The 107,500-nt window shown below is 35.3% G+C and overlaps 6 protein-coding genes across 8 annotated transcripts; 2 read left to right on the forward strand and 4 right to left on the reverse strand.

The window, feature by feature from the left end:
• Positions 1–4,941: 4,941 nt before the first annotated feature.
• Positions 4,942–63,528, reverse strand: LOC144446492 (rho-related BTB domain-containing protein 1-like). Of its 3 annotated transcripts, XM_078136264.1 has the most exons (10): positions 63,432–63,528; positions 54,675–54,814; positions 14,665–14,871; positions 13,653–13,756; positions 12,256–12,441; positions 10,692–11,046; positions 8,975–9,773; positions 8,078–8,196; positions 7,441–7,677; positions 4,942–6,897 (listed from the first exon to the last, which is right to left on the reverse strand). In XM_078136264.1, exons 3-10 carry the CDS (start codon positions 14,845–14,847, stop codon positions 6,649–6,651), a joined length of 2,232 nt encoding a protein of 743 aa, XP_077992390.1. In that variant the 5' UTR covers positions 14,848–14,871; positions 54,675–54,814; positions 63,432–63,528; the 3' UTR covers positions 4,942–6,648. The 3 variants fall into 3 exon arrangements, with proteins under 3 accessions (XP_077992390.1, XP_077992388.1, XP_077992389.1); XM_078136262.1 differs by lacking the exon at positions 54,675–54,814; XM_078136263.1 differs by lacking the exons at positions 54,675–54,814; positions 63,432–63,528 and adding an exon at positions 27,555–27,885.
• Positions 63,529–63,879: 351 nt separating this feature from the next.
• On the forward strand, positions 63,880–69,141 carry LOC144446571 (polycomb group RING finger protein 1-like). The gene is made up of 7 exons (XM_078136365.1): positions 63,880–64,144; positions 64,890–64,992; positions 65,820–65,972; positions 66,662–66,815; positions 67,641–67,782; positions 68,056–68,136; positions 68,731–69,141. The coding sequence occupies exons 1-7, from the start codon at positions 64,040–64,042 to the stop codon at positions 68,782–68,784; spliced, it is 792 nt and encodes a 263-aa protein (XP_077992491.1). The 5' UTR covers positions 63,880–64,039; the 3' UTR covers positions 68,785–69,141.
• Positions 69,142–72,415: 3,274 nt separating this feature from the next.
• Positions 72,416–80,964, reverse strand: LOC144446255 (carbohydrate sulfotransferase 11-like). The gene is made up of 3 exons (XM_078136008.1): positions 80,883–80,964; positions 73,826–73,971; positions 72,416–73,566 (listed from the first exon to the last, which is right to left on the reverse strand). Exons 1-3 carry the CDS (start codon positions 80,962–80,964, stop codon positions 72,673–72,675), a joined length of 1,122 nt encoding a protein of 373 aa, XP_077992134.1. The 3' UTR covers positions 72,416–72,672.
• Positions 80,965–82,094: 1,130 nt separating this feature from the next.
• LOC144446256 (carbohydrate sulfotransferase 11-like) lies at positions 82,095–89,097 on the reverse strand. The gene is made up of 3 exons (XM_078136009.1): positions 88,953–89,097; positions 84,127–84,272; positions 82,095–82,988 (listed from the first exon to the last, which is right to left on the reverse strand). Exons 1-3 carry the CDS (start codon positions 89,095–89,097, stop codon positions 82,095–82,097), a joined length of 1,185 nt encoding a protein of 394 aa, XP_077992135.1.
• A 1,145-nt stretch (positions 89,098–90,242) lies between these two features.
• On the reverse strand, positions 90,243–93,173 carry LOC144446257 (carbohydrate sulfotransferase 11-like). The gene is made up of 3 exons (XM_078136010.1): positions 93,092–93,173; positions 91,523–91,686; positions 90,243–91,076 (listed from the first exon to the last, which is right to left on the reverse strand). The coding sequence occupies exons 1-3, from the start codon at positions 93,171–93,173 to the stop codon at positions 90,243–90,245; spliced, it is 1,080 nt and encodes a 359-aa protein (XP_077992136.1).
• A 1,645-nt stretch (positions 93,174–94,818) lies between these two features.
• LOC144446258 (polycomb group RING finger protein 6-like) lies at positions 94,819–105,605 on the forward strand. The gene is made up of 10 exons (XM_078136011.1): positions 94,819–94,824; positions 96,698–96,818; positions 97,483–97,579; positions 98,606–98,661; positions 100,723–100,785; positions 101,435–101,513; positions 102,819–102,849; positions 103,878–103,976; positions 104,614–104,691; positions 105,010–105,605. Exons 1-10 carry the CDS (start codon positions 94,819–94,821, stop codon positions 105,073–105,075), a joined length of 696 nt encoding a protein of 231 aa, XP_077992137.1. The 3' UTR covers positions 105,076–105,605.
• The last annotated feature ends 1,895 nt before the right edge of the window (positions 105,606–107,500 follow it).

Raw genomic sequence — 107,500 nt, forward strand, 5'->3', positions numbered from 1 at the left:
TTGTTATTTTTAAATATTTATCTATTTATTTCTGGGTGTACACAAAATGACAGTATAAAAATAAGAACAAATACTGCAACACAGACGGAACCGTAGAAATACGAAAACAGACCGTGGAGTAAATGACAAAGAACAAGAATACAAATACTATTACATACATATAGCTGCCAGTGAATGATACGTAAGTGATGGTTTTCAATTTTTGCACAAGCTTAGCAGATAAAGCTTGCTTAATTTGACTCAGAGATAGGGAGGACTGGTATTATATAGATGAATCGTCCAAAGAGAATAAAATGGAGTGATCATGAAAAGGTTATTTATAAAATATCGGTCTTAAGTGTCAAATGCATGTACATGAAATATCAAATTTCCAATAATTTATGATAGTGATTTATATTATTACCTGAGTAAATTCATAATTTTTCAGTTACTTTTACGAAGAGATAGACAGCAGCATGCACTTGGATTGCTTTGCTATTTGGTGTGTATGTCCCTTGGGTAGGTTACTCAGATTTCTTCATGCCAAGTTGATACGAGTGATTTTCTATTGTAAGAGATTTTTTCTGTATTTTGGTTAAAAATCATATTTTCGACTTCTTCTCAGAAACAGGTGGGTCGGATTGCTTTGTTATGTGGTATGTCGCATTTGATGTGAAGCTATTCGGATTTGTTCATGTCAAGTTGATAATTTGTGTAATTTTCTGTTCTTGTACAACACTAACAATTATGGCATAATTGTTATTGGGTACACCCTATTGGATTGAAAAAAACCAACATAAATTCTACCATGATGAACAACAACTATAGAAGTGAACAATTTTCAGAACTCATAAAATGAAGAAACTTGTTTTGTAATCATAACTTAACTAATGATGCCGGGAGAAATGTTTTGTAAGGAAGTTTTTGACTAGGTTTATAGGTTATGTTGACCTGGGAACCACAAACTCTTCACCAATATGGTTATTTTTAAATGTAGCACAATGGTTTCTAGACAACGCAGATTCACCTTGTCCATCTCCTGTACAATTTACATAACACTGATGGCAGTATTACCGTATGCATTGTCGCTAACCAGAGCTTGTTTTTCTGCGACACATCGAAAAGACGATGCCGTAAAAGAAAAGACGATGCCGTAAAAGAGGCTGTGGTTTCCGACAATGTACCTTATGTTTATGATGCATAGGACCATAAAAACAGTCTAGTTGGAAATTTAGTTTCATACAAAAGCTTTTTTATCGTTGTTTTTATGAGTTAAGCAGTGAAATTCATCAAAAAATAACAACAAAATAAAAATAACAGTAAAACCATAAAGTTTTAGTTACACCGTTACACTCACCTGATTTAGTTCCCCTTGGCACTCTTACACACACTTCAATTTAGTGTTCAAACACATCTATTAGGTTATGTACTTGTACATATTGCAAAGTACAGACTTTACAGACAGAGAGACAAACAAACAGACAGACAGTCAGTCAGACAGACAGAAAGACAGAGAAAGACAGACAGACAGACAGACAGACAGACAGACAGACAGACAGACAGACAGACAGACAGACAGACAGACAGACAGACAGACAGACAGACAGACAGACAGACAGACAGATGCACAAATGCACTTGTACATGAAACTTTTGAAATATGTCGGACTGGATATCAGGAAATATTTCTTTTTCAACCGTCACGACTCAAGGAACCAATTTACCGGAGCATATTATCCAAGGCAATACAGTTGTTGAATTTAATAGAATTAGACTGAATCGAACCGTACAAGGGGGATTATACATAAGGCTTTATAATTTATGGCTTCCTTCCCTATCTTGTGATAGCTATCACAGCAAGTGTTAAATATCACGCTAAATACATACTGCAAAGTATAGACTTTACTCATGGTTGTTTGCCACAAGTCAGTCACACATACACATACACATTTGTCATGTCAACAACACTATCGGCGATCGGTTCAGGTTTGCTAAAAAAAGGTCACGATCAATCAAAACCTGACTTGATCCCATCCAATCACTTCAACCACATACAAATATGTACAACAAGTTACAAATCTTGGCAAGTATAAGAGCATTTTAATTTGGTTCACAATGAACAAATAAATGTAAGCATGAATAATGATACAAACAGTGTTCACAACCTGAAAAAATATGTAAGGATGAAATGAGAGCAATTCTATGAACATAAATAATAAACAACATACAGACAGAACTCGTCATCAAATTCTCTGAGGGAGATAATTTGAACACAGTTTGAAGAAGTATTCCAGAAAATATATATGATTCCTTCATATATGCACCATCACGCATTGCACTAATTCTATAACCTAAAATGGAAAGGCTTGTAGCTGTTTGCCCATCTGATCCACTGCCAATAATGCACAGCATTACCAGTTGCACTAAGCCCGATATGAAAACTTGTGTATAGCGCCCTCTGTAGACGTATTGCATAAAACCTTTGTTTTACTACTATTTTGAAAGTAGCTCACTTTTTAATGTTTCTACTCATGCATGTTTTGTTTCACAAATAACACTTTCTGTACAAGACTCCCTCTATAAGTCTTCTCTGTTAAAACTTAAGCTTCTGGAAAAGCTAAGAAATCAATTACATGATTTTTGATGTTTCAGTGTATGATTATTTAACCCTACACTGAATATTTCAGAAAACAGACATTTTGTTTGTAGATTACACCACAGTTATATTAAATATATTTTGTAAAAATTGCAACACCACACCAGAAAAAAACAGTACTCTTAACAGAAAATTTCCTCTGAACATATTCGATTTGAGACAAAGCGGTAACAACACTGAATGAAGGCACAACTGAAGCAAGCTTTCTAAGTTTGGAGAAGATTACATATTAAATTTGTTATACATCTAAAACTAGAAGTTTATAAATTCTGCAAGTTTTCTACAGAAACAAAACACATTACGAATGATAAAAGTCTAAATACATCAATATTAAATTTCAAAATACTTTCTACACCACTTCCCACCCCTAGTGGGAACAGAAAACCGTACAGATATCACAAATAGTACATTCAGCAAGTGGAGTGGAGTCCCATCACCTTTGAGCCAAGTTTGATTTGGAAATTGCATGCCTCGCGTCCTGTCAGTGAATTTGAATATTACATCACTTGATTTATACAGCAAATAATCATGTGCTTGCCCCTCTGCTAACAGTCTCAGTCACCAGACTAGTAACTATGTATGTCTTCCTACAGTCTGGAATATCTCCTGATAATGAATAAACGTTTACCCCAATCAGGCTACGTTTATGAGGATAAACACATCGAACTATGGCATGGTATATGTGGAAACAGGTACATATGATTCTACTCTCAAACACCTGTAAAAAAGCGTTGGGTGTAGGTTGTCTAGGGCAACTTTTTGGTACATGCGTTTGAAGAGTGTAATACCTGAAATGATTTATCCATTTATCCTGATCTGGATAAAGATGGAAAGAACATTGTATGTTTTTATCCCCATCACAAGATATTCCTGACTGTTCAATTAGTGCATCTGAGTGGCAAAGCCATGCGGGAGATGACGTAAATCAGTTTCCTTTGACCACTGGAGGTGGTGGCACTCATGACACTCCTCTTACGCATGAGCTAAGTATCGACATCTTCTGTACTCGGTTTGTATTAGTCAGTGTATTAGTCTTGGTATAAATGATTTATGAACTTGGCCAGACAGAGAGTATAATATGCTACACTGGAACAGGACAAATGTTAATTTCTCATATTGATATCACTATTTTTTTAGTAATCTTTTGTGTTATCAATTATATCTTCAAAGTTTAAGATAACATATTGGTAAGATGTGTAACTCAAGAACGATGCAAAATATATTTTTGCACACTCTGTGACAAGATTACATTGGACAAAACTGATTAAAAACACTATGTAACTGTACAGACAATTAACTGTAAAGATTAGTACTCAAGTGGTTTTATTAGTTGATATTATTCCACATCAACAAGCTGATCCTTATAGGCAATATATAAGTACAAGAGCTTATGACCTTTGACCTTGTCAGAAATCAACATATAGAGTACCTTGGCAATGACCCTTCACCTCAATGTATGCAGCTTGGCATGACCTTTCACCTTGTCAGAAGTCAATGGTTGTCTGACAATGACCTTTGACCTTATTATATACTGACCTTTGCCCTTGTATGATGCAAATGTACAAATTCCCACAATAATTTGATTTCATTGATTTTGTTACTATGTTAGGATAAATACCGCATTGTCTCTGAGCTGCCTCCGAGGATGAAAATCAAACTCAGCTATACATGGTAAAAAATTTTTAAAAAGTTTTGATTTCCAACTTTTTTAAATACATATTTATCAGATGGTGACCTATAACCCAACGCTACACAAAATCATTTTCTACAAAAAAAAACTTGTCCATCTCAACATATGTTGATGCCAAGTTAAAATCTTTCAAAATAGAACAATTTCAGAATATTTCTCTCTCACTACAACCTTAAAACTATACTGATGTCTGTCTGTCTGTCAATAAACAAAAATGTCAAACTGATTGACTTGAATTCCCAATATTAATTACTAGACTTGCTTCCATGGTAAAAGATATGTCATACGGTTTGTTTTGTTTCTTAGCTAATCTTAAAATGACTTGAAAATTCTTGACAAAGTAGATTTCTGATAGGAAAAATGCTGACAAATATTCATACTTTTTTCTACTTTAATAGTAAAGGTGTATTTTATTTTCACATAAATCTATATCACTTGAAATGTTGTAAAATTTCATCAATACTGTATTCACTTCTTTAACTGTCACCCATCTCACATTAGGACACCTTCTTCACCCCACCCTTTCCCTACCAAGATACCCTTCACCCCTCCCCTTCCCCTCCAAAGATACCCTTCATCCCTCCCCTTCCCCTACCAAGATACCCTTCACCCCTCTCCTTCTCCTCCCAAGATACCCTTCACCCCTCCCCTTCAACAAAATCATCTTCCTCAATTAACATGTGTAGGTTTGGGCAGAAAATAATATCATTTCAAAGAGATTTACTTTTACCATTTGTTATCGTAAGTAATTTGTCTGCAGTGAAAAGGGATTGTAATCTTTGGATTGTACCATTGAAAGGAAAGGGGTGCCACTGTCTATGATTGTACATGGGTCTTTGATAACATAACATGCTGGAGAACTTCCCAAGTGTTGCATATGTCATGTTATTTCTTGCAAAGATAGGGAGTCTATGATACATTGGTATTTGTTGACATGGCAGGCTGGAAGAACTTCCTAGATCTGCTTAGTGTATCAGTTCTTACAAAAATAAGGAGTCAATAGAGAACTGAGTGAAACACTCTAAGTGCAAATGATTTCACAACTCACTATACTACATGTATGTATGGTTCACAGATACTGAAAGTAAAAGTATGCTTTCATCTGATATATCGTGTCAGCTGTTCAAAATACAAATGATTCTATACTGTTTGGATAAATATAGCATTACTGGCACATCAATTATCTTATCACAAGATTCTCTTTAATGGAAAAATCATATTAATTCTAAATAAATGGTTATTCTTGGCTGCATGAAATTCAATTTTAATTCACTTTTGTTTGTACACGGAGGTCGTGATTCTATCTCCATGATGAGACATATACAAAGTACAATTTCACTTGACATATTGCAAGACAGATTTATAGCCATTGCTTTATACTTCTGTATACACAAACAACACTGTTGCTTGGTAGGGAAGTTTCACGTACAAATTGTATGTAAAACATTTGCTATTCTCTTCGTATCACTCATATCCTTACAGGGCAGTTTCAAAACTTGTATGTGAACACTTTTATTCACTAAACCTTGCAGGGCAGTTTCAATATTTGTATGAACACCTCTGTTACTCATATCACATTGAAGAGCAGTTTCAAGATTCTTTTTCTCATGGACAACAAAAAACATGGTGTTAGTCAGTTTCAAAACTTATACGTGAATTCTTTTTCTTCACGTACATAGCAGTACATGGTACAACAGTTTCAAAACTTGTGAACCATTTTCCTCAGAATCAGAACATCATTTGGTATGAAAATTTCAAAACTTGTTATTCGATCAACTTGCTGGGCAGTTTCTGAACTTATTTAGTATGTGAAAACTTTCTCTCACAGATAAAGACACACATATGGTATGAAGACAGTTTGGAAACTTGTACGAGAACTCTTCAGAATCGTTACTCACATCAGCAGTTTCAAAATATGTATGTGAATTCTTTCCCTCACAGACACAAGCACACATGGTAGTAGACAGTTTCAAAACTTGTATGTTACATCTTGATTCTCACAGACACAACACTACTTTCATGGAAACCTTCACAATCACTAAATAAATCCTTTGTACTAACACACACTTAAAGTTGGAAGGGCAGTTTCACTTCTAACCTACAGGTCATTTTCCTCATAGATGGGTACACTCATGCTATGGGGACAGACCATACCCCTTAACTTCACAGGTCATTTTCCTCATAGATGGGTAAACCCATGCTATGGATGGGGAATAGACCATTGTTTTCTTGGCTCGGCAGTTTTGTAGCCAAAACCTGCAATTCACAAAGTCGTCATTCTTCTCAACAAAAGTCATTTCACAATTGGCAGGAATTTTGCACATTTATAAACACCACTTTCGTTTTCCTTTCCTGGTGGTTGTTCTCTCACTTTTGTCACGTTCAAGCTTTGCTTTGTCGTAATAGTCCTTCTCTTTAAGATACCACAATGGTGGCCACTGGTGGCGCTGTAAATAGTGGGCTTCCCCAGAGTTGATACTGTGGAGATGTCGGGCGTATTTCTGGTGGATATCGATGAAATTACTAGCAACGAATGTCAGGCACCACTGATGTAGCTGATTTGCATTGTGCATCTTGAAGAAAAGAGAAAAAGAACATTTATCGTATTGAGTCAAAATTAAATCAACTTGATGTTATCCTATAGGTGGTTAAATTGGGGTGATTGGAAGAATACCCTTCCTGCAAGGGTCTTGGTAACCAAGACTAGATTATTTGTAATTATTATAATTCCCAATCTGGGGTGATTGGAAGGATAGCTCTCCTGCAAGGGTCTCTGGGTAACCAAGACTAGATTGTTTGTAGTTGTGGTACAGGTAATGCCTAATCTGGGGTGATTAGAAGGATTAGCCCTCTTGTAAGGGTCTCTGGTTAACCGAGACTAGATTGTTTGTAGTTGTGGTAATACCTAATCTGGGGTGATTGGAAGGCGAGGCCTTGTCCGTCGTAATAACCAAGACTAGATAGTTATGGCTATAAGCAACATGACAGATTATTTACAACTGTAAGACTGATTGATTTGTATCTATCATTGCAATGACACATTTCCCATAATGCACCATTCACGATGGCAGTAATATGCAATGGTCCAGTTAGAAAACTGACAAAGTATAATTTACCTTAGTCACTTTCAGAAGATTGATAACATCTTCTTGGACATCTCGTTCTTTCTCCAAAGCCAACTGAAATTCCTTGATGATATTTTCCTCAGCTTGGGCAAGTAGATGCGGTAGGCACAGAAAGTTAGCTAGCTCTATGAGATGAAGACACTCAGCTGGCTTGATAGGTGGGCATTCGTCTGTGTACAGGTACTCCAATAAGACTTGAAAACAACCCTTTGTACCTGGCATGTAGATCTACAGAATAAAATTTATTTCCTTGAATTTATCGAAAATGGACTTTGTGATTATAACTAGACAATATTTTATACTATGTATATTTCTGATTTACAATTTGATGTGGAATGTATGTACCAACAGGTAATGAATATCTGATGCGAAATTGCAAAAAATTTTTGTAAATTTTCTGATTTCTAATGTTGTAAAATGTAAAGGAAACAACTATCGGACATTTCACACACACATCACATATTACTTATCTATGTATGTAATAATAGTACAACAATGTCGACCAAAACAGACGACAAACTTTTTGGTATTTTTGGAATAAACACTACACATGTGATTTGTTGTCATATCTAGGATGACACAAATTAATACACTTCATCAATAAATCTAGTAAATATAGATCACTAACCTCTGTATAGGTACTTTCTCTAAAATTTCCACCCAACATGGCATGCATCATATCACATCTAGCCATCAACAATGCTTTATGGGCAGCTACCATACCGTCATCTGTCTGAATTACCATATCTAGGACAACATAGATTAATACACTTCATCAATAAATCCTATAAAATTACAAAATTTATAGCACAGGAACTAATATGGTTCAGGAACAAATCTAACTAGTCCTTTCATTAGAAAGGCAAGAGAATCGAAACATTAAGCCAGCCAAAGGTATTTTACAATTTCAAACTCGTATCTTAAAAGTATTTTGGGAATGAATATGCTTTTGATCAAATGTCCTGCAGTCGAGAAATTATCAAAATAACGTTTGTGTTTTTAATCTCTTGGCAACAACTACTAAAATATGTATTCTGGTAAACTGTACATCATCGCAATTGTTTGAACAGAAAATATTATAAGTCTACTGGAACTGTTGGATTTTACCGATCACTGACAGGACTAAAACTATTTGTAAACGTGGTATAAAATCAGATAAAAGTGATGTCATTTTACGTGTTGTCAAGCAATGCAACCTAGCTGCATGTTAGAGATTTTATATCTGTTGCCGTCAGAATCACGGTCCGTATGATGTAGACTGTACGATACATGGTGATGTTCAACCCTATCAAGCTTCTAAACCACAGTGGTAGCTGATAGCATGACACGAATGTCGTATCTTACTGACTATGTATGACATTGTTGTCTACTGTAAATAGTGAAGAACCTGTCTTTCTGAAGACGATCGTTAACCAAAAGAGCTTGCAAGCTCATTCAAACTGAACAAAATTGAATCAATAGTCTAAAATATCTCTCACCATTCCTGATTTACAAACTGATTAATTCCTATCTGAATCACACTCACCTGAAAATAATCCTTTCCTCAGAAAATAATCCCTCAATCCTGCCACTCTGCGGCGATGAAACTGGGATACCATCATAGTATTCATGTATGCTTCCTGATTGTGTACATTACTCACTATGGTAACAAGATCTTCAAGTTGTAGATTTTCAGCCACATTGATGACTTCCTCCAAGTCCACAGTTCCCCACTTCTCATGATCAAAAACGCCCATATACAAGTATTCCAGACATACTTGGAAAACAGCCGGTGAAATATGTGGCTTTACTGTGACTACGGTTTGAACATTAGGAGCCCCGCTGATTGGATCTTCCACAGGTTGGAGGTGAATCGAAGCAAAAATTGGGCTGTCTAAGGTTTTTCCAGGGAAGCCATGGAACTCAGTCGTGGAATGATTGTTGAAGTACTTTTCCATGCATCCTGATATTTGATCACTTGGCAGTCGAGTCCTTGGGGCACAGGCTCCTAATGCTTCAACTGAATCTTCACTACTACTCGGAGTCCTAACTGCTTCACTTGTTGGCTTTTTTCGAACAGTGCCCCCAAGTGGCAACTTTAGGTCGGCAGTAACAGTAGCAGATGGTGTTTCCCAGGAAGACGTACCAGCTGTTGTCACAAAAACCTCTACGTCAAAATCCTCTCTCTCAATAACTTCTTCCTTGTCAACTTGAGGGGTCTCTCCATCTTTGCATGCAGCTGATTGGTTTAGGTCTGGCACCTCAGAAGTAGAACTCCCTATCTTATCAGAGAGGTCGGTGAGGAAGATATCATAAAATGTTGGAGAAGCTGCCACCAAGCATACCTACAGAGATAAGATCAAAGTGAATACAGGCATATCTAAGAACATTCTTTATGAGACATAGATATATGACAATTGCAAATTCAATCCCCATATCATATAGTTTTCTGGGGAAAATTCCTTTAGATGAATAATTTTGTTTCTTTAATCTCCAAAATATCTGACAGGTAGAGAAAACATTTGAGTCAAAGTAAACAGATTTTTTTTGGTCTTGACATAAATCTTAAGTCTGAAACGATGTGTTTGATGATTCTTGAATTATTGGGTGATGATCAACTCAGTCAATCCATGGAGGTAGTAACCCATCTATAAATAGGGACCTGGTAGGATAGTAGTTGCTACGTGAAGGATTTCATCCTACGTGCTTACATAGGATGCAAGGGATTGTATGTTCCCCAGGGAGTTGTGGAAGTTATAAAGGGTTGTTGTGTTGACATACAGGTCTTGAACAGGGTCAGCACTATGATAGCTGTCAGTTTTGAACCCCTACTGTGACTCAGTCAACCCAGCTGTATGAATGGTAACCTCATAGGACAGAGATTGCTTTACGAAGGATTTGATCCCATGTGCTGATCAGAGAATGCAATGGATTGTATGTTCCCCAGGGAGTTTAAGTTAAATAGGGCTTCTGTGCCGATATAGGTCTGTGCCAGGAGTAATAGCTGTACAGTGCTATGATCATAATATTCACTGTAGAAAGTGTTTTAAAATGTTCACTATTACGATTGAAATTGAATTACTGATTTTACAAATTTTCTATAGCAATCCCATGTTCTTCTCTGTAGATCCATAAGAAGTGTTTTAATGTCTCTTTTAACTTATTGTGCAGCAATTTTGAATATTTTTAAAACAGAGGAAGCGCTTTAGAAATGAAATAAATATTAAATGTTAAGTACTAGTTCCATGACAACACAGACTTACCCGATGAGCTGGAATAAGAATACCACGAATTACAAACATGACGTCAGAACACATAGGATTATCTAGTAAACTGCCAATATCTTCAATGAAAGTAGACGACGGAATGTGGATGTTGGGAGGGTCTGGTTTGGGTGGCAAGTATGGCTCTTGTAACAATGGCTTCTGTACTTTCCTCAGACTGGACATCCAGAATCGTGTGTGTCGACGTGATATGAGAGCAGCACGTATAACGTTATCGAACACTTCACGAATTCCATACAAAGTAATGACGCTTGATTCATAATATGGAGCACCGATGTCTTTGGCAACCTGACGACAATCTTGCGGTGGAATGATGTCCTTTTCATAAATTGGCCTGAAAGGTAATCATTTTGGAGTAATGTCATTTCTCAGTACAGAATTGCATTTTTTTTGCAAAGGAATGAGAAATTTTCAACATGGTTGACCTCAAATTGTCTTCAAGTTGAAGGTTTTTCCAGGAGTGATTTGCAAGTTCATGATTTTCAAGGACTCCAGGAATGGTTTTGAAACCCCGGGAGTAGTTTCCAAATCCATGATTTCCAGAGACTTTTCGGGTTCCAGAATGGTTTGGAATTCCAGGACTTTGTACTCATATGAACACTGCGTACAATGACCTCTGCTTACGTCACAACACGATTTACTTCAAGTCAGATTGTAAAATTAATCACTGTCTAGATATCAACACATCCTGTTTCAGATTCTCTACATCTTCAAATAAATGGATTTTGTACAAACGAAGAGTCCTTTTAATTTAGGTCACTTCGTTCTCATGTTATTGAAATCCAATTAATCTGTCATCTATCACCAACATCTTCTCCTCTGACATTTACCAAAATTACAAGATAAATAGAACTCAAAGATCATCTGTTATTGACAACTAATTCCATCACCATGGCAATAATAAGTAGTCCATTTCTTTTATTGGCACTTTGTCAAATCTAGAAATAATCACCAAATGTTGCCTTGAATCCACACACTTCCTGTTTTTTCATAATACTTAAATATTCAATCAATCAAATTTTCAATTTGAAATTACTTCTTTATCATCTATTTATGGGTTTATCAAAAACAAGAACTGTACTGACTAGAAAATAGTTCTAATGTATCAAATATGAATGGCGCAATCGAAGCTCACGTATGCCATTATACTACATGTACTACCACCAATGTTTGTCCAAATGGCACTAAGAACTTATGCTGTGTTTGTGCCAATGGCATTGAAGCACTACTGCTGTGTCTGTTTCAATAGCACTGATTTGAAACACTATCACTGTATTGGTGCCAATGGCACTGAAGCACTTAACTGCTGTGTGTGTTTCAATGCCACTGAAGCACTTAGTGGCTGTGTCAATTGTACTGAAGCACTATATAACTGCTGTGTGTGTGTGTGTGTGTGTGTGTGTGTGTGTGTGTGTGTGTGTGTGTGTGTGTGACACAATGGCACTGAAGCACAAGTGCAACTACCAAATATTCAAATGAACTATGGCCAGCGACTGTACAAATGGCATTGCAACACAACTATTATAACATCAAATTAACTTACTTGGTAAGGAGTCCTCTATATTTATTCAGCTCATCCAGATTGGCAAAACGTAAATCGTTCTGGCAACCACACATAATAATTGGTGTGTGAGGACAGAATCGGCGTATCTCTGGAAACCACACAGACTTGATATGTTTCAATGATGGTGGCTTAGCAATTGAAAAACACAGTAAGACCACATCACACCTGTAACAATATATTACACGATAAATTTAATACATATACAATACACATGTTTCCCTAAAGACCACTTTGCTGTACCTCAGATTCCATGGATTTCATGTCATTTTTAAAGTCACTAACATTTGCTTTTGAACACTTCTATTAAAGGCAACAGATGGCAGCCATTTTGGAGAATGTCATCAATTTAAAGAACTTTTTTTATGAAGACTTGCGAAAAGGTGAGAAAAGGTGCAATATATTTTTTTGGATCACAGAATGAAGGGATTTTATTTATTGCTTCAATTTGGATTGTGTGTAGTAGATTTAACAGTGAGAGTAAAGGTTACCTTATACATGTATTACGACAATGAGGGCAAAATATGTGAAAAGTTACGATTTTAATTGACCACAATCAGGGTTTAAAATTGTGTAATTTTCCTTGCTATCAAATTAGTGCTGCTTGCAGATGTAGTAATTTAGTCAGCACTCAATACTTTCTGACATATTGTCACTTTCCAGTCGACAGTAACACTTTGATTTCAAGTTAGCAAGACTTTGAGTCACTATATATATACTATATTACACTACATGTGAATGACTCTTTGTTATGACAATTTCCCCGACACAAGTTAAACACAAGTTGTGGAAATAATACTCCAAGAAAATACAGCCGTTCCTTAAAGATGGCAGATGAGTTATAGAGATACTTTAATACAATTCCGACTGTAGAATGATTATTTTTATGTCACATAAAACAAAAATAATCGATGAAAACAGTAAACTATTAATCTAAAGAAACATTAATGCCTACAAAGCAATTAGGAATTCACTTCTTGTGATTATGAAATTGGAAACTAAATTAGCTATCATTTAGTAGTGATACCCTTTATAATAATGATTTATATACATTGCAGTATATGTCTTAATCTGCATCTAATTCCACTCAAGCTTTTCCACTTAACTCCCCAATCTATCTTCAATTTACTCATATTAAACCCCTTCACTGCACAGACTACTTGTCAAACTTTCATTCCAAATTCCAAATTTGTTTAATTTACAGAAATTTCATTAACAGTAAATTTGATTTTCCAAATTATTTGGCTTTACATGATTTGTGAGAAATAAAACGTGATATTTTACTCGTGCACTTTCCCCATTACAATTACATTATGATTAAAAAGTGGAATAATTCTATTGTCAGCAACCTTTCACCCTAATCTGACCTCTGACCTCACCTGCCATATGCAAAACGTCTGTCTTTATGATGGTCACCAAATGTATCCCATAATCTTAGTGAGGCTTCAGCCCCATCCACATTGTCACGAGCTCGTTCCTGTATCTGAAATGAAAGAACAATCCACTATATTTCATTCCTGAATGTCCAGATAAATTTAAATTATTAAAACCAGTACACACATACACAACTTTGTGATAATTCATGATAATTAGTAACTATCATAGCACTGATATTATATCAAAATAAATTGAAAATTTCAACTCACAGAGTCAAAAAAACTTTTGAAAACAAAGTAGACCAAACCATTTGCTGTATTTTCTATTAATGGCAGTATACCAACCTGCATCAACTAAACATTTAACATTATTCGTCATACAACTTACATTTTTTTTACAATATTTTTTATATTCGACATGGATATAAAAAACTTCTACTTTCATCTTTTAATGGTTCAAAAAGTGTTTTGTGACTCATTCTAGAAGGTAGATCAGTAGTTAGTTTCACCAAGGACTTTATGAAAACCTCTACTGTTAAATCTTGAGGTGGTGAACTTCGATTCTGGTCTATTAACCTCTGGATATAGTCTATACTGGTCTATTTCTTACCTCTGGATACAGTCTATACTGGTCTATTAACCTCTGGATACAGTCTATACTGGTCTATTTCTTACCTCTGGATATAGTCTATACTGGTCTATTCCTTACCTCTGTATACAGTCTATACTGGTCTATTTCTTACCTCTGGATACAGTCTATACTGGTCTATTTCTTACCTCTGGATACAGTCTATATTGGTCTATTTCTTACCTCTGGATATAGTCTATACGGGTCTATTTCTTACCTCTGGATATAGTCTATACTGGTCTATTTCTTACCTCTGGATACAGTCTATACGGGTCTATTTCTTACCTCTGGATATAGTCTATACGGGTCTATTTCTTACCTCTGGATATAGTCTATACTGGTCTATTTCTTACCTCTGGATATAGTCTATACTGGTCTATTTCTTACCTCTGGATACAGTCTATACTGGTCTATAGCCCATACAGTTGGTATATGTGTTGCCATCAACTGCTCCCTTGATATTTTAGCATTACATGCTCTGGCTACTATAAGCCTTGTCTTTCCTACTGCGTTGTCACCAACAACCACACATTTCACCAAAGCCTGCTGTGCGGGACGTTCATTCTCCATGGCGCCATTAGCTCAGCAACAACTCTATATATAAGATACAAACAAATCATGTTGTTAACATCTGTAAAATGGGTTCAACATTAAAATTTGCCACAAAATTAGGATTTGTTTAAAATCTTTCAACATGACACAAAATGCAAATATTATTGTTTTGGTGATCAGACCACAACTATGATAATGCACTTTGGAAAATCTGATAAAATTCAAACAGTTTTCAATTATAGGATAATATACCCTTGTCTAGTTGCTGAATAGACTTTGACAAGATTTAGCGTAGATGGAGTGTAGAAAAATGCATGTATAAATGTTCATTCATTTTATAGGAGCGCCATTGTAAATTGCACACACAGGTATACACTGGTAGAGTTTATATCTACCCAGTGCTTAACAATGACAGAGAATATTACTGAAAACTTATGGATGATATCTATATCGGGCATAAGTCAGAAGGGTAATTATTTTAAGGTGTATGATAAATATTTGGTTGGTTACACGCTATTCAAGTGACACTCCTAAAACGCCAGGATAATTTCTTGAAATAAACTTCATTTCATGACTTCTGAATTGCCCCTTTTAAAACACTTAGTGTTTTCAATTCTTTCGTCTGAACCCCAGAAATGAGGACATCTTTTCTAGACTACTGACAATATCTTGAAATCCAAAATGATAAAATGAGTAATTAAGATAGACATCAAGAAATCAGAGAACAGATTGAACTGAAAACGTCACTACTTTAACGGGTAAATTTCACATCCATCTTATCTGATCACCTGTCTATTATCATATACCTAATCTCATTACTTGTACTGTTCTTGTCAAAAATAAGTCACCGCTGCACTTCAGCTAAACACACAGCACTCAATTACATCTCGAAACACAAACTAATGAACCAAAGTATTAAATCATTCATGACCATGCAACTTCAACAAACGTACTTGAACAACGAGGGATCTGATTTTCCTCACCCAACAACGTCATGAACGATATAAGAAATTCACAAAGCACACAGTGTAATGTTTAAACTCCGGTGAATTGCAACGATCTAATTTGATGAAGTTCTTTCACCCTGTCAAGAAAAGGGTCAGGTCTCGTGACAATAAGACAGTAGCATTTTAACTCATCAAACAGACAAGATGAATACGATGTCTTGAGATTTAAACTCATTCCAAGTCTAACAGCCATGATTAATGTGTATTCAAGAAAAAGGCAGACATGCTGTTATTGCCATGACAACTGCTTCATCATCAACTTGTATCCTGGATACAGTCAATTAAAAAAACTGCCTATGGTACATTTCTTTACATGTGTAATCATTTCAGTTAAAGGATTAGATACAATATACGATGTTGGAAAAATCTATAAAAAGACTGAATATTGAAGACAGGACAAAACAAAGCAAATATTACACATAGCATAGATACAAACTTTCAATGGCCGTCACTATCAATCAACCCCCACAACTGCTAACAATATACTTAGCTATACATACAAAACATGACTCCTGAGACAGAGTGTATACAAATGTTTGTAAAATTAAGATATGATGTGTCATATTACACCCTATCAGATACTTATGCTACTTACAGAATAGAATAAAATATAATTTTTATTGCATCTGTTAAGAAAACTACATTTCTTCATTAAATCTTCTGCAATAAGCGTTCCGTGCTAAAACAAACTAGAAAATATATCAACTAGAGTAATAATAGTTAACAAAATATGTAAATAGTATATATGATACGACATGTTATGCCACACTTTCAGTCAGCAGAGAAGTATAATTAGAACTGAAGAAGGCAATGTATCTTACAGTCTATGTACAAATAACATAACATACTGATAACAAACTGATAACAAACTGATAACAAACTGATAATGAACTGATAATGAACTGATAACGAACTGATAACAAACTGATAACAAACTGATAATGAACTGATAACAACTGTTAAGAACTATGCAGGACTTCAGTAGATATAAACTTTACTACATATTCAAAAATAATGGAATCTGTGATGGCAAGGTTTGACATTTCCCTGTATTAGATTCTGGTAAAACTCATATATTAAATCCAACATGTTATAAAAAAAAACAGTGAAGAAGAAACTTCATAAAATGTTGACTAAACTTAGATTTTACCTAATCAAAAATAATGACATTTATACTCTGCATGTATGAAATCAAAAAAACTAGTATACTGGCAACTCAAATCATAAATATGTAAACACATTGACAAGTTTCATTAAATTTTAAAAGCACACTATGTACCCTCAAAATCAAATCAAATATTCATATTCAATTATTAATATGAATATGTAATTTTTATCATAAAACATTTCTGTATCAAAGCCAGTACTACTTTATACTTTAAATATTCATAATCAATTATTAATATGAATATATAATTTTTATCATAAAACATTTCTGTATCAAAGCCAGTACTACTTTATACTTTAAAATATTCATAATCAATTATTAATATGAATATGCAATTTTTATCATAAAACATTTCTGTATCAAAGCCAATAAATGTACTTCTACATTAAATATTCATAATCAATTACAATTTTATCATATTGCTTATTTCTCTATCAAAGTCAATAACTACATTTTTATATTAAATATGTAGCTTCTGCCTGTATCAAAACCACTTCTTGAACTTTCTAAAATAAAATATTTATATTCAATTATGAGTTTAACATGTACATGTATATTGTTTATAATTAGGCTTCTTTTTCTTATAAATAGGTGTGAAGATCTACACTGTAATGATGTTAGCTTGATGTATTTTCAATAATTGATTTTATAAGGGAATGGTTCTTGATGTCATACAAAGACAGGATTATATACTAATCAAATTAATCAAAATACATGTAGTTGGGGTGTTGTCTCGGTTACCCAGACTCTCACCACTGGGGGCTCTTCTACATAAAACTACAAAGACAGGACTACAAAACACGTTCCAACTACCCTGCACCAGAAATCACACAATTCATTTCTTCCAAGTCTTAAAAAAATGGGCTTATAGACGAGGCCTGTTTGTTAGATATATCAGTCACTTGAGAAGTGATAACATGTTGCGAAAGTACCTCAATCGTTTAGCCTGCAATGTTGGACGCGAAGGACTTGTTATTATTCTGAAAAGAATACACAAGTATACAAGTTCCATGTACCCTACCTGTAGACTTGAACCACAATTACTACTACATTATTGCTGCTATCCTAACTGACATTTTGATTTTTTTTAAAAACTGCTAAGCCCTACCCCTCAACACACATACAATGTAATGTGTACAAAACGTTTTGTGTAAATTTGAATAGAATACGGTGTATTTGGGCCGACCGGTCACATTTCCATATACCTGCCCGGAAAAGCTCTCATGATGACACCTAATTATGTATTCATCATGTGACCTGAATGCACAATATAAATGTCTAATTACATATTTGTAATTCCACCAATCACATATTCTATGGCGGAATGCCATTTGAGACCAGCATAACAGAAGAATTACTGAGTACTACACTTAGAAAGAAAAAATCAATTTCAGTTAGGACAGTTGAAATACATGTTAGCGTTTGTCCTTTAGTGATAAATAAAAAAAGAGCCAGTCTGAAATGTAAGTCTTGCAAATTTTTTTTTATAATGAAGTATTCTTGTTTTTAATGACTGCAAACAACTCATAAGACATACTTGATGAATCTATAAAAGCATAGAAATCAGCCAATGAAACATTCTGGACACAGCTTAGTTATTTTTGTGCGCCATTATTATGATAATGAGGTCACAGGTCATTTGAGGTCAAACAGATTTACAACGCAATAAAAGTTTATATGCGAATATTTCATAAACGCGCACATCGTTAAGAACTCAATATTGTAAAATAAAGCATTTTTTTTTACAGCTACACGAGGTAATACTTTGAAAAGAGTCTTTAAATTGGAAAAGAAATAAAATGTTGTATAAAATAAACCCAAGGGAGCAGGCCTTTTATTACTTTCATGCGAAAAGTGCTTCATTCTGAAGTAAAGTGTACTTAAAATCTTTTTTTACATTCCACAAGGTACAATCATAAAGCCATAAGTCTTCATCAGTTCGCTGTTATAGCTTAACTTCTATTACACGTTTCGCTTCTTCAAAGGAACTTGTAAATGCCGTATTGATTGAATGAACTTCACCATGCATTTATCGATTGGATGAGTATAGATAGAATCCATGCAAACACTCCATGGAGACCTAAATGTACAGCATTTACATATCACAGTGCCATTTTTGACCTTCTCTGAATTTCCTAGTTGTTTCTCTCTGGGTTTTTTTTTCATGAAAGACTTTCAAATTGCAACCGATCTTTTGTAACTTCTCTTAATTTGGTAACTTATGTGAAATCATTTAAACATTATTCTATTATTGGAAAATTCACTGTAGATTTAAGATCCTGCTCACTACAAGTGGAAGTAGGTCACAAAAAACGTTATATTACATTTACAGCTGAATTCAGAAAAACTTGAAAGAACTAAATCTGTGGAAGATTAATTTATGAAAACTGAATGATTTCATGTGAATTTCAAGACCACATGACATAAAGAACACACTGTCATGATGAATACCAACAAGAAAAGAAATCCTGTATTTACTGTACAAATGTGTACAATTTGTCATGTGTGATATGATTGTACATTGTATATCATGGATACCTTTCTCAAGACTTGTTGTAATACATGTTGTTCTGGGTTTTTTTTAAGGTTAATATCCTCAATTCTAAGTATTTGTATAATGTGTTGTCACAGAACCCCACAATGCAGTGCCAGTGTGGCATACTTAAAAAGGCTATTTATATAAGAACTTGCATTGCTCTCCATAGCCATGTTTGTGTGACTGACATTTTGTGAGAGAGTGAAAGTGCAGCAGAAACACTGCAAGCATCATGAGTATACAAATACCCCTGAGTACCCACATTGACTGGCACTCATGAATTAGCAGAAAACACAGCAAGCATCATGGGTATAAAAAATACCCTGAGTACCCACACTGACTGACACTCATGAATGAGCAGAAAACACAGCAAGCATCATGGGTACAAAACCCCTAAGTACCCACACTGACTGGCACTCACGACTCAGCAGAAAACACAGCAAGCATCATGGGTACAAAACCCCTGAGTACCCACACTGACTGGCACTCAAGAATGAGCAGAAAACACAGCAAGCATCATGGGTACAAAACCCCTGAGTACCCACACTGACTGGCACTCACGACTCAGCAGAAAACACAGCAAGCATCATGGGTACAAAACCCCTGAGTACCCACACTGACTGGCACTCACGACTCAGCAGAAAACACAGCAAGCATCATGGGTACAAAACCCCTGAGTACCCACACTGACTGGCACTCACGACTCAGCAGAAAACGCAGCAAGCATCATGGGTACAAAATCCCTGAGTACCCACACTGACTGGCACTCACGACTCAGCAGAAAACGCAACAAGCATCATGGGTACAAAATCCCTGAGTACCCACACTGACTGGCACTCACGACTCAGCAGAAAACGCAGCAAGCAGAAGTGCATATTTACCCTGAGTAGCCACACTTAAGTGCTCACGAATCATGGGATTAAGTTTTTATTGCATACTTATCCAAAACAGAAAATTCATTGAGGAACGAAAACTGCATGCATTCACAGGATTTTAAATGGACGACATGAGAACTCTTTTCATATAATTGTTGTACTACACTGCCAATACTTAAGAGAATTCCATATATATGCACGTGCCCCAGTGTAACTAATTATGGCATTGTTGTATATATCAAAATCTAAGTTTATATTCACATGTACTTCGTGTTTTCGAGAAAAATACTGATTTCACTGTCTTGACCCTTGTCTTGCATTGAACATTCCATCACACCTACACATATTTTACTCCTACGGAAATTGTATATTTTGTACGATATTACTGCTAGAGGTGATGTGGTTTGTGTCCCCCTACATTTCTCATCAATCTAAATTCAGTGATATTAAAAAGATTCATTTTTCCAAAGATGATTTTTTTTTCATTATGAAAACATCTATTTCAATGTAGGGAAGACAATACTGACAACTCCCTAGATTAAAGCTTCTTTCACAACTCGTCCAAATTCCTGATCCTCTTATTTTTCGTTTTCATTTCATGATACTCAAACTGCGAAGTAAATAAAATATATTTTTATTAGGTTACTATTACAAACTGTAACACATGTTGATGAGTGATGACTGCAACCAGACAACTTAATCACATACATGTCATCGATCAGTTTTTTTTTTCACTTATATTTCTATGCTACCGATACTCTGTCACAGCCTGCGTCTGACCTCTTCAAAAACTTATCCATTTCATATGTGCCACTGCATGTCAATTTAGACCAATTTCTGATTAGGAAACGGTGGCAACTATTTTCCATATGCTCTAATATGTCAAAGTTACATTGAAAAGTTACCTATTTATCCTACGAATTGGATGCAGAATTTGATAATGAGGAAAACACTTTTACACACGGTATCATTATTTCAAAGATATGTAACTACAAATCCAGTATTTTGATCCTTGAATAACTAGCATAATCCATTTACTATGCATGCCATCATATTCTGACCTAGCTTCATTAAAAAATACATGAATTCATGATTTCAGGAAATCTGATATTCTATTTACCAGTTTTGCAATGTACTACAGATGATACATGTACACTAAACCTCTGATACTATTTTTTTTCCTACTTCTTTTTACATAACATTTTGTGTTTGATGATATCATAATGACATTGATATGAACAGTCTGTAGTAATAACTGAGGATAAAATGGCTAGTACATCCAAATAATTGTGTAGATAGATGTACTTTTTGAAAACCCACAGTTGTTCGAAACATAGTAAGACTTTGGGCTTGTCCTACAGATGATAACTTGTATGGACACTGTGTTCACCAAGTCACATATACAAATTATGATATCATAAAATTTCTTTACCAATTTGTAAAAAATTAGCACATTTTCTATTTTGGCCCAATAGGGACAAACTATAAATTCTTAACTTTCACACAGAAACTATTAAAAATAAAGGGTTTGTACATCCTGTCCACTAGAAACTTTCATAGCAGACAATTTGATCATACAAGAATACACTTTTTCTACAAAGTGATATTATGTATTAAAAGACGATATACATATAGAGATTAAGGTTTTATCCATCTGTAAAAACAAAATGATGAAATACAAAATATTAAAAAAAACACCTTTTTTTTACATTCCAGGATCTCTAGATGGCCTTATTCAACATTTTTCAGTTACCTGTGTACCTCACGGTATTTGAAGGTTTGTTGAATATAAAATTTGACTACATGTATCTTGATTTTACAGTCAGAGCATAAAAACCTTGGGAGGAAGCTATCACTGAGTTTACAAGTGATTTCAAATACTGTTCTACAAGTACACACGATTCTGTTCCATAATTGGTCATAAATTGGTTTGAAGAGTGTATTTCAGTAACAGGTACTCAGCTGGTTGTCAAAGCCAATCAACACTTCCCAGGCAGTAAATCAACCTCTCTGACATTTCCCCAGAAACTAATCAAGACTATATGGAATAATCCCATTCCATGGCAGTCTTTAATAGTCACAACTAGTAATGAGTCGCTGGAAATAAATAGTGAATATTCCACTTGACAACTTTTGGACATATGTAGTTGACATAAATTTGGCAATATTAATACAAAAATTAAGAAATAGGACATAACTATTAAAATAGGTAGTCCTTTCATAACTGAATTTCAATCAGATACTTATATATTACTTTGAAATTCTTACTCCAAAGTTGACACTAGGAGTCCTAGAGTAGTAATCATTTTAGATTTTTGATAAATAAAACAACTTTACAAATTAGTCTTTGTCTACATTAAATTTCCTGAAAAATAAACTCTGTAATATTAAATGACTCTGTTCTCTGATTATGTACATGGAGGACACATTCACTCAGAAAGAAACAATGGGTTCTCCAGTGATTGGGGGAATCTACATCTCTATTCAGATGGCTATGATGAAAGGTGCATGCACGTTTCTCAAAGGATCTAACCATCAACTCCATTAACTTTGTTCTCATAGGATCTGAACTAAGCTGGCTTTCTTCTAAAGCTAATGATACAATTTGTAGGAAAGAATTTAAAGGATAGGGCTTTGCACGCTGGCACTCAAAAACAACTATGGTGGCAGGAAATGTCATGTTTCAACACTTGTAGTTTTAAAAAATTGGAAATGGATACCCTTGTGTGAGGTGAAAGTATTCTAGACTACACCTACGTGTGATTGAGAGATTGCAATTACATCTCGAGTGATGCATCCCCAGAAGACATCTTTTAGATAGCTGAAACCTTAATACTGTACCGACAAAGTGTGAACTTGGCATTTCGGTAAACAGTATCAATTTACATGTATCATATAGATACATCTGTATATTCTTGCTGTGTACATGACAGGGAATTACACTGAGAGAGTTTGTACAAGTACAAAATTGAGTTTAATTCAGTTGGACATTTTGTGCTCTGGCTTTGTATTTCACAGGTAAACTTCATTCAAACATTGCACAACAATCAGACATGGTGCTATGAATACATATAAGCCTCATTCTGCATTCTGTGTTTGATTCAATTTTATTAACTCACATGGGAAAATATATGCATGGACATCATGACTAAATAATAAATAACTTTGCACTAACGACCATATAAGGATTAAAATGCTAAGGCAAGAAAAACAGTTATCTTGCAGAACTACAGAAAAAAGTTGGTCCTGAACACAAGTATGGTCCCATGTACTCATAAAGTAGAACTTATTGTGTTTATAGTGTTGATTCTGAGCGCAAGCTCTCTGAGCCCCTATGTTCCGCTCTCTCATATATCCAATAGTTGTAGTAGCTTGTCCAGTCCAGATTACATGTAGTATGTTTCGTTTATATTATATTATATTTCATGTGTTGAGAGTCCAGGAAACTATCATGGCAATTCTTAAAATTGTTCACCATGTAGCACTGACATAGCATTGAACTTACATGTACATGTAATAGTAGTATGTGTGAATGTGTATTTCAAACACTGGGCTTTAAAATTTCCCGACTTTAAAGGCTTGCACCCTAGACACCATAATATAACCCATAATATTCCTTGATATACCCATAATAGAACCAGCCCTTTTACAGAACCATGCATAATTTTCAAATGGTAATTAAGCCCAGTAAAAATGATAAGAAACGTGCTTCTTTTCTGAAAATAAGGTGCTTACTCATGCATGTAATGAGTATCTTGATGCTCCATATTAGACTTTGTGTTTCATAGGGATACATTTGCGTCATAAAAAAGTATCTAATTCAAAATGATTTATAAAGAAAGATATACCATCCATCAATAGATACCGGAAAGATTGCCTGTCACAAATTCACACTGTCAATTTCATATCTTTTGTAATTTCCCAACTGGAACAGGTCAGCATGGATATGACATTTATACATTCATTATTTCTGTTACCATGACATTTTTCGAACATGCTACTTACAGCATTTCCTTCATTGCTTTATTAACGATGGTGTAAATTTTACATGAATATAGATTTACACCCCAAGACTAAGTAGCATTAGGGTGTGCAATTACAGCGATAAAATATAATTCCTCTGGACAGTAGATTTTCACACCTGAAGAGACTAGAATGTATGCTGTCCATTTGCAAAACAGTGTTCTGTGAAGTATGAAATGGAAATGACTAACATGTGTTTTGACATTTAGGTATTTTCTACATTGAGATTTATGAGTTTACTCTGAAACAAACTCATCAATCACGCGCCATCTATTTTTTATCAGTGTGCTGCATAGTGTGATATGAACTTATTATTTTATAAACTTTATCTTTTAAATGCATGAATTACTTGTACTGTAGAAATTGATATATTGTAAATACCACAGACTACAGAGTCATTAAACCATGAATTGTATGACTGTTAACCATCTCACATGCAAGCAAATGTACGTGTTATTGTGAGACAAGCTTGAGGGATAGACAAAATGCTGGCAGCCAGCAAAACCAACCGGCTATTCCACAATTTGTTTTAAAATTCTTTGTTTCAACCAGTATATTTAATAATAATAAATAATAATAATAATGTTTGTTTTTATATAGTGCTTTTCCATTCAGTCTGGGTGCTCAAAGCACTTTACAATTATTACCTCTGGCTTGGATCTATAGTAGCACAATGGCCCTTTATACTTCTTCCAATCACTGGGGAGCATACAATCCATTGCAGCCTTTATGAGCACATAGGATTAAAGCATTCACATTGCAGCCTCTATCCTACCAGGTTGCAAATTATACAGCTGGGTTGACTGAGACACAGTCATGGTTCAAATCTTGCCCAAGGACTTTAGCCACTCAGAAACAAACGGCATCAATGAGGCTCGAACCTGCAACCTGCAGATTCCAAGCCAGCCACTCTAACCAGTCACCCATCATGACTACCTTGGTGGACAGACTTGTGGGATTGTTCATCAATATTTACCACCTACTGTTCACTGACTGGCTACTTTTAAAATTAGCTACATCCCTGGAGGGACAAAATAGCAACAAATCACATATGGTCATGCAGCTATAGAGCTTGAACAAAACACAGAATGATAAAACTTTACAATGCAATAAATCAAGAGTATAATATTATGACAGACATGTGATTTTAAAGAGTTTTTAAAGGTTAAATTAAACGCCTACATAAAAGTCCATTATCCAAAGTATGATGTAAATAAGCCATAACAATGTCAAATTGATGTATGGCCATAATTCATGTAAACATTCCATTAAATGCTGAACAGAACAATAACTGTAAAAACATAATTCATCGAAAAGTGTATTTTGAGAATATTGGTAAATAAGCAGTCAATATTGGAATAATGATATTTCATTTAATACAAAAATCCTTGATGTAATTACTCTAGAATCAAAACATATTACAATAATAATATGGTAATGGAAGTCATAATATTAATATCAAACAGATTATATGAAGATTAAGTAGACCTTCAATATTGAAACAGTAATCTTTTTTATTATTTGTAGAATGATTTTAGTAAATCATAAAGTTATAAAGTCAAAATTTACAGCAATAATTGCTAACAACCATGGCATATCTGTAGTAGCAATTCAATGGAAGTATTTATCACTGGTTCTTTCATAGACCCTACACGAAAGTATGGTTGTCTTATCAAGGACAGACAAATCATGAATATTAATGAGGTATACTGAGGTCATAGGTCACAATGGTGACATATTCTATGAAAAGTACTGTCTGGCTCTTTATGCATTTAAGGCATATAGGTGAAAGTTCTTACTTGGATATTTATTGGATTTGAAAACTAGTTAACATTTGTATAGAAGTACGTCAGAATGGTGCCCTATAAGTAACTCAGCTGAGACTGTCTGCTTGTAGTATATATAATAAAAACCAAATTGCAAACCTTTATGTAGGCACATGTAACTGTAGAATGTACATATAATAGGTTCTGTAATTTGCACAGATCTTTTGACTGTCTAGTCTGTTTACATCGCCATCTGTAATTATGCTTCACTGTCTCAGTAACCGTTTATAATATGCTATCAACAGCAACCAATTGATTTGGTTTGAAAATTACATGCTCAAACTGACTGGTTTGAAAAAACGCACTCAAACTGATTGGTGACGGAATTGAGGAGTTATAACATATACATGTATGTCAGTTAATTGACTATGTTCAAATGAAGTCAATATGTGTAAATGTGTCCTCATTGAGATGGGTACAAGAGTGACATAATTTACATATACGCATATATCATGTAAATATGCTGATAACTGTAATTGGATGTGTGGTTAAATTAATTGTTTGCCATTACTAGCATTGTGAGCAGTTTAAATTTGACAGAAAAGCAAACTCACAGATTGTGATGTAAACAGGCTATTGACTGTCTATTAAACTGCTATCATCAATTTCAAAGACGGAATTTACAAAAATACCATGAATCGTAACTGGCAATTCATGATCTGAGGACAAAGTTTTAGACGCTTGAACCACACGAATATAATACTATACAGAAGGCTAAAATTAACAAATGACAAGATAAATAACTGTTGTTGTATAAAAGGCCACTGTCTGTGTGAATCCTACCTGTGAACATCTTTTGAGAGACTACATTTACTAAAATATATGTACATTGTATGCATTACATTATACTTTGAGTTGAGTTGCTGCAGTCAAAGAGAAATAATCTTCAGTTTATACATTGTTTGGAGGTAATTTTAGCTATAAATCAAAACTATATCATTTATTTACTGAAATATACTAACCATCACTTGCTATTAGCAGATTTCAAACTTGGTGTTATTATATACAAATGTAAATAATACATGTAGGTGATTCAATGACACAATTTATTGTACATATACTAAAATGTACATTTTACCAACTCAATAGGTGTGCTAAGAACGCCAAAAGACAATTCTTAATACTGTCAAAGACATGCATCAATATCGATACAAGGACTAGTCTATGGTTTTTGTAAAATATTTTCACCTATGTGAAAAATTTTATAAACCCAGCTTGCAACACATTGAAGACATGACTACTCGTAAAAAAATATACGTTATATATAAATAAGTATAAGTATATACAAACCTTCTATGCACTTCACTACTTCTGTCAAGTAGCTCAGATAGCTCTTGAGAAATAGTCAGTTAGAATAAACCCTCCTTGAACTCATATATGAACAAATCAGTCTGATCAGTTTGACTTCAATGAAGATACTGATTTTTGACTATGCCGATACGCATAAATCTGTATTCAGAGACCCAATCATGACCCTTTTGTTAGCATTAATGTGATAATTCACGTAGCTCACTGACGCTGGTTATACAGATGATCCCGACAGAAGTATTCAAAGATTATCAGATGATGCTACTTGAGTGAACAATGAAAAATGGGGACGTCATCAGATTAAGTGGTCTGTGGAATTCTAGAAAGATGTCTGTTGACACGTACGACAATGAGATCACCTGGCTAGGAGGAAGTCTGTTGACACATACATGTACTACAATGACATCACTTATATCTTACCTGGCTGTAAAAAGCGGTACCTCAACACAAACTACCATAGATACATGTATCAGTTGTGTTGTGTTGTGTTGTACTTAACACAGGTACATGTATCCATGTGAGTCTCTACCAGGACACAAGAATGTGGTTCATAAGCCCACTTTATGAGAATATATTATATTTTCACAAGCTATTCTAATAAACTTTTTTTGTTGTGGGTCCACTGAATTGATAAAAACCTTTCTTTACTATATGAGAAAGAGGCATATCAAATTTTGGTGCATCACAAGAAATCGATGTGTCGGTGGCCTGTTGTCAAGGCAAGGTATATAACTTACAAATGTATAAGGCAATTTAGACATACATTCATATGTAACTTTAATACATGATTTAAATATGTCTTTTAGTTGTACTAATCCTTCCACTAGTATGGGTAAAGTTGTGTGCCTCATGGGACAAGTACAATTGCTCACTGCTCAGTAACTATAGTTACAACACATAAACCACAACTTGTGCTTGAATTAATTGCTTTTAATTTCATTTTTTCTCTGATTTTGAGTTTTTATCATAATTTTGATAAATTATTCAGATTTACTTATACCATGTAATTTATTTCTGAACTCCTCATTGTTTTTCACTCTGATGATGAAGACACTGATGAACATTTATTCATGATCACATGGGGGTGGGGAAGCTGATTTTGTAGACCCCTATTTACATGTATATATCTATGACTGTCTAAGCTATTTTCAATGTGTACATGTACATACAATCTAATTTTTCCAGTTCAGTGCATTACCCAGGTAATGCCAATATACAATTTCCTTTCTCAGTACTCAATTTCACATGAAAATCAAAACAACTAGCGAGTTTCTATTAACCTAGAAGTAGACGGGTGATTTCCACTTTTCATCGTATATTCTGACAAGACAATCCAACGTATGAAAATTTCATTTCTATTTGACCTTGTAACCTATAGTACCAGGTAGCATTTGAATGAAATTGAACTTTATTTTACCAACTTTTGGGTTTTTAAATGAATCTGTTCGGTGTGTAACTTTCAGATTTCATAATACAGTGATGATTTTTAATCAAATTAAGGCTTTTAACAAACTTGTACTTTCAGGATTTGCGATTCTGTGGTTTTAATCAATTTTGATTTTTCTGTTTGTAGACTGGCCTAGCTACTATTAGGGTTTCTGATTCATTGATTCATCAACTTAATAATCAATTCTTGGGTTTTTCAATGAACTTGTTTGCTGTCCAATTTTTTTTAAAGAGCTTACAACTTGTATTTGAGCTGAACACGTAGTTTCGGCTTCAGTGGACACTAAATGATGGTGGGCATTGGTACGTGAATGGTACGTGATTTTTTTTACATCAACTATCACATTGAACAATGATTCGATCTAAAATATTACTGTAAAATCATTACCTTGAACAAACATGTGAAATTGTTCTTCCTGTCAACTGGGCTACAAACATTTGCGGGTATGTAAACTGCGATTTGAATAGTAGAATGTAGTATACTTTTATGTTTACAGCATTATACAAACATATAATACAATAGTCTAGTTCCTGATGGACCGTATTCTGTACTACGTTATCTTCATACTATATCTTCTAGTCAATCCCATTACTCTCGCACAGAATTCAGTTCTCCCCCTACAGCATTCATATAGACATGATGATGTCATCGCGTCCCCACGTGATTTAAGTTTAAACAGACTGGAGGTGGAGTCCTGGTTGGACATTTACATATCATATCAGTCCTAGAATTTAGAAACATGAGAACGATGACAACAGCCTGTCAATTTGTGATGGATTACTACTGACATGTGCCATTCATGCCTCGCCCACCATGGGGTTGAACCACAATTAATGCCTTGAGTCACAGGCTTGACTAGACGGTATAGTACGAAACGTAGTATGGAATACGGTCCATCGGGAACTAGACTATATTTACAGTAGCTTGTTTACCCTATTTAGTTATGTTACATCGCTAGCTCTCATACCTCAAACCGCTTGATAATTATTACCGCTATGAAGTTGATAGTTATGATTTGAAAATATGTGCCAAATAACCTGATTAGTCGGAGTGCGTAGTGCCAACAACCATGACAACGTTATTCAAATGAAGGCATTATGTAAATGTGCAAGTGGTGATTTACATGTAATCATGTACATTTAACATATGGGTGTTTCACAACGGCTTTTGGGGGTGTGACTAACAAACTGTCTTAATGGTAATCATGATAAGCTGTGGATACAACAGATAGGAGGTGAGCTAACAATGTATAGCATAACTGCGCAGTAAACAGGTTAAGATTACGGTAATAAAATTAGGTAAATTGTTCATGTATTTATTCAATCATTTATACATAAAATTACAGACAATCCCAAGTTTAACAATCAGCAACATTTGAATGCTAATATAGTCTAGGTTTTTGAAGCCAAAAGTCATTGTTTTGGAAAATATAAACATTATATTATGATATAAACAAACATCAAGTAACTATGTATCATGAGCTTTCTGGAAAATAAAAATTTTATTGGTATACATTGTGTTTAGATTTCAAAATGAGTGAATCATGAATCTTAATATTCCAGATATTTTTTTGAGATGATCTGGCCTTCAAAATTCAGACATTGAGTAAAATTGACACATTACATACAATGTACATATTCCTGTTGAGTAGATAACAATATGGATGGCTTAATATCCATGCATGGAATTCAACACTGTGAGAGCTTTAATACCTTATTTCTTGATGAGATGGCTTTGAAATATGCAGAGGTTCATAGAATACTATTTGACAGTTTAAAGGTGACATATTTTTACCACGATCTTTACTGGCTTTTCAAGTTTTTTCAAATTTTTTAAATAATTGTCATAAAGCAAAGAACAGCAATGGTATACAAGACTGTGTGCAACCATATATAATGCTTGCTATTTACATATTGTGAAATTTGTAGTAAACATTCCTCCAGACGTATCAATCGCATTTTCAACAATGCAATAATAAACAATGTTAGAAGCTTAATTCACACCTCTTGAAACAAAATGGCAGCACAACGCTGAGGTCAGCTGTTAGAATAGAAAGAGGCTCCTCACTTTTAACAGTATTTACTTCCCATAATGCCTTGCAACATGTACATATCTTGAAACTAAATGGCAGCACAATGCTGAGGTCAGCTGTTAGAATAGAAAGAGGCTCCTAACATTTAACAGTATTTACTTCCCATAATGCCTTGCAACATGTACATATCTTGAAACTAAATGGCAGCACAATGCTGAGGTCAGCTGTTAGAATAGAAAGAGGCTCCTCACATTTAACAGTATTTACTTCCCATAATGCCTTGCAACATGTACATATCTTGAAACAAAATGGCAGCACAATGCTGAGGTCAGCTGTTAGATTAGAAAGAGGCTCCTCACATTTAACAGTATTTACTTCCCATAATGCCTGGTACCAGTGTACAGCAGGCTACTTCTAAAGTCAGATTTGCCAATTTTATGTCTATTTTCAACATGCAATTGATTAAAGTAACTTTTCTGAATCCCCAAAAGCTCCTACGCAAACAGAAATGCAGCTATTAGATAAAATCAATCTCGCCTTTAAATATTTTCCAAACCAATTTTGTTAAATACCCAGCAGCACCTAAGTCAGGATCTCCACCACAATTTCCGTATTTCTAATTTGTATTTTCTCACAAATTATGACCTTTTCATACATGTATAGGTAGTTATGTTTTATTTGCTGCAGGTTACCACGGTAATAGTGAATACAAATGACAATATTGGTTAGGGCTGTATAACATCGTGATAAAGTACATGCCCAGAGAAATAAAAAGAGAACAGGGAAGTCATCAGTGATGGAGAACTAAATTATTCTGTCTTATCCCTGAAGACGTTGTACTTTAAACATTTAAGGGTTTGTCCATATGACCTCTTGACCTCCACACCTAAAGTACTGGTGTTGTACATCATGAGCTACCTAACCACTGAAATTGACACAATTCAATCATCAACATTTCCATAGAGATCCACCAACACTGTTATCATTATAAACCAGATCCATCTATGCTTCGTATTGTGGCAAATCTAAATGAACTCATGCAAGTTTACAAAATTATTCATGACAGTTGTCCACTTTCCTTTGCTTTTGTATTTCAGAACTTAGGATATGTTTCGTATGTCTTTTTTCATGCTAATGTTACTAGGTGTGCAAGGCAAATAAATGCATAAATGATATATTACTTACGAATTTTGGTTGAATATACAGAACACTTATGATTTGAACCTCAGGGAGAAATGGAAGTTAAACATGAAACCCTCCTACATATACTCAAACTGTCATACTCTGTCATGTATGGGACACTGGTCTACAACACCCCCCCCCCCCCCTTCCCACCACCCCCTCCCCATATATGAAAATTTCAGAATCACATTACATGTTATAAAGTATATTTTGGTTGTGTATGTTATATATAAAAGGAACTTTATAATACAAAATATCTTGTGGCGTACGTGTTCCAGGGCACCTACTACACATTGTATACATTCTAATATTTACATGCCAAGCCTTGCCAGTCAACACCTGTACCATGAAGCTGGTATCGCTATAGCTGAGTTACAGGAACTTTAAATGCAAAAATATCAAGACAATCTTTCAACGCAAAATTCCTTGTATGGTACCTGTGTTCCATGGTTACCACTGAGTACTATTTACTATATACATGCTATCATTTACAAGTCATGCCTTGCCAGCTGACATCTGTACTGGAAAGCTGCTTATTATCTCTAGTTTTATTGATTGCAAACATCAAATAATCCACTAGAATCATATATCCATGAATCAATGCCTCCATCACTCAGGTCTTTCCACTAAATCTAACAAATACATTATTCACTCGATATCCCTTTCAACATTATAGAAGCAACTGTGAGCCATTCTGATAAATTATGTATGTTTTAGCCTTCTCTAAGGCGATTTCTATTTCCGAGTGGTAAATTCTCATAAAAATGCCAGTCTGGCAGCATACATTGTAATTTCCTTTACTTCCAAGACTTTTTACAAACAGCTTTCCTATCTATAGACCATATATATTCTCAGTTCCTGAATACTAGTCAGACAATACTAGAGTGTGTTTCTTTCAGTAGTATATGTATGTTATATGGTAATATATGTTTACAATCTGTTTATTTCAAGGTGTATTGTTTCCATGGCGAAATAATTTCCTGACAACACCATATGTACAAGTTAAGCTTCCATACAGCAAATGAAGAAGCCTGTCAGAACAGCCTGTCAAATTCATGCCATTAACTGAGATTTAAAATTCATCTATAGTACTTCAGCTATATGCCGAATCAGAGCTAATGCCGACAGACTGGCAATTACCACTATTACTGTGAGCAATTTGTTTACTCATAATTTATTGACTCCTTGGGAAAACAAAGAGTAGGTTATCATTTGTTATTTTCTGATTTTGTTCATCACTCACGCAATGTACGATATTTCAGCGAAATAAGACACCTTTGGCATGTGTAGTTTACATCTCACCAGTACTTCTGACAGTCCTGCTCATGTTGGGTTGAGAAGGTTGTGTGAACAACAACCATCATTCCAGATTGATCACACATTTTTGTATAAAACTAACAGATTTCAATGAATAAATTAGCATGTTATCTACAACTGACTGTCCATTTTTGTTAGGTGAACATGACAGCTACTGTAGTTGGAAAATGTCAAAAGTTAAAATCAACTCACCGTTCATGCAACTTCATTACAATATATCCTGGAGTTGATAGTTTTCAACTAACAAACCGCAGTACCTGCTATATCTAGTAGGCTTTGTCAATAGATATCCACATGTGGTCTGCATTTGTATGCTTGTATCTACAAATACACATCACCTCATGCATACCACAAACTAAAATTAGTAACAGGTACTATTTTTGTATCTTAATTACAGTATTTAATACTGTTGGTCTCCTGGGAGCACTGACCTGCTTGTGAGGTTTAACATCCACACATCAAATCATTACAAATCTACCTACACTGAGTTCCTTTTTAATTTCAATATTTTGTTTGATGGTAATAATTTTACCAAATAGAAATCGTTAGAACTTCATTTTTTGATGACTCTCAAATTTTTCTTTCTACCAGGGTAATATTTGATAGTAGTACACAAAACAATTTTACCAAATAGAAATTGTTAGAACTTCATTTTTTGATGACTCTCAAATTCTTCTTTCTACCAGGGTAATATTTGATAGAACACAAATCAATTTTACCAAAAAAGAAATCTTTAGGTCTTCATTTTTTGACAGTTTTCTTTCTACCAGGGTAATATTTGATTGTACACAAGACACTACAAGTTGGGGAAAACAGTAGAACTTAAAAAGTTCAGTAACATGTTTTATTCCACCATTCTCCACACTTTGGTCAAAACTAAATGATGACTTTTGTGCCAAAATTTTGATATCAATATAACTATGATAAAGTTGAATCACTATCCATCTAAATACTGTTGAAATGCACCAAAAAAGTTGGACTAAAAAAAATTCTATTGAACTAATTTTGGCAGCTAGTATTTAAATCTGTATCATATTATTTTGCTCTCAATTAAAGGACTCAGCAATTTTTTTTAATCACATTGTTGATATAGAGTTCAACTGGTTATAGGTTGTGTAAATGATAAACCTCACAATGTCTACAATGCTCTCAAAACTTGACAAAAATAGGACAGGTTTGAAAATAATATATTCTAACTACATCATACATGTAAGAATGAATGCTTATGGACTCAGAGTCAAAATTTTTTGGGAAGCAAACCTCAAATTTTCACTTCCACGAAATATTTCGACTTTCTGAGTAGAAATTTTATTTCTCAGTATACATCATACATGTTTGTAAAAATTCCAATTACTACATGTATATGTATATGTAATGTTTAAACTGATGTGTTGAAAAACATGAAAAGTTGTTAAAGTTCTGATGTCATTGTGCCAATATAAGAATTTCAATAGTGTCAAAATCCAAAATGTTCGGTGGCACTTCATGATGCAAAATCAAAATAATACGAATATTCATCAACTAAGAATGAAATAGAATTAATTCTAATATAAAAAAAGGACTACGGCATAAAAGTGACACAAAAAAATATAATTTTTCAAAAGTATATACCAAGAGTAAATGCATATGTATACATGATGTAATAATACTTGTAAATGGTTTCAAGAGAAAAAACACTCAATAAACTGGCCTGTGAACTTCCAAAATAAATGAAAAACTGGAATGAGTCCAGACAAGCCAATACTAAAAGTAATGCTGGAAGTGTATAAGAGCAGATTTGAACTATACATGTACCTACTAAATATTTCACTGCAACAGATTATCCAGGGAATATACTGTTTACTTCCACAAACAAGTATTTCACCTTTTCTACATAACTCCACAAGATGAGTACTATCTACTGCACACTTTGGAACACTCCATTTTATTGAAATGTTAGTTTGGTGAAGTGTACAGATCAGGTGCAAATGGATGCTTATTAAGTATTTATGTACAACTGTCTCTTCTAGATTGTGCTTTTATTTGTCACAAGTGGTTGCTCACATTGTAAGATGAAAACGTAACTGTACATATCACCTGTTATGTCTATTTTCTCTCCAACCTCTGTAAGTCGTTTAGTTTCGAAATATTTGCATTCATATTGTGTCTTTAACAGGCTCTTTCAAGGGTTAGTCCCGAATGTCAGATAAAGTTCAATATTTTTGGACTGTGGACATTTATGTCAACAAGTAGTTAGTATGTTAGAGTCAGATGATAGTCTAAAATTGTAATAAAGGATTGTCGTTACAAGTAAAGAACCTTATAATATCAGGACTACATTGTATAAGTTTATCAGTTATGCATTTCATTTGGTATCTTTTCATCAGGCAAACAAAAGTATCCCCATAACTCATAAAGTTACAGACAGTACGTGCCCTTTAAAGCTAGACGCTAGTTTATGGTATGACAACGGCAATCAAGGTTTTGTTTATTACAATGGACACAAGCTAAAACTTTAAGCTTTAAGCTATTGAATGGGGACATCAGTTTAATTATACTCGCAGCAGTGTGGCATTTCTGATGACTTCCATAATCTTGCAGTATACATTTTTGAAGACTTCCAGTGTTTACACTATCTTGATTACAGGATCAAAACTAGAGAGGCACCATTATCATCCACTTGTGCTATCACATTGATAAAACACAGTTTGAGTTTGTGTCTATCTTAGTAAGCCGAAACCTTGCTTGCCACTGTAGTATATCAAATGTGAAATGAACAGAATAAGTTCTACTATCATATCTGACAGACTTAAGGTCATGGAGAAAATATTTTTGCTTGTGCAGTGGGGCCACTGTAGTATATCAAATGTGAAATGAACAGAATAAGTTCTACTATCATATCTGACAGACTTAAGGTCACGGAGAAAATATTTCTGCTTGTGCAGTGGGGCCACTGTAGTATATCAAATGTGAAATGAACAGAATAAGTTCTGCTATCATATCTGACAGACTGAAGGTCATGGAGAAAATATTTCTGCTTGTGCAGTGGGGCCACTGTAGTACATCAAATGTGAGATGAACAGAATAAGTTCTACTATCACGCCTGACATACTAAGGTCATAGAATGTAATTGTGATGGTGACGATGGGTATTCCAGACTTGTTTATAACTTACATACTGTATGTTGGGTATTTACTAATAGGTTAAGCTTCAATTAACAGGAGCTTTTAAAGCAATCCCACAGCAGCTTTTTCAATTAATGTTGCATGAACTCATGAAACCTTTACATACATGTAAGTTAATCCATGTGTGTTTCATTGACTAGTACTGACTTGAAATAAGATCTCTTCAAACCTCTGGAGTGTAACTTCTTCAGTTGTATTTAAATATTGACTGACAACAACTATAGACAGAAATTGTAAGGTTCAGATTGCAGGGTTTGCCAGTTAATTAAAGTACTGTACATACACAGCTGATCACTATTGAACAATGATATTCTATTTCCCTTCGAATTGTTCTTATTTTTCATCTAATTCACTACATTATGTATGAATGAATAGACTTAAATTCAAATACAAGAAATTTATCTAAACAAGACATACAGATCTATATTCATATATGTTAACTTTATTTTGCATCAGAAGCTCACCCTTTCACTGGGTCATAATTCACCAAGTCAACATTTACTTTGACTTCGTCATTTTTTCAGACATAATATTTTGCATTAATCTTTTGGAAATAAGACACTTTCAAGACCCCAAGTTGTTCAAGTTTCTAATATTCTCATACTTTTGTCAATATGGGTTTGTTCAAGATGGCCGACAGCCCCCACAAGTAATGTCATACTCATGGAAGACTTGGTACAAAATTTACCGTTTTTGTTAATTTTTAACTTTTTTATAAAATTTTATAAGAAGGAAAAAGGAATACATAACAAAACAAATTACAAACAAACCACAAGACTAATACAGACAACCAGAAACACCTACATGTCAAAATTTGTTCATTTGTTCATTTTTACATTTTTACACAAATGGAGACAGAGCTGAAAGACGTTATACAAACCTGTGTTAAAGTGTAATTTAATCAACGAAACTATAGACTTACAAATTCATATGTATGCTGTGTATGTAGGAAGATATCAGATATCAAAGTGTGCACGATTATTTCTTTCATACCAATGTTATTAAACCTACATCAATATAGTCTTACCATCAACTCTGATCACAATCTCCAAGTAAATAATTACTGAACATGAAATTCTAGGCATGTAGCATCTATATTAATTCCCTACACACGAAGTCAGAATGACTACACAGCTCTGTCTACACAACAACAATATACAAAGTAAATTCTAACCAACAAACTAATCAAGAAGAAAACCAGTTTACCAAAATATACTTAGGACTGTATTTGTACTTCTCAAACAGAGTTCTCCCCCCTATTATTTTTGTTCTATGTACCATTGTAGCATATGAAACCTTTAAGGTCAAAGTCTATTGTATGCATAATGACTTCCTGTACATACAAATACTTATTCTAAGTATAATGACAAGGCTACATTCTTCTTAGAGAAATTGTGCAAGGTTCTTCTCCGATAAGTTAAAATTCATACACACGGTGTTATAGTCATGCATGAATAAGTCTTGTAGCCATTCTTTGATATTTTATTAGTCTTTCCTTGATTAAAGTTTAGATTAAAAACTTACATTTTAGCTATCATACATGCTCAAGTAATTTTCAATCAAAGAAGAAGACATTTATGTTCCTTCAGTAATTTTCAAATGTTGAACTTTTGAATACATAAACAGGAAACAATATTAGAAACGTTGAAAATTGAGTTGAGCCCAGTATATTAAACAAAACAATAGTGTACATTCAGATTTCATTTATACTAACTGCCCATGCATAACTGGTCATTTTTATGATAGACATATCAATATCATGTGAGATTTATACTCAAGGAAACTAACCTCGTCAGATGTGGTATACCTTTCCCCATCAACTGTGCTGTATACTATGGTACAAATCAATTGTATCACAGAACTTGACAGCTTAATTCAAACCAGACCATTACATTGTAGGGGTGGTTAGCTTTATCACTCACAAAATGTTAAAACATTTTTAGGGTAAAGAGTTAGTACACTAAATTAAATTATGATGTTTTAGAAACACCTTTCAGCTTTATTACGTGAATATCATACTTACAATAGCTGAGTTATAAAAGTGTGTTCTTCCTATTAGTCTTGCTCCCATCTGCATAATGGTGGCAACCATTTAGTAATTATTCAGAGTTGGGGCACAACTTGTAGCCATTACATCATTAGTTCTGGGAAAAACTTTGCACCAATGAGATTGCAAGGATTTCATCCATGCAATTTGATTGGCTGTGAGCACTTGATGTTACTACTGCTAAACAAAATTAACCATATATAAAGCATCTTACAATATTTGCTTTTAGAATTTCCCCATTTTTTTTTTTTGCAATTTCAAAAATATGACATCAATCATCAAACAATATCAATGTAATCAATCCTAACACCAAAACCTATGACTTTCTTCAAAAATATATTACTGAAGGTTTTTAATGCAAAGAAACAGGTATGGGATGATATAATATTTGAAATGTATATATATATTTGTATTTAAATACTTTATGTCGTATCCTTAAACCTGTTCATCAGGTCAGTAAAACATAGTAATAATACGTTCTTGTACCACAACAAGGGTAGTAATGATATGTTCTTGTACCATGACCAAGGGTAGTAATGATATGTTCCTGTACCATGACCAAGTGTATATATAGAGTAATAATATGTAATATTATCTTCCAAGTAATAATACATTCTTGTACCACGACCAAGGGTTCTTATTACTTACAGGGAATTTTATTTCATAATTATTATTAATCATATGCAGTTAATTTATTAACAAGTGTCCTTCAAACAAATTAATAATATCCATCATGGACATATCTTTGTTTAGAAATGACAGATATCAGTGGAAACTACTTGTAATATTATACCGTCAATGGTTTTTTATTGTTTTTTTTGTTTTGTTTTTTTTTTTGTATTTCATTATCATCAGTCCTGCATGGTGTTAGACCATTAAGTTATTTGCTGAAACCAAGGCTATCTTTTAAAGGTTTTTATAAGCCTTCTTGTATTTGGTATACTTTAAATGTTGCCTCACAAAACCTATTTGAATATCATATGTGTCTTCATCTATTAAAAAACATGTTCAGCGAAAAAATGGCACAAGATTATTTTTTTCATTGTAAATTTTAACATATGGTTTTATAGCAAAGTCTATTCATATAAAAGTGACTTGTATTAAAGTTGCATTATGCCTTGTGAAAACATCATTGTAAACCATATCTCTTTTTTACGGCACAGTCCATGGCATTAAGAAGTTATTTTGCAGTGTCTTGGAAGAAATAACAGCTCTGGTTTGTGAGAAAGTGTGAAAAGAGAAGGCAATCATCATTAGATTACACTTTTACTTCTAGAGTAAACGTATGCAAACGTGGTCAGTTGCAATGATTATCACACAAACGTTTCAAAGTGTCTTATCAGATTTGGGTCACATGAAAACACACTAAGGCTGTTTATTCAGACACACAAAATCTACCGTATAAATTCATCCACAAGGTGCCAACGTCACTACAAATTAATGATGAATAAAATAAGGGACGATCGCACCAGCTCAATAAATGAACATTGTTTGTTTAGGACAAAATCCCCTCCCCCTACCCCAAAATGATTGTTCACAAGTACGACATCACACGTTTATATGATGTAAACCATGATGGAAACTGTAGCAGTCACATCACTACAATTGATGCAATGGGAAAACATGATGGTAAACATGAAGTTCCAACCTTATGAACCAGTTTACTGAGATGATGGTAAACACATCAAAATACTATCAGAAACCTTACACTGTATATCACATTAGAAGTAAATTTCAATCAACTTATGAACCTCTCAGTAATAAATACAGAACCTACTGACTGATGATAATATTGGGAAATAATGATAGTCAAGATATTAAACCAGTGGACACTTGATTTTATATGAAAACACAGAACGTTGATTTGAACATTTTGGCACATATATCAAGTTTAGCAGAACCATTGACATGAATGTGTGTTGTGATTTAGACTGTCCAGAACACATACAAACTTAGCTTGTAGTACAGTGGTGTAAGAAAATAAATCCTATATTCTCTGTTTGGACACATATAAACTTAGCTTGTAGTACAAACGTACAGTGGTGAAAGATAATAAATCCTTTATTTTCTGTTTGAACACATACAAACTTAGCTTGTACAGGGGTGTAAATCCAGTGTTTCCTATTCAAACATATCAACTTGGCTTGTGAGCAGTATAAATAACGTGATATGTAAGTATGGCAACTTTTGCATACCAAAATAGTGTAAGTAAGAGATTGAAAAAATATGGACCATGCAGTACATACAGCAACCATTAATATAATGATCAGTTTGAAGCTTTTCCAATAGTCTAAGGTGACTGCAAACATGTACATAGATTGATACTGTCATACATCAATGTCACTTGTTCATATCCCCCTCATTCATCAGCACACTATGTTCCATACAACTACAAGTGATATTTAATGTCAGAAACTGATATACCTAAATCCTAGGAACACGCTGAATAAATAAAACCAGCTTTGTCACAGCTGTGTATTTGTTTGGTGTAAAGCTTCTTATGATGTAATGGAAATAGCTATATAACATAATTTTAGTTTGAGTGTCTCATTCAATTGTCTGTCTGTCTGTCTGTCTGTCTCATTCAATTGTCTGTCTGTCTGTCTGTCTGTATGTACATGTATGTATGTATATATGTATGTACGTACGTACATACGTATGTATGTATGTGTGTGTGCGTGCGTGCGTGTGTGCGTACGTTCGTACGTACGTACGTACGTACGTACGTACGTACGTATGTACGTACATATGTAAATTTAATGGTGAAAACACTTTTTATGATATGTTTCTACAGGTTCTGCATTTTGGTTAAATTAAATTCATGTACATATTTTTTCAGCCCAGACTATCTTTTGTAGAATGTTATGAGACAAGTTTGACAAGGAATTCGATCTTAGCAAAAAATGAATACATATTATCTTTCTTGAATTAAGTCACTGATTTTTACCAAAATTATTCAGTATGTGATTTCAGCACCATAATGAGACGTCAGCGAAAAAAAAAAAGCAAAAATAAATTCCAAATGGAAAACAGTATATTTGACTGTATCCTGTCTGAAACTGACAACTCAAAAACTGTCAGAAAGGATTAGAACAAACTGTGTTTTCTGTGATTAGTATGCATGACATAACACTACACTGGAGGCTGAGTCTAGACAGTGATATGGGAGTTATCTGAGTAAATTTACCCAAGGGAATTTACTAGATCAGTGCTCGCCAGTTTGCTTTCATGCTTTGTGCAGTATTATCTGCTAACTGCAATAATGAAGTCTCAACCACGACTGATAACACAATGTTGTGTACTGAAATAGACCTCATCTGAAAAGTGTAGTGTTATCGCCAAGGCAAGAATTACCATTAAATACATGTAATATTGAAATCATTCAGTTGAAATCACAGAATCTACAACTTTTTTTATCTCTTTTTTATTAATAATGTACTATGTCTTCATTTATAATATAAACATTCGCATATATTTATTCAACCATTGTAATTTATTCATTTACCTTTAAATCAGTACAATAAAATATAAATTGACCATACACTCTCACATTAGAATGACTTTTTAGCTAAAATAACAGGATGGGGAGGGAAGATAGAAGGGGGGGGGGGGCAGGGAGGAGGAGAAATATGTTATTGTTACTTTCAAGTTTCATTCAAACATCAAAATGCCTTTTTTGCTTGATAAAAAGTTGGGGGTAGGGGTGTGAATTTAGTTGCTGTTATACATCGTTTCTCTGTATACATGAACATATTATACCATACATGTACATAAGCCAAGTTATCCTTGAACAGAAAATGTGGATTATATACTCTGGTCGTTCTAGGCTACTACGACATGTGTCTACGTCACTGGATCTGTGGTACTCGAAATATTTAATACTCAAAACGTTCCAAATCACCATTATTTTACCTTCCTTTTTCATGAATTATGCTTGAGGAGGTATAATTATATTCTCCAATATTTCTCATTCTGCTAAAAAAATACTAGTAACCAAAGGGTTTTGTCACTATTCATCCCGCAACTCATACTGACAAGGCCCCTTAGGTTACTTGTCTTTTCCTTGAAAGAATGAAGATAAATATTGGGGAATAATATCTAATTATCACCTTTGTTGTCTAAAGTTGCAATTCACACTTAGTCTACCTACTCTGGCTTTCTAATATAACCAAGAAAGAAATACTGTTGTAGGTGTCTTTAAATAAAATTTGAAATGGTATATGAAAACCACATCCATACATCAACTAGGATCCTCAGAGGCCTATGTGCATGTAATACCAATGAGGAGATAACTGCATTAGAAGGGATGTCTTATATAACAATCAACTGCCACACTCATTCTGATCATCATATTGGTATATATTATGATGGCAGAATGACTTCACCAAGGGAGAAGGCATACCATCACTTAATGTGTAGAGAAAAGAGAATACAAAGGAACAGCACTGTAGATGTGAAATATGGTATTAAAATGACGCCAATCAAGCTTTTTTCTTGTTCAGATTTTAATGATGTTGTACGGGAATTGATAAAACCTGTTATTGTAGCTACATGTACACCCAAAGGGGGTGTGTCATAATCCACTACTTTCTACTACATCCCTAGATTGCTCACTGACGCCAAATGATGCCTAAAAACCCTTTATCAAGCTCTCCCACAAATGTGCACATATCCATAAGTTGCACAGAATGTTCATGCTCACTGATATATCATCTTACAGGACACGTGTCTGTAACATATGTACTGTGAACATACGATACTTTCAGGCAATGGCCTTTTTCACCACTCACTACACGCATGATAGATCAATAACGAAGAGAATTTTGAAATATACACACTTCATACATGTATATCAGCACAAACACAAAAGAGTATGGTTTGAAATTGTACACTACAAATTTGAGGGGAAACACCACAACACACTAAGTTTTACATACTGTACAGACGTCTTTTCTCTGATTTCACAGGAAAACAAAAATGCAAAATAAATAGTGACTAAAATGCCTTCTTGTACATGAACACAATGTGCCAGTCTGGTAATTAGTGAAAATTAATCTTTCAGAATTAGAAATGATGACATGTCGGTCAGCTTATAAAAATCTAAATTCCAGTTCATATAGTTGTTATAATGGTTTTGTAGGCCAACTCAAACTCGGCACACTTTGATTGAATAATGCATAGAACTCAACAAGCTATGGTTTGAATGATGAAATCAGAAGAACTCAACAAGATGCACAGAATGTAACTGGCACACCTTTGAAACCATCAGACACTGCTGAATGATGCACAGAATGTCATTGGCACATTCACAGCTTTTGAACCAAAGTCACTGCATGCCCTCAGGTATCTGAGTCACTGCGCTAGGCTAACTTACAATCCTTGTTGATGACACAGGCAAGGATAGAAAGTTTAATGAAAGAAGGTGTATTCTGTTGTATACTGAATTACATCTGCAGTAAGGCCGTCCATTGGATCTTATGTAGAATCTTTTTGATCAACTGCTGATTCCTGATTTATGCAAATTTGTGCAAATATTCATGGAGGCTCCTTGGATAAAATCAGTATGTATACTAAGGTCCTAAAGAACATGCACTAACGTTTCTATGCCATCTGACTGTAAATAGTATTATTTTGATATTGTCAGTCAAACTAACGGAGATTATAGTCTCCTGCACTGATACTTGTAAATCTATGACTTGTACACTGGCTTTTAATACTATAAATTTTCATTAAATATATGTCACATATACTAACTGCAAGCTGCTATAATCTCCACCTTTTTCAAAGCATTTACAACTTCATGGAGTTAAATTTATTTCTTCACAAGGACAGTCTTGATTAGAGAATTAAGAACATGTAATATTGTCAAAATGACACTATCATGTAAGTGTTATCTACAATGCACACCTCTGAAGTGTTGTCTCAAAGATTATCAATTCCATATATGTACGTGTACTGTATGTACACCATGGAAACAGCCTGGGCAGCCTGACAGTATTATAAATATATACCACACACAAACCAGGTCGTGAACACATTTAAACAACAGATATAAGTCTTTATGCCTTTATCACTCTATGTCACAACAACTTGAGCCAATATCACTGTTCTGAGGTCCTAAATATAAGAATCAAAACAAACGTTCCATTGATGAATTGCAATTGTTTTACTTTCATAAATATTGAGCTGGTAAAATTAGGTTATTCCTTTTCAAAAGATTGTTTCATTCAGCTGGAAAACACTTGTGACTGAAGGGTTTCTCGTCCTTTGTCTAGCGGTGACATATGGCTACGAGTACTAAGTTCACTCCTATTTTTCTAATACATTTCTCTAAACGTATAGTGTCTTCACCATTGTGCATAAATTTCTTTTGTACACTACATAATAGGTTTACCATAAGACACAATCCCATCCTTTATACTTTGTATACATTTCTGACAGGAACTCTCTTTTTTTTTTGATAAGTCGACTTATTTATATTTGCACAAGGCAGTAAATTTCTTAATATTAATATGAACATGAACATGTGAATTCCCTGATCGTGTGCATATTGTGGGTTTACTATATACAGGTACCTCAGCCTTTATTCCTGGACATGGAGTACAATGGAAATCAATACAAGGTACACAATACATGTGAATTATTTAATTGACATTTATGAAATACTGGCACATGGAATACCTTCTGGGCAGCATATGGTGAATTAATGATCCTGGTATTGTCACATACGTTGTACTAATGATGCACTTGTTAAATTTTGTAGGCATAGGCAGTGCAACATTGGCACTGTCTATATGTTCCAATTTCATTATAATATACACACTATATATATACAATATATACAACATGTATAATAACACATAAGATATATATATACCTTTGTATTGTATGTATGTAGGCTTGGCTAGTGATGAGTATAAATCAATCAATACACACTGCACAGTTCATGTGTGAATTATTTCATTTCTTGACATTTATGAAATGTGTGGCACATGGAATACCTTCTGGGCAGTATGATATGGTAAATTAATGATCCCGGTACTGACACATACTTTGTACTGATGATACAATACATGTGTGAGCATGAGCAGTGCAGCAATGGCATTGTCTCTATCTGTTACAGTCCATTTAATAATCATATACATACATACATACATATATATACATAATATACACATGTATTGTATGTAGGCTTGGCCAACAATTGCTTGGTTGCAAACTTCTCCCTTAGAAAGAGATGGAAAGACTCAAATGTCTTGAGATGGATATTGTCACTGGCAAGGATAATGATATAAAAATTGTGTTAAATTTTGTCTTGCGCCTTCATCAAGAAAGAGCATAGTTAGCCATTTATTTGAGGAAATATTGTTTGCAGAGAATTGTCAGGAAAAATTGTTGCTTGCAGTGAATTTTGAGGTAGGAGTAAATTTCAATAATCAGTTGTATGCAAGTTACTAATCCAACTAACTAACAATTTAATGTACACATCTTCCTCAAGGAAAGAAGCTAGATGCAGTACTTGTAAATGTATATTCACACACAGAAATAACAAAGTAATAGGTTATCTTCAGACTGCAAGCATATCATATGATTGTACTCTTTATAACTTTCAGCAGTAACTGAATCTTCAACTAGTGTCACTCTATATTTATAACCTTACAGCTTTATCCATCAATTCAATACTTTGAACCTCGAGACATGTGAGTGCAAGTGTGGCATACACGGGGTATTTGCACGAGTGCTTGCAGTGTTCTCTGTGGCAGTACTTTCACAAACATTATAGCGATCGTATAAGTGCAACAGAAACACTGCAAGCATGAGTGCAAATACCCCTGAGTATCCACACATGGGGTTCTGTTATTATTACATGTTTATCTGAAACAACAGATTTCCATAAAAATGATATTATGCGATCACACATTTTCATGTAGAATGAACAACCGCATCCTCATTTGCATATCATTTGCATGCAGGTATGCAATAATGTGTTTGGTATTGCACTGCAGTACAAATACAAGTATGTGCATGCACCAGTACAAGAAAGCTCTACTACAATGTACATACAATGTATATAACAGTTTGTTGTATGTCTAATATTATTTATTAATAACTTTATAACCCCATCCATAATTGATTCCATGCTGTGTTGTACTTCTTGTTCAATATTAATAATAATTTATTATACACATTGTATATTAAATATACAAAAGCCATACATAGATGTAAATTCACTGAAATCAACACAGGATTATGAAAAATTAACATGATAACAGTCCTTGTTAACACTGTTGTCAAGACAACAAACAAACAAACTGTGTTTGGCTAATACTGATGATCTTGCTGTAACCATAGAAACCATGTTATTTTCCTCCTCCTCCCTGACTGGATTTGACTTTTTTTAAGAACCTTTTATTTACTTTCATTGAACACAAATAATGGTGGAATGTATAACATTCCAAACTGACTGCCTACATGTTATTAAAACCTTGTCAATGTCCTTAAAGTCTATGAACACAGATCCAGTGTTGCAGCCAGAGGGGGTTTGTGGGTCATTTGACACACATTTTTTGGACCTGACCCACAATTTTGGAAGTGACCACTCATAGATGACCCATACTAAAAATTGTATGCAAATATGTTTAGCAACATGACTACGCCTATAGTAAACAGCCAAATGATCGCATATATTGCATAGATAGATAATAACCGGGTTGGATCTAGGCAACTGCATAATCATTCAACAAATATCTAGCATGGATCAGCCTGTGGGTAAATATTTTTTTTAATCTGTAATTGTGCTACAACGCCACTGGCGTTTTTTTTTTTATAATGTCCCCCAAAAATCTATAATAACCCAGAAAAATAAAAGTCTCGGGACACTATGTCCCACTCTTTCAAAAGGCTGGCTGCAACACTGCAGATCAGTTTGGCCTTACACAACATCTGTGCGTTCCAATGAGAAACATTTATGTCTAGCAGCAAGCATACATGAAATATTAGAAGGCTGGCATATTATCAAAGAAAATATTAGTTACCAGCATTTTATTATAACAAGATTTCCTAAAGGTCAAACTACTGTAAATCTACTCAAAAGGAAAGTTTTCAATTCATCTCTTGTTATTAATTCCTGATGAAATTATTTTTTGAAATTTAAATACCATTAGACTGTAAGGTGACAGGTGTTTACATGCTTTGCATATCTATGAGAACTGTTAGTCAATGAATAGAATATGAAACTCAAAACACAATAATTTGTTAAGTATATTTCTATAAACAAATACAAAAGCTACAAATTGTTTATACTATTTATGGATGAAAAAACAAAATATACTGGTACTTATGAATTTCAAGGATACAAAAAAAATGTATATGTAGTCTGAAAATACACCATGTATATTCAAGGTTTTTGATTTCACTTTTGTTCATCTCTACCCTTGAAGTCTCAGCATTTAAAAGCTGTATATGTTAGTATGTCCCCTGCACTGTTAACCCGATTGGCTGCCATGAACTTCTCAATGCCCAGACTGCTGCCTTGTTGTGTTGACAAGTTTTAAAGATAGCCCCCTGCCAAACTTTGTTATAGTCAGTTATGATGTTCCAATGTCGCTACATGATGTACGCTCATTTTGAAAGGAAGCAACTGGATTCCCTGTATTGTTATAGTGTTAAAGGGAGGTTATACATTTGGTGTCAGAGGCAGCCATCTTGGAAAAATGCAGTGGACATGGGGGGGGGGGGGGGGGGGGGGGGTTCAAGGATGCAGTGAAGTTAAAACGAACAGTATGATTGGTCAATTTGTTGCAGGATAATGGCAGCTTGTATCCATTTGGGGGTTATATTAATATATACAGCAAGAGAGAAGTCAACAAAATAGTGAAATTAAAAACTCCAACCTTTGAAAATCATGTTGTTAATCAATTTAACAATCAATAAATCAGCAATTTCTGCAGACATAAAAAATAAAATTACTTTGAGTATACATGGGAATAACAATTTTCTGTTTCAAATTTCAAAATGTATTCATACATCAGCTTTCACATTAGTCAATAATATTAAGATATGACTCGTGTGCGACACATTAATCGATGTGTTGTCTTTGATATCCTCTGTGATGTTCTTTCCTTTCTTTATGCTGTTATTTCACCTGCTTGAATCACATTTCAAAATTAAATTTACTCTATAAATCATTATTTACTGATACATATAAAAGAAATAAACCATGGTTATTGATTTTGACACCTCTACAAACAAACGTCTCTTAAAGTTGTGTACATTTCTCTATCATACGGGTAGTTATCATTCGAGATTTTAATATGTGCTGTCCATTTAGAATATTTTGATCAAACCTTGCTCAATATTTTTTAAATTAATAATTCCTAGTAGATATTAAAAACTAATTTGAAATGTATATCCTACCCGCTTCACATTTCACGATCGGATGTTTTCTGTTGAATTACATTAATTTTGTATTCATGCATATTTGAAAACATAAAGCCTTTCAATAAAGGAAATAGACATGGATAATAACAAGATGGCAATAACCCCCAGGGTAAATGTGAAATGTATTTCCTTTAGAGATAGCAATAAAAATGAGTTAAACATACTGTATTGCTTTTTTTACTTTCAATACCATAGGTTTTCCAGAGCCACACAAAAGCAAAAGTGAATTCACTCAACCAATGAAAACGAGTCATACACCAAAACATACTAATGCATACTTCAGAGCACTCTGCTCGAAAAGAGCACAAGCACAGAGTGCAGACAATGATATTATCGTTATTGTTTGGTCATTTGCTTTCTTTCAATTTCAAACATTGAGTGTTATATTGTAAGATGGATTCTGATTGGCTACTCGTAAGTACAAGATTGGGTTCGGGAAAACCTATGGTATTGTGTCTAATGTATATACCAAGCACTCACAAAAGAACAAACGACAGTAAACATAACAGCCAAAAAGACATCGCGACGTGTACACTACATCAAATTTTCATCAGATTGATTCGTGACATACAATCACTGAGATAGGTCGGTGTCATGATTAGTGGCAGGAAAGACAAGTGTTGATATGTCCCTAGCTAGTATAGGCTGCCTAGGATGCACCAATATTTTCAAATGGTGACCACTTATTCTTAGCAAGTATAAACCATGGAGATCAGTCAATGACTGCCGACAAGAATTGACTGACAATGTGTACTGTAGACGTAATGTGAGATGATCTGATTGGCTGCAACTAAATTAGTTATTCATATATACTTATTTCATAGCTGAAATCCATCATGGCCTCCTGGCAGTGCATGTTATACAATTACACTGCAAAAAGAGCTCTGTGGTTTCACAACGATGCAGTTTCACTCATTTTCAATTTTATACATATCAATTTCTGCACTTATGAGTAATCTTCCATATTCCTTTATTTCTGTAATTTCCTTCAATGCTTTTGGGTTCAGTTGCTATGAAACAAGCACTCACAGTTTAATTGCTGTCGATTTGCTTGAAGTATATTTACCCAAGTTTTAGAACCCTTTTAACAGAATGAAGATTCAAGTCTGATATAATTCGTAAAAGTTTTCTATACATCAATCATATTGTGATTGTTTAGATTTGAATTCTGGCAAAATATACGCATCGTAGGCAGTATGTGCTCTCCCCAGGGTAGATTGTATGGAGGGTACCTAATTTGCATAATAATTTACATATCACTAAATAATTTGCATTATGATTTGCATCTGCAATATGCATGTCTTCAACATTGTGAATTCTGGCAAAACATACGCATCGTAGGCAGTATGTGCTTTCCCCAGGGTAGACTGCAAGGAGGGTGACTAATTTGCATAATAATTTACATATCACTAACTAATTTGCATAATGATTTGCATCTGCATATAATATGCATGTCTTTAACAATGAACCATACTCTATATGCATAGACATTGGGATCAGCCATTCTCTTCATGTGAAAGTATTATAATATTAATATAGTATTATCATTCAAAGATCACTAAAAAAAAGCTCAAGGATGGTAGCAAACTTTTGAGGCACAGCAAGAACCTGCAAATTGGTAGCATGAGTAGTAAGGATGGTGTTGTTAGCACTGCTATGCCTTCTGAATAGTGGGGAGAACACTGCTAGGACCACAGTTGTTTTCAATTAGACACTTGGTCTCATTCTTTGTAAAGTAGAGTTAAGGCATCAAGATGAGCCATGTGGTTGTAGATGGTCAGCAGGATAATATCTTGTTGTGTGCCTCTTATAAACCACTGCAGTCTGGGTTCCTGTCACTCTCCACACCCATCATTAGCTGGGTTGATTTTAATTCAAAATTAACCACAGTCATGTATAAGATAGGGTGATCATACTCAGCACTTTGACACTTACTGAACAACAAAGGTTTTGCCCACATACATGTATTCTATTTCTTCCTGCTTTTTACACTTGGGCAAGTGGGTGCTGCATAATTAAGTAGCGACTATATTTGAATTTATGAACTTGATTTAGATTTATAATGCAGTCACTAAAAAGCTAGGTACACGTGGGTCTAGGAAATAGAGTAAAATATGGTACATTAGCACAAACATACTACAAGTACTCAATACAATAAATGTCAAATAAAACTTGCAGTGAGAATATTTAACGTATAACAGTGCATTTATACAACACTGTAAAAATCAACCTATACCCATAGCAACGGTACAATGATGAACTCATTCTCCAGGCATAACAGAGCCCAAAGAACAGGATCCAGAGATTCACATGAACCCTTTATACTGTGTAGACAATATGTCTCTCAAGAGGTGGTAATCCATTTTATATAAACACATCTTTTTCTCTCCGACATCATTGGTTTTCAATTTCATGATTTTTAAGAAACCATACTGGGAATTCAATACTTGAATGCCACGATTATATTTCACATTATTTATGCTACAGTATCAATGTTACCTTACAAGTCAGGGAGTGTAATTAATTAATAAGAATAATGTTTCATTAATATAACAACAGACTACCATAATCCATAAGTGAATACTACAATGGGAGCCAGTAACCCATTTTAAGCTTCTTGCTAGCCAACATGACAACAAATAAATGAGAAATTGGGGTCATAGTTAAGGTGAGATGCAATGTGTTCATAAAAAGGAGATTATTGGTAAGGAGTTTCCTAACTCATTTATGTATGTTTTGTTCCCATGGTAACAGCCAAATATCATCTTGATTGATTCATATTCAATCCTACATACAATTTTCCTTATCAGATTTCTTTGTAACGAGAATGGAAATTCACCCTTATGACCTGACATAGGGATCAATACAAATTTAATCTTGGATGTGCTATTTAAATCACACATAAACATATTGTACTATTTGGTATCTGCGGTTACTGTGGTGTCTTTTATACGGTTTTAGAACTTAGGTAACAGCTGGATGAAATCTGGGATTCGTATATTATTTCAAATTCATATTTTTTAATATTCTTGTCTTCTGTATAAACATTGGACCCAAAAGCAAACTGAACAAATCTTAACAAAATTTAAACTCCTTAACAAAGAGGTTTAATACAATAATTACAACAATAGGTTGTAATGGTATGTGATCTGATTGATTTACTATTTGTTAGCAGACAGAATTTGCCCAGCAGTTTTTTTTTTACCAAAAAGCACATTTTTTGCCCCAAATCACACACCTGTGATGCAATCGTTTTTCCTTGACCAATTTCCAAACTAGACACCAAAAGTAGTATACCCACCAAATACCTACAATTGGCTCAGCAGTTTTTGAGTTTAAGTCATGCACATGTCACACACACACACACACACACACACACACACACACACACACACACACACACACACACACACACAACTTAAATAGTTCAGTTGTGCTAAAAAAAAAGTCTGCAAAAACAAAATAAACAAATCAAAACTGAAAAGACATCAGAAAATACCTACAGATTGATACTATTTTTTGAGAATATCTCGCGTAACATGACTACTCCTATACTAATAAGGTCAGTTTCTCTGCACTGGTGGCCAGTATGGTATACATTTGTACCTGGCATGTATTCAATATAATGCATGTATATGTAGACAAGAAATGGTGAATTGCTATTAATGAGATTTTTCTAACAAACATTAATCATCAATAGAGACATTTTAAAAACATCATCCTACTGGATATATTGTTGTGAGAAAAAGACTATGTTGCATGGAAGTGAAAGTGTTCACTTTTTAAATTATTAAATCATTTATTTGTGATTGGTGAATATCAAACCCATTACTGAAAGTTGTACCATAGCTTTTATAAAACAATCATAACCCTGTTTTGAAACTTGTTTTTTCTCTGTGACATATTTCGTATGCATGTTCTACGAGATCACAAGACTGAAGAATTACTGCTGAAGAAACATTTCCCAGAACAAAATATTTACAAATATATTTAAGAACTGAATTTTTTCTAATGATGTTATTTTCTTCAATCATTTAATCAGCTCTGTACAACATGGGATCATGACTCTCTCATAGACACTTAGTATCATTGAAAATGAAACTGACTCGACAACGACAGCAATCACGGAACTAGAGAAATCTTGTTATTAAGTAACGCTACCTTTTTATTCTTCCATTTTCAATCTAAATCCTTTGCTGATAACCTTGAATGTGATTGGTGTTGATGTCGATGGCCTTGTAACTATGGCAACCAAAGATAGTAAAATCAAATCTATGGCCTTTAGGTAGAAAACAGGGATTTTTAAATTAAGACTTATATGAAGCATGGAGAGCAGCACCTTCAAATAATTTGAACTTTGTTCTTTGCTGGCAGTGTCATCAAGATGAGAACAGTTTGGATTGTTCTGTTGTTAACAGACTTGAAATGTGAGGCTAAATCAGATTAAAGTTGATTAGCAATAACAAATTCAGCCTTGGAGATTACAATAATCCAAGACAGGATTGGATTTCAAATTACTAAATCATTGTTTGAAAATAACTATTTTATGTGGATTATCATGTATTTCATCATACGTGCAGTTATCATGTGCCTTCGTCATGTTTAATTCATGGGGGATCTTTTCATCCTTTCCGAATCATTTTATTGACGGTGACATACATGCACTAACACTTATAACCTTGTTCATTAAAAGCATCTTTATTTCTCTGTTACTTGGAGATGACTTGTTAAGATGAAGAGACTGTGGCATATATGGTGTCACTTCCTGCATGGCTTTCCCACAAACCCTTGCAGGAAAACCCCAAATGGGCAAGCACATTTTAAGTGTTGTAAGGCTTCGTTATAAAATTTCAGAGTTGAGGAAATCACTCTGAGGTTAAGGTACATGTCCCTGCACATTCAGTGCCTGTTTTGTTGGCACTCTACAATTCATATCATACATGACAAGTAATGATAATACTATGTCCTTTGACATGAAATATTGAAATACAATATTTTTTTGAATGTCTTTTTGAGTTAAATTCTAATAGTAGGTACTATGATATTTACTAAATGCAAAGCATGTATGTGTGTGTGTGTGTCTGTATGTGGATGTGTCTTTCTGTGTCTGTCTGTCTGTCTCTGTATGTGGATGTGTCTTTCTGTGTCTGTCTGTCTGTCTGTCTGTCTGTCTGTCTGTCTGTCTGTCTGTCTGTATGTATGTATGTATGTATGTATGTACATGTATGTATGTATGTATGTATGTATGTATGTATGTATGTATGTATGTATGTATGTATGTATGTATGTATGTATGTATGTATGTATGTATGTATGTATGTATGTATGTATGTATGTATGTATGTATGTATGTATGTATGTATGTATGTATGTATGTATGTATGTATGTATGTATGTATGTATGTATGTATGTATGTATGTATGTATGTATGTATGTATGTATGTATGTGTATACCTTAACAGATGTGTATACCTTAACAGGAGGCAGTTACAGGTGCTGCCAGTGCTGCAAGAAGTCTGTGGTATTATGACAATTAATGTCCTTCAGTCAGGTAGTTTTGCTGCTTCTTTACATCAATGATGTCAGAGATCATGAATTCAGATCTGGCATTCCTAATGATCACGGGGGAAAATTGAGAAAATGTCAAGTGAGAAATGAAGATGAGCTGAATCTCAAGTTTTCATCTAACAATGACCACTTTTCCAAGTACTTGGATAAAGTCACGACACAGTAACAGAAAAGTTGTATACCTACCTAATTGAAATTAAGTTCTCTCACAAAATGAAAGGTACAGAACTTGTGACATTTATAAGCCGCATTGAGAGGAAAAGTAATATCGCGCCTGATTTCCAACTTGATGGAATTTTAAATGTCAACAGTAGTCATAGGATGAGACTATGTCCTTCGTCTCGTAGGAGATAATGAAACTGTCTAGTCATGCAAGCATTCTTCAAGAAATGTGAACTGTTCCCTTTTAGAACTGATGAGAAATTGATAATATAAACGACACTGCTGTCTCTTTAGTGGTATTCTTAGCCTCGGTATATGGCAGCAATGGGAAAAGAACACAGATGAATTTTGTGATAAGTGGATGAGAGTTCCTGATGTTTTCCGAAATTGACTATGAGATAATGATGACCATAAAGTGTGCTTTACCGTAAACATTACACATCACTATCATGTATCTATCTGTGTGTCTGTAGAATACTGTGTAAACATACAAAGACGAATTCACTCTCTCATATATGACAGATATATGGAGCATGTCACTATCAGAAAATCTGTATATATTAAACAGTCAGTTTACACGTACACGAAAATGAGCCCACTCCCTTCCTTGTAGATCATTACTGAGTGATGAAAGTGATAATTTCTTTACATGTACAGGTTGATATCAGTGTGCATCCTATATTAAAGGAAACAATTTTTTTCAATACAAGCCAAAATAGCAGGTTTTTTGTGAATATTAAACCACATATATCAAAAAATATTAGGGCACCTGAAGATTTTGTACGTTAGTGAGAAATTACCGTGCATCACAGTGAAAGCATCAAATTGGCTGACACTGGCTGATATCTATGTATCATTTGATATCAACATCTTCATGTCTCCAAAGACAAAAAGCCATTAAATTTTTCTTTCAAATTCTACTATACTCAAATGTTCAAATTTAAAAATCAATGTATATACATTTGTACATGAATAGTAGTTATTATTACATTGATAGTGTTACCAGTATATATAGAGTAGATGACGTGTGACACATGATTTGTGGACATTTTTGAGCTCACAAGTCAGTGGAGGTATTTGGTCACACTGCTTGCACAATCCTTTATCTGATGTCACTGGAAACAGCATAAGCACCGTAAAAATATCATTCACACTCCTATTATACACTGGAAATTATTAAAATTCGTCTTTATGCAGCCCTACCTGTACTTTGAAATTTCTATTGTTGATAATTTTTTTGTGGTATTTATAATCAGTCTTCTATGATAGGGTATTTTGTAGTGGATCATCAACACAATTCAAAAACCAAAGAAGGGCGCCCTCAAGGGTTGGAGAACGTTCACTAAATCCTGATACAGTGTAGGATCTCTACCAATTGGTAATTCTCATGGAAAATTTTATAAAATTTCATCTACCCATAATTTTGTGAGATCTCTTGCCAACAGACAGAAAAACAGGGATGAAAACATAACTCAGTCTGCATTCATAATAATAAATTGTGAACAACAAACATGAACAAGTGAGTGTAATGATTTGTTATTTTGAAATCATACAAATGAGTCTATTTTGACATATTTCTCGTTCACTTTTACTGTGAGATAAAAAGAAACATAAATTCACAACTTATCTCCCAAATGGTGAATGAAACATAAACAGTAATGTATCGCAGAGCAGATTATGAGAATTATCTCCATACATGTAAGGGATATTCAGGTGCAGGAAGTAATTTTTAATCTTTGCGTATTACCTTACAGCAAATCTGTACTGTTTGCAGTTAAGCAGCAGGTGCTAGTACTTGCGATTGTAATTACTTCAAATTAGGGTATAGCCTTTGGATGCCAGTGTCTTGTTAAAATGTGGATAAATTGAAACATCGTTTTATTTTAGAGGATAACAGCTGTAGGTGCATATATATACAAAGTTACACAGATGTTTATACATTCATACATTTGGATCACTATAATTTGTAATAAACTGTAAGTAAAATTTTGCTACTTAGAAAATACCACCATCATTTTCCCAGCACTCTCTTCTGAGATGTCAGCATATGTTTATCAAGCAATTATTCAAAAGTAATAATGCCCAATTACATAATCCAAACTCTGACATCAATATTTCAGCTTTCACATTCTGTAACCAACATACTGTGTTTGTTTTAAAATAATAATCATATTATTTATCAGATGTGGAGGCATATATTATTGTTGGGTTGTCAGCAGCCAGCAGTTAAACCACTTGCCTCATAGAACTGTGCTTTGGGTTTGAGGCCTAGTCATGGTTTGATTAAATTTGCTACACTGTAAATATTGAAGTACTAAGAACGTTGTTCAGTTTGACTATATACCAAACAATGCAGGTTTTCCCCCGGGTACTCCGGTTTCCTCCTGAGCTAACACTGAACCCATGAGGGAAGGCCTTCACTGGACTTCTTTGGAGACAAGGGCTATCCACTATCAATAATTAAATAATAATAATAATAACATTAATAACTTATTTCAATATTTTGTCAGATACATTACGGGCATTGCTAATAAGATAGTATACCTAGTAACCATTCTTTGAATAATATTAAATCGAGAGTACAGATGAAATGATGTGAATAAGTAGGTGGGAAAATTAATCTTTAATTTTTCAATGATCAATTTTATTGTTTTCTGAAACAACAAAATTGATTTTCCAATCAATTTGGAATATTGTTGTTATCTCTGTCAACATTTCCATCACTTCTACTACTTGCCAGCCTTGGTGTATGCATATGAATATAAAATATCTAATTCATTTCCATGTCGTTCCACATCACAACATTGCTTCCTCACGTCACAGATTCTGCAATGAGTTGTAACATCCAAATCACATTAAATTCAAGTATACACATGTATAATTCTGACTATTTTTCTCCTCGGTTGGAAAATATTTATGGTTTTGATATTACTGATCTCCAATCTGAAGTGACAAGGCGCCTTATATTACTCATATTTTCTTCAGATGAAGACTATATTGAGGAATTATATCATGTGTAAATGACAGCTCATATGGTCAGAAAGACTGTATTACAGGTTATAAGTTTAATATTTCTTTTAAAGAAAGATATCTAAATAATAAATACATGCCTACATGTCGGATAGATTATAGGGAAACCTTATCAAGTATTCTGGGGCAAGTTTAGGTGTTCACTCATAGTTGACAACACAACTCAGAAACTGGATTAACTTTCATACTTCTAGGGGGGTTTAATTCACAGTAACTTAATTTTTACTGTAACTCCCCAGCTTTAGTATACATGTGTATCTGTTGTACTGTCGGTCCACTGTTCTACACGTACGTACGCTGATATTCTGATATAGTGACCAGAATTAATTAAAGCCAGAGTCAGTGTAATAGCTTTCAGTAATTACACTGTTCAATTTCATCACTTCTTTGGCTTTCTTTCATTTCCCCCTTATTGCGCACGTACATAGTACAAAGCTTTCAGAAATTGATTAGAGTAAATTTGATGTTCATGTGATCATTATCCCCAGTCGCTATGCCTGATCACGGTTCTTCAGCTATTATACATGTAGCTCACAGTGAAGGATCCACAACACAAAGATCTCAATAATTATGCTGAAAGAAAGGAGATACATCTCCTTGTTTGGTTTTTAAAACAACAGAATATTAACCAAAGTGTATTTAACAGATACATACACATGCACATACACACGTACACACAGTGACACGTAAACATGCACACATACACATACACATACACATACACATACACATACACATACACATACACAAATATTTTCTGGTAAATGGGCAATAGTTTTTTTTCTTTTTTATAGCTGCTGAATAAACATTTAAAATGAATTCAGTTCAGTTTTCTACTGGAAGCACTTGTCCTGGATATAGTCAAGTGATCAATATTCCAGAATCAACAATTTACCTTCCATGTTCCACTTCTATCATTTGTCATGTTAGAAATGGCTCACTAAAGATCAGGCGCCTTTGCTGAAATCCAACACAAAGATGTAAGCAAATCTGAAAATTCTGAGAAGAATTTTAATTGAAATATCAGGATTCTTTATAAAATTTTTTGATTTTTTGAATCTCTGAATCGTATTGCATTTGGTGTGAAAACGTACGTCGTTGTTTCAAACTTTTATAGAATATTATTAAATCAATATCGTGATTTGTTATTTGTCACAGGAATATTAAACATCTTGTTTGCATAATGCAAATATGAAATCAATGTTACTTTCTGCAATCATAAAACTAATACACTATAATCGTACAAAAAGTAATGGCAGTGTTTATCATAAGAATGAAAGTTTTATTGACCAGTTTTTGAATAGATTGCTTCGGTGAAAATCAATCATTTCTTTTTATGAATACTTTCTGCAAATACAAGATACGTAAGTATAGTTCCAACTACTTATGGTTACTTGTGGAATACATTTATGTACAAAATAATATCAAAAGAAACAAATATGGCTGTACCAGTATCTATTACTTTCAAAGCTCAATTTACACTCAACAGTAAGTAAAATCTACTTGCATATGAATTAAATCATTTAAAATGTCTCTTATTGTTCAATAGAAAATATGAAGAAAAAAACATAAGTTTTGTGCTATGGTAATTCTATGAGAACATATGATACATACAGGAATATACTTCACTGCTAAAAATATCTTTATAATGATATGCAAAATACATGATCAAATGAAAACCTGTTGTGTGAAACATATTTCCTAAAAAACAGGGACTAATTTTGTAAAATCAACAAAATAAAACTCTTGCATCATATTGTACTGTTACAAAAATGTAAATTTTCATGGTGTAACAGCCAGGATATATTATAATAGCATGCTATAAATATACTACATTTTGTACATCTTGTATACTATTACATTTATGTTATCCTGTGGTGTGTAGAATTCTTCTGTGGTGTCTATATGTTATCCTGTGGTGTGTGTATATGTTATTTTGTTGTGTTCGGTAAACAATTACATGTTGTACTTTTACAACCACAATATTAGTAGTCAATTTTAGTATTTCAAGTTTGACATTGTCCACTTTTATCAATTTCATTTCTAGACAACAGCTAAAAATAAATGTGATTATTTATATTATGACTGCCATGCAAGTTGCAGATATATCCCTGATAAATAAATATCATTTTTTTTACTGTGTTATGTCTGTTATGTGCACTCACTCACATATTACAAGTATGAATTTTCAACTTATTAATTTTATTTCTAGACAACATCTAAACAGTAAACATGATGTGATCAATTACGTTTCGACAGCTATTCATATATATAAATATATATATATATATAAATATATATATATAAATATATATATATATAAATATATATATATATATATATATATATATATATATATATATATATATATATATATATATATATATATATATATATATATATATATGTGTATATCATGATGTGATCAATTACGTTTCGACAGCTATTCATGTATATATGAATATATATGTATATCAGTTTCATTTCTAAACAACATAACCAGTAAACAAGCGTACAACAACTGCTATGCAAGTTATTTATCCTGATAAGCAAATATCATTTTTTGCTGAGTTATGTCCGCTATGTGCACTCACTTATATATTTCATATATGACATTTTCTACTTATCAGTTACATTTCTAAATGACAACAAGTAAACATGAGATTATAAAATTATGCCGGGACAGCTGTTCACATATAATATAGCCCCGATAACCAAATATCATTTTGTGACCAGACACACACTCGTAGTCACATATAATATAGCCCTGATAACCAAATATCATTTTGTGACTAGACACACACTCATAGTCACATATAATATAGCCCCGATAACCAAATATCATTTTGTGACCAGACACACACTCGTAGTCACAAATAATATAGCCCTGATAACCAAATATCATTTTGTGACCAGACACACACTCGTAGTCACATATAATATAGCCCCGATAACCAAATATCATTTTGTGACTAGACACGTACTCGTAGTCACATATTTGACTGTACTGAAGCAAGATGATTTCACTGCCGATCCAAACCAAGATTCTGGTCAAACATTAAAAGGTGTGAGCTTGACATTTTCATATCTTTATTTCCTTCTTATTATTACCAGCAACCAGACAGCAAGTGATGTTAAACAGTAACTTTTGGCATATTTGATTCCGGGCTTCTTTTATGGGACTGGGATTGATAAGACAGCTGTAAACTACATCAAGGAAATGATGATTAGTATGACAGGACCCACAACCAAAGGTAAATGCTACCAACTTGTTTTTAAAATCGCAGAAAATATGTTTCTGACAGTACTGATTTACAGGATTTGATGAAAAGAAAACATACTGTGATGTATGTCACATCCTCACATGACCTCTCACCTACATGCCACACATTTATGAACAATGAAGGTCAAAGGTCACAGCAATACAAAATTTATCAACTATATGTTTACCAAAACAAAAGTCAGGACAAAGGAAAGATACCATTTTTTATAACCAATCTCTTGGCTAAACATATTCCAACCAAATTTTATTACTAAACTTAACCCTCTTTCTACCAGCAGGGAGGTATTTGTTTGTTCCCAAAAAACTGCAAGTTGAGGAGAAAACAGGATTAAAAACAACTCATTTATTTTAAATCAAAATAATTGAAATACTGCGCAAGATTGGTTGATTTGAGGATGTATATTTAATTCTTCATTTTTATTAAGCTCAGATACTTTACATGAGAATCAATCACGAATATTATTGTTGGAAAAATGGCAACAGTTTGCATTTTCAGTGTTTTTTTCTTTCAGTTCAACTGGTAACTACTGGTAATTCACAACAAGGCATAGACATGAACAAGGGTTTGTGCACAGCTGTATGTTATACAATCATACTACATATAATAAATAATTATCTACTTCACTATATTTACATGTAGGCAGACTACAAATATACTTTGGTATTGACTTCTCGGTTCAGATTTTGAATCTTTGGTATTCATATGATATATACACTGAATCAACATGATTTGGAATATCTTAAGGTTATCAGTCAAAAAGTCATTACTAATATTTCTATGTATACTGCTTAAATAAGTTTCAAATAAATATTAATTTTAGATTAGTTTCACAATTTTTAAAACTGTAGTGATAACTGTCTTGATGTGTTAACACTGAAAAAATATATTTTAAAAATAATATTTATAACAATGTTATTTTCCAATTTTGTACCTGCCATTTAGAAAAGCTTCACATTTTCTGACCTTTGACTACAAAGCTTCCTAGTAATAATAAAGAAAACAATCTAGTTCCTAGTAAATATCATATTCTATCAGTTTTTTATGGCTTCATTTAAGTATGATTGTCACACAAGGTAGGTGTTAGGTTACATGTCAACACATTAATACAACATTTCACTCTCACAAATCAGTGCCAAAGGCTCTTGCCTGGTGTGAAAGGCCATACCAACAAAGCTGAATGAATGATGGAAGAAGTGCTATTTTCTGAGTGACTTCAGGCAAAAGCGACTTCATTGTTCACACAGCAAGGTCAAGAGGTCTCATTGGTTCTAACATTCATAACTTTCCACAATTGTTTCTGTCAGAAAAAAAAACTATTCAAAGTAAACCATTTTTCATGGCACTGACCTTTGAACTAGCTGTTATCTTACTGAGGATGAGATTAACTGGTACAAAAGTAGAGAAAATGAAACACTGATTCTCTCATCACGAGTTACATATATACAAATATAGTGCTACACTGTTATGCAAAATATCTAGTTTACAGTTATACAAGAAGTTCCGACCGGATTTCAGCTGTATTTTTATCGATGAGTCAGGAACAGATAAACTCAGATACAAGGTACATACTACATTTCAACATCTCTGATAGAACATTTTATCGTTGAATTTAGTGCTTTAATTTTATAGGCGCACAATGTCCTTAAAAGAAATATTCACGATGTCGAGATCCCCCAAATGAATGACTGGAAGTTGAACAAAAGTTGTTGGGACCTTGCAATTGTGGCAAATACGCAAGGAATGGGTGATATTTTTTTTACATTGTTCGACTAAATAGATCTAAATATTACCTAAGTTATCGACACTATACAACAATACTAAGTTATCCAATATTGTCGCCAGTCCACGGAGGTATAAGGAGTCTCTCCATTCAACTTCAAGTTGCGTTCAAAACAACACAACTTGAATGGGGAAAGCCCGCATACGTGTAACTTAGCCGTCTAAGCTAGATGTGAAATCTCTCAATGTGCCGCTGTCTACCATAATAATTACCATTGACTGCATATACGTACGCGGTAACGTCGATGCATTGTATCAAATATCAGAGCCAGCGACGACGGTCAAAACATTACAGCATGCGTCACATAAATAGTGTTGTTACTTTGTCCGATCACCGTCATCTTTTACTGGCGCGCTCAGCAAACGTGTATAAAAAACAGTCAATAACGTTAGATTAGTTACTTACTGTAAAATGAGAACCAATGATTGGCTCTGTGGCGATGTACGGTTTTTTCAGAAAATTCAAGTCTGCGTATCTCTGACGTGCAAGTGAGGCCAGGCAGTGATAACACTGTAAATGCAGTTCATACAAAATGTATTGACTAGTCTAGTCAACTGTGTAAATATGTCGTGACGTTACTATTTTCGTAGAGATCTATCCATATGCTTGAAAGGCCTTTAAGAGGGACTATGACAGAAAATTACTTCATGATGAGGAGATATCTCAAATTGTCCTTATTTTTTGTTTGAAATTTTCTTTAGATAGCAAATTATTAAGCAAAATGGCAAAATCTTAATCTATATCGGTCTAGGTACCCTGGCAGACGTTTTTAGGGCTTTGTACCCTATGCATAAATGGCTTGTTCCATGTAGACAACATGTTATGATGACGTTTTATACATGAGGTGTTGTGCAGTATGCATTTGCTATGTAGACATTAGCGAAGAAGCAAAATATATGCGTTTTCCTGGAAGACCGACGTCCGCTTTTCTATGAATTTAGTCGTCTGACACGTTGCAACAGTTTTCTTGTGTTAGCTAATACTTGAACATTATATATTGTCCGGATTTTAACATGGATGAACCAGTGGTGATCGACTCGTCCTTTCAGCAACATCATGGCGGCGATGTTGATGTTGATTCAGACGATGGGGCAGGCACGTCTGTGTCTGAGAAAGAAGTGAGTAAACGTTTTGTAAATTAGTATATGACAATACTGAAGATTACGCCTACAGTCAAGTTTGTAGAAACAGCTTTAGCGGTTTGCGTTCAATTTGCACTGTACTGCAAAAACTGTATGAGCGTAGGCCGTACTAGAGTCTAGACGTAGGGTGGGTATGCTCAAGCGCGGGAGACTTTCAACTTTAATTTTTCCCCATGATTTGGCCTTGCAACATTTATACATCGTTTGGCTTTACAACGTGAACAATTTGAGGCCCATTCTCCCTCTAAAAATTAAACTCAGTGAGATAGAAAGAGGACTTTCAGTTTCACTGGATAATTATTACGTGCGTACGTGTGGTGTGAATCATCCAACACATTTTAGGTCAGTGACCTCTGCTGTCAATGTTTTTAATTTCACTTCGTTACATGATTCATGACTGATGCAATTGATCTAAATTTCCAATTAGATGGTAAGCAAATGTAAAATAATCGAAAATTACAACAGTTACAGATTTAGCACAGTAGCTGTACCTCCAGCCCATCCCGTTTATGCTGGCTATTATAATATTCGTTTTCCTTCTTGGGATGGTATACCGATGGATATGGTTTACCTTAGGTTTTGGCACTTTGATGACATATATGCATGATTGTCAACTGGTCAATAATAATAACTGTGTCAACATTATTCAAATCATGTGTTTACATCACAGGTACATCCCAACACTATGGGTACATTATGTGCTGTTCTCTTTTCTCTCCAGATTTTGACAATCAAGATCAGAGATGTAAATCCACACATTGTGTGCATACTATGTGCTGGTTACTTCATTGATGCTACCACTGTGACAGAATGTTTACATACATGTAAGTATGAAATGAAAACAGCCAAAAATTTGAAAAAAAATACACATTTGCCTTCTTTTGTAAGTTTTTAAATAGAGCTTGACAATGTAATTTCCAAATGTAAATACAATATGGAAGTGATGGCTTTTGTTTCTGTGCCAAGATTATGATGTATGACATGAGTGGTTTTCACCGCACACCCACCCATCAAAATGCATAGTTCATATATGTATGGACTGTTATTGTTTTCTATATGGTGTTGGCAGTGTGAAAACATGAAACGGAAATCTGCTAATTTTACAGCTTCCCACACACATTGACATGTCACGATGTTAGGAAGTGAACCCAGGATAATGTCGATAAATTTTACTTGTTATTTTTATAGTAACAATTAATATTGTCATCTGTCTGTTATTTTGTGTGTTGGTAAAGTCAAAATGTAAGAAAATGAGAATGAATATCGATAGAATATTCAGTTAGCCAAGCTGTCATGTTCAGTTTTACTAAATATAGTGTGTGATCTTAGTCAAACAAGCTGTCAACATCTGTATGGATATCTACACACACACACACACACACACACACACACACACACACACACATACACACACACACACACACACACACACACACATATATATATATACATGAATAGACTTACTTACAAGCAGTGTACTCCCTAAGCTCCTGAATATAATACATCACAGACATGTTTAATGACTAATGGAAATGTGGATTCTTTCCTATTCTTACCTGATTAATGATTCATATAAACTTTCTTTTCAAGTATTTTCATTGAAAACAGTAGTGTACCATATACTGAATGCTTGTGTTGTATTATCTTATAGTTTGTAAGAGCTGTATAGTGAAGTACTTACAGACATCCAAGTTTTGTCCGATGTGTAATATCAAGATCCATGAGACACAGCCACTGATAAACTTAAAGTCTGACCGCACAATGCAGGATATTGTCTTCAAAATAGTGCCAAGACTTTATGAAAGTAAGTATTTGATTGGTCACAACTAGGCTACATCGCCAAGACTTTATGAAAGTAAGTATTTGATTGGTCACAACTAGGCTACATCGCCAAGACTTTATGAAAGTAAGTATTTGATTGGTCAAGTAGGCTTCATTGTCAAGACTTTATGAAAGTAAGTATTTGATTGGTCAAGTAGGCTTCATTGTCAAGACTTTATGAAAGTATGTATGTGATTGGTCAACTCAGCTTCAGTACCAAGACTTAATGAAAATAAGTATATGATTGGTCAGCTCAGTTTTTGCACCAAAACTTTATGAAAGAAAATACATGATTGGTCAACTAGTACCTAAACCTAACTTACTATTAAACTTAAAATTCTTGGTTTATTAAGATGAAGAATCTGAACCTTGATCTAAAAATGTACTTGGCAACAATTCATGCAGAAGAAGGATCAGAACTTCAGTTTGAAAATTTACATAGCAACATTTTATTTCGATGAAAAATCTGAATCTTGGTCTGAAAATTTTATACATAGCAACAATTTATTCAGGTGATGGATCTGTACCTTGATCTAAAAATATACCTAGCAATGATTTATTTAGATGAAAAATGTGAACCTCAGTCTAAAAATGTACCTAGGAATGATTTATTCAGATGGAGAATGTGAACCTGAAGCTAATACAGATTGACGTTGTGTTTAATTTATCCAGATGAAGAAGACAGAAAGAGAGAGTTTTACAAATCAAGAGGGTTGGACAAAGTTCAAAATCAAGTACAGACATCTCTGAGTGGTAAACTAGACCCTACAGAAAGTCACTTTTACAGGAATGATGAACAGGTATCCATGTGTTTAGAAAGACACAGGTAAGTAAGGCTGTAATTTGGACTTGGTACAAGAGGACTAGGAAAATAACGAGAATCTCAGCATGTAGTCATATAACAGTAAGAGAATATATATTTCATTTATTCAAATTAAATTGGAAAATTCAAACATCACAGTCAGTGTTTTTGCCAAGGTTGGGGAACCCCAGGTAACAGAAAGGGGTAAAAATGGCAGTGTTTCCCCATAGAGACTATGGTAATTTTGTTTGGGAACCCAGGTAAAATGGCATGGGAACCCCAGTAGGATTTACCTACTTGCCGCTCGTAGCCCAAACACTGACAGTACTCAAAGTATCCTACAGGAGGACAGTGGAGTACCCAGGGAAAACCTAGTTATTTTATGGGGTCAAACTGAGCATCATCAATTCTTACATACAGATCTGGTTAATTTTTAATCAAACCCAGTCACACTAGGTGGGTTCAAACCCAGACTGCTGTGGTGAGAGGCATATGAGCTACTCACTTTTATGCATGTAGGATTTATACACATAAAAAGTCTTTGAATTTCAATTATTCCTGCAAAGCCCAAGTTACTCTGGGAAAGTATTGGAAAAATCAAATCTGTGAATGATGAAGTGACTGGCCATAAAATTTAGAAAGTACTTCGTAAGTTAAGGTTTTAGTGTTTGTCAGAAGGTTTACTCAATCAAGAATCATTTTTTGTGTATTTTGTCAGATAAATATTTTTGTGCATGTGTAATGCAAACATTGGAAATAGATATACATTATCAATGTGATATTAATGTGGTTGTGATGATATGAATCAAGTACATTATCAAAACACAATGCATTCTGTTCTTTTTATAGCTCATTGATTGTTGATGACAATGAAGGAAAAGCATACTTAAAACCTCTACAGAGAAAATATTTACGATGTTCAGTCAGGACGTGTGTTTCACACATCAAAAAGTTACTTGTAAAGAAGCTTGCCATTCCTAAAAGGTTAGAGGTAAGTCAAGACTTTAGTCATATGAAAGCTTTATTGTTGTAGGTGCTCCAAATTGCTGTTGCTAAGCAAATAACATCTTTGAAACATGAAAAAATTTAGCACACTGCCATTTGTTATTCGTTTGAAGATTTTCATTAGTACATCACTATTTAAGAATTCAATAAAATAGAAAGACATTGTATATATCTAACACAATTTACATACTGTCATTTAACAAGTGATTGACAGCTGGTTACCCTTTGAACTGACCAATGACCTGCCTTCGTTATACAGGTGCAAGTATTGTGTAATGACATAGTTCTACCGAAAAATGTAACAATGAAGTATGTATGGCTGTCACAGTGGAGAGGCAAGGTAAGCAATTTTATTGTATAAGTATTGAGAATAAAAACTAATTCCAGTACAAATAGGCTGTACCCAAAAGACATTTAAAACAAATACTTTGAAAAATTAGCATTCAAGTAAATTTGCATATAACTTAGTAAATTTGCATGCATATTAGTCCATCACTCCAGCAAATGGCTACTTAAATCATACACCCGCATTTGCATATTAGAATATTGGTCTTCTAGTGTAGAGCACCGACCTAGCATATGGGACTGTATATTTGCACATTAGCCCTGGAAGATCTGGAAACAAATCAGACCTCACACAAATGAATACTTTATCTGGTAATTTGTTGCCATGGAAACAAAATAAAACCACAGATTAGACCTCACCAAATTGAATACTGTATATTGTAATTTGTTGTCATGGAAACAAGCAAACCACAGATCAGACCTCACAAAATTGAATACTGTATATTGTAATTTGTTGTCATGGAAACAAACCATAAATCCAGACCTCACAAAATTGATAACTATTTATTGTGATTTGTTGTCATAGCAACAAATCAGACCACAATATTTAATACTAAGTATTGTAATTTGTTGTCCCGTTTCCTTTCAGTGTGCTCCAATGGTGCTTCATTACAGAGTAAGGTCAAGACAACTTATGTATTGATATCAATACTTGTACATATACAGAACTAGAAGACTTTCCTCAAGTATAACAAACAACAGTGTCATACATAGTCTTGAAGAACTCTGGATACCATTAGCCTCACTAGTAACCATGGAGACAAGATCGTAACTATGGAGACAAACACACTACATTAATGACTCCATCTGACAGACATGAGCAGCATGTACAGTTTGAGGTGAAAGCAATCTAAGTCCTCTGGAAGTAATTAACATACTACATAGTGGAGGCAGGCAACGTGTATTGGTAGTCAACAATCTTGACAGATTATTTACAGATAGATGATATTATATATAGTTCACCAGGGACAAAATTATGGAATAGGTTATCTAAAAATGATGCCTTCAATTGGGGGGGGGGGGGGGGTTAACCCAAATACCTCAAAAGGACATCTTTTGGGGTGGGGGGGAGGTACCTTAAAATAACATCATAAACTCTTTGAGAAAAAGGTATGTCCAAATACTTCAAAATGATACAGTCTTTTGGAGAAAACATACTCAATATGGTACCATCTTTTTGGGGAAAAGATTTACCAAATACCTCAAAATGATACCATCTTTTTGGGGAAAAGGTATATATGTATCTCAAATTGACATCTTTTTTGTGAATAGCTATACCCAAATATCTCAAAATAGACTCCATGTGGGAACACATACTCAAATACCTCAAAGCGTAGTGTAAGTAATGTCATTGATGCTGTGTTGTGTTGTTATGGGACATGATAAAGTAAGGTGTACAGTTTTTACTTGACTTCAGAGATGTTTGGAGTACATGTGTGTGAAGCCAGAACTATCAGTGAGGACGCTGTGATAAGTCTAAAATAAGTCATTGGCTTAGTTGGACCATAGACCCTCCCACGTGGGTGGAGGGTCTATAGTTGGACTCAAACTGAAAAGACTGTATGTACACAAAGTAAAGATTACACATAAGATAGAAGCATTGGCTTCAAAGCTCTTCAATTTACAACGTCAATTCTCACATAAAAACGTTAAATCAGAACAAATTTCTTATATCAGTTTATTTCATACTTTTATGTAGGCTAAAAGATATTTACCTAGGTTGTATAAATAATTGATGTTGCCTCTTTCAGTAAGATGGCTGTAAATATTTAGATAGTGAATCTTAAAAGGTCTTGCTTTGAAAAGTATATGACTCACTAGTGTTAGTTAGCTTGGTATTGAAGATATCAGCTACATTTTTTAAAAACCAAATATTAATCTGTGCTGGAATTCTAGCAAGAACACTGGTTCTATTTCTCGCAAGAGAACACAACTGATCCTTGCCAGCATCGAATTGGGAACTGTCAAACCAGCCAGCTTGAATATCTTGATCGGAACTTTCAAACCAGCCAACTTGAATATCTTGATCAGAACTGTCAAACCAGCCAGCTTGAATATCTTGATTGGTGCATTAATTAGATATGTGGCATCATTCATTTGATAAACACAAATCGATCACTATACTGTAGTATCTGAGTGGATTGAGCAATTGCTACACAAAATAGTAATACAACCCTTGCAGCAGTTGTCCAGAAATGCTGCTGATCAGGATGTTGTTTTATCAGTGGTTGACAATTAAAACTGACTTTGAAGGTGCCAAACAATCTTCTCTCTGTCATGCTATCATGCTAAAATACATGAATGCAAAACAACGCTAGGTGCCTTAAGCATAGGTTCGCACCATGTTCTTATCAGTTTGTTTATATCTGTAAAAATTAGTCATATGGTATACGGCAATATAACTAACTTTCACAGACATAAAACAACTGATACAAATATGAGAGGCACCCACAGTTATGTTTGAATCAACGTATGTCAATGTGATAAAGAGAAAATTTTCCGGCACCTTCAAAGTCTTAATTGTTCACCACTGATAAATTCTGACCAAATGCATCCCTCGACAACTGCTGCAAGGGTTGTAAAATCTAAGGTGGAATTATTGAACCATCCTGCAAAGTGTTAAGCATGGGTTGACAGGACTTAGTCAAGATCTGCTGAGTAAATGTTCTAAGCTAACGAGGGTGTATCTGCCAAAGTCATTGTTCTTGGTTTGAATAACAGTTACCATTGAACAAAACAGACCTGGAAATATTGTTCTTGTGTAAATATTTTATTTGCTGTAATACAGTCTCTGTAAGTAGACTTACAAACTGGTGATATATTTTGGAATTTTCTCACAAGCTCTTTTATCAAGTGCCTTTCTCTAGCTCTGTGGCATAACAATAAAATGTCCAGTGTTCAAATTATGCTGCTTATACTGAGACGTGTTGTCATTGTATTCTCCGCTGTCATTCTCAGTGTTGAGTGGAAATCCACGTGGATATAAATATGACAGAATTCCCATGGTGCATTAGTGCAAATGTGACTTACCCCAGGGTATTTGCATGAGCAAGTGCAGTGTTCTCTGCAGCCGTACTTACATGAGTATGGCGAGTGACAGTGCAGCAGAAAACACGACAAGCACAAGTGAAAGTATCCCTTATTACCCACACAGGCACTCACGTGGCATGGGGTCACCCACAATGCAGTGTATCTCGTCTTTTCTAGTCATAACAGTTAATTTTCTTTTTGTAAATTTGTCACAGAAAGCTGTCTGAATGTTAACAAACTAAGCACTTATATCATGTATTGAAGTCTATAAGATAGACTTGCTGTGTCACAGACTTGGCTATCCAGCTTAACAATATCACAAAGTCTCTAGGCTAGTTCAAGTCCAGTGTTACAAGTTGTTGAACTTGCCAACCATGTTTGTACAGAAAACTTGTAGGCCAACTCTACAATTTCTCTCACTTGGTCAAGTTATGTAGTGCTATTTATATATGTATTCACATAGTCCAAGATTTGTGACTAAGCCTGAAATATTGTACAGTAACTTTATCCAGTAATTTTTTTCTTGCAATAAACATTTCAAGCTTATATATATACTACATTGTATCATAAAATCATTTTATTGTGGCATGTGCTGTTCATAATGAACATTGTATATGTGTTTGCAGATCTGTTGCAGTTTTTCAAATGCAAGTATTTCCTATATCATCATAAAATCATGTTGAAGTATCATTCTTAAATATTGAAACTCATTTTCAGAAGTCCAACAATGTGAAACACTCCTGTTGTGAGTATTAAGTATTTATGTCCAGTCTGATTTTTGAAAACGATAGGTAGTGATATTAAATGTTTTGTCTTTAGAGGGCGCCATCTAATATCAAACGTTAAACCTCGATTGCGTTCTAAATCGGAACTGTGGATGGTACTTGATCTTTTAACATGTTGATACACCGAATGGTAAATCCAAATATGTGCATTGGTCAAAAAAGAGTAGATCACTTTACCTCCATCCAGAATACAATTCACAAGTGAAATCCCAGGTTGAGAAAAAATTCTCAGCAAGGCTGTATAGTGGTCTGAGCTATACCAGATATTTTATTTGAATCCGAATATAACATTTATGATAAATTATGAGAGAACTTGGAACTTTTTTGTTTCTTTTTCGTCATTTCTAGACTTATGACATATTTCATCTTCAACATAACAAACATCACAACAACATTTCTAATTATTTCGTGCAAAATTAAAAAGAAACAGCAATTTTAGTCAAGTTTATTTCCCCCAATTGTAAAACGTCGTTATTTATCATAACATTTCCTTTCGTAAGTTTACAAGTGCCACCTTTTAGTACTTTAAAATACCACTCATAAACCATAAGAACCACGTAACAGATCCGTAGAGTGTCACATGATACTGGGTGGAGGTGTATGAAAGACGAGGGAAAAACTACATAAGTGCGCCACCAGTGACGACTCTGTCCATGTGATACACCACAGATCAAACGCTCTATTCTTTACCCACTTTATCCCTTACACGTTCCTTTTTATGCTTTGTCTACATCCAATAATTCTTTAGGGAAATGATAACCAAACAAGTCAAAATCCATTTTGTAAACGTTGTACAGTTTGACAATATCCTCGTTTGAAATTTGAGAATAATATTTCCGATAAATTTCTTCGTCAGAGCTGTTCGTTACATGAGTACTGTATGTTGGGTACGAGTAGTTGTTGCCAGCCAATTGGTGTATTATAGTATCAGCCTCGTCACGCAGGTTTTCAAAATGACCGATGTAATCGTATGAGTACTCACAGACGGAGCATAATTTATGCATGAAATCCCAGTGTCTATCAAACGAATTTTGGTTGACTGGATCAATAAGATACTTGACAAATTCACTAAACGATGGCGTTTGGTAATCTGTCCCTCTTGTTGTGGTTGACTTTGTTCGATATTTCGATACAATTTTTGACCCATATCTTTCTCTAAAGACATTCGAATCTGGGTGTTCCAATTTGTTTTTGTAGGCGGACAAAAGTCGTTGGAATGGTTGTCGAACGAACAAAAATTTGGTGTACTTCTCAAGCCGGTTTTCTTTCTGTTTCGGAGAAAGTTTCAAAAGCGTTGGATATCTATGCTTGTGTTGGACTACTTTGTGGTGTAGTCCCTCGGTTGAGTTATATACCCCCTCCAAAACAAGAATAACTCGTCTCCAGCTAGTCCCTCCAGTCTTGGGTATAGGGCAGTAGAGAAATTTATAATCGTCATTGTAAATCATTTTATTGTGGTCCTGATATGTTGGACTGTGGTAAAATTCTGAATTCAGCTTCATTGATGCACACGTCGTTTTCATTTTCGACCTCCTCTTCCGCTGAATCAAGTCCTGGTCATTAGGTAATAACGTAGTCTTCTCTTCCTCTTCATTGGGTAATAACGTGATCTATACCAAAACAAAATAAAGTACAATTATGTTAATATCCAAAATTGAGCTATTGGCCTCACCCTTACACATGTTAGTACGCGATAAAACAAAGTAAACATTTTACTCCACATATAACTATTAAAATTTACTTCAAATTAATAACAGATAACATAATGGTAATTAACAAAAAAATCTTTGATAACCTTCATATATAAATATGAGACACATTATGTCAAGAAATTTAGTGCAATTCAATGATCTGGAAAAACACAATTACCTTAGTGCTTACAATTATTGGTTTGATTGTGTCACTGTTGACGTCACTATCACTGTCATTTAGACTGGGATGAGTTTTTGCAAGTATATTAATCGATGGAAATCGACGGCTGATCAATGCAGCTGCAGGGAAGTACTTTAAAATACCTATTAATAAAACAAAGAATACAAACTAACTGTAAGTAAAGCCCGACTGTGTTTCACTAGGCTCGAGTCCCCGGGGGCTACTCCCCTTGTTTGCGTATACGTATTTGTGCCGAACTTTGGGGTGCATTTTCTAGCCCTTTTGTCTAAAATGGGGTCTGTTTTTTTTTGTAGCTGAAGAGTCTAAAACGGGGTCCACATTGCATTATTTTCTATTTTGCTTGGTCTAAAACGTGGTCCACTGTCCTTTACCAAATCATAGCTGTCATTAATTCCCCAAAAATGTTGCCTCCTAAGGAAAATGTATTTTGGTCTAAACTTTCATCTTGTAAAAACCTGTAATGGTCTACTAGAAAATGGGGTTTCCAGCACTGGCCACACACCCCTGACAGAGCTGACCTTTGGTAACGCCCCCGAGCTCCAGTCGTGGTACACATTAGTCTCGGTTACCCAGACTCTCGTCTCTGGGGCTGCTGCCACGAGACCTCCCCAAACGAGCTTGGTTTTATGTTTGTGAGGTCTAAAATTAGTGAATGTTCACTTTAATGTTTACACCATTTCGTACAGAGCCAACCATGAAAATTGGAGGAATCCAGATACAGTCATCCACTGCAGTTAGAAACCTTGGAACAACTCTTGACAGCCGAATGTCCATGGAAAATCAAGTCAACCAAGTCTGCAAGGCCGCATATTATCATATAAGAAACATCAGTAAAATAACACCATATCTCTCTGAAGATGCAGTAAAGATGTTAATTCATGCATTTGTAACATCCAGACTTGACTATTGCAATGCCCTCTTACATGGTACACCACTCAAATATCTGCGGAAATTACAGTGTGTTCAAAATACATGTGCGTGATTAATCACCAGGACCAAGAAGACAAACCACATAACACCCGTACTGTTCAAACTTCACTGGCTTCCAATACAGCAACGAATTAAGTTCAAGCTTCTTCTGATTACGTTCAAGGCACTGCATGGCTTAGCACCGCCATATCTATCAAATCTACTCAATCGGTATGAGCTTGTACGCGAACTTCGGTCAAAGGACAAATTTCTTCTCACAATTAACCCAGCTCAGCATACTTATGGAAAACGTGCGTTTGTTACTGCTGCACCAGAACTATGGAATAAATTACCACACGAAATCAAACAATGTTAAACAGTGTCATCTTTTAAAGGGAGTATCAAGACTTACCTTTTTAGAGAAGCGTATTTCTAAGCGTATTATCTGAACTTAAACTTATTTTTGATATTTTTAGACATAAGGAACATTTGTGGAACGCTTTCTTTTCCATTGCATAATTTAGACTTTGTGTATTTTATGGAAAGTTTCTTTTAAAAAAAAAAATATTTTGTGAAGCACCTCTGAAAAATTTTTATTTTTGGATTTTGGCGCTATACAAATGTTTCCTTTGTCTTTATCTTTTACAGAGCCATTAAAACGATGACTACGGTAACTGGAAGGGTTATAGGAGGTCGATCTGGGCCAAGGAATAACATTTTTAGGAAAAAAGCAAGAAAAAAAGTAACTTTTTGAATTCATAGGGATGTTATTAAAATCGTTATTTACATGACGATTCTTAGTATGCGCGATTTAAATTGACGGTTAACTAAAGTCAAAAGTGATTGTACACTGACTTCTCGCTATTATATGTATCTCATATCTCTATTGTACGCTGGCTTAACTTTGAATAAAAATGTGTCCAGTTAAAAATTGTAACTTTTGGCAGTGTAGCAAATTAAAAATTCTTTGTGCGGAAAAGTACAAAAGAAGTGCGCACATGCACTGTGCATTTTCCGCGAGTAACAGTAGTCTTGAAAGTCTCCTTCATTTGAAGATAGCAAGTCGCAATAATGTCAGAGAGTGAAACTCAAAAAAAAGAAAGATTTAAACTGAATGCCTCCCGTAAGGAATCACTAATTATGCAAATAACTCATGAAACTAAAAAAAACTATGGTAACAGGCTTTGTTTTTTGGACAAGCGTGCTTTCTTAGGTAAATGTATGTAAGAGTATGTAAGAGTGTATGATACTGCTTAATGTAGTCTTAAGATATAGCCTATTTACCAAAAATCATAAATTATGCTAATTATTCATTAACACTGTAAGGTACATCAACTAACTTTATAGGACATACACAATTTGTTATGGTTAATGTATGTACTGAATTGTATTGAAATTGAAGTATGCAGTCGTAAGATATAGCCTAATTACCAAGAATCATTAATTATGCAAATTATTCATTAACACTGAAAGGTACACCAACAAGCTTTACAGGACATATGCGATTGTTATGGTTAATGTGTGTACTGAATTATATTGAAATTGAAGTATGCAGTCGTAAGATATAGCCTAATTACCAAAAATAATTAATTATGCAAATTTTTCATTAATGCTGTAAGATACACCAACGAATTTTATAGGACAAATGTATATTGTTATGTTTAACGAATACACTAAATTATATTGAAATTGAAGTATGCAGTCTTAAGATGTTGCGTAATTAGTTGATTTCATTAATATGCAAATTTCTCTAATTAAACATTAACAGATCTGGCTCAAAACCTAATCAGGTCTAGCTATTACCCTAAAGATTATAAATCCCAAATTTCATTACAATTGAGCCATCCGATTTTTAGAAAATGATGACACAGACAGACAGACAGACAGACAGACACACACACACACACACACACACACACAGACAAACATTCCCCTTTAATACCTCCCGTGCCCTTACGGGAGGTAAAAAGACGGAAAAAGTCGTTCAACGTGAGGTCGCCTGCTGCATGCAGTGACTCCGAAGATGCGCTCGATCTCATTTACATCTTGTTCCTTATGTTAAAACATTTACTCCGTCTGATAAAATGACAGATCTCTTTTTGGAATATTTGGTGGACCTGATAAACTATTAAACTAAGTACACAACATCCTGTGTAAAGTAATCTCGTCCGGAGTATTATTGTAGTTGGCTATCATTGTACCATATGGTTTTATATCTGCATTGTATTGTAAGGTGACAGAAGGGGTGGATAAAATAATGCTTGAGTTTAATTTGGCGGGGCTTAACATTTTTTGAGAAGACAAGGTGAGAGGAGCTACACCATTTGTTTAACCGTAAATTGTGTACATTTCCTAGCTGTAGCCATGCAGACAAATTACAAGAGATGGTATCAAGATGACTGAATAAATAAACTCGACCTGAAATATTTTGCTATCATTATTATATGGTTTGTTTTAACATCCTGTCAAGCATTGTGAAAAAATGATATATATCATGATACCGTATATTTATATTTTTCACATTGTATTTCTGACTTTATACATTTATTCAGAATCCCGAATATGTGTAAGCATGTGATAAGCTAATAACATAATTATATCATAAAAAAATAAAGAAACTTGGTCTTTTATTATAATCATCTTCGGATTTCGCAAGAATTGTTGCCTCATGACCCTGCCTAGATCGCCAGTAGTAAGGCCATGAAGTCCACAAATTTCACTGTAACTCCATTCCACCAAACCTCAAGAAAATTATGTTTTCCCTTGATGAATTATCGAATTTCAAGCATTTCGAGAAAAAAAATGACAGAAACACTGATTTTCGTCCGTACGCGACATAACTTTTGCACTTAATCTGCTCTCAGACCAGTTGAGTAGATAGTGAACATTGCCACGTGACCTGTGATATACATTTCAACCGTACCATGCCACAAACAGTTTGAAGGTATTGGAAGAAATTTGATAGGGCCAGGTAGAGTCAGGGGAATGTATCTTTTTGGGGGGAAATATGCATTAGTAATGACAAATTAAATTACTTGATCAATCCAATCTCAACAAGGAAGACCCGTCACTCAAAAAAATATAGTATTCCCAGATGCAGAACCGAACGATTCAAAAACAGTTTCATACTATACGCTTTGTACAATTACCAATGATGGCTTGACGGAATGTCTTCGAGCTTGTATAGACCTTTTTAACAGTAATCAGTATATTTTTATGTCTTACCTTTCTTAAGCTTTGTAACCTTTGTAACCTTTCGTTAGGAATCATTCTTAAATATTTTACCCTTAATGTCTTGACTCTTTTAGTCAGTGTATTCCTGTGTATATGAGATTTTAAATTGTATGATTCCAACCACCTCTTTGTGTTTGGTTGTAAAATATAGATAAAAAATAATTTAAAAATGTTGATAAACGTGATAAACGTGTTTGGCACACCGTCGATTTTATTGTTATATAGTTGGTTCATATACAAAGCAATATTGATATATGGTTAGTTGATATCACAGACAAGAAAAAGATACTGTTGTTATGTATCAGTTAATGAACGAAATTACAAATTACATTACAATAAAATCACTCACCATTACTTTCCAGTAACAAGGCCAGTAAGACGAACAGGATAAGTAAGCAGAAACTAACACACCAACGTTGTCTATTAATATTACTGGTGCGGAAGTTGAACATGGTAACTTGGAATTGAGAACACGTTGTCCTGCTACTGTTTGATACACAGTCGGCCTGTCTCGCTGTCTCGCTGCCAGATTCGTGACTACCATCCCTAATCCGTGTAATCGACTTAGCCGCGAGAAGAGAGGGACGTCGACGTGTCCCAAGTCTGGCTGGTAGTGTTTGGAAATGTGAGAGAGGGAGAGAAAGAGATAGAGAGAGAGGGAGGGAGGGAGGGAGGGAGGGAGAGAGAGAGGGAGAGGGGGAGAGAAACAGACAAACAGAGACAGAGACAGACAGAAATAGAGAGAGTGACAGAGACAGAGAAAGCGACAGTGAGAGAGACAGAGAGAAAGACAGAGACAGACAGAGAGAGAGGTCTAGAGATCGGGAGGTCTAGAGGTCTAAAGAGAGAGAGAGACAGAGAGAGACAGAGAGACAGAGAGAGACAGAGACAGAGACAGAGACAGAGACAGATAGACAGACGGAAGGGACAGGTAAAAAGAAGAATGACAATTCTCAGTACCTGTACGTAATACCTTAATTCCTCATGCTAGAGGGTCAAAATAGAACCAGAATGTTAACTTATTTTCACGCGTGCCTATAGTAATGCTTGAGAAGCGCATGGAGCAAAAGTAATGGCGTCGACCAAAAATCGAATGTTCGTTATGTGTATGATGTGCCTAGGCACTAATATTCCATTTCAGGCACCAATAATTACTACTGTAACAATACTTCAACTCGTATTTCACTTGGTATTAAGATTTCCATTCAATTGAATTATTAATTCAATACATATGACTGCTGAAATTTTTTAATCAACAATATAATGGAATTGTGATGTTATTTTCCTATACTTTGTGATTACATAATTCAAATCAGAAAAAAACACAATAGCCTTTATTGAGCCTGTGTGCATTGACTGCCTATAAAAAGATTTTACTCACTGTGATATCAGCTGTCTGGTCACCATGGTAATCCTGCAAATCTACATCACAGCATGGCAACGGGTTACCCCGTTACCACGGTAATCTCTGCAAATCTGCATCACAGAAAGGTGACTGGTCTGAATCCTGTGAACCACTATCTCCAGCTGGGACATTTCTAATAGTTGTCAAACTATCCAAATCTGTGATGGATGTGTGTGTATTGATCTTTGATGCTCTGTGTACCATGGTGATTAATTTCAATTTTCAGTATTTATTGATCAGAATGAAACAGATGTATACCTTATTAACATCTAGGTGTGTGAAATGTGTTAAGCGTGTTTCTATGTTATTGCACCCAGGTACTTCAAATAAAGCAAGGCAATATCTGAAAGCTTCGATAGGTCAAATGTTAGTTGTATCACGTAATTACAATGACAATGTGATGTCATTATGTGGGTTGGCCAATTGCAAAGCATGGAAATATAACCGTGGGTGAGAGAGGGAGAGAGAGATAGAGAGAGAGGGAGGGAGGGAGGGAGGGAGGGAGAGAGACAGACATAGAGACAGACATAGAGCTAGAGAGAGAGAGAGAGAGAGAGAGAGAGAGAGAGAGAGAGAGAGAGAGAGAGAGAGAGAGAGAGAGAGAGAGAGAGAGAGAGAGAGAGAGAGAGAGAGTGTGTGTTTTATGCTATAAAGTTATTATGTATTCATGGGCACAGTTGGAGCTATGTGAGATTCTGGGACTAGCATGTTCTAGTGACACTAGTAAATGTTGACGCTCAATGATTCAATAAGCTGTTATTCCTATATCTTGCTAAAAATGTATCCAGTCCCCAACCAGTAAGAAAGTGTTCTGTTTTTGAACATGATTGGGGCGGGGTGGGGGTGAGAGACGATCATGATAGTATAATTGTTTATTATAGTGACATGAGGTTTACCTGAAAAGTTTACATTGACAAAAAAAAGAACAATAAATAATAACACCTCCCAGCCCAACAAGTAGACTTATAAGTCACCTCAACAGTAATTTACAAAACAAAAGGTAGTCAAACAGCTAAGCTCAGAAATTCAAATAACAAGTCAACTTAACCTGTATAAACAGTTTTTGCGTTTAAGAAATGCAGCTTCAATAAATTTGGCCGTAGCTTTCACATTATCCTGAAGTAATAGCTTAAACTTATCACCAATAGGAAGAATATTGAAGGTCGCCATGTCAATGAAATCAAAATACAAAGCTCGAAGATCTGAATAAAATTTACAGTGAAAGAGGAAATGACTTTCATCTTCTACAGTATCTGTATCATCACAAAGCTCACATACTCTCCTTTCAACCGGTTCATGACGAAACCTACCAGTTTCGATACATGATAAAATGGGACCCTTATAATGGAGATAGCCTGTCGTACACCGACTTGGCCACTTGCACTGTTATGATAAAGTATCTATTGATCGTGCCTGGTTTACCGATTAGATTATTAAGAAATTTAACCACAAGACATCTCAGTTTTTGAAGATATGGTTACTTACTTGTACCTTTGAATTCAAGGACAATCACAACGACGACAACACAGATAAAGACCAACCCAAGATATCGTCTTGGTATCTTCATAGTCACGTCTTCAGATACACAGGGAGACAAAACCGTCTTATAAGTTCCAGCTCGGTGGTGACATTCTGTGAATAACTGACAGACTGCCAACGAATCAAGTTAATCTGTGTGGCTGATTTCTAATCGATATTGGATCGATAATAAAGTACCCTAATCCCCGAAATTTGAATCTGACCACATCCTTCCTAAGTCTACTAAACAGTATAACACCCATTCATCTCACTTTTGTCTTCTGACATACATGAATGCAAAACAACACAAGGCGCCTCAGGCGTAGGTTCACACCATGTTCTTATCGGTTTGTTTATATCTGTAAAAGTTAGTAACATGGTATACGGCAATATAACTAACTTTCACAGACATAAAACAAACTGATACGAACATGAGAGGCACCGACAGTTGTGTTTTGAATCAATGTATGTCAGTGTGATAAAGAGAAAATTTTCCGGCAATTTCAAAGTCTTAATTGTTCACCACTGATAAAAGGACATTCTGACCAAAGGCATCCCTAGACAACTGCTGCAAGGGTTGTACAATTTAAGGTGGAATTATTGAACCATCCGGCAAAGTGCTGAGCATGGTTGACAGGACTTAGTCAAGGTCTGCTGAGGGTGTATCTGCCAAAGTCATTGTTCTTGGTTTGAATAACAGTTACCATTGAACAAAACAGACCTGGAAATATTATTCTTGTGTAAATATGTTATTTGCTGTAATTCAGTCTCTGTAAGTAGACTTACAAACTGGTGATATATTTTGGAACTTTCTCACAAGCTCTTTTATCAAGTGCCTTTCTCTAGCTCTGTGGCATATCAATAATGTCCAATGTTCAAATTATGCTGCTTATACTGAGACGTGTTGTTTATTTCCTCCAATTGTAAAACGTCATTATTTATCAAAACATTTCCTTTCGTAAGTTTACAAGTGCCACCTTTTAGTACTTTAAAATACCACTCATAAACCATAAGAACCCCAGATCCGTAGAGTGTCACAGTACATGATACTGGATGGAGGTGTATGAAAGACGAGGAAAAAACTACATAAGTGCGCCACCAGTGACGACTCTGTCCATGTGATACACCACAGATCAAACGCTCTATTCTTTACCCACTTTATCCCTTACACGTTCCTTTTTATGCTTTGTCTACATCCAATAATTCTTTAGGGAAAGGATAACCAAACAAGTCAAAATCCATTTTATAAACGTTGTACAGTTTGACAATATCCTCGTTTGAAATTTGAGAATAATATTTCCGATAAATTTCTTCGTCAGAGCTGTTCGTTACATGAGTACTGTATGTTGGGTACGAGTAGTTGTTGCCAGCCAATTGGTGTATTATAGTATCAGCCTCATCCGGCAGGTTTTCAAAATGACCGATGTAATCGTATGAGTACTCACAGACGGAGCATAATTTATGCATGAAATCCCAGTGTCTATCAAACGAATTTTGGTTGACTGGATCAATAAGATACTTGACAAATTCACTAAACGATGGCGTTTGGTAATCTGTCCCTCTTGTTGTGGTTGACTTTGTTCGATATTTCGATATAATTCTTGACCCATATCTTCTTATAAACAGATTCGAATCTGGATGTTCCAATTTGTTTTTGTAGGCGGACAAAAGTCGTTGGAATGGGTGTCGAACGAACAAAAATTTGGTGTACTTCTCAAGCCGATTTTCTTTCTGTTTCGGAGAAAGTTTGAAAAGTGTTGGATAGCTATGCTGGAGTTGGACTACTTTGTGATGTAGTCCCTCGGTTGAGTTATATACCCCCTCCAAAACAAGAATAACTCGTTTCCAGCTAGTCGCTCCAGTCTTGGGTATAGGGCAGTAGAGAAATTTATAATCGTCATTGTAAATCATTGTATTGTGGTCCTGATATGTTGGACTGTGGTACAATTCTGAATTCAGCTTCATTGATGCACACGTCGTTTTCATTTTCGACCTCCTCTTCCACTGAATCAAGTCCTGGTCATTAGGTGATAACGTAGTCTTCTCTTCCTCTTCATTGGGTAATAACGTGATCTGTACCAAAACAAAATAAAGTACAATTATGTTAATGTCCAAAATTGAGCTATTGGCCTCACCCCTTCACAGGTTAGTACGCGATAAAACAAAGTAAACATTTTGCTCCTCATATAACTATTAAAATTTACTTCAAATTAATTACAGATAACATAATGGTAATTAACAAAAAAATCGTTGATATCCTTCATGTATAAATATGAGACACATTATGTCAAGAAATTTTTTTTTAATTTTTTTTTATTAATTAAAGAAAAAAGTTACAGCGCAGAAAGTACTAAGAAAAGAAAGAAAAGAAATAGAAAAAAAGTACAAAACAAACCTACATTTCATCAAAATATTCCACAAAAACACCCCACTTTCGTAAATGTAAACCTATTTTGCCTTTTGATATTGCAATTTTTTCTTCAATCTTGTATGTATATCTAAAGTATTTCTTAAAAGCTTCAATCCGTGGGCTTGAGTTACTATATTTACATTTGAAAATAAAATAACGTACCAGAAGAAAAACGAAATTATCCAATACAGTAACATCTTCCAAGATACCAAGTATACAATAGAGTACGTTTAGAGGCAACTGAGTATGAGTTATTGAAAAATACCATTCTTTAACTGAAATCCAAAACTTGCTTACATGCGTACAATCCCAAAAGAGATGATAGTAATCTTCTACAACCTCATCACAAAAAAATACATAAAGGTGAGTCTACAATGCCCCAAGTGAACAATAATTTGTTTGTAGGTAAAATCTTCATGATCAATTTATACTGAAAATATCTTAATTTCACATCAATTGTAACTTTAAATGGAAGAACAAGCAAGGTAGACATTGGTATTGGAATGTCAAGAATATCATGCCAGTAGCGAACAATGTGTAAAGGGATATCACCGGCAGCAATAGTATTCAGAAAATAATTATACATATCCCTATTAATTTTCTTATCGGAGAGAGACTTTGTGTTTCGAAACTTAGGAAGACACACTTGTAGCTTTGGAATACCCTCCTTAGCAAGTAACCTTTTCCAAAATTGGAGTACAGCTGATAACAGTTGATTATATTCATGATTTGTGCAAATATTACCATAAATTCTTGTCAAGAAATTCAGTGCAATTCAATGATCTGGAAAAACACAATTACCTTAGTGCTTACAATTATTGGTTTGATTGCGTCACTGTTGACGTCACTACCACTGTCATTTAGACTGGGATGAGTTTTTGCAAGTATATTAATCGATGGAAATCGACTGCTGATCAATGTATGTGCAGGGGAGTACTTTAAAATACCTGTTAAGAAATCAAAGAATACAAACTGTAAGTAAAACCCGATTGTGTTTCACTAGAATTAGTCATAGTAGGGACTATAAGATACGTCGCGTTGTTCAGCCCTTAGACCACTAACAATAATCCTCGTCATGTAAATGACATCGACTGACATCGTAGTCAAACATACGCACGGAGACAGAGCGGAGACCAAAGAGTCCGTACTCACCCCATCACGACGTATGCATTTTTGCGTTTGTTTTGAAATAGCTGGGGTCGTACTCGTACACATCGGGATAACTCGGAGAAGCACATGTTTGTGATTTTATTTACTGTTTTCTGAGGTGGGACATTGGGTTTGGAAATACAAGTTTAATCAATCATAAAACAGCCATAACAGATACTTTCAAAGAATTAGAACACGGAGGGAAAATAACGGGAATATCAATGACATTTCTACCAAACTCGAGATCGCACGTAGCTAGCTACCTAGTATGGAAGTGTAAAGCTTAGTCTGCTCTGGCCCGTGCGATACTTGTGAAGTTAATTTTGAAGTTTTCCCGATTATGTCAAAACACTACCTACATGCAATCTGTAATCTGTAAAAAAATTTCTCATCTATCTAACGATTTTGGTGTGGTAATGATCGACCAAATGCCGACGCTAGTGTACGTGTGCAACTGTAATCTAGTACCTTGATTGGGGTGACCCTAAAACGAATGACAACCTGAATGACGGAAAACGAATGACAGCATTTCTAGGTGGTAAACAGTGGAATGACACCCTTTTCTACATTCAGTTAGTTGAATGACACCCTCTGCACTGTAAAACCAGTGGAATGACAGCCGCCACTCTATAAAATAAGTGGAATGACAGCATTTTCAATGCTTTAGAACTGGAATGACAGCATTTCTAGGTGGTAAACAGTGGAATGACACCCTTTTCTACATTCAGTTAGTTGAATGACACCCTCTGCACTGTAGAACCAGTGGAATGACAGCCGCCACTCTATAAAATAAGTGGAATGACAGCATTTTTAATGCTTTGGAACTGGAATGACAGCATTTCTAGGTGGTAAACAGTGGAATGACACCCTTTTCTACAATCAGCTAGTTGAATGACACACTCTGCACTGTAGAACCACTGGAATGACAGCCGCCACTCTATAAAATAAGTGGAATGACAGCATTTTCAATGCTTTAGAACTGGAATGACAGCATTTCTAGGTGGTAAACAGTGGAATGACACCCTTTTCTACATTCAGTTAGTTGAATGACACACTCTGCACTGTAGAACCAGTGGAATGACAGCCGCCACTCTATAAAATAAGTGGAATGACAGCATTTTCAATGTTTTAGAACTGGAATGACAGCATTTCTAGGTGGTAAACAGTGGAATGACACCCTTTTCTACATTCAGTTAGTTGAATGACACCCTCTGCACTGTAGAACCAGTGGAATGACAGCCGCCACTCTATAAAATAAGTGGAATGACAGCATTTTTAATGCTTTGGAACTGGAATGACAGCATTTCTAGGTGGTAAACAGTGGAATGACACCCTTTTCTACATTCAGTTAGTTGAATGACACACTCTGCACTGTAAAACCAGTGGAATGACAGCCGCCACTCTATAAAATAAGTGGAATGACAGCATTTTTAATGCTTTGGAACTGGAATGACAGCATTTCTAGGTGGTAAACAGTGGAATGACACCCTTTTCTACATTCAGTTAGTTGAATGACACCCTCTGCACTGTAAAACCACTGGAATGACAGCCGCCATTCCACTGTTTACCACCTAGAAATGCTGTCATTCCAGTTCTAAAGCATTGAAAATGCTGTCATTCCACTTATTTTATAGAGTGGCGGCTGTCATTCCATTGGTTTTACAGTGCAGAGGGTGTCATTCAACTAACTGATTGTAGAAAAGGGTGTCATTCAACTAACTGATTGTAGAAAAGGGTGTCATTCCACTGTTTACCACCTAGAAATGTTGTCATTCCAGTTCTAAAGCATTGAAAATGCTGTCATTCCACTTATTTTATAGAGTGGCGGCTGTCATTCCAGTGGTTCGACAGTGCAGAGTGTGTCATTCAACTAACTGATTGTAGAAAAGGGTGTCATTCCACTGTTTACCACCTAGAAATGCTGTCATTCCAGTTCCAAAGCATTAAAAATGCTGTCATTCCACTTATTTTATAGAGTGGCGGCTGTCATTCCACTGGTTTTAGAGAGCAGAGTGTGTCATGCAACTAACTGATTTTAGAAAAGGGTGTCATTCCACTGTTTACCACCTAGAAATGCTGTCATTCCAGTTCCAAAGCATTAAAAATGCTGTCATTCCACTTATTTTATAGAGTGGCGGCTGTCATTCCAGTGGTTCTACAGTGCAGAGTGTGTCATTCAACTAACTGAATGTAGAAAAGGGTGTCATTCCACTGTTTACCACCTAGAAATGCTGTCATTCCAGTTCCAAAGCATTAAAAATGCTGTCATTCCACTTATTTTATAGAGTGGCGGCTGTCATTCCACTGGTTCTACAGTGCAGAGGGTGTCATTCAACTAACTGAATGTAGAAAAGGGTGTCATTCCACTGTTTACCACCTAGAAATGCTGTCATTCCAGTTCCAAAGCATTAAAAATGCTGTCATTCCACTTATTTTATAGAGTGGCGGCTGTCATTCCACTGGTTCTACAGTGCAGAGGGTGTCATTCAACTAACTGAATGTAGAAAAGTGTGTCATTCCAATGTTTACCACCTAGAAATGCTGTCATTCCAGTTCTAAAGCATTGAAAATGCTGTCATTCCACTTATTTTATAGAGTGGCGGCTGTCATTCCACTGGTTTTACAGTGCAGAGTGTGTCATTCAACTAACTGAATGTAGAAAAGGGTGTCATTCCACTGTTTACCACCTAGAAATGCTGTCATTCCAGTTCCAAAGCATTAAAAATGCTGTCATTCCACTTATTTTATAGAGTGGCGGCTGTCATTCCACTGGTTCTACAGTGCAGAGTGTGTCATTCAACTAACTGAATGTAGAAAAGGGTGTCATTCCACTGTTTACCACCTAGAAATGCTGTCATTCCAGTTCCAAAGCATTGAAAATGCTGTCATTCCACTTATTTTATAGAGTGGCAGCTGTCATTCCAGTGGTTCTACAGTGCAGAGTGTGTCATTCAACTAACTGATTGTAGAAAAGGGTGTCATTCCACTGTTTACCACCTAGAAATGCTGTCATTCCAGTTCCAAAGCATTAAAAATGCTGTCATTCCACTTATTTTATAGAGTGGCGGCTGTCATTCCAGTGGTTCTACAGTGCAGAGTGTGTCATTCAACTAACTGAATGTAGAAAAGGGTGTCATTCCACTGTTTACCACCTAGAAATGCTGTCATTCCAGTTCTAAAGCATTAAAAATGCTGTCATTCCACTTATTTTATAGAGTGGCGGCTGTCATTCCACTGGTTTTACATTGCAGAGGGTGTCATTCAACTAACTGAATGTAGAAAAGGGTGTCATTCCACTGTTTACCACCTAGAAATGCTGTCATTCGTTTTCCGTCATTCAGGTTGTCATTCGTTTTAGGGTCACCCCCTTGATTGTACAAATGATACGTAAGTTTGTTCGTACCCACGAATTTCAGTTTACAATTTCAATGATACAAATTGTCATTGTGTAATAGTGTTTGGATCGTGTTAGAACAGGCCCCTCAAAATATAATTGTTCGGGCTATAATTTGTATGTATAAGTTTATAGAAATACGTGTTTCACCCAGACTGGGTGTCTGGCCGTACGTACGCACCGGAAAAAAACCGTAGCAGAAACACTGCCACTAGACTTGAAAAAAAATATAACAAGGGACTCTTCGGATTAGGCAAGAACTACATGTAACCAATATGTGTGAACAGTCACTAATATGTTGATAAACTACCTGGGTCGGATTTACCAAATGCTCCTCCCAGATAAACAAACGTATTCTGTTGCACATGCGAAAACCTACTTCCGTAGCGTGGGCACATAGCCTGGTTACACCTAGTCTTGCTGCTAGACGTTCGGGCTTTCTTTCGATACTATAAGCGAACGAAGTTCACAGTGAGGGCTTGCATGTTCCATCCTCGATAGCGATGCTCGGTCGTGTGTCGTATATTATCGGAAGAACATCCGAGGTCTAGCAGATAGACTAGGTTACACCTTGAATTTGGAAAGATGGGAGCCAAGAACCTCCACACATGTCAATTGGATTCTAAGCAAGGGTATTCATAACTCGATACCAACAGATATTAGGTCTCCGCGGTCTCTCTTTCACTGGTCAAATTTCGTCAACTTTTACTCAGTAAACAATAAACGCAGGCGATCTAAAATCCTGAATACACAGATCGATATACGGTGTTGTTGTTGTTCACTATATCGATCTCATTGTCCATTTGCGTGCAATAGTCGACCTGTGATATACATTTCAACCGTACCATGCCACAAACAGTTTGAAGGTATTGGAAGAAATTTGGTAGGGCCAGGCAGAGTCAGGGGAATGTACAGGTGTTCGTCACACAGTCGATTATATTGTTATATACATGTAGTTGGTTAATATAAAGCAATATTGATATATGTTACCGTACGGTTGATATCACAAACAAGGAAAATATGCTGTTGTTATGTATCAGTTAATGAACGAAATTACAAATTATATTACAATAAAATCACTCACCATTACTTTCCAGTAACAAGGCCAGTAAGACGAACAGGATAAGTAAACAGAAACTAACACACCAACGTTGTCTATTACTGGTGCCGAAGTTGAACATGGTAAAATTGAGATCAGGTTGTCCTGGACTTACTGCTAGATAGTACATAGCCGGCTAGTAAACTCAGTAAAATACACTATTGATCTCTAAAGTGCAATTCATATGCAAACCACAGCAGCAACAACCAATACAATACAACCCACAACCATTACGCTAGCCGCGAACAGATTCCCGGTCGAACAAGAATACGGGGAAGTAATATGGTATTACGGTTTTATATTCCGGTTATTTCCAGTCGTTGAAAGTGGTTTACTAAGAGACGTTTTGAGCTATGATTCATCTTCAGTTTAAAGGTTACATCAGCACTGGAATTGGAGAAACGAAACAGAACCAAACAACCAGTATATAGAGATCATGATCAAACAAATTACCCGTTACCATAGGAACAACTGCATGGTTTCAGACAAAACGCCACGAGTGTGTGCTGTCACGTGTTCTTTTCCAACTTGACGAGAGTTAACTTTGTGTATGTTGAAAATGACAACAACAAAAAGTTCCCAATCTTGAATTATATAGCTTACTGCGATTTACAAGGAGAAAGAAAACAAAAATATATCTGATGATTTGAAGTTCACTGTTATTACAGAACTCAGGTGTTGTGTTATCAGTTATTATCATTATTAATTATTGTAAGGTTAAATGATAATAAATAGATCATATAATTTCTGAAAAGGCATACTACTATACGTCTCAGTGTTATTTACAATGTTACATTGAAATGACAATAACAATTACAATAATTTCCTTGCTTAAAATGGTAAACATTACAAATTGTACAAGGCGAAAGAGAAATAACAATCCATGAAATTATGTGACTAAAATGATAAAATCAGTTTACGAGGCTAAAATGGAGGTAAAAATTAGACAAAATACACCCGATACCTGACAGCTTAACACGAACAGTTAGACTGATATGTCCTGTTGTTCCACATCCACCGGCCTCCTAAGGGTTGACCGACGTGTGAGGGCGCCCCGTCACGGGATACCTTACACTACTTCCAGACTATGTGCGATAGGATCCCTAGATTAGAAAACTAACGAGTCTCTTGGCAGAATCAAGTCATCGACAAGTCTCTGGGTTAGAAATGTCTCGACAAAGTATATATTCGATGAGATTCGTATTTATTAGGAACTGACTCTATTTCAAGATCTCAGTCTTGCGATAAATATACAACAAACCTCTGTCTCCAGCTTTAAGATTTCTCTATCCCATCAATCAAATCATACGGAAATGAATAATCAAATAATTGAAAATCCATTTTGTATACTTGATAAAGTCTGACAATATCTTCCATTGGAATTCGCGAGAAGTACTTATGATAGATATTGATATCTGAGCTGTTTGTTGCATTTACGATATGCGTTGGAAAGGAGAACTTGTCACCTGCTATGTTGTGCAAAATATAGTTGGACTCAGCTTGTAAGTTTTCAAAATGGCCGATAAAATCATACGAGTATTCACAGACGGCGCAAACTTTATGCATAAAATCCCAATACCTGTTGAAGGACTTTTGATTCAATGGGTCGATCAGGTATCGGATGAATTCGCGAAATGACGGTGTACGACCAGTTCTGAGACTTTCAATGGACGGATTAGCTCGATAGCGAGCTATAATCTTTGCCCCATGAAACTTCAAAAATACTTTGGAGTCAGGATTCTCGAATTTACTCCTGTACACCGACAAAATACGTTCAAATGGATTTCGAACGAAAAGAAATTTTGTATGTGTTTTCAGGCGTTTATTTTTCTCTTTTAAAGAAAGTTCGTTTAGTATTGTCAAATGCTGTTTAGGTTGTACAATCCTTGTATCGTCAGTTAGGTTCATGATGACATTCTTCCAACTTTTAGCGCCTATCCTCGGTAGAGGGCAGAATACAAAGCTATATACATCATTATACATCAACCAATTGCTATTCTGTATTGTTGGTTGATGATAGAAAGTATTTCCAGGCGCATCCGTTTTCATTTCCGCACATGTTTCTCGAATTCTTTGTTGTCTTTTCTCTTGAATATCAAGCATAAAATCCTGTAAGTAAAGAAGAGGAGCCTAAACAAACCAACAAACATGTATTATTCACGTGACTACTAGTATTTTACCTTAGACAACTAAAGAATTCTTTTAAGTTTTAGTGGTCTGAGTTTTCACATAGGAGCCTTTCTTGTCGACTCGTTTTGTTTGTTTGTTTGCTTGTTTGTTGCAAACAAGACAACAAGCTAATAAGTTTAAATCCCTTCTGACCTATGCGGCCACCACCTTTCTACAAACAAACAAATTTAGGTTCCTAAGTTCGGTTAAAATTCTCTAATTCCATATTTTGGAAAACTGTTGCATCATTAAGTGTACACTACAAATATGCCCCCCCCCCCTTATTTGTCCCGTTTCTACGAACGTGGAAAAATAATGACTCACAAGAATTTACAGTCAGTTTATACATCATATGATTATAAATTCATCAGAATCAAATCTCTTACCTTGGGTCGAGGAGACCGAAATTCAGCAGCGAGTTTGACGTCTTCTCTCCTCGTGTAATTTGTAAAAGTGTCAATGTCTATCCCATTGTGTGTTTTTAAATTACCATCAGTTGACAATGGTTTCAGTGGCCACTGTTTGCTTCTAGTATTTGACATTAATATAACTGTAAGGAATTAAAAGACAGTCTTACTCTTTATATTTTGACCACAGATTATAAAGTAAAATATCACACACACACAATATTATCTTTACATAATTATACATACATACATACATACATACATACATACATACATACATACTACTAGGAGAATGTGGAAGATTTCCACTGTACTGTATGTATATGAAGCGTTGTGTTTCTTATTGGTTGAAACTATTGGGAATGGAGAATACTCGTTACCCCAAAGCTTGTTATGAAATGTTAAGAAACTTAGACGTAGCGGGTAGAACAACATGGGCAACAAAAATTCGTGAAATATTATTTCGGTACGGTTTTGGAATTGTGTGGATTGAACAGCAAGTAGGAGATAATAGAGCATTTTTGGAATTGTTTTCTGAAAGATTAAAAGATTGTTACAGGCAGGAATGGTCGGCATCGCTACATGAATGCCCACGTTTACGTTCATATGTTAATTTTAAAACTTTACTTCAACCGGAATTGTACCTTTCATGTATTACTATTCCAAAATTTAAGTTTGATTTGGCCAAATTTCGTTGTTCTAGTCACCAGCTTGCAATTGAAGCTGGTCGACATTATAAACCCCCAATTCCCGCTCATCTTAGATTTTGCCCATACTGTGAAGGGCGTGGTGTGTATATTGTTGAAGATGAGTGTCATTTTCTCTTATTTTGCCCTTTATATGACAAATTTAGACATGCACTCATTCCCGATAAATATTGTAACTTTCCAACTAGAGAGAAATGTTTTTTCTTACTGTCTTGTAAGAATGATACTGTTCAATTTAAACTAGCACTATTTATACATAAGTCTTCTAAATGCCGTCAAGAATTCGTAGCCACTCTGTAACTCTTTCACTCTCTGTATCTTGTTTTGTATATTTTGTTGTGCGATGGGCTAAGGCCTTAGCATATTTGCAATAAACCTAATATAAATATAAACATACATACATACATACAGAGAGGGAGAGAGAGAGGGAGGGAGGGAGGGAGGGAGAGAGTTTTATGCTATAAAGTTATTAAGTGTTCAGGGGCACAGGTGGAGCTATTTGAGATCCTGGGCTAGTGTGTACTAGTGACACTAGTAAATGTTGACTATCAATGATTCAATAAGCTGTTATTCCTATAACTTGCTAAAAAATATACATCCAGTCCCCAACCAGTAAGGAATTGTTTATTTTTGGGGGCGGGCGGTGTTTGAGACGATCATGATAAAGTGGGAAATTGTAACCCATCCCTATAATGCAGAGAATGGAGATAGACTGCCGACAACGACTTTGTCACTTGCACTGTTATGATAAAGTATCTATTGATAGTGCCTGGTTTACCGATTAGATTATTAAGAAATTTAACCATAAGACATCTCAGTTTTTGAAGATATGGTTACTTACTTGTACCTTTGAATTCAAAGACAGCCACAACGACGAAAACACAGATAAAGACCAACCCAAAATATCGTATTGGTATCTTCATAGTCACGTCTTCAGATACACAGGGAGACAAAACCGTCTTATAAGTTTCAGCTCGGTGGTGACATTCTGTGAATAACTGACAGACTGCCAACGAATCTAGTTAATCCGTGTGGCTGATTTCTAATCGATATTGGATCGATAATAAAGTACCCTACTCCCCGAAATTTGAATCTGACCACATCTTTCCCAGTAAGTCTACTAGACAGTATAACACCTATTCCTGACTTTTGCCACATCCTTCACACAAAATTTGTACTATTTGTGCTTTTCCCCATTTTTTTAATATACAGAATCAGTAAAATCGTAGAAATTATTGATCACTTTAATTTTGACTTTCAACTATAATTTGACAGAGAATAAACAAATCTCACTAACCAATGAGCTTAGTACCTTGAATAATCAACCAAAGAAGAAATTATAAAATCGAAACATGTTATGTAATACCATACACAAGTCTGTCTCGTTTCAGTTGGGGATGTTATGTTTGATCATTGAGAAATAATTCATGGCGGTGAATAGCATATAAGTTTATTTTAATGTAACCCTTTGCAGAGATTATAGAGATTTGGTCATAATTTCACGTATGACTGTTCACGTGACTGTGAAACTGGGAGTTGAAACTTCGATTTTATGTTACTGCTGAGCACGAGACTATAAATAAATATAAATGTTCAGTTTTTTCTATATACAAAATGTAGATACTGAATCCACAGCCAAGTCGTCCTATCAAATGGGGTATTATATGCCCTTCGACGACTATATACTCCAAAGTCCCAAGTCCTTGGTTTATCAGACTAAGCCTGGCACAGTTCTGTTAAATCCAAGAATGATTCGTACACTCAGTATTTTATGTTGAGATGTTTAGTTTTGTATATGTGAATGGTCGTTATTTGTTTACTCTTTAATAGTGAACGTAATGTAGAGGACCATGAGAAGAAGTGAGGGCGAGGCATTCAACTTCGAAGTTCAAGGGGGATATGTCAAACAGAGAAAAGGACAGACAAACATGAACGTGGAGTTTTACTTCTGTAAACAGTATTAAAATAGAAGACACAGAGAAAGAGAGACAGCTAAGGGGAACTGATCGATATAAGAGCTGAATGTATATTTACTCGACTGCAGGCTTTGGATCTACTGGTAAGTCCAGTTTGAGAATGAAAGCATCGCGACATTGAACTAGGAATTCCAAAAGTGTGGAAAAAAGAAGGAATTTAAATAATTTAAGAAATATAGCTAAGCATGTTCGTCGTTCCGCAAGCAAAATACTTTAAAGCCGTGCCTATGATAGACCAAATATAGAGGAAAATTTACAGTAAAAGCACAGACTGTCAGCCCTAGTCAGTAGACTTAGTATACCAGCGATAACTTATAGACGGCAGTCGACAGATAGACATGGGTACATTGTACAAATAATCGCCAATGGTGGAATGCAAACAAACTATACATAAAGACATTTGATAATGTATTTGTTTTTAAAAATCAATCTGTTACTATACATGTTTATATTTAGATTCTTTATTTGTTGTCTATTGTCATCGATCTTAACACTGACTACTTTGAGAGTTGGTTTCGCTTCTGTCTTTTGATAGAGTGGCATTATGGGTAAGTTAATATGCATTAGATGCAAATGAGTTGACATAGACAACATGGAGGTAAGTGTTTTTAACAGCTGATCGTGGTGTATTTCCCGCGTGTCTTTCTAGTTACCGTATTTACGGACCTAGCGTAAATGCGTTGATTTGATCGGTCATGCCATGTATAGAGTCGGTACCATAGTCAGAGTTACGTTTCCTATATTGCTGTCTAACAGCGCAAATTTTAAGGACTCCAACGGACAGATTTTTAAGAGAGTTAGTGTAGCCCAGCTGAGTCCAGAGCCGAGTCGTAGATTCAGGTCACATCCAGGGGTCCGATACGATCGTATGGCTGATATATTGAATATTGAATTCATTCAGACGGCATAGTCTGCCTTTCTAGGGTACGACATGTCCCTTGTGGGGTCCCCATTTACTAATACTAGCTATCATGGCATACCATATCACATGTCATTGTCATGTGGCCTCTCTATTCCATTCGTGTTCAGTTCTGCATATGTATTCGTGTGTATGTGATCAAACTTACATATGGATCCTAGAACCGAGACCTCACCAGAGGCTTGGCATTTGGGTTTGACCGTGCAGTCTGTGATCGTAAACACGGCAAGTCTCGATCAGTGTATTACAAATTACATACGGGATACAGTTGTAGAGTTTCATTATTATTGTGTGCAATACTAGTAGTACTACCATGGTACTACCTAGTGCGATACTAAAAATTGTGGAATGTGTGAGTAGGCCTCCAATATGTTGACATGGGTGTATTACTGAGTTGCCCGATTGTCGTAACATGTTGGACCTATACTTCAGATTTACCGCTCCTGAGGTCTAGAACAAGACTACTACTACAGTAGTATGTAGACTGTATACAGACTAGTATGTCACTAAAAAGTCAGGGACGGGAGATGTCCTTGGAGCTGCATGTCGCACTGCGTCATGATCATGACCCATTTAGTAGTAGTCCACTTCTGTCCTGATCACATACGCACGAACACATATGCAGAACTGAACACAACTGGAATAACGGCATTTGTCAACGATTCTATATGTCTTTATCAGTGTATAATGTTAGCAATGGTAAGTTCGAATTGACGACACTTGGTGGCGCTAATGTCGTGATGAGAGTATGGCCTGTGTCTATCCAGGCTGTATCATGTAACTCAACATTTGAGAAACGTGAGAGCCCTTGTCACCATTACTGTATTTCATCGTAGTAACATATGTAGCTTAGATAATACATAACATATGTTAGACTTAGTTATTTTAAAGGCATTTTTTTGTTGTTTTAAAATACACTGTGTCATGCATGCACTGGCGAAAGACCTGGATATTCAAGATTCCAACTTGAATTTATCTGGTTTAAACGCTCATAAAAAAGAAACTTTATTTTGCAACTTCCTTTCCTATATATACTGTGTGTGTGTGTGTGTGTGTGTGTGTGTGTGTATGTATGTATGTATGTATGTATGTATGTATGTATGTATGTATGTATGTATGTATGTGTGTGTGTGTATGTATGTATGTGTATGTGTGTGTGTGTATGTGTATGTATGTATGTATGTATGTATGTGTGTGTGTATGTATGTGTGTGTGTATGTATGTATGTATGTATGTATGTATGTATGTGTGTGTATGTATGTATGTATGTGTGTGTGTATGTGTGTCTGTGTGTGTGTGTGTCTGTGTGTGTCTGTGTTGCTTGACTTCCCATATTTTATCTACATATACATTGGACTGTTGATGATCGTGTTAAAGGATTTATAGCAAAGTGGCAATGTTTGCAAAATATTTTTTTTTAAGTTTTCAAGAAATGCCGTATTTATCATCCACACTAGTTGTGTCTTGATGAAACAATAAACAATTTATTTTCTTTTCAAAAACTAATATGAAACAAACAAACACAAACGAAGGATTTATTATGTCGTTTCAGTCACCGTTGAAGGCGCTCTCCCAGATAGTAAAATTGACGGACTTGAATCCTTACATCACATGTTACCTGTGCAACGGATACTTAGTAGATGCTTCTACGATAACAGAATGTTTACATACATGTAAGTATGCGTCACTTTTTGTCTGCTAAATTTATTTCTCTTAAAAATACAGAAATATTATTGTGCTTTCATTGTCGTTTGTCATGGTTAAATAACACAGGAGATGTTCTGCATGTGGGGCTCTTCTATTTGGGATTCACATTCGTGTAATGATATCTCCACTGCAAAAATCCGTCGTTGATGGCGCTAAACACTTTTGTCTAAAATCGTCTCTTATCAGTTATCTCTTCCCGTTTCCTGCTTGAATATTACATGTACTGTGTTATCAGCCACATGTTGTCTTTTCAATGATACACCATCTGTTAATAAAGTATTTCTTCCTGGATACACAGAAGTAATCTCATCCGTGTCGTGTCTAAATCAGAACATCCGCACAGTAACGGAAATAATAACCCTTTCAGATTTCCAAATACAGTATATGTTACATGTAAAGCTCGGTTTGTACTGTGCTGAACGAGACAAAAGAATTTGTTTAAAATTCGACACGTCATGTATTTTACAAATATAATAATTTGAAAAGCAGATTTGCACGCAAAACCAAAATAAATTTAATATTTAGAAAATTGATACTTCATATTCAGTTATTTTATTTTTTTTAATTTTTTTTTTTATAGTTCTGAGTACTCATAGGTGATAATTTTGTAACATTTGTGGTTATTTTCAGTTTGTAAAAGTTGTATAGTAAAACATATACAAATCAGTCTTTACTGCCCAAAGTGTAATACGAAGATACACGAAACATGGCCGTACTACAGTATCCGGTGAGTTGTCTTTCATCCTCTTTAATATGCCATATTTTTGTCGTCAACTTTTCCATGTTACCTAATTTGAAACATCTAATACCAAAACAGTGTGAGTGTGGATGTAGATATACATGGACATTTTCAGGCGAATTTAAATAATTCATTACCATATTGCACTCCTTTCGAATCCCATTTGTGTTATAACTTATACGTACGTAGTGTGGCTGATGATTTACTTGTCTTGGTATGGAGAGCTTCTTGCAACACCAAAATAAGTTTATTGCCATAATATTGGATAGTGATTTATGTGGGCAAGACGGTTATGCGGTACATTTTACGTAAAAAATCTTATATTACTGTTAATGGTTGAGAGTTTTGGGTGATCCCTCCAAAAAATATTCACATTAGTTCTCTTCGTTTAGTTGGACTTGTCTCAGATTTAGTAACACACCCCATTGTTATTAATATCATCTCAACTTACATCGACGTAACTCTTTTCACATGGCCGACCACATGCTAGATTTATTTGGATTCCGTAGTGACGCGTTGCGATGACACAGTGTTGAGTGATGAGGGTTAAACCAAACACATCTAGTGACGCCGAACTACACAACACTCGGCCCAATCACTATGTGTATCTTTAATATCGTGCTCGATTTATACAATGGAACATTTTTGTCCGCCTTCGTTGCCATAGCAACGGGTACCACATGGAGAATGAACCGATATTCCCCTCCCACTTTTATGTCCAACAGGGACCAAAATCAAGTTCTAGTTAGTCTCGTGCTCACCTTACAGTTAGCAAGTTGCTAACCGTAGTCTAAACCCAGCTCCTATAACCCAAAGGGAAAGCTACCCACCACATGGAACTCAACGCCTTAGTCATGGAGAACAAGGAAAATCGTTGGCAGGACTGGAGGTATTTTATAAAACCATGCGCTCATCAAAATCCGGATCTGGTTTCTTTCAGCGAGAGTCGTAAGTGACGCAACTAACGTTTACTTTACTAACAATCGTATATAAATCACTTTGTCATTTCTTCAGATTGGATCGGACCATGCAAGACATCGTACACAAACTTCTGCCACGGGTCGAGAAAGGTAGCGTATAAAAATAACTTTGTTGTTTATAGACCAAATTGTTACATCGCTTCCTAAATTTACCTCATATGTATCTAATTGCAATGTAACTTTGTTAAAATGTATCACAGTGTAACTAAAACTGCCAACATACAACTGGGAACGAAGCTTTTATTACCAGAGCTTGCGTTTCTTGAATGAACTCTAGATATTATGGCCGACATATACAACTACATGAACTGTACAATGCCAAGGACAGTCCTAGCGATTCCGTTCACCCATGTCGTAGTCTACATATAACTTATAAGCACGGGGACGCACATTATTATTGTTTAGATTGTTGTTTTCCTGGAGAAAAATTAAATAGCACACGAATACTCAGTCTGCTAGTATATCAATATGATTATACTCTATACTATAAGACAGTTGTGTTCTTTCCATAAAGGCAGGGAAATATATTTCATGTGTACATGTGTAATATTATATTTAGCCTGTAGACAAGGAACACAGCAATCTATGCATCCCTATGTAGTGTATGTAAATACCCCCCCCCCCCCATGGCCATGTGTGTAGTCTAAGTACCCCCCCATATGTATTGGCTGTAGAGCTTTACGAAATGGTGTTGTAATCTCGTGTGATAGTAAGTGATAACATTGGATTACACGTAATCTTATAATGTCAACATACTTACAATGACATTAGATGTAAATTATGATTTATTGCCGTTTGAAGGAGAGCTTCTCATTCAGAAGACATTGGGTTTCATGAACCCAGCGAACTTTCGCAGTAATAACAAAGTACATGGCCATGTACATGTACATGTAAAATGTTATCACCCTGTATTTTGATACAAATGAACACTTCTGGACAGGTTCCCAAAGTTATCATGGGTACAATTCTTTCTTGACAGAAACAACAATATAATTTTAAAAAACAAAAAGTTATAAAGAAAGCTGTAAATAGCATATTTTTTCAGGTGATCTGTATTTAATATTAGAATGGAGGTTACAAAAATTAATGTACTTCATTCAAACTTGTTTGTCGGGGTACTACACAGATTAATAGAGAACGAGTTTGAGTTGTTACTTGAATAGAAACAACAGCTGTGGTATCAATCATTGTTGTGTAGTGTGGGGTGAGTAACCTTCTGCCGGAGCGTTCGAAATCGGTGATTTCAAGGTCACGGAGAAAGTGAAAAAGTATGTGTTGATCCAACGATAAATATATATAACGCTAGTACAACGAATTGGAAATTTCGCCAACGCATGCACACAGCTCACCTGTGTCCCTTTTATGTTGCGCAATGGAGCACGTGTCGGCACTTTGAAGTTACTATATGTTAGTAAAGGGTATTAGCATCCCTCATAAGTTGATTGACACCAATTGTATTAGATGCAAACAGATAATGCGATACGTGTGTTGGTGATCAAACGTCTGTCTGTCTGTCTGTCTGTCTGTCTGTCTGTTTATAAGTAATGTACCTGCACACACTTCTCAACACATATAACTAACTTGCCTAACCAAGGAGGACATTCAAGAATGACCATGAATTGTTGAGTAACAAGAAACATTGGTTTTATTAGGAATCCCACCAGCAGTTTTCTCAATCACAGCTGAAATCAAACCCCAAACTATAGTTTCTCCAAAGACATATAATAATTAGTTCAAAATGTTTTGACCGAGTACAATGTATAGGCAGAAGAGGTATGGGTGTGAGTATTTTTATATGGTGATGACGGATACGTCACGATGTTGATACCGTAGTTCACTTCAGTTGACACCTCGCGACTAATTATGCCAAAGGGTTGGTCAGTACTCCATTCAACCTATCCAGACATAGCTGTATGAATAAGAAAACTCCCGAATCACGCAAATTCAAGGGAGGACATCAAAAGACCATTTCGAGAAATTGACTTACCCCTCTACAAGTAGGAATATGGCAAACGAGAGTAGTGTAAAGTAATGTAAGTAAGAGGAGAAAGTTATACGCTGATTACAGCTGTAATACTCGTATACTAACTTGTGATAAGTTGAAAGATTCAGCAAATGACAGAGTCTGACATACTTCTGTGTTACTTGCAGAAGAAGGACGAAGACAGGGGGATTTCTATCGCACCAGAGGAATACCGTGGCCCCCACCAGATCGTAAGTTTATGATTTATTTTCAAATTGTAAAATAATATCAGTGTTGGTAACATTCTCTACTCTTCTCTCTTTCCATGATATTGGTGCGCGTCTCTCCTCAGTGTTTTTCAATTCAATTCAATTCCATTCCTCAAAAAAAACCAACAACAACAACAACAACAACAACAACAACAACAACAACAACAACAACAACATTTTCGAAGTCAGTCGGTCAACTATTATTTCATTTTCTCACAGTCGCGTAATGATGTCCCGAAGCTGTCTTCCTTTGCAGATTCAGCTGTTTATATATCATGATATCGTATAAACAATAGAACCATGCGATTGGAAATGTTTTTACACCTGTACATTGCTGTTCGTAAACGTTCTGTGTCGCCTATGATGCAATCCTAACCACTAGATGTAGTCACGTGTCAAAATATGTCACGTGTATCAAGAGATTTCATCTAAACAACGTTTGGATCACCAAATCGACGATAAAACTGCAAGTTATCTGGACGTCACTTGGGTCAAATACGATCAATTGATGTATATTTTTGGGTGAAGTTGACGTCTGCATGTCTAACGTCGCAGAAATTGTGTGACCATATTTACCCACAACTGGTGAGAACTCTAACACATCCCCAATAACCATTCTTTTTGCCCCTAGCGAAACCAGCCCAGGTGCGACATCAGACCATGTCAAATATCGAAGACAGTCTCGTGTCCTTAGTGTTGGAATATATAGGGTAAGACATCAGCTTCTGTGTTTGCGTTCTAGAAGTATGTATTTCCATCTCAGCTTAAAACAAAGTACAACAAATTTTGGTGTACACAATCGTGCTTTTGGCCCAGTTTGGGGTACGGGGCATCATCATAGTATACTAGCCTATTTGTAGTGTCGAGGGGCGGCTGACATTATCTCACTTCTCAGTTTTGGAATTTCGCTCACTGTAAATTTAAAGGCCGTCAAATAAAAAATATTGACACACGGATGGGGAAAACAGAATCCAAAAATAATATGACACGTTTTATCACAATACCACTGTGACTAGACTGTATACATCGTGTTGCTCAGCCCTATCCGGCTATCTGGCTGCTTAACCTGATGAGTGCTGGATAGCATGGCGTGAATGTCTGTATCTTAGAGACTACACTGTGATAGAATCCAATTCTTGTATTAAAGTGAGACTTTGGAGATACTATTTTCAATAAACACGTTTCTCATAATTTTGGGTTCATTGAAATATCTCCGTACATGGAAGTATATATGATACGTATTTGCATTATATCCGTCCCTCGTCTTACTTGCAGACGGGGTAAGTTGGGACTTGATTTTGATACCGTCCCTTTTAGAACAATGCCAGAATCGAATTCCGATTTTAAAAGTGTGAGGCCCACAAAATGTAGCAACATTCATTAGTAGAGAAATCAAAATACCCAAATTGCGTGTATTCATGTTGTACTTACGATGTGCGTACTTGGGGTTCACTAGTCCTGCTTACAGACGGTGCACGAGTCTATATTACTGACTTGACTGTAAACACCTAGGAGGGACAATTGTCAGAATCGAGTCCCGGATTACTCCGTATGCAAGCAGGACTAGGTGTTGACGTGAGTGTTCTGATGACCTAGTCCTGCTAGCAGACGGTGTACGGGACGTGATTTGGAGTCGCGACTTACTCCGTCTGCAAGCAGGACTAATGAACACCCAACATGATGAATGGATTTGGTATGCCGTGGTTGCATTTGATATGAAGGAACTTGGGGTGACTTTGAAGGATTAGTATGTTTGTTTTCGCAAATTATTTTACCATGAGTTGGTGACCATTAAGATCAACATTTCGACCCTGAGCAGAAGAGGTCATTAATCACCCTAGTCCAAGTAACGACAGATAGAGAACTGGTGTTACGCAAAAGTTCGTCTACGTGTCTGTGGCATCAACCACGCTGACACTGTTACCATGGTTACATGTATACTCGTTGCACACTTCATGAAACATTCTTCGAAGTTAGATTAAAGTTCTCATTTTGTCTCATTTCTTTGGAATTAGATCATCATCGGAACTCACTTATACAGTTAAGGTTAGTTCTTTCTATAAACAGTGTACAACTTATAAACAGTGTACATCGGTATACTGCATTACTCGAATTAAGCTCCTATAGAGTTATGTTACCATGGTTACACCCTCTACGGTTTAGAAGCTAATCGAACTTGCAGAACAAAATGTTGACCTGGTTGTCGGGTTGTCGAATACATATGGTGGCAGTTGCCGCATCTTCTCTTCCAGTGACGTATTGGAATTTTGATACATGTGTAAATAACGAACGGGGTGGATGACAAGTTGGCACGTTGATATCCTGGTTGTAGCGTGGGAACTCGTGTAAACCCTAGATGGGTGTGTAGTTATGCTTATCAGTACGATCTATAGTAGCAGGAAATTATGCAAAGATGGAACTTCTCCAAAAGGCGCGGATTATAAGATTTCAGATATTTGACTGATGTCGGATGTTCTGAAAATATTTAAATATGTCGCAATGAGACGATTGTTTGCTAAAACCTGTCCAATGATACGCTTGCTGACACGTTATAGCTCTGGACATATGCGCTCTGACAAATCTCCAATCTCCGTTTCACCCCGGAGCGGAGATTTGTCTCTCGGAGCATATATTTCCAGAGCTAATGTTGTTTTTTGACCGCTATATTACATGTAATTCCACAAGGTTTTTGTTTCAACGTCACGCATTCAACAAGTTCGCCGTGAGTGAAATATATTCTGGCAATGTTAGTATGTAAAGTAGTAGCAACTAGTCTAGTTACTCAACCTGAAGTCGTTCTCTATACGTTCTCTTTCTAACGACGGAGATGATCGCAATCCGTGTAGGACTAGACAGTAGACTAGCATCGTCACGGGTTTTCGCTATTGACGAACTTTCGCAAATCCTCGACAGACAAAAAAATACAAAATGCAAATTATACTTCAAATTTAAAAAAAAAACGTATTGCGAGAACAATCACAACTACAGTTATTGCAGCTAGTGTAACCACCACGATCATTTGTTTCGTTCAAATTTTTATGATGCATAAATTCTATTTTTATTACGATTTGCAGCCTTTGGCAAAGAAATTTGTCCGAGTGACGAAAAAAGCTACAGTGAGACATGTCCAAACGTTTCTTACCAGAAAACTTGATTTGACGGATAAATGTGAGGTACAGTACAGTATTAAATGATATTGCTTCTACTCGTCAAATATATTCTGATTGCAAACGGGGTGCACCCCCTGTTAAAGCTGACGGAGTCTGCAGGACGGTGGCCTGTTTACCACGGCGCTGTCGAGATGCATAGTTAGTTGGTCGTACCTCCTAGCCCTCGTCTTCTTACGAGATTACGAAGGCAAACGATGTATTTCGACAGCGCCGTAAACAAGCTAACAGGACGGATAACGAAGGGAAAACTATCAGAATCGAGTTAGTGACGCATTCTACCACAGGCTAGGAATGTTGATATTAGTGTTTTTCAAGTCGTGAACTTACTGTTTACGTTTTGCAATATCTGTCCTACGACTATTTACGTGTATTATTGTCGAAGAAAGATAAAATTCAAACTGTGCTCAGATGTGCTCATGCTCAGATCATCTTGAATAATCAAGGGGTGTTTCGACTACATCGTCCATGTGTCCTCAATGGGCAGATTGTGCATACGTACCTCGACCATTCAAGCATCAAGCAAAAGTGAGCAAGAAGAGACGTCCCTTCTGCACTGCGCCCTCTTTCGGCCAATGTTAAATAATGTTACTAAGCTCCTTGTCCGACACGCCAAACAGTAACACCTGTTTTCTTTCTATAGATCGATGTCATTTCAAATGATGAGATTATGGAACCAGAAATAACTCTAGAAATGATAGAGAGACATTGCCGGAAAGAGGTACGTCTGCCACAAATTAGGAAAGTTTGAAGTAGACATTTAAAATATTTATAAGTGTGAAGAGTAAATAAAACATCGTATACGCTGTGAAAATAAAGAAATGGTTTGAATGGTTCACGTAAAACTTCATTCCAACGTGGTCACGTTTCAGCCGTTTGCCACTTGCATAATTATATTATCATTGGCTGACAGTGAATACAAGTGCAAGTATGTGTACCAATGGTATGATGCTCGACACAGAAGTATCAAGATATCATTTGCCTGACAGATTGCACCATTTTTTCCCTTCACATTTGGTCTGTTGCTTATATATTACAGGATGGGCTTATGGTGTTGTATTATGGAGTGGGCGTAAAAGGAGGTGGGGAGACGCGGGTCAGTTAGAGCGCCACCAAGCGATGTATTTGGTTCATTCGTTTGTGTATATTTAACTTTTGATAGTTGTCACCGTTTGTTGAAATATCGACGATAACACAGACCGTTTATATTTTTGAGCCGAGTTGTGTCTTTGTACTTTTTCATTGTTTATTATCTATCGATTTTGGGCGATTAAGGGACCATCGACTAAAAAGTACAGGAGACGCCCCTTAATATGGACACTGCTATAGGTGCGGTTAACAGGGACTCGACGTTAACTTGCATTCTAGTTTGTTTGAAGAAACTCCACAAGACAAGTGTAATCATGTGTGTGTAGTTATTTGATGTTTGAATGTCGCGACTTGAACGTCTTGATGAAGACATTTTTCACTGCCCCCTATTTGACAGGTATTTCAAGGAGGAGGCAATGCCATTTTACAATTTTGGATTCCAATGTTTGTGTGCATTGGTCGTCAAAAGTTAATGGGTTGTGGTACATGGTTTGGTTTTGACCAATGCATGAGGGCGCCCGTCACTCCGTACCTGACGAGCGAGACTGCACATTGAAGCATTGCACTTCTTTCAGTCAAATTATGTTAGGTTGATACATTTATTTGACATTTTGGAATAAAATATGTATTTAAAAATGATAAATATTTTGCTATTTCTGATCATTTTCATCAGGTAAATATTCTTATTAAGTAACAGTAAGAATAAGTATACTTTGTGTGATAGTTTCTGTTTGTTCACTGTCTGTCTGTTCCGTGTCTGTGTCCTCGCACGCCTTTGCGCTCGTGCATAAGGGTGTGTGTGATTGTTGTGTCTATTTGTATGCTGTGCAGCAAAATGTACATATCATGAATATCTTATCCTTGATGTACAATTTGTGTCAAAAGTGTGTTTTTAAAAAAAAACTTCCAATATAATATATGTTGTAGACTTGTTGCGGTAAATCATGACCTAAGAATTGATAAGCCAATAAAAAGATGTGCGTTTTTCCGTCTCTGTTTTTTTTTATCAGTCTGCTCCCATAAGTAATGTAAAAAGTAGTAGAATCGTGATTGTCATGTATTAGTTATGCTGTAGGCCTATTCTACTTTCTTAAAGGCGTACTTCCCACGAACCTGATTTGCAGTCCCATTGGGGAACCCGAGGACAAACGTTTTTTTTTGTTTTGGTCGCTCTTTGCATTGGGTCGAATTTGCAGATTTAATTTTAATTTCAACTATAGAGGAGATAGAGATTTTATTGAAATTGAACCCGATAAAAGACTCATCCGACAAGTTCAAATTATACGTTGAAAAGATAGATATCGTAGACTGTAAGCACACTGATGTATATTTGCCTCTAGATGGCGCTGTTCCAGTGATCCGATATCGATAAGATTCTCAGCAACAGGACATGGCGTTTAGTGTCAAATGAACAATTATTGATAGAAACACGAAAAGTGCCTTTTTAAGTTTGTCGCAGAAATGTCACTGTTCTTCATTTGAAGGTATCCTGAGGAAAGCTTGACACGTTTTGAATTACAATTCAACACCGTGACTCTGTCTCAAGCCTTGAGGGGTGAGTCCGTAGATTTCACTTTCATTCAGGCGATCCAATTAACAATTCTCTGGGGAATTTATTTTATTGTCGCCGTAAAGTAGCAATGTGGTTTTACGACGTTTCATTTCTTAGGACCAAATACTGTAACTACAATGCTTTCCCGTAGGGAATAATAATTGTTTTTTAGTGTCAAACAACCCCCCCCCCCCCGTCAAATGGAGGTCTTGCTGCTTTTGTGATTTTTGGAGAATTCAAGCTCGTGTAAATGTGGATATGTCTGTTTTTGTTTTCAAGGTACGTAGTATGTCCGACATGTACTTCCAAAAATTCCAGAGTGACATGATAATGTCTGAGGACTTCTTGAAATAGAGTTATCGGAGTTTTTCTCTGTCTAATCCGTCAATTATACCTATAGAAATGGTTAACAATGCATGGGAGGGTGTTATTAAAGGATAACACAGAAATTACGGTGTGTGATAGTAAAATATTCCGGCGTCGCATTGATGTCTGAACCTTTTTGTTGTTATCATTCACAATGTACAATGTCGGGGGTCAGGCCAATCTGGTTAAAATCTGATGTTAGATAGGCTGGTATTCCTGTATTTACCTTTATTCCATCGTTATTGCGTTCGCCCAGGAAAAAAAAAACTCACGTAAAAGACGCAATAACGATGGAATAAAGGTAAATACAGGAATACCAGCCTATCTAACATCAGATTTTAATCAGATTGGGGGTCAGGCTAGACTAGCTGTAAGCTATTTCTTGACTCCCCATTTACTCTTCTCTCTTTTGTTTTCTGTTATCTATATTTTGCAATCAGTTATACGTTTGGGTAAATAAACCCCTTTTGTATATAGCGCCATCATACGTCCATACATGGTATAGAATGATGATGGCGGGAGA

The sequence above is a fragment of the Glandiceps talaboti genome, chromosome 15 (assembly GCF_964340395.1).
Source record: "Glandiceps talaboti chromosome 15, keGlaTala1.1, whole genome shotgun sequence".
Classification (NCBI taxonomy): Eukaryota; Metazoa; Hemichordata; class Enteropneusta; family Spengelidae; genus Glandiceps; species Glandiceps talaboti.

Bases quoted from the DNA above. Each gene is read 5' to 3' on its own strand.
- LOC144446256 (XM_078136009.1), bottom strand. From the start codon at position 89,097: ATGTACTATCTAGCAGTAAGTCCAGGACAACCTGATCTCAATTTTACC. The intron at 84,273-88,952 runs GTGAGTGATTTT...ATTTCTTAACAG, and splicing joins CTTGTTACTGGAAAGTAATG to GTATTTTAAAGTACTCCCCT. The intron at 82,989-84,126 runs GTAATTGTGTTT...GTTTTGGTACAG, and splicing joins CAATAATTGTAAGCACTAAG to ATCACGTTATTACCCAATGA.
- LOC144446255 (XM_078136008.1), bottom strand. From the start codon at position 80,964: ATGAAGATACCAAGACGATATCTTGGGTTGGTCTTTATCTGTGTTGTC. The intron at 73,972-80,882 runs GTAAGTAACCAT...TTTTATTAATAG, and splicing joins CCTTGAATTCAAAGGTACAA to GTATTTTAAAGTACTTCCCT. The intron at 73,567-73,825 runs GTAATTGTGTTT...GTTTTGGTATAG, and splicing joins CAATAATTGTAAGCACTAAG to ATCACGTTATTACCCAATGA.
- LOC144446258 (XM_078136011.1), top strand. The intron at 97,580-98,605 runs GTGAGTTGTCTT...TCATTTCTTCAG, and splicing joins TGGCCGTACTACAGTATCCG to ATTGGATCGGACCATGCAAG. The intron at 101,514-102,818 runs GTAAGACATCAG...CTTTGGAATTAG, and splicing joins TTAGTGTTGGAATATATAGG to ATCATCATCGGAACTCACTT.
- LOC144446492 (XM_078136262.1), bottom strand. From the start codon at position 14,847: ATGGAGAATGAACGTCCCGCACAGCAGGCTTTGGTGAAATGTGTGGTT. The intron at 9,774-10,691 runs GTAAGTCTGTGT...TTATCTCTGTAG, and splicing joins TTCTTATTCCAGCTCATCGG to GTATGCTTGGTGGCAGCTTC. The intron at 7,678-8,077 runs GTTAGTGATCTA...TTTATTCTGTAG, and splicing joins GAGAAAGTACCTATACAGAG to ATCTACATGCCAGGTACAAA.
- LOC144446571 (XM_078136365.1), top strand. From the start codon at position 64,040: ATGGATGAACCAGTGGTGATCGACTCGTCCTTTCAGCAACATCATGGC. The intron at 64,993-65,819 runs GTAAGTATGAAA...ATTATCTTATAG, and splicing joins GACAGAATGTTTACATACAT to TTTGTAAGAGCTGTATAGTG. The intron at 67,783-68,055 runs GTAAGTCAAGAC...TTCGTTATACAG, and splicing joins CCATTCCTAAAAGGTTAGAG to GTGCAAGTATTGTGTAATGA.
- LOC144446257 (XM_078136010.1), bottom strand. From the start codon at position 93,173: ATGAAGATACCAATACGATATTTTGGGTTGGTCTTTATCTGTGTTTTC. The intron at 91,687-93,091 runs GTAAGTAACCAT...AATTCCTTACAG, and splicing joins CTTTGAATTCAAAGGTACAA to TTATATTAATGTCAAATACT. The intron at 91,077-91,522 runs GTAAGAGATTTG...CTTTACTTACAG, and splicing joins TTCGGTCTCCTCGACCCAAG to GATTTTATGCTTGATATTCA.